At 33.7% G+C, this 144,179-nt stretch overlaps 1 protein-coding gene and 3 pseudogenes across 2 annotated transcripts; 2 read left to right on the plus strand and 2 right to left on the minus strand.

Moving 5' to 3' along the window:
• Positions 1-3,841: 3,841 nt before the first annotated feature.
• Positions 3,842-116,642, minus strand: Slco6a1 (solute carrier organic anion transporter family member 6A1). 2 transcript variants are annotated; one of them, XM_040273201.2, is made up of 13 exons: positions 116,179-116,642; positions 87,470-87,730; positions 82,668-82,850; positions 80,658-80,754; positions 66,474-66,595; positions 65,518-65,630; positions 55,693-55,837; positions 41,148-41,343; positions 34,013-34,166; positions 19,031-19,218; positions 13,306-13,370; positions 11,225-11,362; positions 3,842-3,995 (listed from the first exon to the last, which is right to left on the minus strand). In XM_040273201.2, the coding sequence occupies exons 1-13, from the start codon at positions 116,492-116,494 to the stop codon at positions 3,856-3,858; spliced, it is 2,118 nt and encodes a 705-aa protein (XP_040129135.2). In that variant the 5' UTR covers positions 116,495-116,642; the 3' UTR covers positions 3,842-3,855. The 2 variants fall into 2 exon arrangements, with proteins under 2 accessions (XP_040129135.2, XP_077901260.1); XM_078045134.1 differs by lacking the exon at positions 82,668-82,850.
• On the minus strand, positions 24,731-25,317 carry LOC110598236 (survival of motor neuron-related-splicing factor 30 pseudogene; annotated as a pseudogene).
• On the plus strand, positions 44,626-44,797 carry LOC101965145 (small ribosomal subunit protein uS14 pseudogene; annotated as a pseudogene).
• On the plus strand, positions 79,237-79,694 carry LOC101965438 (small ribosomal subunit protein uS13 pseudogene; annotated as a pseudogene).
• Positions 116,643-144,179: the final 27,537 nt, after the last annotated feature.

Below are 144,179 nucleotides of genomic sequence, written 5' to 3' on the forward strand. Positions count from 1 at the left end.
ATTCCACCTTTATTTTTTTGGAGGGGGATTGCTTTTTTCACTTAGCTTAAGAGTCTATAAGAAGTGCTTTTAAATTGAAGTTGGGAATAAGATAACTAATTAAAAGCATGTCTTTATTTCTCCATGACTGTATACTAAAATAAGTAATCAAGAGTAAATTCTTAGCAGTGCAATGAACTGGAGAGTAAACTGTTAGTAAACCCAAAATTGAATTGTTCTAGGATACATATAAAAGATCGAATACTAAATGCTATAAGCACAAAAATCTTAAACAAATATGAAAGAATTCAGGAAAAACAAAAACAAAAAACAAAACTACTGAGGGACTGGGGATGTAGCTCAGTAGTAGAGACCAGGCCTAGCATGCACAAGGCCATGGGTTCAATCCCCAGCACCACCAAAAGAAAGAGAAACAAATAGAAAGAAAGAAAAAGACTGATAAACTAGGATTTTCATTTTCATAGCAGCTACATTTAAGACTTGATCCAAGTGCATTAGAAAACAGAAATTCTCATTGATTTTAAAACATAAGGATTTCCACCAAAATATTTTTGTGCATTAATTTACAATATTTCTTTAGGCAAAATAAAGCATCAGAAAAAAGTGAATTTATGGAGAAAATATTATTGATGTAAATCACTCAAAAAGATATGCAATTTTACAAACAGAAACCTAACAAAAATAATTACTGTTTTAATTAAAATTAACACAGTTCAATGTCTACTAGCATTTTTATTCAATATCATAGTCAGGCTTTTGTAGATTTAAATGCTAAGGTCGTCATCTGCCTTTAAGAAGTAGGTGAGGTGAAGCATATGTTTAAGTAGCATGATTTAATTATGCCACATTGTATTCATAAATTATAACATCACAGTGGATCCTGTAAAGCTTTACAACTCTAAGTAGTCAATTTATAATCAAAAAGATAGTGATCTTCCAAGGTATGAATTTCCAAAAGACATCAGTTTCATCAAAATAAAAAGTCTGATATTTAAAAACATCTATGAAACATCTTCATTTGTAGCTTCATTAGATACATTGCCAAAAAGCACAATTCTTAAATGAATTAAATTATTACAAACTGATTCCAAAGGAATTCACTTGATGTAATTTTTTTGCACATTTAAAACTTTTGCTGATCATCTCCTCTTCAATACTGAGAAACTTTGTTCTATTTTAAAAGCACTTACGTTCGTTTTAACCAAAGGAACTGATGGGTTATATTTACATCACTTTCCTCTTTACCAATGCCTTATATATAATGTTTTTGTTAATTTTTAAAAATATTTATTATGTTTTAGTTGTAGTTGGACACATTATCTTTATTTCATTCTTTTTTTTTAAGAGAGAGTGAGAAAGGAGAGAGAGAGAGAGAGAATTTTTAATATTTATTTTTTAGTTCTCGGCGGACACAACATCTTTGTTGGTATGTGGTGCTGAGGATCGAACCCGGGCCGCACGCATGCCAGGCAAGCAGGCTACCGCTTGAGCCACATCCCCAGCCCCTTTATTTCATTCTTATGTGGTGCTGAGGATCGAACTCAGGGTCTCACATGTGCTAGGTGAGTGCTCTACAGCTGAGTCACAATCCTGGCCCCTATACAATGGTTTTTGATACAGAAACACAGTTTTGTATTAGTCTTAGCACTACTACCAAACTTACTATAATTTTGTTAAAACAAACCTTTGCTTCATTTGTTTTCTGAAGAGAAAGAAAGATATTGACAACATGTACTTACACATATACACAAAGAAGCAGACATATTACAAGTACCTTCAAAGTCGACCTAAATCTTATTATCTTTATCTCATTTTCTATTTGTATTACATTGTGTGTGTGTGTGTGTGTGTGTGTGTGTGTGTGTGTGTGTGTGTGTGACTCAGGATTGAACCCAGGGCCTTGTGCATGCGAGGCAAGCACTCTACCAACTGAGCTATATACCCAGCCCTATTTGTATACATTTTCAGAGAGCAAAATATTAAGAAAATAATTTTAAAATTTAAAACTTTACTTCTTAATTTTTACTTATGCTTATTTTTATGTTTTGATTACTGTATTATACACAATATTGGGGCTCACTGTGACATAATCATACAGGCATGAAGTACAATTTGTTCCACTTCAGTTCCCAGTACTTCCTCTCACCCTCCCCTTCTCCCTCCCTCTGTTCCCTTCTCCACTCAATTGGTCTTCCTTCAATTTATTTATAGTTTTTAAAATTGGTACTTCATCAGTATAAATAAAAGTTGGAATTCACTTGGTATATTCATATGTGTACATAGCATAATTTGGCTTTTTATTCCATAGTTCATCCCTTTTCTTGTCCCTCCTCCCTCCCCCTGTCTTCCCTTTCTCTACTTCACTGACACTGATCTTCCTTCTGTTTTCATGGGATACCCTCCTATTTCCCCTTATTTTCCTTTAATTTCTTAATAAGAACTGTATTATAAGCTGACATGTAAAAATCTTACATCGATAAAAACATTATCAAAAATGTTTCACAAGAAGTTACTTTATTATGAAAATACAAATCATCATAAATCCTTTTATCCAACTAGATAAATATCATGTGTGATTTTTCTCTTCTGAGAATAGGGCACAGCAGCAAATTGTGTAGATTCTTTAAAGGAGAAACTCCTGTTTTCACACGCTGAGCCTCAGATATTAGCAATCCTGCTAGTTCAAAGAGAGATGAATCAGGAAGTCAAGGAGAGTTTAATATAAAAAACTAGACTACAAATTTTCATAAATGTATGTTGATTAAAAAACAAATAGCAAAATATGAATATTCCTTGTTCTACATTTGTTTCTGCTTTACATATGACTACAAACAGAAGCATCCTTTCACACAGTCATGGATTAATGTAACTAACAAGGGAGAATTTTTGTCAGTTATAGCTTCTCCAAGGAGAATGAGGTAACATTGTTGAAAACATTTTTTGTTTTACAACAATCATATATTTATCCAATATTTGAAAAGTATAATTTAATTAAAATGATATATAACAAAAGAATCACAGAATATTTCTTCAGAAACACATATTAGCTGACAAAAGAGTCTATAAATGATTAACAGATTTTCTTCAGATGTTAATATTTTCTCACATGGAATATTATTAATAATAAAATGAAGTATAAAAGCACAAAAACAATGTCAATTCAGCTTATCAGTTATTCTTCATCAATAAAACTCAAGTGAAGGTAAAAATGTAGAAGTTACCACACGATCATGTTGAATTTTACGGCTACCAAAACAAAAGGAACAAGAAAATACATATTGTAAACTGGTCAGTTGACCACAGAAATTTTATGGAGAAACCTCTCCATATCAAATCATCAATAAATACAATTTTGACTTTCAAAAGACTTAAAATATAGTTTTAGAAAATAAATGTGACTTTAGCTTAAATTTACATTATGTTACCTGCAATGGAAAATCTAATTTTATTTAGAAAAATATTGGAAAATCAACATTATTAACCCATGTGTGAAGTAAAAAAAATAGACTATAAGAAATACAGTTAATCCTACAATTCTACACATAGCCAAAGTCCAGTAACTAACAGAATATCACAGCAGTCAGAATTAGCCTATGTATATTTTCCCATTTCCATTTCAACCGTCCCTTTCAAAATATAATTTTTTATTAAAAGTATTAAATGTGAATCTCATAATATATTTTCTAAAATTTGAAACACAGACTTATTATATTTGTTAGTAAAGTATAATACAAAATTTGTGACTATATAAAACATTTTTTAAGCATATAACTATTATTATTAAAATTTTATTACTATAAAATTACTTTGATAGATTAAAATGTTAAATACTTACAGTGAAGATCCAGTTACAAGTTATTCCTTTCCTGTTTTTTTAGGGTTTATATATTTCACAGGTATAGGCTGGACAACTTCAGCATTTTCCTTTTTAAAATACTTGAAAAAGTAAAATCCAATAGTAGTTAAGCAGATAGTGAATACTTTGCACAAAAAACCTGAAATTTTAGAAATGAAGGATCATATTATGAGTTTATTTAGAACAAAATACTTGTGGAAATAAAGTCATTTACCAAAGAAAAGTATAGTTCATCTCTAAAGGTATAAATTCTTCAAATGTAGAATGTAATTAATGTTATAAACTCATAATAAGTTACTTAAAGGAGATAAAAAATATGCTTCCAAAGCATTTCAGATGGTTTATGCATGTACTCCCCCCAAATGCAAAGTGTATTATTAGTACTAGAATGTGTTAATATTAAAACAAAATAAATTGTACTTTCAGAACTTAACTATCAATATGAACTAGAACCTGTTTATATCATTTCATGTAGCTTTAGTCTTTGAAACATTTACAGTTTTCCAAATATGAATAGAAATACTATGGAAAATGCAAGTGATTTTGTAGGTATTTGTCCTTCATTTTTATGTCTTAAATTTTCAGAAAGTTAATAGTTATTCATAATATTATATAAAAGTATTAAATTTTGGATGCAAAAACCCTGTCAGTTAAAGTATTAACTATTGTATGGCAGCAATACCAATTATCTGGTATAGAAATATCAAAAGATAAAATAGGAAACATTCATGAATCTGTATCACTCATAATGACAATAATATTTCATGTATTTTAAGGGAAGAATACCATTTTTTTAAATTGATATAGTTCATATGCATTATTATTTAGTATATTTTATGTGATACTGGGAATCGAACCCAGTGCCCCACACAGGCTAAGCAAGCACTCTTACCACTGAGACACAACCTCAGCCCAGAAATACCATTTGTGTTTTTTAGTTGCTGATGGACCTTTATAATTATTTATTTTTATGTGGTGCTGAGGATCGAACCCAGTGCTTCACATATGCTAGGCAAGCTCTCTACCGCTGTGCTACAACTCCAGCCCCTGGGAATACCAATTGTAAAGAGAGAGTTATCTCTGAAATAGCTGTGACAATACTAAGATTACAAAACAGTAATTAACTGTATAACATTCGCCTGTAGGTATAGTTTTGGAGGATAAGTTGAGAAATTAGGCTTGTTGTGTTTCCAAGAAGAGAATAATTGTAGCAGGCAAATTATCTGAGGACATTAGGTAAGGCCAGACAACATCAAAATCTTCTGTTAAAATACTTTTTCTTTCTTTCTTTCTTTCTTTCTTTCTTTCTTTTTTTTTTTTTTTTTTTTGAGACAGGGCCTCACTAAATTGCTGAGGCTGTCTTTGAACCTGTGGTCCCCCTGCCTCAGCCTCCTAAGCTGGCAGGATTTCAGGTGTGCACCACCATCCTCATCTATATGTTGATAGTTTTGCAGGTATCAGAAATGCAAGTTATAAGATTATGGCAGCTTTGACCAAGATGCAAAGGAAAACCTGGGAAGCTACTCAGAAATTTGCTATAGTGTAAGAGCCCATTCAGAAAGGTCACTATGGAGTAATGCCTACTGGACCCATGAGAGCAAAACCATAGAGGGGACATAGGAAAGGCAGAGTAAGCAGCAGCATAGAGCACCACCAGGAAAACCTGCAATACCAGACTGAAAGAGAAACCGTTTGTGATCCATATTCACCATTAAAGAGCAAAGCATGGAGCAGGGCTGCCTTGGGAACCCAGCCCTCACCACTGTGCTCCAAGAATGCCAGACTTGGATGTTTAAGATTTAATGTCTGCCACCCCCCCTCCATCTCAGTCTTCATAGGGCTGATTCTTTTTTCTCTCTCTGCTTCATTATTTCTTCCTTTTGGAGTTGGAATATTTAAAATACAATTTCATGATTGTATTTTAGAAGTACATAATTTTTCCCATTTGTATTTTATAAAGACTACAGCTGAAAGAGTTGTCACAAATCTCAAAAGAGACTGTGGACTTGGGAGTTTTGAGAGATGCTAGAATGAGCTAAGACTGTAACTATGGGGATGGCATGATTTTTTTTTTTTTAGTAGGAGAAGGGCAAAAGCCTTGGAGGCCTCCAGTGACTTGCTGTGTATTGAATCTGTTTTGTCCTCCCAGGGTTCATGTGTTAGAAGCTTGGTCCACAAGGTAGCAATGACAGAGATAAGTCATAGCAGGAGATCCTTAGGACATAGGGGTTACTGTTATTACAAGGAAATGAGAGAGTTCTCATGAGATACCAATTAATTCTCATGAGCAAATTATTGCAAAGAATAAGTGTGACCCCTTAATGGTTCTCCAACTTCCTGCTTTGACATGCAATCCTCTCCCTCTCATAATGCTCCCTTACCCTGTCATGATTTGATGCAGACCAGGGAACCCTTGCAGGAGCTTGCACAGTGCTTTTTGAAATTTCAGAATCCAAAATCTTTTTTCTTTATAAAATTCCAAGCCTCAAGTATTTTTGTTATAGTAATAGAACATGCTCTATAGACATAATACCTCCAGATTCATCCATATAGTCATAAGGGAGGTTTTCCTTCTTTTTAGGAGCAAATAGTATTCCATGGTATACACATACCACATTGTTAATATCCATTCATCTGTTGGTGGAGCTTAGGTTTGATTCCATGTCTTGGTTATTGTGAATAGAGCTGGAATAAACATGTGAGTACAGATATTTCTTCAACATTCTAATTTCATTTCCTTTGTGTATACACCCAGGGGTGGAACTGCTGTGACTTATGGTAGTTCTATATTGCTAATTTTTTGAAAGCTGCATAATAACTATACTAATTGACATTTCTACCAGCAGTGTTCAGTATCTCCCTTTACTCAATATCCTCAATAGCACTTATCTTTAGTCTTTTGATAATAGTCATTCTAATTTAGATTATATAATTTTTCATTGTGGTTTTAATTTGTATATCCCTGATGATTAGTGATATTGATGATTTTTTTCATATACCTATTTGCCATTTTTATATCTTCTTTTAAAAAATGTCTGTTCAGATCTGCTTCAGTTTAGATATAGTTTAATTGCACCCCTCCCAACCCCCCCCAAAAAAGTTTCATGTGATTAGAGGCTTCATATTCAGTGTAGAGGTATTTGGAGGTGTCATGGAAAGTTTAGGAGGTGAGGTCTAATGGGAAGCATCTCATAGAAGGACAGGGTGGGAGTAGGTTAGGCAGACTTCCTTCTTTTATAACAACTTTCTCATGAGAACTATCAAGGGGTTACATGAGAACTTCGAAGGGGTTGTACAAGAACTATTTTATGCCCTACCCTCATGACTCAAGGACTTCCCACCAATCTTTACCTCTTAAATGCTCCACAGCATCTCCAAGTACTACTTCCCTGGGAACTAGGCCTCCAATCACATAAACCTTTGGGGGATGCAATTAAACCATATTTAAACTAGGGCACTGTTACTTGTTGACACTACTGTAAATGGAATGCTTTTGTTATTTTTTTAAATAGCTATTTTTAATCTATAGAATACCACTAATTTTTGTATGTTGAGTTGTGTCTTATAACTTTATTGAATTCATTTACTAGTTAAATCATGTCTTTAGTGAGGTATAAGGGTTTTCTCCATATAAGACCTTTTCATCTGCAAATGGGTAATTTTATTTATCCTTACTAGTGTGTATTATATTTTTCTTGTCTAATTTTTCTGGCTTGAACTTCCCATATTAAATAGAATAGGGATGGAGAAAGTGACAATCCCTGCTTTTTTCCTGATTTTACAGAAAAAGTTTTCAGATTATCACAGTTATGATGGTAGCTAACTAATATGGCCTTTATTATGTTGTGGTACATTTTTTTCTAAATCTAATTTTCTGAGTTTTGTTTTTTTTAAATATTTTATTAGTTGTTGATGAATCTTTATTTATTTTTATGTGGTGCTGAGAATCGAACCCAGTACCTCACACATGCTAGGCAAGTGCTTTACCACTGAGCCACAATCCCAGCCCCTAATTTTCTGAGTTTTTAATCATGAAATGATATTAAATTTTGTTAGATATCTTTTCTGCCTATATTGAGTTTATTGTGATTTTTAACTTTCATTCTGTGAAAGCTATTTTCATATATCAAGCTATTTTCATAGTGACCTGGCACAGAGGAGGCTGTGAATCTGACTCTACAAAGGTCCTGGAACCTGGATCTGTGGGTGCCAGCTAGTACCAAAGTCTACTAGGGTTATCCTGAACCAAGGAATAACAGGAGCCAGCTTGGGGCTCTTTAGGCCTAAAATATGTATCTTAAGGATCAACCCTTGAGGCTGGGGCTATAAATGCCAACCTGGTACCAGTCTGACACATGGTAAGTACTGAAGGATCTAAACTGGAGTTTTCACTTAGAGGTAATCCTATAGTTGGCATAGGCCTGAGGGCTTGGTCAGTTGGAGTGTTGTTGGACTGGGACCCAGTTCTTTGGGGCTAATCTGGAGTTGTTTTTCACTAAGGTAGGCTTGATTTGGGGTCCTCAGCAAAAATAGGTGTTTTCCTACTATTCATTTACCCAATGCAGGATGTTCCAAAGTGCATATGTTGGGGAGAGGTGATGTGAGTAATGTGAAACTTACACACGATAGTCTTCAATGTGCCATTTTGTTATGTGTATGCTACACCTAGGTGCTGTGTTCTCTTACCTGGTTTCCTTAACCCTTGCAAAGATATTTTCATGTGTGGAAAATTAGACAAATTGTTTCTATGAAGGAACACGTATTAGAAAGTTGTGTTCTGTCATTTTGGTGATATCTTCCACAACTGTGGATTTTTAACTTAATGATTCAGAATTTATAATTTTGAATTCTAAATAATTCTGATTCAAAGAAACTTTGTGTATGATTCCAATGCCCTTAAATTTGTGTGTTGGAAATTTAATTCTCAATGTAATCATATTAGGAAGTAGCCTAATAAGAGATGATAGGTTCATGAGAGTTCTATCCTCATGGATAGAATGATGCAGTCATTGTAGGATTAAGTTGGTTATTAAAATTGTGGGTTAGTGATAAATACTCATGAGTTCCAGCCCCCTCCTATGTCCACCTACTCTCTTGCTCACTTCCGCCCTCTCTCCCATGCATACTTTCTCACCATGTGATACTTTCATCATATTTTAACCCAGCAAGAAGGCCCACATCAGGTGCAGCATTCAATTTTGGACTTCTAGCCTCCAAAACTATGAGATATATTTTTTAAATAATTAATTTACTCTCTGGTAGTCTCTTATAAAAGTATCATAAAACAGACAAAGACACACATAGAATACATTTTTTAAATATACTGGTTCTGTTAATCCATTTAACATTGCTATTATTAAATGAGACTTGTAGTTATAAGTAATAGTTTATTTAGCTGAGAGTTTCAGATGTTAAAGGGCCAACAGTCCCCTTGCCTGTATTATAGGCAAACAGCATCATGGAGGGAGTGTACATGAGAGGGAGAGACTGGAAGTCAAAGTAAGGACAGGCCAATCTCTCTTTAATAACAATCCTATTGTGAGAATTAATCAAAGTCCCAGGAGAGGTACATGGATTCTAGGGCAGAGACCCTAGTGATCTAGTGACCTCCTATGAGGTCACTTTTCTCAAAAGTTCTATCCCTCATCACATTGCCACACTGGGTACCAACCTCCAACTCTTTAACCTCTGGGAGACACATTCAAACTATTTTAAAACCATAAATAAGATTACACAAAATTGTCACAGTACATATTCTTTTGGCATCTTCCTGTCTTTGTACCTTCTATCTGACTATAATTATGTACTTTACATTTTGTATCTTCTTTTTAATAGGTCCATAGTGGGTTCTCTAGAGTTCATTAACTTTCTTAATTATGTGTTGTGTTTGAAAAGAGCTAACTTTATTATGTCTATCATAAAAATTAAAAATCTCAGCAATGTTTTAAGAACACTTAAGAATAATCCCTAGTTTTATTAATTCTGACCAAAGTTAATTTCTACACATTAAATGTCAAGTGGCTTTTTAATTTAATTTTCTTGTTTTACCCAGTATTCAGTATGGGTTCAATTGCTGGATAACTGAATTCTAAATTCCAAGGCATTGCTCTATACTGTCTATCAAACATATATTTATTTGTATTAAATATTAGAATCTGTAATTATGTGGCTCCTTGAATTACTGGTCCTATTCAGTAAAAACACAAAACATTTAAATACTTTGAAATATTTATTACATAAAAGTATTTATGTATTAATACATACTTTGATTATTTATTAAAACTTTAGAAATTATGTAGCACAATATCATGATTAAATGACTAAATTAAGATCCAGAATCACACAGTGAATTTTCCAAATACTGACATATGTAGACTTTCCTAACCACGACCATAGCTTCCACCCACACAACATCCCAGTTCCCTATATTTCTTATTTATTCAAGAAATATTGAATGCTTGCTATGTTCCAAACATTCTTACTTAATAAACAAAAGAGAAAATGTGAAGTTATTTAAGTGTGATAACAGCATCTTGATGATATTTCGTGGTATAATTTTTTTTTTGCTCAAATTTATTTAATCATTTACAGTGAAACTGGAAAAGGTCACAAGGTCAAGAAATGTGGTTGCTCATGCCTACACAGGCAGAATTACTTCCTAAATTTAATTTTTACTGATTATAACCCTTTCTTCTGGAATAACTGTGTTAATCATCCTTTTGTTTCTGTGTCAAATACCTAAAGAAAACAACTTTGAGGAGGAACAGGTTTTTTGGTGCACTGTTTCCAGGATTTCAGTCCATGGTTTATTGGATACATTGTTTCTGGGTCTATGATGAGGCAGAATATCATGGCAGAAGAGTATAGCAATACACTTTTTCACTTCATGGAGATTAGAAACGGAGAGATTGGAAGGAAGAGGCCAGGAACGAGATATACTGCCCCAGGGCACACCTACAAGGAACCGCTTCCTTCATCTAGGTCACTTCCTGAAGTTTCTACCCCTTCCCACTAATGCCATCAAATGATGAACCCACTGATGATCTCAGAACCCTCATGATCCAATTACTTCCCCAAAATTCTTAACATTACTGCATTGGGGACCAAGCCTTCAACACTTGAAACTAAGGGGGACATTCCAGATCCAAACCATAAAAATAACATGAAACTATTGTGTATTTAACACACTGATCAAATATTTATATAAATTCTATAGTATTTGTTTCCAAAATATTTTCTATACAATCATATAAGCCTACTTTAATTATCAAACTATTAGTTTGTGGTTTATTATCACTCTACTATAAACAAACATAAGTGTTTAAAGCAATTTTATTTTTCTAAGTTTCTATAATATATGCCACTTACATATTCCTACCAGTAGGTAGGCCATTTTTGTCCTGTTATAGATCCAACAACGTCCTTTGCGTCCACAATGATTAATATCCCGAAAGGTACAAGAAGTTTCTCCTACCATTTTAAAAATGACTGGTCCAGGAATTGTTCCTGTAAAATATTTAATGATTGTAAATTCTCCATAAAACACCATTGATCAGGATCATAATAATTTCCTTTAGAATTTCCACACATACCACTCTCATCATCATCATCATCATCATCATCATTATCATCATCATTATCATCATCATCATTTTAAATATATAACTTAAATCATCAAAGAATCACTTCTGGTTAAGATTGTTAACTACTGGAAATAATATGAGTTTTTAAATATTCTTATCCCTATATGTACAAATATATTTGTACATTGGAATCTTTTTTAGAATTTTTGTACATGCTTATGTTTCAAAGCCATCTCAAAATATTTGTTGGTTTTTACTTGAAAAGTTTAGAATAAAATATTTTGAACAGAGATACCAAGTACTGATTTTTGTGAAATCAGTATATCTTCAAAGATATGTAACTGCAAAATTTTGAATGACTGAAAAATGGGTTGGCAGTGTATATCTTTTATCAAGATACTTAGAAAAATAACTGAAAATGAAAACGTCTTGATAAGCTTATGGTAGTCGCAGAGTCAGATGGCCTGAGATCCTGAAGGACAGCTGTGCTGCCCAAGGGAAACTTTTACACAATTCAGAGACAACAGCTCTTCACCAGCAACACTTTTTCCTTTCGTCAAAAAGTGAATGAGCAGTCACATGCACAGTTTCCCCATAGTCACCAGAATTGTGTTCTCAGAATTAAACATTGGTAATGGTTGATCAACTTTCTTAAGAAATTATTAGGGTGTTGGTGCCTCATGACTCTTGATGTCTGCCAGTTTCCCCATCTCGGTCTTTTTATAGTTGCTCAAAGTGAAAAATCTACATCTACCACATATTATTTTTCACTTCTCATCATCTTTTTCCAATACATCATAAATGTTGTAACACAGATTCCAAACATATCTTTGATATACTGATTTCTTTCTTTAGCCACCAAAACCCCAGATTTCCAATTTAATATGATTCTTAAACTTCACCAAAAGCCTCCTTTTTCTTTTCCTCTACATTTTTTCTCATAATTATTTGCCTTTATACCAGCAGAGTTCTTAAAATGAACATAAGCTAATATCTATCTTCTGTTTGTTTATATCTACAATATAATCTTTCCAATTCAAAAATACATCAGCCTCACTGACTTCTTTTTGCGGCAGCAAACTGGCCTATGCACTGCTGTTCTCTGTGCTATTTCTTTGGTTACAGATATTTTCTGATCTGCTGGGTCATTGTCCAGCATAAAACTCATGTTCTAATTTTTCCATGTTAAAATGCTAATTTGAATCACACCTATTGAACTAAAGTTATTTCTCTGCTCCTTATCAGAGCCCAACATACAACTTCTACATTTTTGTACTGTATACTTTGCAGCCTTTAATCCAGTCCAATCTTATTTCTTTTCTCCAATGATATTTTTAATCAACTTCTTAAATCAGGAATTATAATACAGTCATAATGTGGTTTGAAATATAGATCTTGTTATTTAAGAAAGTCTGAAGAAAGGAGTTCATTACCTCCAGAAAAAAACAATTTATTCTTGAAAATAAGCAAATCTGTAAAAAGAACAGATTCAGTGTCTTTGGTGATGAAAATATTCAAAAGCACTACTCTAGTTTAGTGACTTCCCTAAAGTGCAAGAAATATAAAATTAATACAAGTATTTTGTATGAGCTCCTCAACCCACTTTTATGAGATGATGAATATACTTTATATCAAATTTCTCAGATACTCCTCAGATCCAAAATAATGGGTGCATGTTTTGTATAAAAGAACTGGCATTACATTAGGTATTTATTGCCTCCTGAATTTTTCAAAACACCTCTCCTATTCACTTGTTTTGTGTCATTTTAAATTATTTAATTATAATTATAAATACATATATAAACACATACATATCAAAACTCAAACAACTGGATGTAATAAAAAATAGCTACTTAAAGTCCATACCAAGTAATCTTAAAATGACATACGATATACCCAAGGCCAAAGAATGGAGCTTCCCTGGTACAACCCTGAAAGAAAATAATGAAGATATTATTAGCAATGCATAATGTATGCTAGGTTCAATGTTAATTTCTTTTTCTTGTGTATCAGTTGTACTAAGAACCTATGGCCAGTTGGCACAATTTGATCTGACACATTAAAGGAGTGCAGCTCCTCCCATTTCTCTATTTCTTACCTGTTGCCAACAAATCCCAAAGCTCTTTGTGCTTCACAACGAGAAAGAACTTTATGACCAAATTTTTCTGCCTCAGATTCTGTTTGCTTTCTTGAAATAACTAGCTTCCATGCTTTTATGTTCTTCATTTGGTCATGTATGTCATTGTCTTAGATTCCTTTCATTTTCTATTTTATTTTCCTATTTATTTATTTAGTGGCACTGGGGACTGAACTCGGAGGTACTCTACCACTGAGCCTGCATTTCCAGCTTTTTCTGTATTTTGAGGCAAATTTTTTCACTAATTTGCTGAGGCTGGCCTTGAACTTGTAATCCTCCTGCCTCAGCCTCCACAGTCCCTGGAATGACAAGTTTGGGCTACCGTGTCCAGCAGCTATGAGGTTTTTATTGTTTTGGTTTTTGTTTGTTTGTTTGTTTGGTTGGTTGGTTGGTTAGTTTGGTTTGTTTTTTGGTGGCATTAGGGATTGAACGCATACTAGTGCTCTACTACTATGCTACATCTCCAGTCTTTAGATTCCCTTTATGTGGGCATTTTAAATAAACTCTGCTTACTGTTTGCTTCTTTGTATTAAAATCTGAACAATATAGTATGACCAATATTTTCATCTGCAATAACTTATTTATAAAGATGTAGTATATGCATAGTATTTTGTAATACTTAATTGATATGGGTAGGAATACAAATGTAATTCTACCCATATCAATTAAGTATAAATATATATTTATATCTCAAATGCTTACTAACAGGAAAATGAAAAGAAATTAACCAACTCTTTGCTAATAATTATATTATTACATAAAATTAATACTTTTATTACAAGTACATTGCTTAAAAAGAAGTTATAAAAAGCAAAGTGTGACATTTTAGGACCAAACTTTAGTATAAAGCTTTTTATATACAGTACAAGTATTGATTACTTGCTTAACTATAATTCTCTGCAACTTTTATTATATATTATATATTATATGTAGTTTGGTTAAATATGTAACATGGCAGTGGTTCTCTCTGAAGCATATGTATATTCTCATATCAAGTCAATAAGAAGTATTTATAGTTTGATTTGAGCCATCAGCATATTTCCGATACAGAAAATAATGTTTAAATGTTTGGTGATTCCCAGGAGTGTCCAATATATCAATTTAATGAACTTAAAGATGAAAATTATGTACATAAAAATCAAAATTTTAATGAGACATAACTATGTTATAACATAAAGGTGAATACTTCTTTAAAATTTTTTTTTCTAAGTTTTCATACTGTGGTTTAAGAATTTCGTGGAGTAAACAGAACATTTGTAGGTACTCTTCAAAGATAAAAGGAAGCTTTTATCATCTCTTATGTGACAGCTACCTTTTTTTTTTTTTTTTTTTAGGCCTTATCTTTCCTGTAAGACATCAATACTAGACATAGGTTTCTGTCTTACACAACATTTTGTTCTTCCCCTAGTGCTCCCTATCTTAACAAGTGGACCATCAGTAGATACTCACTCCACATACACACATCCTGGAAAGGGGTCATTATGGACATGACCATTTTCCTCATCACCACAATCGGCAATCAAATGTTGTGATTGAAACAAAATAGAAAATATCATTTTTTTTCATCTCTCTCTCCTAATAAGGCCTTTTAAACCCAAAGTGTCATCCATCTGTCTGCAAATGGTACAACTTCATTCCTCTTCATTATTGAATAATATTTTGTTGTGCAAATATTTTATTTTATTTTTGTGGTGCTAGGGATTGAACCCAGGGCCTTGTGCATATGAGGCAAACACACTACCAACTGAGCTATATCCCCTTATTGTGCATATAGACAATATTTTTTATTCATTCATCTGCTGATGTATACCTGTGCTGGTTCTTTATTTTGGCAATAATGACTACTGTGATGTATATGGGTATTTCTTTGGTATGCCGGCTTCATTTCTTTGGGTAATATACCAAAAGTGGTATATGTGGATCACTTTGTAGTTACATTTTTAATTTTTTGAGATGTCTCTATAGTGATTTCCATAGTAGCTATACTAATTTACATTCTTACCAGTAGTCTCTATAAGGGTTTCTTTTACTCAATATTTTTAATTGGCATTTGTTTTAATAATAGCCATTCTGAATGGCATAAGAGGGAATTTCAGAGTACCTTAGGTTTGCAATTCCCTGGTAGCTAAAGGCATTGAACATCTTTTCATATATTTATTGGCCATGTGTATTTGGTCTTTTTAGAAATATCTGTTCAGATCTTTAGTCTAGTGATTGATTAGATTAACTTGTTTTTTGTTGTTGTTGTTGATTAATGTCATCATGTTAGGTAAAAAAAAGTCAGATATATAAAGATAAGTATTGTATGTTTTCTCTCATTTGTGGAAACATAAAAAACAATGACTGAAAAGTAGAAAAGGGACTAACAGGTAAGGAAAGGGGAGGGAGGAGAAGGATATTAGAGAAGGTGCATTTTCAAACAAGTCATGATATATGCATTTACAGGCATGTCAAAAAAACCATTAATCTATACAACTAATATGAATTTATAATTATAATTGAAATTAAAAATAAAAATGAAAAAATCCTAAATCTATCATCAATTACATTCAGGGAACTATCCTTATTCTAGCTGCCTGATTAAAATTACATTTAATTTTTTGGAGTTATGTAATACCCAGAGCCTCTATTGTTTTTGAAACATAAAATACAACATATGATATTTTAAAAAAATTATTTGTAAATTTTATGAGGCAGCACCAAGAAATAAAATGGAGTTTAAACAATAATGTGGAAAAATAAATATAAATAAACCTGCCAAATCTTCAGATATCATATATCTGGCATGTATATCTTAAATTTCTGGGCTTAATATATTCAAAAATTACATGACAAGATAGAGAATTTTTATCAGAGAATTAAATTCAGTTAAAAAGCAAGAAGTGAAATTCCATAATGAAAATACCATAACTAGAATTAAGGACTTAATTACTCAACAGGTCAATTTAATACTGAATTAAACATACATGAAGATAGAATTTAACTTACAGAGCATAAATGGTTAATAATCACCATACTGTTCAGCACAACTCTGTAGTAATTGATTGTATGAAGATGCCAAAATTTATTCATTAATTGTAGAGTTAGTATTATTTCCAAATAAGGACTATTATGACTAGTATAGCAACAAATCCTCTGCCTCTTCAAATCTGTCCTACTTCAAAAGAACTTCTACTGCCAGTCCTATGTTTCTGAGCTCTCATTACACTTTTTTGCTTTTCAAAATTATGCATTCATTCAGTTTATATTGCTGGCACTTTTTGCTTGCCAGGCCTGGACCTCCTGAGAACTCTTCAAGATTCCCTCTTATTGTTGACCCAGAGAGACTCTACCTTTACTTATCTACCTAGGTCTGACTCTGATACCTGAACATCCATCTCAATGTGTGTCCCTCTCTTTCTGAGCAGAATTATGTACCAGACAAATCTGAGATCTGTCAATTCTGAGGTCCTCTCCCCATTTCATATTCTTCATAAAAATTTTTGTGAATCCACAAGCTGACTTTCAGTCCCACTTCAACTTCAGCAACACTTAAACATAATTTCAACTTTACTATTTTTTTGTTTATCTCATAGCTGTATTGGAATTATAGTGTGTGTTTATGTGTTATTTTCCTTATTGTGCTGCCTGATTTTCAAGGGAAGTGAGAAGATTCAGAACTGAGCCTATGGAATATTATGATTATTTCTTTCATCTCATCCTACTGAGAACAATTGCTTGCATATTTCATTTAAATAAGGCATATTCAACACTGCAATGATCACCTTCAATCCGAGTTTTCTATTCTCCTTGTCTTTACAATCTTAATTAATGGAGTAATCATTCATTCAGTTCTCTAAACTTGAAGTCTAAATATGATCATCTATTTCTGTATATTCCATACTCGGCACATCAAATTAATAATACTCATTATTTTATTATTTTTTTTGGTTCTGAAAAAATGGTTTTTATTGTTGTTTTACAATGTACTATGAACATCTCTTCCACGCACATGGGTGAAAATCCTCTACTGAAAGTACTATAGTTAGGTCAAAAGTGTGCTGGTAACAAAAGTGACACCTAAAGGTAAATATCAGCATAAGGTTAAAGCACATAGCCCTGCAAATGCTTGCCAGGGAAAGCGGGGTTGGGAAGATTCCCATCAGAGAAATCATAATCAAACATCTAGAACATCTTCTAAATCCTTCTGGCTTCTACCTCTGCGCCCCTCACTCCCCTGATACCCATGCTCATCATTTTAACCAAACTAGATAATTCCCAAATATGTTCTAAATCTATCTCTAAACAATACTACTAAGTTCTAATTACTTTTCTTTCTTTACATTTTTTATTTGTTCTTTTTAGTTCTAATTCCTTTTTCTCCATTTCTCTGCTCAGCTCCATCTTCCACACTATCTTTGATGTATCACATCTAAGACACACATTTGATTATTTATACCCTTGAGGTTTACTATTTTCAGTGGCTCCCAGCTATGTGCATAGGATAACACCATTCACAATAAGATTACATAAATGGTTTCCCATGACCAGCCCTTAAATGGCTTAGACGTTTTTGTCTCCCATCATGCTATTCCTGTCTTAACAAACTCCTTGCCACATTTCATACATTTTTGCCTCTACTTTTTCTGCTCATTTTCCCTGTGAAGTTCTTGTACCGTGTGCTTACACTATAAAAAAAAAATCACTTATGTTCTGAACCAAGTACAAGTCATTCTCTATACTATTTCCCAATGATCCCAGATAGAAACTATTACTTTCCATACTTCGTTACCTGGTCAACCTGTACAGGTACTTTATGACTCAAAGGTTCCTGTTAACCTCTTGAAAACAATAATTAAAAAATAATGCCTAATTATTCTGTGATTAGGATAAAAATGAGTATTAAATGGGTATCATATATATGGGAAGAAAACATGGAGAACAAATGTTGGTTGTATTTAGAATAATATATTTATGTATGGAAATTTTAAAAGTTATGTTCCTTTATTGATGACACAGATATTTTCTCATAATTTAATTGGCTAAAATAGAATTAGTCAATAAATAATTATAACCAACAAATTAACTTTAAACTCACAACTGTGTTACAATTAAGAATTTTCTGATTTATTAATTTTCCATGGGTTAGATTAAGTTTAATTCTATTGGGTTGTTTATTCAAGTTTTTTTTTTTGTACCCGATGCATAAAAACCTAAAAGTTTACATATTTAAGGAGTACTATTTCAATACATGTATACACTTAATTTTAGGTAAAAATTAAACTAAATGTTGCATTTGTATATTTTATGCAATTAAAAGAATTAAACATATACATAAATTTTGACAATGTAACAATTTCTCCTCTGTTATCATACAATACAGAGAAAATAATTTACTATAATAATCTGAAATATTTCTAAATTAATATTTCTTATGTATTATATTAAAGATAATTGCAAATACTATATACATACCGGAAGATGATTAGCGTAAGTGGCACATGAGAAAAACTAGCAAAAACAACTGCAGAAAAAACCAAAGCGAAAAACACAGGTAATGTATGACACTTGGTGTCACATTTCCCAGGCCTGGCATCAATAAAATCACCTTCTACATCTGGAGTTATTAATCCCGCTTTAATACAAGAACAATTGTAGTACGCCTATGAATATTAAAGATTAAAAACAATGTTTCAGAAATATAGTCATAAAATAAACTTTTGTTATTGAAATAAAAATTGAATCAATAAATGTAGGGCTACTGCAGTTTTACTAATAAATGCCTTACGTTAAATTTGCATTACTTATTTAGAAATAAAATACTAAGGATAAATCCAAGGTCTTTTACCTAATTAATTATTGTCTTTGTGTGAGTTTGTATGATTATAGTCACTTAGGAAAAGTTTAGCCAGTTTAAGAAATTTTATCCAAAATACTTAAGGTAATTAAAGATATGGTAATGAATAAAATTAAATTTTAACTGGGATATGAAATGTAGTTAGTTACCCAACAGTAAAAATTTTAGAACTATGTTTAAAAGATAACATTTGTCTTTGTATGCAAGGATGTCAAGGCTTTTATTTATTAGACACAGTGCATACAGTGACTGAGGCCCAAAAGACTTCCAGGACCAAATAAAAATATTTTAATGTTTGTTTCTTTTAAAAGCAAAGAAAAATTTGAATATGAGTATGTTAATAAGAAAAGTAATTAATAATAAACCAAGAATAGATCACATATGTTATATACCAACACATTTGTAAAAAAAAAAAATTTTGTAAGTGAAGAAATGGGAGCACAAAAACAAACGTATCCAGGGCCAAACAAAGTCATAATGTGGCACTGAATAAGGAACCAATGAAAATATAAATTTTTGATATTTCAAGGTTAATAATTCATGTACGGTAAGTAAGTCATGTTTTCTAAGACCTAATGGAGATCAGAGGTGACAGATACAAGCATTTTATCAATCCACTAAATATATTCTAAGTTACAAAATAAGAAGAAAAATAGCAAATTTAATAAATATAAGGAACTAAGTTACTATTGAAAGAATAAGAGGAATTAAAGATGATTTCAGTCCAAATGATGCAGAAAATTTTAGTATGAAAATTATATCAGTATAGTGGAGGAAGCTGTTAAGTTATTGCTTTTTTAAAATTATAACATTATAATTATACAAAGTATTTGGATTCATTTTGAAAATATCATACATGTAAAGAGTTTGATTTTAATTCCCATCTTCCCCTTTTCCTTCTTCCTCCCTCCCCATATTCTTCTTTCTATCCTCTACTGATCTTCCTTTCACTCCCTGATTTATTTATTTTTGATTGGCATTTACTACATATGCTTAAAGGTGAAAATTCCTTTTGTACATTTATATATGTATACCACAGGATTTTGGTAAATTCATTCCAGTTTTCTTTCCCTTTCCCTTCCTTCCTTCCTCCTTCATTTTTCTTCTATTGCAATGATCTCCTTTTCTTATGACCTTCTTTTCTTTATTTTGCTGTAGCTTCCACATTCACTCTTGAATTTCTTGGTCTGGCTTACTTCACTTAGCATGATTTTTTTTTCATTTCTATCCATTTATAGGCAAATACCATTATTTCATTTATTTTATGGCTGTCTAAAACTCCATTGTAGATATATGCCACATTTTCTTGTTCCATTCATCTATTGATAGGTCTCCAGGTTGATTCCATAATTTGACTGTTGTGAACTGTGCTGCTATTAAGCACTTAAGTGGCTATAGCTATACCATGCTGATTTTGGTTCTTTCAGATAAATACCGAGGAGTGGGACAATTGACTCATATGGTGCTTCCATTCCTAGTTTTTTGAGAAATCACCACAATGCTTTCCATAATGGTTGTATTAATCTGATCCTAATACCATGCTGTTTTTGTTATTAGAATTCTGTAGTATAGGGCTGGGGATGTGGCTCAAGCAGTAGCGTGCTCACCTGGCATGCACAGGGGGCTGGATTCGATCCTCAGCACTACATAAAAATAAAATAAAGATGTTGTGTCCACTGAAAACTAAAAAATAAATATTAAAAAATTCTTTTGCTCTCTCTCTTTAAAAAAATAATTCTGTAGTATAATTTGAGATCATGTACTGTGGTGCCTCCTACATCACTTTTCTTGTTCAGAATTGCTTTGGCTATTTTAAGTCTCTTATTCTTCCACCTGCATTTAAGGACTGTTTTTCTTTTCTAGTTACGGTAAGGATGTCATTGAAATTTTTATGGAGATCGCATTAAATGTGTTTATATCTTTTGTTAGTATGGCAATTTTAATGATATTAATTCTGTTTATCCAGGAATGTGGGAGTCCTTTCAATCTTCTGAAGTCTTTAACTTTTTTCTTCAGTTTTCTACATATTTTTTTTTGATGGACCTTTATTTATTTATTTATATGTGGTGCTGAGAATCGAAACCAGTGCCTCACACATGCCAGGCAAGTTTTCTATATTTTTAAATGTTGAGATTTTTCATCTCTGTGGTTATATTAATTCCCAAATGTTTCTCTTTTTTCTGAAGTTATTATAAAAAGGGTAGTTTTCTTGATTTCTTTTTCAGATGAATCACTGTTAGAGTACAGGAAAGCTATTGATGAGTGTTTATTGTGTACTCTGCTACTTTGCTAGATTCATTTATCAGCTCTAGAAGTCATCTGGTGGAATTTTTGGGGTCTTCTGAATATAGAACGATATCATCAGCAAACAATTATTGGACGTTTTAAATCAGCTTTTTGTTGCTGTGACCAAAATTACAAATAAGAACAACTTAGAGAACAAGGTTATTTTGGCTCATGATTTCACAGATTTAGTCTATGATCAGGAATCTCGACAGCTCTGGGCCTGAGCTGAGGCAGAGCATATGGAAGAAAGGGTTGGCAGAGGAAAGCAGCTCAAGACATGTTAACCAGGAAGGAGTGTGTGTGTGTGTGTGTGTGTGTGTGTGTGTGTGTGTGTGTGTAGATTGAAACAGATATCTCTTCTCATCAAGGACAAAATGTAAGTCCCAAAGGCATACCCACAGTGACTGACTTCCTCTAGCCACACCCTATCTTCATACAGTTACCAACCAGTTAATACATATCAGTGGATTAATTCATGGATTAGGCTATACCCCTTATAATCTAATCATTTTACCTCTGAACATTCTTACATTGCATCACACATAAGTTTTTTGGGGAAACCATATATCTGAAACACAATATTCTACTATGGCCCCATCAAGTTCATGCCTATATCACAAGCTAAGATACGTTTAATCCATTTTCAAGAGTCCCCATAGTCTCAATGGTTCCAGCATTGCCACAAAGTTTAAATCAGCAATGTATCTGAGACTCAAAGTAAACTCTTAACTGTGAGAATAAAGATCAAAAGATATATATATCTCCAAGATACAATGACACAGAATATATATTTCCATTCCATAAGGGAGAAGTAGGGGCATAAAAAGAAGAAATGGAAGTGTGTGAATATGTGAAAAAAAGTTGAAGCTGCATAGGAGATCTCTCAAGGTTAAGAGATGCCAGTACCATGGAACATCTGCAAAGGAAAACTGCATGAATTGAGAAGAAACAAGGCAAAAGAGAGGCCATATGTGATGTAACATTCAAAGGCCATGGAGGCGGAGCGATACAAGCACATTGGGGAGAATATCAAAATGCCAGGTACCCTGATGCTGGATGTGAACTATAGAACTTATTTATCTAGCTGGATTTCAGTCTTTATTTGGTCCCATTTCTTCTTTTTATGCTTATAGCAGCTCAATTCACAATAGCTAAACTATAAAACCAGCCTAGGTGCCCTTCAATAGATTAATGGATAAAGAAAATATACACATGGAATATTATCAGTCTAAAGAAGAATGGAAGTATGGCATTTGCTGGTCTATGAATAGAGCTGGAGAATATTATGCTAAGTGAAATAAGCCAAACCTCCTAAAACCAAAAGCCAAATGTTTTTTCTGTTATGTGGATGCTAATTCACAGTAAGGTGGGTGGCGGGAGGCAGCTAGGGAAGAATAGAGATACCTTAGATTAGACAGAGGGGAATGAAAGAAGGGGAGGAAGGATAATAGAATTAATTGGACATTATTACCCTATGTTGCATGTATGATTACACCACTGGTGTAACTCTACATCGTGTACAATCGGAAGAATGAGAAGTTATACTGCATTTATGTAGGATATGTCAAAATGCATTCTACTCTTATGTATAACTAATCAGAACAAATTAAAAATTTTTGGTCTTTTATTCTTAAGGATGAGAAGCCTTTAAAGGGATGTGAATATAAATGACATATTTTAAAGCATCACTCTGGTCACTATGAAATACACAATGAAGGAACCATGAAGACAAGGATAAAAACTGACAAATCGTTAATAAGCAATTGAAATAAGGTACAACACAATAGTTCTCAGGTCTAGGATAATGTAAGATAAAATAATAATTGTCAGACACATCATTTAGTTAGAAAACCAATTTGAAAGGAATTACCATCAGGTTTTAGAGTGGGAATTGTAACCAAAAGGAGGCAGTCATGCAGTGAGGGCCTCCCTGAGATAAACTCTGTCAGTCCAGGGAGGCACCAGTCCACAGCTCAGGGAGGGAAACAAGAAAACATAATAACATAAATGAGCATAAGATGATTAGTCTTTTTCTAACTTACACCCCAAAGCACCATCTTCCATTAACAGAAAGATCCTTTTGTATGCATGCATTTGGCTTTAAATCAGATCAGGATAACTGTAATGATCATTTATGCCAAAAAATGATCTAGTTAATAAAAATTACAGACTCAAGTTATAGGATCATAATCTGCAGAGAAATTATGGTCAGATTAATGCACAAAAAATTCCTAATGATAATATATTTAGTATTCCTATTCATTAATTTTGCCCTGTTTTTTTTTACAAAAAATAATATTTACACCATGTGTAGAATCATGTACCCCCATATAAACGTTACACATCCAAAAATGTTATCATTAATGCATAAATGAAAAACCAACAAAGTGAATATCCAAGCAAAAATGACCAAAAAACACCAAACCAAAAACACTTTAGAAAGGTAGCTCATCCTATATATTAAACTATCTCAATGAAGAAAAATGAAAATAAAAGTCCTAGTAAACAAGTAATTTAAGGAAAAACCAATTTTGTCATTTACAAATTAGCCTATATTTAGGTTTATCTGGATAATAGCTAAATTTTATAGTTGAAGACGAGGGGGAAAAACTATATAAGTTCTCTTGAATAGGCTGTGTGTTTTGTTTTGATATTCCAGTGAATTGCTGGAGTATATGTCAAGAACAAAGCATCTGAAAATTCCAAACTATAATTTACAGAATATTCATACAATCATTTAAGTGATGACCTGATATTAGGAAGATCAATAATCAAATATAGCTGCTGATTTAAGCAGCACCTACCCAGAAATATGCTTTTTTTTTCAATGAAATCTGAGGAAACTGATTTTAAAATGAAAAATTAAAAATGAATAGCAGTTATCAAATGCATTTGTTTCACATTTCATTCCATTGAAGTCAAACAGTAACAACAATACCATCTTCCTTACTCATTTAACAAATCATTTATCTTTAGAAAAATATAAACAGTCAATGTGAAGCCCAACAGGGATGAAATCCAACAATCTCTGATTATTGAGGTATCAAATGCTTGCAGTTGTATTTACAGGAACCCTGCTATTGTGTCACAGATTATCAGCAATTCTGAAAGTTCCTATTCCAAATTTACTGGTTAAACTCTCAGGTGAAGCAAAAATGACTTCTCTTTACCTATCTGTTTTTGAATAAGCATGGTCGTTGAATTGTTAACATTTCACTTCTTGGTCCTCTCTTTCCTACTCATGTTCTTTCTATTCTTCTTCTGCAGGCTTCAGTTTCCACAGTGAAATCACTCCAGCTTTGCTCTAAACAGCAAAGGTGATTGCAATGGTCCCGTTTTCTTCCTTTATCTCTTCCTAACACTGTCCATCTTCACTCCAGATTGCCACACACTTGTCTCTGTATCCTACTTTTCACAAATGAGCTGGCTGAGCAGAAGCAAAACTGTCTGAAATTCCAGAGTTTTTGAAGACTACATTAACAGGAGGTACTTAGTTAATTTTGTAATTTCTTGTAAGTCTGTTTTCAATTTTAGCAAATTTCATTTCCAGGTAATGCTGCTTCTACTTACTGAACTTGAGCTTGTAGTATGCCAGTTGCTTTGCTAGATTCTCTGACATGTAGGGTTGAGGATTGTGCAATGGGAAAGGGTTGAGGCAAATGAACTCAGTGGCAGTTGTGGCTGCACGGGCAGCAGCTGTAGAAAAAAAATCTCCTCAACAGCAGAAAGGTGACCCAGTCTTACAGAGAAAAATTCTGCTGGCCATATGATTAGTCTTAATGGTCTCAAAGAAAGAAAGCCACCATTTACGAAAATTCAAAGAAATACATGCCATATTTTTATAAAAAGCCACTGAAATGAAATAGTAAAATATTTCTAATTGAAATAAATAATAAAAATTGAAATAGTAAATTATATCAAACTCTAACAATAAAAAGGAAGACAGATCTAAATCCAACCATATCAGCTATTATATTAAATGTTATTAGTCTAAAAACTACACATAAAAGACAGATGAATAGCAATGGAGATAAACGCAAAACCATACCACATGCTGGCTATAGAAAACACATTAAATATAAAGGAAGAAATAAAGAATAGAAATAAGATACACCATGGAAGCAGTTATCAAAGGAAAAGTAGAGTTAACTATATCCCATCATATGAAATAGACTTGAAGACACAGAACAGTATTACCAGAAATTGAAAGGAATACTCTACAAAGACAAAAGAAATAACCCTTTAAGAAGATACAACAATTATCAATGTGGATGCAAATAGCAGAATCTCAAATACATGAAGCAAAAGCAAAGAAATAGAAAATTATGCAATCATATTAGGCAACTTTTTTTCACTTGCAGTGTTTATCATTTCATATAATATTATGAGCAAATCAAAGTGACAAGAAAATTGGCTTAAAATTATGATATAAGTAAAAAATTTAAGTAGACTCTTAAATGACATAGTTAGTGGATTTAATATCAAGAAAACAGTAATGATCAATATGTTTCAGAAAATAAAATAGCTTAAAGTATGTAGAATTTAACCAGAGGTTTGTAGTCTATAAAAATATGAATGCTAGGATTAGAAAATAGAAGTGAAATTAAAATCTCAAAAAATAGGTTTAATGACAAAGGGAACACTGAATAATGGCAGATTAGTAGCTGGAAAATCGATCAGTGGAAAATATCTACATTTCAACAATTTATACACATAAAATGAGATGGAAAACAGAAAGTATCTAAAGAATTGGAGATAACTCTATTTAGTCTGTGTTAGGCAAAGTTCTAAGATGGAACAAAGATACCCTTCCTCTATTGTGCATAGCTGCATAATCGCAAGGTCTGTGAACTGATAGACTTTGCTCCCTTACTAAGTTATATGGCATGGTTGATTTAAAGATAGATAAATTGTCTTGGGTAACCTGAGTAAGTGAGCCTCAAAACGAACAAGGTTCTTCCTGAAGTGAAACATTCAAAGTATACCACATAAGGGAAATTGTTTGTGGCTAGACTTGGTGACAGAGGCAGTCATTTGCTGAAGAATGTGAGTAGCTTGTAAAAACGAAGACTGTACCCCAGCAGATAACTAGCAAGGAAACACAGACTTCATTTTTTTGCAACCAACAGGAACTGGATTTGGCAATAATCTGGATGAATTTAGATGTAAATTATTTGCCAGAGCTTCCAGAAAGAACATAGTCTGAATAACACCTGATTTCTGTCTGTGAGACTCTGGGCGAAGGACCCTGTAATGCTAGGTCTGAACTTCTGACTCTAGAAATGTGAGCTAATGACTCGGTGTTATTTAAACCCACCAAGGCACTGGTAATTTGTTATGTATTTATTAATAGTAAACTAACAAATGGTCCCAAAAAGAACAGGAGAGAGAAAGAGAGAAGAAGCTAATAGCTGAGAATTTTCCAACTGATAGACATTAATCACACACTCTAAAGATATTTCATGAAACCCAAGTAATATAAATAAAATGAAAACCACAACCAGGCTCACCAAAGTAAAGCTGCTGAAAACAACAAATGAAGAGAAAAATCTTAAAAGCAGCCAGAGACTGAAGACAATATACTGCTTTGGGGGAAATAATTACTACTCTAGAACTCCATACCCAGTGAAGTTTTCAGAAATCAAGGTGAAATAAAAATCTTCAGGCAGAAAGAAGTATTTCTAAACAAAAGTATGGAAATGTGAGATAAAGGGCAAATATAAGTGAATATTGACTGCTGGAAGGAACAATTGACAATAGCATGCATCGTTTAAAATATGTGAAAAAATATGACAAAACAATACAAAGATAGGAGGTTAGTAAATTAAATCCAATATTTTATGGATGTTTCAATGTAAAGAGACCTGAAGGCTTGTTTCTTATCATCCTTAATGATTTGAATGAGACTAACTTCCCCTCCATGGAAAATGAGTAAGGTGCCCCTTGGACTACAAAAGCCTGTGACAGAAGCTCCCAACCCTGCTATTTTATAATGAAAGTGCTGAAAAGAACCAGAGCCAATGAGATCATAAAGAAATGCCCAATGTATCACAAAATCTATACGAGGAAACTTGAGGATTTTGGGAAGCATGGAGTAAATGTGGGTTTCAGAGACGCAAAACTGCCCAGGAATATTACCATACTAATATCAGATATCTATTTTCAGTTTCAATGAAGCTACAATTTTCTACAAAAACTTTAAAATCTTCAGAGTCACAATATTTCCTACTGCTCTTCCTGCAAACTTCTGCAAAATTTTAAATGAAGAGTATCCAATTCTAGCATTTTAGCCTTGCTCATATATTGAATATGAATATTCACAGAATGACTTCAAAGCTGACATATTTTCTTTCACAAAACATTTTCCAGAAGGAATTCCACTACTGTCATATCAGTACTTGATTATTTTAACTATATCGTATTTCTTTTAATTTTCATTTTGTTGACATTATTTTTTGTGGTGTCAACTTTTTCCCATTTGAGATTAATGATAATTCTACCTATTTTTTAATTCTATTCATACCTCATGTTAATAATCATAGAGTCCATCATTGTCAGTTTTACTTCAGAGCTGTTTTTCTATCAAATATCATTGTCACATGGTGCAGTGAGACACACCTGTAATCCCAGTGGCTTGGGAGGCTGAGGCAGGAGGATCTTGAGTTCAAAGACAGCCTCAGCAATTTAGCAAGGCCCTAAGTAATTAAGTGAGACCCTGACTCTAAATAAAATACAAAATAGGGCTGAGGATGTGGCTCTGTGGTACAGTCATATGGAAATCTGACTGTGGCTCAGTGGTACAGTCATATGGAAGTTCCTCAAAAAACTAAAAATGGAGCTCTTATATGATCTGGCTATACTACTCTTTAGTATCCATCCAAAAGATTGAAAGACAACATACTTTAGAGATACATGCATCCCCATGTTTATAGCACACATTTCACAATGGTCTAAGTTACCGAATAAGCCTAGATGTCTGTCATCAGATGAATGGATAAAGACAATATTGTATATACAAACAATGTAATTTTATGTAGTTATAAAGAAGAATGAAATAAAGTCTTTTGGGGAAAATAAAGGCAACTGAAAAGCATTATATTATATCTAGACAATATAAAGAACTAAAAATACTCAACATCAGGAAGAAAATAACATATTCCATTAATAAAATATTAAGAACAAAAATTAAAACTTTCAGAAATTATACAGTAGGACATCAGAGTGTTTTTTTGTTTGTTTGTTTGTTTTTGTTTTTTTTTTGGTACCAGAGATTTAACACCAACAGTTATTAAGGTTTCCTTTCCCCCATATCCTTGACAGCAATTATTGTTACTTGTATTTTTATTGATCACCCTTCTGACTGGAGTGAAATGGAATCCCAATGTAGTTTTAACTTTCATTTCCCTGATGGTTAAATGTTTGAATAGATTTTCATATATTAGAAGGCCATTTGTACTTTTTGTTTTGAGAAGGATATGTTTAGTTCAATTGCCCGTTAACGGAATGGGTTATTTTCTTTCTGGTGTTGAATATTTTTAGTTCTTTATATAGTCTAGATATCCTGCATCAGAAAAGTAGTAGCTTGAAAAGATTTTCTCCCATTCCGTGAGTTCTCTTTTCATGCTTTTGTTTCCTTTGCTGTGCAGAAGCTTTTTTTAGTTTGATACCATCCTATTTGTTGAGTCTTTGTAGTATTTCCTGAGTTTTAGGAGTCACACGGAGAAAGTCATTATTTACCCCTATAGGTTGGAACTTTCCCCTGTATTCTGTTCTAGAAGTTGCTCATGTTCTGGTCTTATTCCTAGCTATTTAACCATTTTCAGTTGACTTTTGTGCAGTTTGAGAGATATGGATTAAGTTTCAATTGTTTGCATGTGGATATCCAGTTTCCCCAGCACCATTTAAAAGACTGTCTTTTCTTTAATGTTTTGGGCACCTTTGTCAAGAATCAGATAAATGTAGCTGTGTAGGTTTGTTTCTACGTCTCCCATTCTCCTCCATTGCTTGTTGTGTCTATTTTGATGCCAGTATCAAGCTGTTTTTATTACTGTAATTATCAATTTAAAACTTGAAATCAATATTGTAATGCCTCTAGCTTTATTGTTTTTCCTCATAATTGCTTTGGCAATGTTGGATATTTTGTTCTTCCATATGAATTCGAATTTTTTTTCTTAGTTTGGGGAAGATTATCATTGGAGTTTTGATGGGATTACCTGGAATCTGTAGATATTTTTGTTTGTATGGCTGTTTTGACAAAATCAATTCTTCATAGTCATAAACATTGAAGGTGTTTTTCAAATTTTTTGTGTTTGATTTGTTTCCTCAGTTTTCTGTAATTTTCATTGATGAAGGCTTTCATATTTTTGGTTAGTCTTATTCTTAAGCATGTTCTTTTAAAAAAAATGTGTTAGTGCACAATATTGGGTTCATTTGACATAGTTAAAAGAGCAATATAATTGGCTCCAACACAGTCTCTAATACTTCCTCTTTCCCAACCATCCTCCCTCCCTGTGTTCCCTTTCCTGTTCTTCTACTGGTCTTTCTTCTATTTATTTATAGTTTTTCTTTTTCATTAGTGCATTGTAGATATACATAAAGGTGAAATTCACTATGAATTCATATATGTACATAGGATAGTTTGGTCAGTCTCATTCTACCATTCTTCCCTTCCCTTATGCCTCCTCTCTCCCTCTCATAACCTCTTCCTCTACTTCACTGATTTCTTTCCTATTTTCATGTGATGTTCTTTCCCTTTATTTCCTCCTTATTTTTGTTTAACTTCTGCATATGAGAGAAAACATTCAACTCTTAATCTTCTAGGCCTGGCTCATTTCATTTAGCAAGATGTTTTCCAGCTGCATCCATTTACCACAAAACACCATAATTTCATTCCTCTTATTGGCTAAGTAAAACTCCACTATGTATATATATCACATTTTATTTATCCATTCATCTTTTTTTATACTTTTATTTTATTTATTTGTTTTTATGTGGTGCCGCAGATCGAACCCAGTGCTTTATGTGTGCTAGGCAAGCACTCTACCACTGAGTTACACCCCCAGCCCCTCTATTCATCTTTGATGGACACATTGGTTGGTTCCATAGGTTAGTTTTTTTAATGAAAAATATGTTTGTATTATTTAAATGTCTTTAAAATAATGGCACATTTGAATAAAATGTTAACAATATAAAATTTAATACATGAAGTAGTAAATTGTATGAGATAAGAACAAAGACTAAGAAATATACATAAAGAGAAGAGTTCTTAGATTCTTTTTCATCCTCTTTTTCTTTTTTTAAATTTATGAACATGGGAAAGTTATGAAGAAGGCTATTGTGAATTGCATTCTTATTAAAAATGGTTGCATCTCTAATATGCAATGGTTCCATCCCTATAGAATACAAGATAAAACTAATTCCAAAATCAGTGGAAAACAGGAAATAATTAAAATCAGAGCCAAAATTAATGAATCTGAAAATTTAACAAAAGGATCAATGCAGCAAAGAATTGGTTCTTTAAATAAAAAGATAAGCAAGATTGATAAACATTTAGCCAAACTAACCAAAAGAAAATGAGAGAAAACCAAAATTAACAAAAGATAGTATCACCATAGACACTACTGAAATTCAGTGGATCATAAAAATCTATCTGAAAATTTATACTCCAGTAAACTAGACACTCAGGGATAATTACAGATACCTAGAGACATATGACCTAATTAAATCATGAGAATATAGAAAACATAAAGTGCAATGAAATTGAAGCAGCTATTAAAAGTCTCCAAACAAAAAAAAGCCCAGGACCAGATGGATTCTCAGTTGAGTTCTACCAGCACTTTAACAAAGAACCAATGTCAATCCTTCTCAAATTACTCCATGAAATAGAAAAGAACACTGCCAAATTCATTGTCCGAAAACGTTATCACCCTGATATCAAAACGAGACAAAGATACATGAAGTCAAGAGAGCTTTTGTCCAATATCACTGATCATATAAAAAAATTCTTCATAAAATATTGACAAACCACATTTAAAAACACATCAAGAAGATAGTATACCATAATAGGTGGGTTTAATTCCAGGGATGCAATGTTGGTTCAACACACACAAATCTATAAATGTACACCACATAAACAAAGTTAAAGACAAAAATCACACAATTAACTCAATAAATGCAGAAAAACACTTGACAAAGTCCAGCACCCATTCATGTTTAAAACACTAGAGAAACTAGGGAGAGAAGGAACTTATTTCTGTATTGTAAAAATGACTTATGACAAACCCAAGGCCGACATCATACTTAGTCAAGAAAAACTGAAAGCATTTCCTCTAAAAACAGGAATAAGACAAGGATGCCCACTATTGCCACTCCTTCTCTACATAGTCCTTGATACTCTAGCCCTAGAATATCAGATAAGAGAAGGAAATTGAAGCAATGCCAATAGAAAAAGAAGTAAAATGATCTCTGTTTGCTGATGACATGATCCTATATTTAGAAGGCACCAGCCCCTCTCACAAAGAAACCTTCACCATAAGACTTCTAGAACTTATAAACAAATTTAACAAAGTACAGGCTACAAAATCAACATAAATAAAGTGATTGCTTTCCTATGCTGCAATAACAAATCTGCTGAAACTGAAATTAGGAAAACTATTGCATTCATAACAACCTCAAAAAAAATTTTGCAATTGTACTAGACAGCAGAGCCTGCTTTTCTGAAACTCACTGGGAAATCTACAGATCGCTGGAGGAGAATGGCTTGTCCTCACCAAGTCACGATGCACTTGGCACTGGTGCAAACTATTTCTTTTCTTAATTCTTTTTCTCTTCTAAAAATCAGTATTTCTAGTCTTTTCATCATTACTGGCTCTTCCTACCTCACTTATCATATAGCTATGAAAGCTATTTTGTTTCAATCTTGGAAGGTAGCTATTATATGGATTCTTCTAGTGCAGCATTTTTCTCAATCTCCCAATTCTGTGACATTTAAAAGGTGAAAATTGAAAAAGCTTTTAATGCAATTTTGGATTAAAAACAAATTAATCCACAAATAGGCAGTAGTCACCTGCTCTTCATGAGAGTGTAAGACCTAGGTGGGGGATGGCTCAGACAATAGTAAATTTGATGTTAATATAGAAAAGATTAGCAAATATGGAAGTTTTAAAATGGTTTTACTTCACAAAATACCAAAGGACAGGAAGGAAAACATCTAGTAAATTTGAAGTCACTTATATTTCTGCCATATGAACTTTTTCTAACTCAAATATACTTCTGGAATGTCTGATAGGTTTTATAAGATTTCTCATGTGTATGGTGAATTCTGGTAAACAATTAAAGGACTAGTTTCCAAATGTGAGTTAGTGTTATGCAAAATTAGACAAATAGCAAAAATGTATGCAGTAGGAATTTTGAATTCCTTGGCAGAAACAAAATCTGAGCAAAAGGTCATCAAAAGGAAGCACTGGTTAACCCCTTGGTATAATAAAGATTGTATTTGAGGGTTTTGGGGGCTGGGTGGTGTTCAGTTGGTGGTGGCAACTTGGTGGCGACTTAGAACAAAGCTGCCCATTCAGGAAAGGAACATCAATCAGGTGCCGGTGAAAACGCCTGTCAATCAAACCTATCAGACATTCCTGACTAATGCCTGTCAATCATCAGGACCCGCTGGCCAATCCTGGAGTTGAGCCAACTCCCCTGACCAACTCCAGCAGGACAAGAGACCTTAAAAACACCCTTTTCTGTCCCAAGCCTTCCCTTCCTGCTGTAAGCCCCATAAAAGTCCAATCTGGTCAAGCTTCCATGAGGTTTCTCCTCAGACCCTTCTCCTGTCCATTCTGTGGGTCTGATCCAGTTCCGCCAGGGAGTGATATCTCAATAAAGCCTAATTAGTCAGCCCTTTTTTAAAATCTGCCTCCTTTGGTTGCTGCCGCCTTGCCTGATCTGACAAGGTGGGACTAACGTGTAGCATATCACTGAGGCAAACTGTGAAATTTGAAGACAAAATGCTCTTCTTCTTGGGTGGTTTCTTCCCACTTTGCTATCATGGAGGTAAATGGCAATCACTCACTGCTTTAAATGCACAAAATTAGGATGTATAGAGGCAGAGTGTAGCATAGGAATATCTCTTCCACACTCAATTCCCATAAGACTTTTGTGTTTATGGAAATAAAAAACAGATTTTTTTTTACTTCTTTTTAAAATTTTAAAATGAGGAAAACAAGAAACCAGAAAGTTTATAGAGTCAGGAGTACAATATAAAGACTATCTAAAATTTGAACATGTTACTGGAGAAGAAGAAATATTTTTAAAATTACCTTTCTGTTTTTAAACATTTTAGAATCAGTACAGCCTGCAAAGCAGGGAGAAAAATATTCAATATCATCTCTTCCACAGACAGAAGAATATAATGAAGATGAGCATCTACAATTTTCATTGCATGGAGCTGTGAGGTTTCCCAACTGACCTGTTCTATAAAAATGAGATTTAATATAATTATAATACTGTTGTTTTATAATTAATGCATATATCAAGATATAAATGAGATCCATAAAATATACTTACTGAAATAATTTCTTTCTTAAGAATTGTACTAAGGTAAAAATCATATATCATAAAAAGCACATTTTACAATGTACCATTTGCAATTTTTTGATAGATACATATGCTTGTGAAACCATCATTGTAGTCATATTGACAAACATAATCATCACTCCCAAAAGTTTCCTTATGCCCATTTATAATTACTTTACACATGACTTTGGCTGGCCAACCTTCTGTTATTACTCATTAGTTTGGATTTTCTAAGATTTTATGAAATGGAATCACACAATATGTATAAATTCCTAGGCTTCTTTCACACAGTGGTTCTTTTTTCCCATTAAATTGGGTTTAAAAAAATTATTTATTTTAATTAGTTACAATGGATCTTTATTTCATCATTTTATGGTAAAATACCTCCATGGTTCTTGGGCAAATATTAAGGAGTAAAACATTTGTATCATGTTATAGGTGTTTGACTTTTTAAGAAACTATCAATTTCCAAAGTGGTGTGCTATTTTATAGTTCTACCAGCAATATTCAAGAAATTTGATTGTTCTCCACATTTTTCTTCAGCATTTTGTATGATCTTCTATTTCCTTGAGACACTTCAATAGGGTTATAACATTTTCATTTTAGCATATTAAAAAATGTGTTTTTAATACACATTTTTCTAGTAACTAATGATATTGATTTTATTCTCATCTGGTTATTTTCCATCTGTGTATATCATTTGATGAAATATCTGTTTGATTCTTATGTTCATTTTGACTAGTTCTTTTCTTTATTTCTAACCAATGATAGTGCTTCATATATTCAGAAAACAAATCTTTTGTTATATATCTGAATTTCAAATGTCCTTTTGAAGTCTATGGCTTGCTTTTTTGTTCCCTAAAGAAGGTCTTTCAAAAAGCAGGCTTTAATTTTCATCAAGTCCAATTTATTAATTTATTTTTTTCTGGATTATGTATTTGGTATTATAAGTAAAACTCTATGTCAGATTTTATTGAATACTTTCTCTTCATCTACTGAGAAGAACATTTTGTTTGTCCTTCATTCTGTTAATGTAATATATTGCACTTATTGATGTATATGCACCTGACTCTCCTTGAATTCCTATAATAAATCCCATTTGATCATACTGAATTATCTTTTTTCTGTGCTATTGCATTCAATTTTTTATTTTGTTCAGAATTTCTATAGTTTTCTGTTGTATCCAAGTCTGGTCTGGGAATCTAGGTAGTTTGTCCTCATGGTATAGTTTCTCTTTAAATTTTTTGGAACAATTTAAGAAGATTGGCATTAGTTCTTAATAAAAAGTTTGGTAAAATTCAGCAGTGAAGTCTTCTCATCCTGGACTTGTCTGTTTTGAGAAAATATTATTAACTGATTTAATCTCATTATTTGTTATTTTTTGTATCCTCATGGCTCAATTTTATTGTAATATGTGTCCAGGAATATATTCATTTTTTTTCTGGAACTTTGAAAAATAGTTGGTGCATAGTTGTTTATAATAGTTACTGATAATATTTGTATTTCTATGATATCTGTTCCAATGTCTCCTTTGGATATCTGATTTTATTTATTTGCATCTCTCTCTCTCTCTCTCTCTCTCTCTCTCTCTCTTTCAGTATACTGAAAGTTCTGGCAGTTTCTTTTCAAAATCTTTTTGTTTCTTTGATTTTTTTAGTCTCATTTTCATTTTTTTGTGCTCCGATCTTTATTATTTATTTCTAGCATTTTTAAATATATTTTTTAGTTATAGATTAACACTGTACCTTTATTTCATTTATTTTTATTTTTTATGTAGTGCTGAGGATCACACCAAGTGCCTCACATGTGCTAGGTGAGCACTCTACCAATTGAGCTATAGGCCCAGCCCTATTTCTACCAATTTTGTTCACATTTGTTGGTTTATTCCTGCTATTCTAGGTCTTTTTATTGGAACATTAGATTGTTTATTTGAAATCTATGTTTTTGATACTTATTGCTATAGACTTCTCTCAGTATAATTTTTACTCTATCCTATAGGTTTTGGATTTTTTTTTTCAGTTTTTCATTTGTTTCAAGAAACTTTTAATTTCCCTTATAATTTATTTATTTATTGTCCATTAATTGTTCAGAACAATGTAATTTACTTCCCCATGTATTTGGACATTCTCTATATTTTTTATTATTGATTTCCAGTTTTATTTCATGTACTTAAAGAAGATATATATAATTTCAATTTTTAAAATTAATATAAAATTTCTTGAGCTGTATTTTGTGACATAACAAAATACATGGGGTCTATCTTAAATAGTGTTGTCTCTGATAAGAAGAATGCATGTTCTGTATATGTTAGATGAAATATTCTACAATGTCTGTGGTATATAGTATAGCTTATTTCAATTTTAATTTTTAAAAATATTTCTATATTTTATTCCAATTTAGTATATAGTTTACTAGAATTTCTGTTGATTTTCTGTCTACATGATCTGTCACTGGTGAGCATGGGTTATTGAAGTCTCCAACTATTATTATATTGGAGTGCATCACTCCCTTTATATCTAATAATATTTGGTTTACAGAGTTAGGTGGTACAGTATTGTATGTATATACATTTCAGTTGATATAACCTTATGCTCAGTTGATCAATTTTCATTACATAGTAACATTTATATTTTTATAGTCTTTTCCTTAAAGGTTGTTTTATCTGATATGAGTAGGGCTACTACTATTTGTTTCTGGTTTTCATTTGTGTGGAAACCAAATGTGACTTTCCCAAAAAAGATGAGTTTCTTACAGGCAGATTATAGTTGGGATTCCGTTCTATTCTTTTTTTAAAATTTATTTTTATTTTTATTATTAGTTGTTCAAAACATTACAAAGCTCTTGACATATCATATTTCATACATTTGATTCAAGTGGGTTATGAACTCCCATTTTTACCCCGTATACAGATTGCAGAATCACATCAGTTACACATCCATGTTTTTACATAGTGTCATACTAGTGACTGTTGTATTCTGCTGCCCTTCCTATCCCCTACTATCCCCCCTCCCCTCCCCTCACCTTCCATCTTCTCTCTCTACCCCCTCTACTGTAATTCATTTCTCTCCCTTCTTTTTTTCCCTTTCCCCTCATTCCTCTTATATGTAATTTTGTATAACAATGAGGGTCTCCTTCCATTTCCATGCAATTTCCCTTCTCTCTCCCTTTCCCTCTCACCTCTCCTCCCTGTTTAATGTCAATCTTCTTCTCCTGCTCTTCCTCCCTGCTCTGTTCTTAGTTGCTCTCCTTATATCAAAGAAGACATTTGGCATTTGTTTTTTAGGGATTGGCTAGCTTCATTTAGCATAATCTGCTCTAATGCCATCCATTTCCCTGCAAATGCCATGATTTTGTCATTTTTTAGTGCTGAGTAATACTCTATTGTGTATAAATGCCACATTTTTTTTATCCATTCATCTATTGAAGCTTTTTCTTCTATCAGATGCATCCATTCTATTCTTTTAATAAGATGTTTAAACCCATTTACATTCAATAACTATTGATAGTTAACAAGATAACATAAATATTTTCTATACTGTTAATAACTGTTTTGTATATCCATTATTTTTTTTATTATTGTGAATCTTTGTGGTTTGGTGGTTTTCTGTAATGATAAGTTTTTATTTTTTCCCTGTTCTCATTTATATATCTACAGTGAATTTTATACTTCCTTCTGTTGGAAGTTAATATTCTTTCACTTCTAGATATAGAGCTCCTTTAATAATTTCTTGTGAGCCAATTCTAGTGATGAATTCACCTGGTTTTTGCTTGCTTGAGAAAGACTTTATTTCTTCTTCATTTCTGAAAAATACTTTTGCTGGGTACATAATTCTTGTCTGACAGGATTTTTTTCTTTAAATTCTCTCAATATATCATCCTATTCTCTGGCCTAAAAGGAAGGTTCTATGGAGAAATCTGCTGCTATTCTAATAGGGATTCCTTATTATATGACTTGACATTTTCTCTTGATGTTTTTGAAATCTTCGTCTTTGACTTTTGACAGCTTAAATTATATTGCGCTTTGGAGAAGACTTTCTAGGTTGGATCTATTTGGGATTCTTTTGCGCTTCCCAGACTGAATGTTCATATTTCTCATAAAGCTAGGAACGTTTTCAATTAATACTGTGTGAAATAGGGTTTCTGTGCATTTTTCTCTTTCTGTCCTCCCTTGGAACTATGACAATGCAGATATTTGTATGCCTAACAGGGTACCATTCATCCTGTAAAACTTTTTTGGTTTTTCCTTTTTTATTCTTTTTTTTCTCTCAAAATGGGTTAATTCATTTTATCTCAATGAAGTTAGTTAGGCTATCTTCTACCCTATTACAAGTTTTGTGAATACTGCCCATTGTGTTTATGGATTATAAACAATTTTTAATATTTATTTTGTAGGTGTAGATGGAAACAACACAATGCCTTTATTTCTATGTGGTGCTGAGGATCGAACCCGGGTCCCGCCCACGCAAGGAAAGCGCTCTACTGCTGAGCCACAATCCCAGCCCAATAAACAATTTTAATGAAAAGCAATGAGTGAAATAAAATTGCTGATCATTTTGCTTTGTCCAAAAGGACAGAATAAAAAGATTGATCAATGGGTACAACATTGGATTTTCATAAAATTAAGAAGTTGTAGTATGCTATTTTATGATGGGTGACTATAGGTAGTGATCCTGTACTATATATCTAAAATATCTAAAAGAAAGGATTCTACAGTCTGAGAAGAGGAATAGCTGTGTCAAATGGTGGTTCTATTCCCAGCTTTCCAAAGAATCTCCATACTGCTTTCCAAATTGGCTGCACCAATTTGCAGTCCTACTAGCAGTGTATGAGTGTACCTTTTTCCCACATCCTCGCCAGCACTTGTTGTTTGTCTTCAAAATATCCGCAGCCATTCTTACTGGAGTGAGATGGTATCTTAGAGTAGTTTTAATTTGCATTTCTCTGATTGCTAGAGATGATGAGCATTTTTTTCATTTTTAGTTGATTGATTGTATATCCTTTTCTGAGAAGTGTCTGTTCAGGTCCTTAGCCCATTTATTGATTGGATTATTTGATGTTCTTTTTTGGTGCTTATCTTGTTGAGCTCTTTATATACCCTAGATATTAGAGCTCTATCTGATGTGTGAGGGGTAAAAATTTGTTCCCAGGATGTAGGCTCCCTATTCACCTCACATGTTACTTCTTTTGCTGAGAAAAAACTTTTTAGTTTGAATCCATCCCATTCGTTGATTTTTGGTTTTAGTTCTTGTGCTATAGGCGTCTTATTAAGGAAGTTGGGGCCTAGCCCCATGTGATAGAGATTAGGGCCTATTTTTTCTTCTTTGGTGCCACAAAGCACAAATCCAACCTTTCTTTAATTTCATAAAGATTTCTTGAAGTGAAATCAAAGCAAAATGAAATTCAATATTTTTCAATACCCCCCTTTTGGGAAGTGTATAATCTATTCTTTGTACTTTCCTCTTTTGACAATAATAATAATTTCAAAAAGGCTTTTCATGGTTTTTAAAAATTCTATCAAGATTTTTAGTAGAGGGCTGGGGTTGTACCTCAGTGGTAGAGCACTCACCTAGCATGTGTGAGGCACTGGGCTCAATCCTTAGCACCATATAAAAATAAATAAATAAAAATAAAGTAATTGTGTCCATCTACAACTAAGAAAAATTTTAAAAAAAAGATTTTTAGTAGAATTACAAGGAACTGATGTTAATTTGTGGGATACTGATATTTTTATATTTCTTCTTCAAATATATTAACATTCTGTAGTTTTCCTTTTGTTTTGATATCATATTATACATGTCAGCAAAATTTTTCTTTATCAAGGTTTTGCACATCTTTGATAGATTTATTTCTAGATATCTTAATATGATAATTTATGAACAAAAATTTTCCATAAAAATTGTATATTTTTCCATTTGTTTCTTGATAGAATAATGAAATTTAATTCTTTCTGTTCTTGTATTCAGGAATTTTCAACCAACATTAATTCTCTTCTTGTAAATGCACATGAATTTTCAGTTTTCAAATACTGTCTTCACTCTATAGCATATCTTCTCACCTTCTTAGCATGCAGCCTTTGCACAGCAAAACTATTTCATTTTGATAAAGTCTAATTTGTTATTTTTTATTTTATGGATCACACTCTTATTGTTATGTCTAACGACACTTCACCTAGTTCTACACTCTAGGAATTTTCTACTTTGTTTCTAAAAGTTTAAAAGTTTTTCATTGAAATATATGATACACATTAATCTATGATTCAGAAACTTGTATAATGAGTGAAGCTTAAGTCATGCTTTATGACCTGTGACTATCCAATAGCACTGGTAATATTTGTTGAGCATTGGTCTGTCCTTAGCTACTCTTGTTATAGCTTGAAGTAGATGTTTTATTCTCCTTGCTTATTTATTTTCCCAATCCTTTGCTTTTCAATTCTGGTTTTTGTATCCTAATATTAATACCAAGTTCTTTGAATTTGTGCATATTTGGCTTAAAAGAGATACTCTCTTTGCATACATTCTCTGAGATCCATAAGAAGGCAGACAATCCAATTCAAGAACATAAGGTAAAATTACCATGTAAAGAAGTTAGTACCATCCCCTAATTGTTATCAGTCCTAACACAAAATTTTACTTTTATGTTCTGTGATTTCAATGTGAATTTTCTCTATTAATGTATAACTAAATGAGCAGTCATCACCAGATCTCATAATATGTGTGACCTTAAAATGAAAATTAAAACTGTGACTTATAATTCTTTTACATACCTAATAATTATAAGAGTGATATAAACATGTAAGCATTACTGGATGTAAAATTAATTGCCTGAGAAATAGGCTTATGGTTTCTTATTTAAAAATATAATATACAAAATTGTATTTACTCATCATAATCTTCGTTGATTCCAGCAAATTGGACTGGATGGCAGTGTACAAAAATTATAAGTACAAGAAATATAATTGACAAAAGAGATGTAATGATGATAAATCTCATAAGGGCTTTACAAGACATTTGTAACTTGGACACAATGATACCTCCCAGAAGCTGGCCAAGTGCACATCCTGGAATTAATATAACACCTAAAAAGAGGAGGAGAAAAAAATACCATTAAAAAATAGTCAGCTGATATCATAGAAAATTCACACATTGATAAATTCCCACCTGTTCTAACATACATCAAGAATAGTTTTAAATTAAAAGAGAAAAAGTTAAAGTTATGATAAATACCTTAACAAACCTGAACCTTATGAAAAATACAAATTTGTGATAGGGTTAAAGCATGGGTGTAACGGCTCTTGAACAATATGGTAATATTTTACTTCTATACACTAATGGCATTTAAGATATACCAGAAACTTAACTCATGCCAAACTTAAGTGGGGAGCTGTCCTATTGAAAACTATTATTAGCTACTCTCTGTGTTTATGTATTATTTCAAGAGGCATGACTAAAGTGGCAGGAGATCTCAAACAGAGATTTGTGAACAAAAATTTCACCAAGCTACCATTGTATTTATAAATGGATTCAATATTGACAATGAAAGTGGGACTCTAGAATAGCCACCATAAGATATGGTTTTCCATTTAAACATAACAATTAGATAAAGGAAAACACAGAAAGAGGAGAAAAAAGTAGGAAATGAAGAAAGAGAAATACAGTTAGAAAATTATCCATGAGGATAGCACAGTAAATGCATACATTGACACAATCCCTCTGCTACAAATATATAGCAATTAAATTGGAATATAGCAAGAGAAAATTAATACCAAAAAATTCAAAACCATCAAATATAAGTTATGTCATAGAAGGTCTAATAATTACCAGAAAATAGTAAACAACTTCAGAATGTTCAAAAAGATATAACAATGGAGAAGTAAATGACATAAAAATGAAGAATGGGGAAGAATAAATCAGGTGGGTAAAGAAAGAACAAATAAAAAACCTGGACATTAAGAAACATAATTGTTCAAATAAAAATTCAGGTGGAGACAGAAGGTGGTATATAGAGACACCAGCAATGGTTTGCTCCTCCACAGGATGGAACTTCTCATGGAGATAAGGGGCTATGGGTTAGTACTGGAAAATGATGGCACAGGAAATGAAATTTGGTAGATTCCAAGACTAAAGAGAGTAACAAAACAAGAAAAGTGGAATATCCCAGCTCCTGGCAACACTTCTAGGTTGGGGAAAGGGGACTCTTCCCTTAATGGGGGCAGAGATGAAAGAGAAAGAGTATAGCCCAGAACACTGCACCCTACAAATAAATAAATTGGCTACATGAAGTCTACACCACAAACAATCTTTAAAGAAGAAATTGCTTCTCTCAGAGTGCTATAGCCAGGAATCATCTTAAGGAAGTTTCTGCTGTTAAGGACTAAACTGCTTTGGGGATCGTAAAACAGCATAATCACATCTCAGGAACCACTTTGACACATGGCCACTTTGGGTAGATGAGAGGCATACAGGACAGTTATAGCTTGGGGGAGATTCCTTGACACAAATTCACTGAGAGCTTTATTTTATAGGGAGCACAGGCTGCAAGGAAAAGGGGAGTGGAGAGGAGGGCATAGCTGTTCAGCAATGGTGTTGCTTTAAGCAGGGGACAAGTCTGAAAGTGCCACAATCAGGGCTGGCAAATCACTCAAACACAGCCTCCCCCAAACACAGAACTTGGTGGGGTTCAATTGCCCTTGCAATCCTTGGAGACATTCTGGGGATTGGCCATGTCTTGTTCATTTGCCACGCCCCCAGGTGCACTTTCTAAAATCCTTCAGGGCTAATATATGCCCACCCAGTGCAGTCACATTCTACCACATCTCAGTTGGTGAAAAAGGTTTTGCTATAATCATGAAATTGGCCATGCCTCTGGGTGCATGCACAGACTAAAATCACCCAGAGCAAATATATATCCAGTGGGTTTCATATTCATCAAAACTCCGTCAGTGATATGGGCTCACAGCAGCTTGGACCTCAGCCATGCTTCAGGTGCACAGACTAAAAGCGTCTGGAGAGAAAATACCCTGGACTGAGTCAACATTATCTTAACATGTAATTTCAGGATACAGCCCTCATTCTGCCTCAGCTAGTTTGGCAAGACCAGAGTGGAAGGAAAATGAGCTGCAGCTACAACCCATTACCCACCTTCATACCTAGCAGATTACACTCTTAGGAGACCCAGAGAAAGGTATTCAAAGCACCTCAATTAGAAGAATTTTTTTTTTACTTGCTTTTCCCTCTGACTATTCTATCTTTTGTTATGATTGCTTTCTTATTTCTCAGTTTTATTTTATCTTATTTTTCATTCTTTAGTTGGATTTTTCTTTTCTTTCCCACTTTCCTTTTTTTTCTTTTACTTTTGATTTCTATTATTTTCCCTCTTCATTCTCTTTCTTATTATATATTTTTATTTTTAAATTGTATGTGTGTGTGTTTCTAGTGCTAGGGCTTCATGCCACTGGGTAGGTGTTCTGCCTTTGAGCTTCCTCACAGATCAGATGAGAAGAATTAAACCTTGCTTCAGCCAAAATCAGTCCCACTGAAACCCTAAAGGACAATTCTATTTTTAAAAAAATGGGATACATGAGCTTCTAGTGGTCAACCTGCCCCAGATGGGTATAGATAGATGGAAGCTACCTCCACAGCAGCAGCATAAAGAGAAAACAAAGTGGTGTATGACGCTGATGGATGTGGATACTCTACATTGGTTGCATCTGCACAGATCAGATTGCCTAGAGCTGATAAGTCTGAAGGTGAGTCCCCCAGAGGGGGAGATAGATTTCTAGCACTTGCTTCTCCCATAAAGCAACTAGATCTATAAAAGTCTCCAGTCATAGGACAAGAGTTCTGGACCCTTCAATGCAACTGAACCAGTATCAGAATCACTTTCAAGTACTAGAGCTATTGTAAGCAGGACCTATGTAAACTTCTAACCCACGATAAGGGCTACCCATAATAGGAGTAATCACAGAGGGCACAACCCATATACTTTGCTGCCAACACCATATCTCCTGAAGAACCAGAGGGTTCCCATTCCTTCAAGAGATGCAGAGACAGGAGGTCTCTGCAACCTCAATGAAATATATTCTGAACTAAAAAACAACAAACAAACAAACAAAAATCATAAAGAAGCTACAGGGATATTAAACTAGGGAATCTAGTATGAAATTTAACTGAAGATACTCAACAAAACAACAACAAACAGTACCCAAGGTAAAAAAAAAAAAAAGAAAACAAGGGAATATGTCATCACCTAAAGTTCAGAATTACCACAGTAGGTATGAAAGTGACTGAAATTCTTGATAAAGAATTAAAAGCAATATTTTTTTTAAAGTTCAATGTACCTTTGCACCCTTGAATGCAAGATGGGTTACCAACAGCTCTACTGGAGCCAAGCCGTGAAAACTCAGCTAGGGAGCTCTCTCTTGTTGCGGATGCTCGAACCCGCCAGGTCTGATCTGGAAATACAGCCTCAATATGTGCTGGCAGTGTTTCTGTCAGTATGCGAATGATTCAGACTTCATTAAATTGGACTAAGTGATCTTCCTCGAATGGATTTCCCAATGAAAGAGAACATGATCATTCTTTATACATATACAGAAAATAAAGTACTAAAAAACTTTTTAAAAAAGTTCAATGTATTCCAAGAAAATACAGATAGACAACTGAATGAATCAAGTAACATAATGCAGGATATGAATGAAATTTTTAATAAAATGAAAGACTATAAAAAAGAATCACAGAAATCTTAGAAATGTAAAGTTTAATTATTCAAATTTTAAAAAACAAACTCAGTTGAAAGCCTCACAAATAGACTAGAGTGAATGGAAGGAAGAATATCAAAACTTGAAGACATGTCTAATGAAATATCATATCCAGATGGTGGTAAAGAAAAAAATAAGAAAGAATAAACAGAGTGTACATATTCTCTGGGATATCATTAAAAGACCAAAATATACGTAATCCGAATAGACAAGTGAGAAGAGTTGCAGAATGATAGCAAAGAAAACCTACTCAATGAAATACTGGCAGAAAGTTTCACAAATCTTGGGATAGACAAGGACATTAAAGTACAGGAGGCATTTATAAACCCAAGTGCTCATGAAAAGAAAAGTTATCTTTCTGTGGATAAAAAAAGTGCCAAAAGTGCAGGACAAGAAAAGAACAACAAAATCTTCTGGAGAGAAGCATCAAGTTGCCTTTAAAGGCAGACATTAGACTAAAATTGGATTTTGGGGCAAAAACTCTAAAGGTATGTATTTAAAGTTTTTGAAGGAAAAAAAAACCCTGAAAGAAAAAAGATCTTTCCAGAAGAACATAAATAAAGGAATTCATGAACACTAGCAGATAAAAAGATATTTAAGAAACTTCTACACCCAGAAGAGAAAGAAAGAAGGGCACAATGATGACAGCATATGAAAGAACAAATTCTACTAGAAGACTAGACACAAAAATGAAAAATAGGAAAGAATCAAATATTATCAGTACACTCAACCATCCATCTTCTGAGATGAATAAGTGAAAAAATAAATGAACACAGAATATTCAAAACAATCTTAAGAAAAGCAATAAGTTGGCAACAAGAATAACCCTGAATGTAAATGATCTTAATTTCTTTAGTGGAAGACACAATTGGGCTGGGTAAATTAAGAAGCAGGATCCAACAATATGTTACCTACAAGTAATTTACCTCACCTGCAAGGACAAACATAGACTTAAAGTAAAAGGAGGGAAATTATATTACAAGTAAATGAGGGTGGTAGTAATAATTATACATACATCTGAGAAAATGGGCTTTAAAATATTGATCAAGGGAAAAGTTCATCAAAAATGTATAATGATAATAAACGCTAAATGTTGGAGCACACAATTTTGTAAAACAAACATTACCAGGTACAAGGGGAGAGATAGACTCCAATACAATAATACTCTCACCAACAGATTCTCACTAGACCAAAAAAAAAAAATCAACAAAGGCACATAAAATTACAAGATAGATCAAAGGAAATTAACAGGCATCTCCAGAATTTTCCATTTAACAGCAATATAATACACATTCTTTTCATCAACCCATGGAAAAATTTCCAAAACAGACCATGTGTTTGGCCACAAATTGAAATCATTTCTTGCATCTTTTCATATCACAAAAAAAGTGAAACAAATAACAAAAAGCAAGAGAAACAGAAATTGTATGAACTCAAGAGACTGAAAAACACATAGTGGATAATTAAAAAATCAGAAATTTAAAATTCATTGAATCAAGGGAAAATGCTGAGAGCCATAGCCAAGTAAGAATGATGCATGGCATTTTTGGTTGAAAGGTGACCCTGCTCAGGGATTAGGGTGGCTCCAGGTTTAGGGTGGATCCTGCTGGATTTGGGTGGCTCCAGGTTTAGGGTGGATCCTGCTGGGAATAGGGGTATCCTGCTGCCTCAGGCACCCACTCCTTGGTGGAGTTCTTGTGGGGTTCTGAGAGAATTTGTACACAGAGCCTGGTGAAGGGAGTGTATTTTCCCAGAACGTGCGTGTAGAGTGCCGGTGAGAGTTGGGGAATAAAGAGTTGCTATTGGAATCTACAAGGCTTTTGTGGTGGCTCAGTTATTTTGTACCCAGCTAGACTGCAGCAGGAAAATAGAGCAACATACCAAAACATGTGGAATACAGCAAAAGCAATCACTAGAAGGAATTATTTTAGCATTAAGAGCCTACATCAAAAAATAGAAAGATCTCAAATAAATAATGCAATGATACATCTTTGAAAAATAAGAATAAAACAAAATCAATACAGGAAAAAAATAATAAAGAGCAAAAACAAATAAAAGACAGACAAAAGGAAGAATACAAAAGATAATGAAACAAAGAGATGTTTCTTGGAAAAGAGAAACACAATTTGCAAACATTTAACTAAACTAGTCAAATGAAAAAGAGAGAAGACCCAGATTCAGGGACAAAAAAAGATGACATTACAACACATACCAATGAAATTCAAAGAGTAAATAGGGAATATTTTGAAAACTATATGCCAATTAGTTAGAAAATACAGAAGAAATGGACAAATTTCTAACCACATATGGCCAACCAAAATTGAACCAAGCAGATACAAAAAACTGAAATAGAGCAATAACAAGTACTAAGATTGAATCAGTAATAAAATATTTCCCATCAAAGAAGAGCCCTTAACTGGATATAATCACTGCTGAATTTTACTACACTTTTAAGGAAGAACTAACACCAACGTTCCTCAAACTATTCCATAAAATAGAAAGAGACAGAACCCTTCCAAAATTATTTTATGAAGCCAGTATTACTGTGCTATGAAAACCTGATAAGGACACAACAAAAAAGACAATTATAGATTAATATTCCTTATGAACATAGCTACAAAAATTATCAATTGTACTTAAAAAACAAATTCAATAGCACAACATTGTATGACATGATTAAGTTTGTTGCACTCCAGGCATACAAGGATGGTTCAACATACATAGGTCAATAAATATAATACAGCTTATAAATACTATCAAAGCAAAAAATGTGATCACTTCAGTAGATGCATAGGGCGGGGGGGGGGTGTAGAGTCCAGGGACAGTCAGTCTTCAAAGCCACACCCCCAATGACCTTCTTCCTACAGCCATGTATAATCTGTTATAGTTACTACCCAGCAGCCAATTCCAATTATTAATCAATAAAATGGGTTAATTCACTGATAAGGTCAGAGCTCTCATAATTCAGTCTTCTCATCTCTGAACATTGCTTCATCATCTAACACAAGAGCTTTATTGGGCAGGGAGGGGGGCGTGGACACCCAGATCAATGCCATAACAAAAACCAAAGAGTTGAAAATTCAGTAATCCACATAACTTCAGATTACATTTCAAATTAAATATTTTCATGATGCATATAAAAGTACATAAATAATAACTGTACACAATGGTGAATTCCCAAAGTGAACATACCTATATAATCAGCATATAATAAAAATAGAACATTATCATATGCCCAGAGGATCTTTATTGCAGTCTTCTTAAAAGCTGGTTTATCTGGTATGCATACTCTTTTGTTTTATTCAGTCAACATCATGTTTGAAATTTTATTGCTTTTTATAATTTTGGTACTGGAGATTGAACCCTGGGTTGCCACTACTGAACTACATCCCTCCCCATCCCTTTTTTATTGTTCTTTTGAGATATGTTCTCACCAAGCTACTGAAGTTGGCCTTAAATTTGTGATTATCCTGCCTCAGTGCCTCTTGAGCAGCTAGGATTACAGGCTTGAATCACTGTCCCCAGCATAATCCATTTTATTTATTTATTTTATTTATGGTACCAGGAATTGAACTCAGGGGCACTCAACCACTGAGCCACATCCCCAGCCCTATTTTGTATTTTTAGAGACAGGTTCTCACTGAGTTGCTTAGCATCTCACTTTTGCTGAGGCTGCCTTTGAACTCGAAATCCTCCTATCTCAACCTCCCTAGCCACTGGGATTACAGGCAGTTGTCTCTGTGCCCAGCAGTCATTTATTTTTATGTAACATAGATAAAGATGTTAGAGTGGAAATAGGCAGAAAATCTCAAGTACTCCAGAGTCTAGAATCAAAGCAGTGAGTGAACAGATGAGCAGAGAGGAGGGTGACAGAGGAAATCCATTAAGACACAAAGTTAGACAGTCAGAGATTTGGAGGGACTTGGAAATTCTGTTTACTGGTATAGAAAACAGGAAAGAATTTGCTAATCCCAAATCCAGACCAGGGCAGTCAGTGGAGTAGAGTAACAAAGTGAGAAAAAGGAAGGGCAAAGCTTACAAACTTACTTTGGCAACAATGGTAGAAACTCACACTAGGTTCAGCTAGGGCAAGGACTACAAGGACACTTTGTGAGATGTGCACAGATTATCTCAAATTGCTGGTGAAACCTGTGCCATGTAGTCATTTTGAAGAGATCACACCTAAACAACTTCATTAGAAGCAATTATATTTAATCAGTTTTATCCCATCTACAGATAGCATCAAACACTACCATAGGGTGTACCACTGAAATGGGCTGTCTGAGCAATATGTGTAGAAGGATCACCCATAGCTACAGGTTGCCGTTTCCGCTCCCTTCACTTACAAGGGCATAGGGGTGCAGTAGAACAGAGAGCAATTCACTCTCAGGGAGTGTAGCACCTAGGGAGCAGCAACAGCCCCAGTAGTTAGCCATAATTGTACAAGCCACAGTGGATGGCAGAAGCTGCCTGTGCCTGAGCAGTACTATGTGCACCACAGAAATGGCCTAAGGATGTATGCCTTAGAGGTGCTAGCCTCTGTCCAGTGTATTCAGGAGGGCCAACAATGGTGTGCCCTGACAGGTGGGAGAAGTCCACCTCCAACCCCTGTGTCCTGGTAGTGGCCCATGCATCACAGAAGTGGCCTGCAGATGAACATCCCATAGACATGGCTACTGCCAAGAGCACTCATAAGTGAGCTTGCCATTGTGCATTCCTCAGCAGCTGGCAGAAGTCACACATACCCAGGCAGCCCACAGCTACATGCCCTTCAGACACCAGCCACCCTTGAACACTCCCAGATGCATGCCCACCAATGCACTTGCCCCCACCAGAGGCAGACAACCCACACCTCCCAGAGGCAACTGAGAGCCACTACCACTGACTACCACATTTCTGTTATATTCACATACTCTGAAATCTACTCAGGCAAGTTCACACCTGAACTGACAGCTCTGGGAAGAAGAAACATTTCTACATGAAGTGATACCACAAGACTGCATATCCAACCAGGGAGAGACTTGGATGCTAAGCCACAGAAAATTAGGGGTTACTCCCTTTGACCCATCCCCACCAGAAAGCTATTTAGTGCACAGACACACCAAAGAATGGAAGGAGCCTCCTAGATTTGCGTCAGAAGTGTGTTGGTTAGGTTATTACTTCCCAGTCCACAGAAACTTAGAGGTAAAGCTGAGGAGTGGGCAATTACAAAGGCTCCCAAACCTCATGAAATCCAAACCAGAAAGGACCAACAAGTCGCTTCATCTCAAATAGCTCAGCACAGAATAACTTACATATCTTTAGACTTTGTGTTTGATATTACAGGTATTACCTTCAGTATTGATTTAATACATTTATCCTTATTATTTCATATGATATCCCTTAATTCTATTATATGTGTTTCTTTTAACGTTTTGAAGCATTAATTGAAATTATTCCTTCTTTTTTCATATTTTTCCTTTGTCTATTTTCTTTCTACAGCAGCTGGTCCTCGTTATGCCCCCCATTTTTTTTCTCCCTTTTCATGCCCTATATAGTATAACAATATATTTTTTTTCTTTAATACCTAATTTCTCAGCTGATTTTAGAGCATGAGTCCCATTTTCCAATCCTAATTAGCAAAGTCAAGAAGAATATTTTCAGGAAGTTTTTTAAGGTCTGTTAGTATATAGCTTCATTCTGAAGTGGTTGCAGTTACTAGAGATTATTAGATCTCACAGTGGTGCTAAAGACTGAACATCACAGCATAATCATGTTGAGAAGTACTGACATTTAGATATATACCGAGGCCAGGGCATGTAGCAAAAAAGAAAGGAGCTCACTAAAAAGTCCCTTATTTGACAGTAGAAGAGATTAAAACATATAATACTTCCAGGGCACATACAAAAATTGACAGAGATAGATACACGCTATATGAGAAAACAAGGTGCCCTCAAAAGTTCATAACTCTCTAATACTTGATTACATAAATGTCAAAGTGGAGGAAATGATGGGGAAAGAATTTTAAAAGTTAATTGTTAAAAAGATTAATTAATTGAAGAAAGATCTAAGGAATAAACTGAGGGAGAAAATGCAAGATATGAAAATGCATTTCAAAAGAGGTCAGATTCTGAAAAATCACCAAAAGAAATCCTGGAAACAAAAAAAATCATATTTTCCTTTTTTAATATTGTTCTTGATAAGGTTGTCTATCAAATTTGTGGTAGATTTACAAAACAGGAAGAAAGTGTTTGCTATGTATTTATTTATCTGGAGGGCACTGTGTAAAATGTGTCAATTTTTTTTTCTTAAAAAAAATAAATCACTGGTGAGGCTATTTTACATTTGGGTTGACTATAAAAGAAGCTCTGTAATGATGGATGTCATCTCACTAAAAATTTAACATCATTTATACTTTATGTTTTCTTAAATTGTGTTTCTATGTAAGTTTTCCATTTCCCTGATACTATTAGACTTACACATGAAATATTTTTCAATGATGGTCTTATTCTTCTAACATTTGTGGTGTGCATTACCATCTAATCTTCTCACTTATTTTATGCTGTATGTGTTTCTTGCTCAATTTTATTAATGTTTTGTTAATTTTACTAATCTTTTCAAAGAAGTAACTTTGATTCTTATTTTTTTCTAGTATTTGGAAGCTTTGTATGTCTTCTACTTTGGTTCTTATGACACTATTTTCTTCCATTGTTCCCTTTCTTTTTTTCTTTCCACAGAAGATGTTATGTTATTATTAAAATAACGCAAGACAGACAGAAGCACTTCCTTGTCAATCTGACCTTAATAATCTGAGGTGTGACTCATTGTAACCACTATTATTAACATTCATTGTAATTACACAAAAGATTCCTTTTTCTTTCACACAACATTTAACAATTGTGCAACCAGACTGAGTGTAAACAAAACAAAAAAAAAGAAATTTACAGTCATTATGTGCAGTGACCAGGAGATCCATAGAACTTTAGTTGATTTGCTTAGAGTATGGAGGGAATGGAGTGTATAATTTCTTGTTAAAATTAAATTTCAATGTATCTTACGGTCATTTTAACCATTGATCTATTATAAGATAGTAATAAATTATCTCAGAGTTTTATGCCATGCATCCTGTGTGCTACAAGTATTTATTGATCATCTTAGGAAGATTTCCATAAAATAAAAAAACTCCTATGTGAAGTCATAGATTACACATTGAATAGAATTTAGATTCTTACTGCACCTGAAAAGAAGGGGCACCCATCTTGTAGGTGGTTCTTTAGAAAATTTCATTGTACTTTTCTTATGGTTTTAGTACACTGATGTTAATTGGTATTTCTATTTTAAAAGCTTCTGATACTCCAAATGATATCAGAACTCATTAATTGCTACTCAAAGTGCCTTCCTTGTGTATGTCTATGAAAAACAACTTAAAATAACTAAAAAGGGAAGTTGCAGATTTTCATACTAACTAAAATGCAGCAAGAGTAGGAAGACATGAAAATATATTAATTTAATAGTTTCTATGTTCAATTAAAAATGGTAAGAGGAACATAAGGTTTGAGGAAATTGACAACCTACTGAATTCAGAGGTTGCTCCTTACACCCCTGGTTATTTGAGACATAATGACAAGACTAGATGTAGTTCACCAACTGATGGCACTTTATATGCTATCTTGGACATTGCCAAAGCCTGCTTTTGGATCCCACTCCTACCCAAAGATAAAGATCAATTATCATTCATGCTATAAGGCCTCAAATACATGTTTCAGTACACCCTCAGAGGTACCTAAACTGTTTGTAGCCATTTGCTACAAGGGAGCAGGTCAGATTTAGTCTGAGTACTCCTATATGCTGGTTTGGACCTTACACTAACAAATGGTATTTGGTTGGCTAGAGGATCAGAAGCCTCAGACTCAATAACACTGACTTAATTATTTTTACACCTTTACTAGCAAAGGGAACTGATAATGTTCAAAAAAATCTGTGTAGAGTAGTGACTTGAATCTCTCTGATTGCCTTGAGGCTGCTTTTAACTGGGAACTTCCTATGCAAAGATGCAGGTCAAGATGGCCCAGTTGCAATGGTGACACCCAGCCTGAGGAGGCTCTATGCAAAGGTGCACAGATGTTATCACTCTGGACCTTGAGCTCAGACACCAACTTTTGGGGATGGAGAATTCTGAACATAACAAGATAAATAATCCTAATGTCTTGCCAGTCCTATGCCCTTCAGATGGCCTGCTTTGCTGAAACTTTCCCCAAAATAGCCTTTTGATGAAACCTATATAATAAATTTGCCAAGCTAGCTCTGGGGCATTATAGCTTTATCAAAGGATACTGTCCCACCTGACCCCAGCTTTCTTTCTAAATGTTTATCTGTTTTTCTTCTCTCAATCCCCCATTGCCCCCTTGCCAGTGATTTCCTGAATTAATGGCCTCAGCTGAGATTTGGGGCTGTGGCAAAAATCCACAAGGCTTCTCATCATATTTTTTCAAAGACTATCCTGAAAGATTCACAATATCCTATCTCTCTGGCAGTCAAGAAGAAACTGATGTTTTTTCTTCTCTCCAAACAAAAGGTTGAGAGCATTTTTTTCAGGCGCTAGAAATTAAGAGATTTTAGATGTCTTACTTTAGCATTCCACTTGGTCTTTTATTACCTAACCAACAGTGTGTATAACCCACAAATTTACATTAAAGCCAATCAACAAGCTATAGCATACTATCTGCCTTGAGGTGCTACAAGTCAAATGAACCCTTTGAGCTTACAAGTCCTAATGACTGATGATATTGTGCAGAGGGAAGGAGAGGAAGTTTCCACTTGATGTTTAGGACTAACAGACACTCTAAAACAGTTATTCTGTAAAACAACTATTAACTTATTACTGGTCTCCTGTTGAAACTGAGCCTTGAAATCTAGAGACCCAATAGCTCTGGGGACTAATATTCTCATTTGGGATAGACCAAATCAGACTCAAAATTATTTGACAATGTTTACTTGCCCATTGAAAATTATTTAATCAAGAACACAGGGGTAGTCATAAGAGATGATCTAGCATTCAAATAAACACACAAGTAGATCATGTAGTCTCAGAAGTTCATGGAAATCTCTTTGAAAGGAAGTTGCCCTTGATTACCCAGAGGAATTATTGACATAGGAATTAATGACACATTATTTGTATTAATTCTGAGAGAAATTATCTCCACAATTAGAGTTATCCAATTAGAAAAGGTGGTATAAAATTTGTCTTTGATTTTATTTGAAATAATCAATGACACCATCTCAGCCCTGGAAAGCACTCTGGTAAACCTCACTCACTGATCAAGGTTACAAATTATAGAATTACCCAAAACTTCTTCATTGTAGGCCAACATGGAATGTGCTATTGTTAATGGATTTTGTTATACTTGAACCAGCTCCTCAGGCTACATGAAAAGGTTAATAATAGAATATTAAGGGGAAGCCTAGTGCTAAAGGATTTGTTTAGCTGACTGGGTCCAAAATCTTGAAGGTCAATGGATGAGGCCAATATAGTAGGTGGTCTCACCCTATGTCTTTGAAACTGTTAGGCTGAATTAAATACTATAAGAAACAAATTGAATGTATTTAGTTCCAATTTCTGTTGGTTAGGTTAATCAAATCAATAATGTGGTATACTCATGGAAAAATTTTTCATAATGGCCATGGAAACAGAGTTGCATCATGTTTAGGCTTTTTTGAAAATATGTAATTCAACAATGCTAGTCTTTTAATAGAAAAATCTACTGAAATTTTTAATTTAAAAAAGTTTTCTCCACAGGTTAAAGTTTGCTTTTTATTTAGCCAAATATTTTATATCTCTTTTCTTTCTTTTCTAGTTTTGATTTTAACCAAGTTTAATAACAAATACCTTGTTATTTTCTTTTATTTGTTACACTAAAAGTTACAGCCTGAAACAACTGATTATCTTTACACACTTTTCCATTACTTCTAGACCCTTATAACAATAAATTCCATTAGCAATCTCTTTTGGAGAGCCAAATTCTCAATAACGAGTAAAATTTATGATATATACAATAGTGATTGTTCTTTAATGTTGAAACATAGAACAACATTGATAAATGAGTATACATCAAAAAACCTATTATTACATTGGTTAAAAGGTAAGAAATTAAAGGCCACTTCATATTTGTTAATATGATAATGCAAAAAGTGATGTATTCATAGAATAGAATCCCATCCCACAATTGAGATGCATTAAATAGCTACAGATCAACATGATTCTGAAGAACATAATTTCTGATGAAAAAGTAGAAGAGTTTGTATAAATTATATACAAATTTTAGAAATATATTGAATATATATATTCTGACAAGCAGAAAATGTGAGCAAATATGTATAAAAGTACACACTGTAACTTTAATAGAGTGGTTATCTAAGGGAAAGGAGCAGGAGAAATGGATTAGACAGTGATGTAATGATGTCCTTAAAATTTGATGTGTTAAAAATTATTGGTGATAGCAAAGAATTCAAATTCTTAAATTTTGGCAAATGGTGCTTTTGCAACATTTGCATACATTGCTCTTTTTATTTTCTAATTACATTAAATATTTCATATATGTATATGGATACACACACACACACACACACACACACACACATATATATGTAGAGTTCATACATTAAATCAGCATAGTGAGAAGGAAAATTTACCTGTAAGTGTTGCTGCCATCCTGGCTGTTATTATGAACTGATTTTCTAAATATATAGGTATAAATTCAGAAGCTCCAATCAAAACTAAGAATTCTGAGGCTTTGGACACAGCTTTGCATAAAAACACTGGATTCTTCAGTAGGATCTGAAGTAGAAATAAGTTATATAGTAATTATTACATTTTGTTAGTTAAGACAAATAGATATGCCCATGCATGTTAAGGATCTATAAAAATTTACCTCCCCCAATATAAAGGGAAATAGATATATGTAATTATCAAAAATATATATATGCGGGCTGGGATGTAGCTCAGTGGCAAAGCGTTTGCCTTGCACTCACAAAGCCCTGGGTTCAACCTCCAGTTCCAAAAAAAACAAAAAAAGAACCCCACCAAAAAAAAAAGATATATATATATATATATATATATATATATATATATATATGCAATTATATAATGTACAATTAACCCATATACCCATTCTATAAAATGTACACTTTCATTTTTATGTGCTCTTTACATAAAAATGGGTCTAGTAGCTAGTTGCAAAGATTTGGGAAAAACTCTGCTCACTGATATATTTTGCATATTTATCTAGTTCATCTTCTGAGTACTATCTTAATTGGGATAGTGTGATATCACTATATTTATCCATCCCCATAAGACTGAATATTTATATTGCCTTTAATTTCCTACTCTAATAAGCGTGGATATCTTAAAAACTCCCGTACACGTACTTTTAGTGTAGTATCTGATGGAGGGAATATCTTTGGAATTATGTATCCTTGAATGGAGTTACTAGGATATTAGGACTTAGCATAAATACTTCATTTCTCTATTATCCAGATCATTCTGCTGAGGTATCTGTTTGCGTTAGCATCTCAGTATAAAAAAGATCCAATTTCTTCATGTATCAACTTACACTATCCAAAATTTTTAGAGCAATTTTTTTGGGTTCTGCAAGTCCTTCCAGAACTATTCTATGACTAACAGTCATTGATCTTGGAAAGGCCTATGACTGTCTCAACCAGGTAAACAAGGCTACATGACTTCTGACTTGGTCATAAATTTTGTGTAGATTTTCCAAGAATTCCATATTCATTCCAGAAAATCTCTTGGATTTAGTTTTCTATTACTAGTCTATTAATGTTGTCTAGTTTTCTTCTTAGAACAGAAATCTTCAACTTGATATTATCTATAATCTGTAAAATTTGAATGTACATTTTACACTATTTAAATCTTGTCTAACAAATATTTTTGCACTTCTATGTTATAAAATAGTCTTTCTTTTTTAATATTGCTTTTTTAATCTAAGGTATTTAATATGAGGGAGACCAGGTTTCATGGTATATACCTATAATCCCAGCAACTTGGAAGGCTGAGATAAGAGGTTTGCAAGTTCAAAGCCAGCCTCAGAAACTTAGTGATGGCTTTAGCAACTTAGATCTTATCTTAAAAAAAATTAAAGAAGCCTGAGGATGTGGCCCAGTTATTAATATCCCATTACAAAAAAACAAAAACAAAAGCATTCTTTTAAAAAGGAAAAAAAAACCTTAAAACACTTATGCTCAAATTTTAAGTGCACTTTAATGATTGTATTTTATTTTTTTTTAAATGAAAGAGGTTGTGACTAATTGTTGGCTTCTGTATTGTTAAAGTAGGTCCATGTAGTGTTCTGATGAAATTAAAATTTGGTAAAATCTTAATGAAATATAATCAATTATAGAAATTATTTATGATTTGACAAAATAACACTTGGCAAATAGAAACAAGTTAAAATGTTCTTATTTTATACAACTATAGCCATTTATCTTAGGAAGAACTAGAATAATATAAAAATTAAAACATATATATTTGTATATGTGTTAAATATGTGTGTGTGTGTGTGTAAATGAACACATTCTACTAAAATAGTGTTGTCCTAAAAAACATTGTTTGTGTGTGTGTGTGTGCATGTGTGTGTGCACATGTGTGTATTTTTTTTTTTTTTGGAGCATTAAGGAGAAAGTCATTTTGCCTAGAAAAATAAGACAAGATGTGAAAAGGGATTTTTGTTTGTTTTGGAATGAAGAAAAGAGAGAAGGACAGTTTAAACAAATAGATTAGCATGTACAAATAAGCAGTATGATAACATACTTGATATGATCAGGACCAAGATAGTGATTAGAATGTGGAGAACATAGGAATAAAATCTGAAAAAAAATGAGGTAAGAAAAATCAGTTAATGTTTATTATGAAGGGAGAATAAAACTACCAATGAGCACTACAAAGAATACTCAAAGATATACCTCACGCAGAAGATCCCAAAACTAATCCCAAAGCTCCCAAATATATGAAGATCCATATTAATCAACTGCATTAGAATCAGGACAGAATTGAATAAAGCAAAAAAATCAAAATGGCAGGAAACCACAAACACATATTCATAATAACACTGAATGTAAGTGATCTCAACTCCCCAATTAAAAGATACAGATTAGCAGAATGGGTCGAAAACAAGATCTAATTAAAAACCATTTTCAAGAGACTCATCTCATAGGCAAAGGCACTCATAAGCTGAAGGTAAAAGGATGGGAAAAAATAGTCCAGGCAAAAGGAGTTCAAAAATAAAGCAGAAGAATCTCATATGTAACTAAAAAGATTTCAAGCAAAAAAAATATATATATTCAGAAGAAGAAAAGAAGGCCGCTGCCTCCTGGTAAAGAGATCCATCCAACAAAAGAAGATATAATGATAGTAATTACATATGCCATGGATGTCAGTGTGTACTATTGTATAAAAAATACTCCTTGATACTACATCTCAGAGATATCTTACTATAATAATACTAACTGATTTAAATGTACCTTTATCAAAACATAAAAGCAATATAGATATTTCTAACCTAAATAATACTATAAATCAAATAGTCCTAATAAAAACTTGAGAATATGTCACCCCAAACAGCTGAATTTACCTTCTTAGCAGTTTATGAAACATTTTCCACAATGGATAATATTCTAGGTCACGATATAAATCTTATAAAATACAAAAAATAAGAGAGAGAGAGAGAGAGAGAGAGAGAGATTTAATGCCCATGCATTCTATCAGGTGATAATTGAATGAAACTAGAAATCAACAACAAGAAAAAGAATGGAAACCACATAAATACATAGAGATTGAAAAACACTCTTTTAAATGAAGAATGGATCAAAGAAGAAGTGAGAGAAGAAATCAAATCCTTAGAAACAAGTGAGAATGGAGATACAACATATCAAAATCTCTGGGACAGTATGAACACAGTTTTAAGAGGAAAATTGATAACATTAAGTGTCATCATTTAAAAAAAAATAAAAAGATTCCAAATAAGTAACTTTATGTTCCATCTCCAGACCTTAAAAAGAAAGAACTAACTATAAAATAAGTAAAATACATAAAATAATAAAGATTATATCCAAAATTAATAAAATCGAGAATAAAATAACAATACACAGGATCAATACAACAAAGACTTGGCTCTTTGGAAGATAAACAAGATTAATAGATTCTTAGCCCAACTAACAAAAATAAAGAGAGAGGATCCAAATAAACAAAGTTAGAGATGGGAAGGAAAATATCACCACAGACACTACTGAAATCAGAGAATCATTAGAAACTATTTTGAAAATTTATACTCCAATAAACTGGAAATCTAAAATACACTTACAAATTTCTAGACACATATAATCTGCTTAAATTGAATCAGAAAGATAGAGAAAACATAAACAGACCAATATCAAAATAACAAATTTGAAGCAACAATTAAAAGCCTTTCAACAAATAAATGTCCAGGACCAGATGGATTCTTATCTGAGTTCTAACAGACGTTTAAAGAACTAACACCAGTCTTTCTCAAATTATTCTATGAAACTGAAAAGGAAAGAACACTCCCAAGTGCATTCTATAAAGTCAGTATAACCCTGATTCTAAAACCATACAAAGACACATCAAAGAAACATAACTACAGACCAATATTCCTGATAAATATCAATGCAAAAATCCTTAATGAAATACTACAAACTATAGCAAAAAACACATCAAGAAGATAAAAAACCATAAGCAAGTGGGCTTCATCCCTGGGATACAAGGTTGGTTAGCATACAAAAATCAATAAATGGAATTCACCAATTAAATGTAATTAAGAATGACAATCAGTTGATCAGCCCAATAAAGAAAAGTCCTTTGACAAAATCTGGCATCCATTCATGTTAAGAATTCTAGAGAAACTGGTGATAGAAGAAATTACCTCAATATTTTAAATACTATATGTGACAAACCCAAAACTAATATCATACTAAACAGAGAAAAGCTGAAAGCATTTCCTTTAAAATCAGAAACAAGACAAGGATATTCACTCTCATCACTTCTATTTAATATAGGCCCTTGAAACTTTAGCCAGAGGAATAAAGCAAGAGAAGAAAATTAAACTGATACAAATAGGAAAAGAAAACATCAAATTACTTTTATTTTTTGATGACATGATCCTATATCCAGAAGACCCAAAAAAGTTCCACTAGAAGATTTCTGGAGCTAACAAATGAATTCATAAAGGTATAGAAGATCACCACTCATAAATCAATAGCTTTTTTTATACTCCAAAAGTGACTCATCTGAGAAATAAATCAGGAAAACCATCCTTTTCACAATAATCTTTAAAAAATAAGGTAAAATAAAATAAAATACCTTGGAATTAATCTAACCAATGAGGTGAAAAACTTCTACAATGAAAACTACAGAACACTGAAGAAAGAAATTACAGAAAACATTTGAAGATAGAAGGACCTCCCATGAACTTGAATAGGCAGAATTAATAAGATGTCCATGCAACCAAAAGCAATATATAGATTTAGTGTAATCCCCATGAAAATACCAAAGGCATTCTTCACATAACTAGAAGGAAACAGTCCATAAATCATTTGAAAGAATAGAGACATAGAATAGCCAAAGCAGTTCTAAGCAAGAAAAGTGATGTAGGAGACATCACAATACCCAATCATAAATTACACTACAGAGTTATAGTAACAGAAACAACATGGTATTAGCATCAAAATAGAGATGAAGAATAATAGAATAGAGGAAAAGACACAGAAACAAACCCACATACTTAAGTCATCTGATACTTGAAAATCGTGCCAAAAACATATGTTAGAAAGGAGATAGCCTTTTAAACAAATGGTGCTGAGAAAACTGAATATCCAGATGTAGAAAAATGAAAATAAGTCCCTATCTCTCACCCTGCACAAAAGTTAAAACAAATGGATTGAATTTAGACTACAAAACTTGCAACTTCTAGAAGAAAACATAAGGTCAACTCTTCATCATATGGTGTTGGCACTGACTTCCTCAGTAAGATGCCTAAAGCTCAAGAAATAAAACAAAGAATCAATAAGTGGAATGTTATCAAATTTAAAAGTTTGTGCAGCAAAGAAAATTGATTAAAAGTGGGAAAAGAGAGCCTATAGAATGGGAGAAAATATTTGCTAGTTGCTCCTCTGATAGGGGATTAATATCCAGAATATATTATATAGAGAACTCAAAAAACTCAATGCCAAAAAAATCAATAAATAAGCAAAATAACTAATTAGAGATTTCTCAAAAGAGGAAAACAAATAGCCAAGATATATACGAAAAAAATTTTAACATCTCCAGCAATCAGAGAAATGCAAATCAAAACTACACTAAGATTTCATATCGCTCTAGTCAAAATGGCAATTACCAAGAATGCAAATAAATAAATGCTGGAAAGCATTAGGGCAAAAAGTTACACTGATATATTGTTGGTGTGACACTGATATATTTCATGGGGATTACACTGAATCTATATATTGCTTTATATTGATCCACTTTAAGTTGAGTTTAATGCAAAGGTTTAACTTCATTTGGTTGGAAAGCAGTATGGAGATTCCTCAAAAAAGTAAGAAAGGAACAAGCATGTGGCCCAGCTACCCTACTCCTCAGGATTTATCTAAAAGAACTAAAATCAGTATACTATTGTGATACAGCCACTTCAATATTTATAGAAGCCCAATTCACAATAGCCAAAGTATAAAACCAGTCAAAATGCCCATCAATAGATGAATGGATCAAGAAAATGTGGTATATATACACAACAAAGTTTTACTGAGCTATAAAGAAAAATAAAATTATGGCATTTGCTGGTAAATGGGTGAAAATGTAGAGCATCATGCTACATGAAATAAGCCAGAGTCAGAAAGTCAAGGATGTGAATGTGTTCTCTCATATGTGGAAAGTAGAGCAAAATAAGGGAAAGAAAGTAGGGTAGGGAGATTGGATGTCATAAATACATAGAGAAGATCAGTGAAGTAGTAAAGGAAAACAAGGAGGAGTGGGGAGAACTTAAAAGGGAAAGAAATATGGAACAAATTTAACCAAATAATTTTATCTGCATATATAAATATGCCAAAGGGAATTTCACCTTTATTTAAAGTAGAAAGAAAGTACCACTAGAAAATTAGTAGATAATTGCTAGAGAAGCTGAACATCTTTTTACATATTTGTTAATTGACTGTATTTCCTCTTCTGTGAAGAGTCTGTTCAGTTTCTTAGCCCAATTATTGACTGGGTTGCTTTTTTTTGGGGGGGTGGGGGTTGGTGTTAAGTTTTTTGAGTTCTTTATATATCCTAGAGAGTAATGCTTATCTGAGGTGCATGTGGTGAAGATTTTCTCTCAATCTGTAGGCTCTCTCTTCACATTATTGATTCTTTTATTGATTCCTGATTTTACTTCTTGCACTTTACAGTCTTGTTAAGGAAGTCAGAACCTAGGCCGACATGGTAAAGATTCGGGACTACTTTTTCTTCTTCTATTAGGTGCTCTATTTTCTTCTATTAGGGTCTCTATTCTAGGGCCTAAATCCACTTTGAGTTGAGGTTTTTTTTTTTTTTTTTTTTTTTTAGAGAGAGTGAGAGGAGAGAGAGAGAGAGAGAGAGAGAGAACTTTTTTTTAATATTCATTTTTTAGTTGTTGGTATGTGGTGCTGAGGATCGAACCCGGGCCGCACGCATGCCAGGCGAGCGCGCTACCGCTTGAGCCACATCCACAGCCCTTGAGTTGAGTTTAATGCAGAAGTTTAATTTCATTTTGTTATATGGCCTTCCATTTTTCCCAGCATAATTTATTGAATAGACTATCTTTTCTCCAGTGAATGTTTTTGATGCCTTTGTATAGTAAGAGATAACTGTATTTATGTGGGTTTGTCTCTGTGTCTTCTATTCTGTACCATTGGTCTATGTGTCTGTTTTGGTACAAATACCATGCCATTTTTGTTACTATAGCTCTGCAGTATAATTTATGGTCTGATATTGTGATGCTTCCTGCTTCACTTTTCTTGCAGGATTGTTTTGGCTCTTCTGGGTCTCCTATTTTGCCAAATGAATTTCATGATTGTTTTTTTTTCTAGTTCTATGAAGAGTGACATTGAGATTTTAATAGAAATTGCATTAAATCTGTATAATGCTTTTGGTGTATGGGCATTTTGACAATATTAATTCTGCCTATCCAAGAGCATGGAGATGTTTCCATCTTAAGGTCTTCTTCAATTTCTTTCTTTAGTGTTCTGTAGTTTTTGTTGTTTGTTTGTTTGTTTGTTTTTTGAGAGAGAGAGAGATTTTTTTAATATGTATTTTTTTAGTTTTCAGTGGACACAGCATCTTTATTTTATTTTTATATGGTGCTGAGGATCGAACCCAGCACCCTGCACATGCCAGGCGAGCACGCTACTGCTTAAGCCACATCCTCAGCCCCTGGTTCTGTAGTTTTCATTGTACAGTTCTTTCACCACTTTTGTGAGATTGATTTCCAATTATTTTATTACTTTAATGGGGTAGCTTTCCAAATTACTCTTTCAGTGGATTCACCACAGATGTATAAGAACATATTTGATTTATGGGTTTTGATTTTATATCCTGCTACTTTGCTGAATTCATTTATTAGTTCTAGAAGTTTTCCAGTGGAATTTTTTGGATCTTCTAAATATAGAATCACAACATCAGCAAATAGTGATAATCTAGGTTCTTCTTTACCTATTTGTATCCCTTTAGTTTCTTTCTTCTAATTGTTCTGGCTATAGTTTCAAGGACAATGTTGAATAAAAGTGGTGAAAGAGGGCATCCTTGTCTTGTTCCAGATTTTAGAGAAAATACTTTCAATTTTTTACATTTAGAACTATATTGGCCTTGGGTTTAGCCTTCTAGCAATTTGAGAAATACAAATCAAAACTAAGACTTCTTCTCACTCCAGTCAGAATGGCAATCATCAAGAATACAGTCAACAATAACTGTTGCTGAGGATGTGGGGGGAAAGGTACACTCATACATTACTGGTGGTACTGTAAATTGGTGCAACCATTCTGGAGAGTAGGATGGAGATTCCTCTGAAAACTGGGAATGGAACCACCATTTGACCCATTTATCCAACTCCTCAGTCTATAATGAAAGGACTTAACATCAGCATGCTATAGTGATGCAGCCACATCAATGATGCAGCTCAATTCACATCAGCTGATCTAGGAACCAACCTAGATGCCTTTCAATAGATGAATGGATAAAGAAAATGTGGTATATATATACAATGGAATGTTACTAAGCTATAGAAAATGAAACTATGGCATTTGCTGGTAAATGAATTGAGTTGAAGAATATCATGCTAAGTAAAATAAGCCAATCCCCCCCAAAACAAAAGCCAAATGTTTTTTTCTGATATTCAGATGCTAATTCACAATAGGGGAGGGCACTATGGAAGAATAGAGTTACTTTAGATTAGGCAGAAGAGAGTGAGAGAAGGGGAGGGGTACGAGGATAGAAAGAATGAAACAGACATCATTACCTTATGTACATATATGACTCAGGAACACTGTGATTCTACAACATGTACAATCAGAAAAATGAGAAATCATACCCCATTTATGTATAATATATCAAAGTGCATAAATGTATTCTGTCATGTATAAATAACTAGAACAAATAAAATTTATTAAAAATAGTTAAAGAAATCAATAGATAAATGAACACAAAGAAGAACAGTATAGTGGAGGAATTAAAATAAGGGGAGTGAAAGCAAGGCATTGGGGAACTGAAGCCAAATTCCTTGAATGTATGATTCTGTTAAAATGAACTCAACTACAATGTATAAATGTAATGCTCTAATTTAGAAAGAGAAAGAGAGAGAGAGAGAGAGAGAGAGAGAGAATGAATTTTATCTACAGAATAATCTGAGATAGGACTTGATATAATATAAATGTATAATAAAATTATGCAAGTGCCATAAAATATAAAATTATAAGAATAGAAAAGTAGAATCTCACTATTTGAAAGTTGGCATGTTTTATGCCATCATGATGACTGTATGATAGGTGTGAGTGCTCCATTTCACATCATGATGAGACATTTTCCATGGAATATGGTACTTGTGGTATTATGTGTTAACTTCCAGATTCATTCTCACTGAATTAAACATAATAAAATATAATGTTGATGACTACTTGTCATCTCATTAAATGTCATATTTATTTCTTCAGGGAAAAATAAACACAAAATCATACAAAAACAAAATTAAAAGAAATAGAATATACCTGATATCAGTTTCTCACACCAACATACTCTTGGTAATGACAGTTGAGTGCGATGGGTCCTGGTTCCCATTATATGAAAATGGAATATTTTAATAAAAAGACTCCAAAAGTTTCATCCAGACTTAAGTTGAACACTTTATGGCTACTTTCTTAAGTCCACTATTAGAAAATTGCAAAGATCAACTTAATTCATTTTTCATATAAAGTAATTTACTTTACCCCAATAGCAGCAAACAAGTCCTTAATACCAGGTCCAAATTTCTTATTTTTAAGCTTGTCACCAAACAAATGAGTCTGTTGTTTACGTTTTATAGCTTTTATTTTTGCTGTACCTATATGTTAACAAGCAACAGAATTTTATGACATGTTCAAATAAGTTAAATACATATATAACACATACATACACACACAGATAAATCCAATTTGTAATGAAAAGGGACATGAATTATTTTTAAACAATCTAAAGTTAATCCTATTAAGTAAAAGACACATCTTCTAAAACAGTGCTGTCCTAAAGACCATTTTGTGATAATGAAAATTTTCCATATTAACACTATCCAATACTATAACTACTAGTTATATAAATGCCTAATAAATACTTGAAATATAGTTCCTATTATCAAGTAACTTAATTTTTAATTTAATTTGTTTTAAATTTTAAATGGGCACATTTAACAAATGGCTAAATGTTTGAAAGCACAGTCATAAAACATGAAAAAATAATATTTGTTGTTTCTAAAAACATGTTGTGCCCATGAAATGCACAATCAAGAATCAGATTTCTCTGATGTTACAGGTTTTTTTAGTGCTTCCACATCACTTTACTAGTAACTTAATCTTAAAAACATTCTATGACATAGTGCATATATTGAATCATGCTAGGTAAACAGATCTATATATACTTCATGTTTAAAATTATGAACTCTAGACATAAAGCATTTGTAAAAAGAAATAATGAGAAGCAAAAATATTTATTACTCAAATTGTGGTAGACAAATAAAATATTTGGCTGTAGGGTTGTTTCATTTGTTCAAAAAATACTATCACAAGACACTATATCTCAATGGAGAGACCACTACCAGTAGGAGATGTAGCTCAGCCATGCTCCGAACTCTTGGGAGCTAAGGGGTGGGAAGTACTAAACTTTAATTAATGAATTATATTTTTACATTCACCTGGTATGTCATGTGGAAAGCATAACAATGGTATTACAGCAGACCATGCAAGAAGACCGGCACCAAAAAAATCAATCCACCAAATAAACTGCCATTTTCTATCACTGTCATCTTCCGCAATGCTTTAATAAAGAAAATTTAATAAAAAATTAAAATGCTTTCATTTTCAGCTTTGGGCATTTTATTAAAATAAAACCATGCACAAACACACGGAGAAAAATTTCTATTAATTTGTAATTAATTAATTTGTAATCTGTCACTATTGTTTGTTAATTTTTGTTAGCAGGCAGTAGTTGGTAGTCTCCCAATTAAATGATTCTTTTTTGATTTCCAGGATCCTAATTTTTTTCATTGTCCTACAGCAATTAGGAAGGGAAAGGTTCTTGTTTGTCCCTATTTAATTGTTTTCTCCAACAGAAACTATGCATTTAGAAGAGAATCCCTTTAATTCTCATCTGTCCTTAAAACTCATCCCTACCCCTTTCAATTTTGCACTTAGACCTTTATGATAAGCCTCCCTTTTAAGTTGCCCAATTGATTTTTTTATGTAGCATTTGACCCTTTAAATCCCATGTACTTTAAAATCACTTACTTCTGCAGTCCCTTCTCTGAAATTTCATATTTGGTATGATTTTATCTTTCCAGTGGCTTGAACAAATCCTCTTTGGACCACCTGTTAGTCAATCTGTCTCTTGCTTTCCCTGTGGTTTTTCTTGCTCTCTCTTTGCTTCTCACAGATCTTGCAGCGGACAGGATGGGAATGGAATGAGAAAGATCCTGCGTGGGATTTGTTGGCTTTCTCTTCTTTCCCACAGTGATTTTGAGGTTTGAACATTTATTGTCTTCAATTATTGCTAAAGCCATGATTTTAACAAGAATTTTCATAGTTGTGATTTTTTTTTGTATCACTTAGGGAGATTAGAGAAAGTTGATTGATTATAAAACCACCAATGTTTTCAACTCCTCATACATTCAAGACCTTCTTCAACCAGTCATTGTTGGAAAATGCTCATGTCTACAGGAACCCGGGTTTGGGAGGAGCTGGTGTCTCACAGGTTACTCTACTGCTGACCAAAACCTGGTCAGTCCTAGTTCATAGAAACTTGCTTTCCATTAAATATGGAAAATGCTGACTCTCTTGTCCAAAGCTAACAATATTCCTGAATACAAATTCTAGCAAGAAATAACATGGGATTATTCAATCCTTACTTCCATTATCCTCTTTTCATCTCTATTTGAATATGCTACACCCAGGGAATTTTAACTCCAGATCACCATTGGAGTTGTATGTTCCCTTGTTGTTTATAATATTCATAATCTTTTTTTCCACTTTTGAACCCAGCTATGTACTCCAACTGTATATAGTATATTATATGTAATATGATTATTACTTTTGTGTTTGATTAGTATACCTAAAAGAATCTGGGCCACAACTTTAAAAAAAATACAACGTATAAGCAAAACATGATAGGATGACTGTGTCTATCAGATAAATTTAGAAATCAAGAGATTTTTCTTCTGGCAAAACTAATTGATTGGAAAATGAAATAATATAATGACTCCATACATAAAACTGATAAAACATACAAAATGCTTAGAAATAAGGTTAATGGGATAAGTTCAGTAAAAATATAATAAAACTTTACTGAATGGCATAAAACAAGAGCAGAGATAATAGCATAACATGTCATTTTATTGCATGGAAAAGATAAATATTCCCAACTTGATACATTAATTCAATTCAAATAAAAGTGTTTTAGTTGTAGTCTGAGGTTATCGTCTTTACCTAGAAGATAATTTTGAAAGAAAATCGTCCCTAATATTTGATTAAAAACAATAATTGGGAGTATATTCAAATACTAAATTAAAAATAAAATTTTAGAAGTTACAAAAACCTGTAGTTTGACATGAAAAATTGAAAACTATATTGGGCTTACAGACTGGAGAGATAGGACGGAAACCCATATATACAATGAGGTTTAATTTCTGATAAAGGTGATTTCTAGTATCAGTTAAGAAACAGAATGGTTTATGAATATCAGTACAATTTGCCCTTTGACAGAAAAATAGAAGCCTGGACTATGTATCATGTCATATACATAAATATATAAATCAGGTGCAACTGAATATGGAATTTAAGCATAATTACAAAAGTACTGAAGAAAATATAATCAATTATTTAATGATTCTGTAAAGGAAGAACTTTTTAAGCAAGATGAAAATACTAAAACTTTATAAAAAAACAAATAGCTGAATTTGACTATGTAAGAGCTTTTAATGTTTACATAATAAAAGACTCTATACAACAAGCATAAAGACAGATTGAGGGGAAAAAAGTTCTGTCTTTTGTCATATCTATGACTCTTGAAGAACTTTTTTAAAATTAACAAATTAATTGGACCTGGGCATTGAACCCAGGGTCACTTTATCACTAAGCTACATTGCCAGTCCTTTTTATTTTTTATTTTGAGACAGGTTCTTAGTAAGTTGTCCAGGCTGACCTCAAATTTGAGATCCTTCTGTTTTAGCCTGCTGAGTTGCTGAGATTATACGTGTCCGTCATCATGTCTGGCTATAAAGAACTTTTATAAATCTATATAAACAATGAGCAAATATAAAGCCAAGAAAGGAAATAAGTATTAAATTAAAACTAAATTAAAAATTATAAAAAAGTATAAAATTAAAAATTTGTGTTTACTGACATACAAAAATGTAAAAATAACATATTTATGGCATCACAAGTGACATTTTGATATCACATATATACCTTCTGTAATGTTTAAATCAGGGTAAAAATATTTATAATCTCAAATGTTTATCATTTCTTTAAGGTGAATACATTCAAAATAATTTCTTCTAGTTTTTTGATATATCCAGTCCATTTTCATTATCTGCAGTCACCAGAATATCTAAGTCCTAGGACTTAGTATCTATTGTTCAAACTTTTGCCATCACTTCCTCTCTGCTATGTTTCCCAACTTCTGGTAACCAATATGATACACTTAATTTCTACGAGGTCAAGTTTTTATATTCCACATAAGTGCAATCATATGGTACATGTCTTTCTGGGTCTGGTTTATTTCAATAACATTATTTCTAGTTCTATTCATGTAATTGAAAATGCCAGAATTTCATCCCCTGTAAAGGCTAAATAGTATTGCATTCTATATGGTCCACATTTTATTTATTCATTCAATAGGTGATGGGCATTTGCGTTGTTTTCATTTTTTGCATATTGCAAATTGGCACTGCCATAATCACGTGAGTGCAAATGTCCCTTTGACATGCCGATTTCATTTCTTTCAGACATATACCCAGTTATGGGATTGCAAAATCACATGGTAATTATTTTTTTTTTTTGAGAAAACTCCAAGTAGTTTTCCATAATAACTACATTGATTTACATTCTGTTTTAGTCAGCTTTTTGATTGCTGTGAATAAAAGACCCAACTAGAACAATTTTGGTGGAGGAAGTTTTGAGGGGCTCATGGTTTCAAAGATCTCAGTCCATAGAAGAGGCTCCATTCCTCAGGGATCGAGGTGAGACAGGACATTATGGTAAAAGAGTGTAGCGGAGAAAAGTAGCTCACATGATGATCAGAAAGCAAAGAGAGACTCCATTCACCAGATACAAAATATATACCCCAAAGGCATGACCCCAATGATCCACCTCTTCTAAGCACACCCTACCTGCCTTCAGTTTCCACTCAATTAATCCCATTAAGGGATTAATTCACTGATTGGTTAAGGCTCTCATAAACCATCATTTCTCATCTAAACCTCTGAGCCACATACCTGAGATTTTGGAGGACACCTCACATTCAAAACATAACATTCCACACCTGGCCCCCAAAATTCACAACCATCTCACAATGCAAAATAGATTTTATCCATTTCCAAGAGTCTCTGTAGTCTCAACCATTCCAAGATTGCCCAAAAGTTCAAGCCCAAAGTCTCCTCTGAGACTTAAGACAAGCTTGTATTGGGAGTTTCTGTAAAAATCAAAGGTGATTTGCAAGTATCCGATATATGAAGTACAGAGTAGATATTTCCATTCACAAAAATAGGGGCATAGAGGGCTGTGGCTCTAGCTCAGTGGCAGAGCACTTGCCTCCAGTGTATGAGGCACTGGGTTTGATCCTTAGCACCCCTTAAAAATAAAGAAATTTTAAAAAGGCATTCTTTCCATCTACAACTACAAAAAAAATTTTAGAAAAAAAATAGGAGCACAGAAAGAAGGGATGGGACCAAAGCAAGGCTGAAAAACCCTTGGGCAAACAAGTCCTGTAGTTATGTGTCCAGCATCTAGAGAAGAGCTTGTGTACTCCAATCCATCCCTCTGGCCTTGTTGGTTGTACCCTTTCTGTTGAGTTGTCTCCAATTCCTGCACCTTTCCTAGGGCAATGTTCCACATTACTGACACTTCTTAATCTAGGGGGGGGTCTCTATTGCAGCTTTCAGCTTCTCCTCACATTTCCATACTTTGCTCTCGCAGGGGCTACCCACAAGGACTTCAATCCTGGGGCACTTTTTCTAGCCTCCTAAGCCTTCCTTTGAAATCTGGGTAGAAGCTCCAGGACCCTCTAACTCCGGCATCCTACATTGCTGCAGAACTAGCACCACATGGTTGATGCCAAGGTCTGCTGTCATCTCAAGTCTTCAGGGACCCTGGTTGCAGCAGCCTCTGAATGTCTGGGTGGCTAAACACATTGAAAAACTTCCTAGGCCACCTTGTGCAAAGAAGGGTATCTCCTCAAAAGAATTTTTACTTTTATTTTCTTGAGTCTGAGATGGATATGATCTTGCCAATTCCTGAGATGCCCTCAAGCCATCTTGCTTAATATCTTTGAGCAAAGTCTTTTGCATTTCTTTATCGTCAGTAATGTATTCAGTGACTTCAAATTCCTTAGCCCCAGTTTTACTGAGCTTTCTGCTTCTGAATATCATAACAAATTTGGCTAAAAGCTGCCAGCAATAGCTATACTACCACCTGAATATTATGCTGTCTAGAAATTTCTTCTGCTAGATTAAGAAGTCCATCACTTTTAAAATCAGCCTAGGGCTGGGGATGTGGCTCAAGGGATAATGCGCTCACCTGGCATGCGCGGGGCGTTGGGTTCAATCCTCAGTACCATATAAAATAAAATAAAAATGTTGTGTCCACCGAAAACTGAAAAATAGATATTTTAAAAAATTCTCTATTCTCTCTCTTTCTCACTCTTTCGATTTCTCTCTTCTCTCTCTTTAAAAAAAATATTAAAAAATAAAATCAGCCTCACAAAAGGTCTCAGCACACAGGAAAAACACAGACAACTTCTCAGCCAGAATGTAACACAAAAGGCCTCTAGTTCAATTACTGATAGTATTCTCCCTTTCCTCTAAATCCTCTTGAGCTCTGTTTTCACTGTTCACAGTCAGTCCTATTGGCATTCTGGTCTTCTGAGCTCCCACCATAATCAGCCATTAAACTCTGCTTACAATAATCCAAACATTCCCAGCTTGCGCTACTACATTCCTTGGGAATTGAGATGAGTTGGAACATGGTTATGGAAGAGTACAAAGGAAGGCAGCTCACATGATGATTAGAAAGAAGAGAGAGAGAGAGAGAGAGAGAGAGAGAGAGAGACCCCACTCACCAGATACAAAATATATACCCCAAAGGCATGTCCCCAATGACCCACCTCCTCCAGCCATATGCTACCTGCCTTCAGTTTCCACTCAATTAATCCCATCAGAGTTAACCAGTCATTTCTCCTCTAAATCTTCTTGCATTGTTTCACACATGAGCTTTTGGGGGACACCTCACATCCAACCATAACATAAAGGTTCACTCTACTCCACATCTTTAGCAGTTGTTATCTTTAGTCTTTTTGGTAACAACTATCTAACTTGGATGAGATGTTTTCTCATTGTTGTTTTGATTGGCATTTCCCTGATGATTAGAAATGCTGAGCAGTTTTTCATATATCTATTGGCTATTTGTAGGTCTGCTTTTAAAAATAGTCTATTTAGACATATTTGGTCTTTAGTTTTGCTTTTTGCTATTGAGTTAATTCCATATTCTAAATATTAACCACTTGCCAAATATTTATCTTGTACATATTTTTCTTATTACATAGGTTGTCTATTTACCCTATTGATTATTGCCTTTGCTGTGTAAAAGCTTCTTCATTTTATGTAAACCCATTTGTCAATTTTTGCTTTTATTTCCTGCGCTTTTGGAGTCTTTTCCTAAAAATCCTTGCCCATTGTAATATAATGAACACTTTCCCTTTTTTTCTAGTAGTTTCATGCATAGGTCTTTAATTAAAATCATTTATACACTTTGAGTTGATTTTTGTAGCTGATAAGAGGTAAGAGTCTAGGTTCATTTTTCTGCATATGGATATCCAATTTTCTCACCACCTTTTCTGAAAACACAGTCCTTTCTCTAATGCATGTTTTTCATACCTTTGTCAAAAGTTGGCTGTAAACATGTAAGTGTATTCTAGGCTTTTTATTCTTTTCAATTTGTTTGTTTTTCAATCAATACTATAGCTTTAATTACGATAGCTTTGTAGTGTACTTAGAAGTGAAAGTAGTTTAATGCTTTGTTCTTTTTGCTCAACATTGGGACATTTGGAAATATGCTGTGCTTCCATATAAACTTAGGATTGCCTTTTTAGTTCTATGGATAATGTCATTGGTATTTGAATATGTTTTGCATTAAATCCATAGATTGCTTTGGGTAGTATGTACATTTTAACAACATTGATTTTTCTAATTCATGAACTTACAATGTATTCTCACTTATTTTTCTGAACCTCTGCAATTTCTATTGCATAATTAATATTATGTTTCATCATTTTAATTACAGAGATCTATCACTTCTTTGGTTAACTTGATTCCTAGGTATTTCTGTAGCTATTGTCTTGGCATTGCTTTCTTGATTTCTAATTCAGATAATTTGCTATTGGCATATTGCAATATTGCCAAATATTGTGTTTTGATTGTGTACTCTGCAACTTCACTGAATTAGATCATTAGTTATAATTGCTTTTTTGTGGAATCTTTGGGACAGTTCTGTCAGATCATGTCATTTGTAGACAATAATGATCTGATTTCTTCACTTTGTACACCCTTTATTTATTCTCTTACATGATTGTTCTGACTAGAACTTGCAGTATAACATGAAATAAAACTGGTAAAATGACATCCTTTCCTTGGTCTATATCTTAGAAATTTTTCATTTTTTCCTTATATGGTACGATGTTAGTTGTTAGTCTGTTATATATACAGCCTTTATTATCTTTAAGTACATTTTTCTATAGCTAATTTGTTCAGAATTTTTATTATATAAAGAAATGTTGGATTTTATCAAATGCTTTTTCTGCACCTGAGGGATGATCATATGTCTTTTTCCTTTATTTTATTGATGTATATTTATTGATTTGTATATTTATTGAACTGTGCATATTGATTTGAGTATATTGGTTTTGGTATGTTGGATTACTATTTAAATTTGTTTCAACAATTTTTTTTCTTGATTCTCCTTGACCCATTGGTTGTTCTAGAATGAAGTATTTCCATTTATTTTTGTAGTTTACCATTTTTTTTGTTATTTGTTTCTAGTTTTATTGCATGGTAATTGGAAAAGTTACTTGGTTATGATTTCAATTTTTAAAATTTTTTGAGACTTGTTTTATGATATACCATATGATTTATAGTGGAAAATGGTCTATATGCACTTGCAAAGAATCTGTATTTGAAGTTGTTGGATGAAATGTTCCATAGATGTCTGTTGGGTCCATTTGGTCTTGGATGCAATTTAACTTATTTTTTTCTTCACTGATTATCTGTCTGGATGAACTGTCCATTGTTGAGAGTGAGATGCTAAGCATATACTACTATTATTCTATTTGGGTTTCTCCCTCTACATCTATTGATATTTGCCTTTTATATCTGGATTCACTCATATTGGAGGCAAATGAATTTAGAGTTGTTATTTCCTTTATTGAATTGATTCCTCTATCATTGTAAAATGATTTTCTCTTTTTATTCTTTTTACGTAAAACCTATTTTATCTGATGTAAGTACAGCTACTCCTGCTTTCATTTCCCATTTGGCATGTAATATTTTGTTCTGTGTCTTTATCTTCAGTCTATATGTGTGTTCTCAGAGATAATTTCTTGTAAACAACACATACTTGAGTCTTTTCTCCTTCTACATCTTCTCCTCCTTCTTCTTGACTTTGTTTTATCTTATCTGTCATTTGCTGTCTTTCAATTGTCCAATCGAGTCCATTTACATTTAGGATAACAATTGGTTAGATAAAGTCTTACTAAAATGATTTTACAATTTGATTTCTAATTTTATTACACTTCCTTTCCTTCTCCCCTTTTTAGTCTTCCTTCTCATTTAAATGAGTTACTCTAGTCAGGTGTTTAGTTTGCTTGTTTATAATTTTTTATTTGTCTAATACAGATTTTTGCCTTGCTTTTAATCATGAAGTTTATACTAAATATATTTTGATTACAGCAAGCTATTTTGAAATGAGAGCAACTTACCATGATTGTAAAGTTAAGAAAGGAAACAAAAGAAAAATTGAACAAATAAAAATCTCCACATTTTTGCTCCATTCCTTCTACATTCTGAACTTTTGATGTCCCATTTTACATCTTTCTGTGTTGCTTAATACTTAATGTATTAATGTAGTTATTATTGTTAAATGTTTTGTATTTTAGTCTTAGTACTAAGGATATAAATATTTTATATGCCATGTTTAAAATAATATAACATTATGAACTTGTCCATATAATTATTTTTACACATGAGTTCTATATCTTCCTATTTTTTTCTTACTCATTAATATCTCTTTTAGTTGGAGAAACATTTTTTGGCATTTCTTGAAGGATATATCTGATGGTCATACATTGTCTCAGATTTTTGGAAATGTTTTTCCCTCTCTCTTTCATTTCTTTTTTTTTTTAAAGAGAGAGAGAGAGAGAGAGAGAGAGAGAGAGAGAGAGAGAGAGAGAAAGAATTTTAATATTTATTTTTTAGTTTTGGCGGACACAACATCTTTGTTTGTATGTAGTGCTGAGGATCGAACCCGGGCTGCACGCATGCCAGGCGAGCGCGCTACCGCTTGAGCCACATCCCCGCCCCTCTCTTTCATTTCTAAAGGATAGCTTTGCTAGGTATCGAGAGGATAGTTTCTTAAAGTATCTGAAGAGTGGGTTTTTTTTTCCTTTTAGTACTGTAAAAATTTCATTCCACTTTCTCCTGTCCTACAAGGTTTCTGCTCAGAATTATACTATCAGATAAATTGAGACACACTTGTCTGTTATTTATTTTCTTTTGCTGATTTGAGAATATTCTCTTTAACTACAAATCTTTGAGAGCTTGATTATAATATATCTTGTGTATACCTGGTTGAATAAAATCTGATGTATGGTTTTTGATCATTCCATACCTGAATAATTGTATCTTTCTCTAGGTTTGAGTAGTATTTATTATATCTTTAAGTAAGTTTTCTTCACTTTTGACATTATCAAGTCTTGCTTGAATCCCAATAAACCTAATATTTTCTCTTTAATCATGTCCCAAACTTTTCAGAAGCTTCATTTTCTCATAATTCTTTTCCTTCTATTCCTACTGTCTATTCAAATAGCCTATGTTCAAGCTCACTAACTCTTCTGCTTGACCTATACTGCTCTTGATGTCTTCTATGTTTTTAATTTCACTTAATTTAGCTTTCAGCTCAAGAATTTATTTTGTTTGTTCCAATCTCTCCTTAAGTTTCTGTCAGCGTACTGGATCATGCATTTGTGTTTTCTTGAGGTTCATTAAGTTTCCTTAAAACAGGTGTTTTAAATTCTCCACCTGAGGGCTGGGGACATAGCTCAGTTGGTAGAGTGCTTGCCTTGCATGCACAAGGCCCTGGATTCAATCCCCAGCACCACAAAAAAAAAAAAAAAAAAAAAAAAAAAAAAAATTCTTCACCTGAGCATTCATCCCTATTGGGAGCTATATATGGCCAGATTCTGTACTTTATTTTGACCTGTACATTAGGTCATATTTCCCTGGAACTTTTTGATGCTTCTTTGTGTGTGACATGATTTATGCATTGAAGGATTAGATATTTATTCCAACTTTATTAATATGGCTGTGTTTGTGTCTATCATTCCAGAGTTTCTAACCAGTGTTTGTTTGAGTCAACAGTCACTTCTCCTGTTTGAACACTAGATGGCAACCGAAGTCCAAGTTTGCCAAGAGTCCATTGTTATTGTGATGTAGCTGTTTTAGGGCAATCCAACATGGTATTGTCCTAAAATTTCAGTTGATGTGTTGTTTAGCATAAATTTGGGGAATATCTCAAAATGATAATCCATCACTACAACCCTTTCCCTGGAGTCAAGGTAGGCCCAAATGCATTGTCCATAGTCACTAGCCTGTGGTCAGGCACTATAAAGTTCTGATAGCTCTGGGCTCCTATTTCATGAGTGGGCACCCATTTCCCTTTTCCTCTCTCAATTATTCTTTCTGTATTGTGCTGCCTGGGTTTAGGTAGGAATGTGGTGGTCAGTCCAGTGGCCCTCCATACCTCAAAACTTGATTCCACCTTTAGTCAATAGCCTGCCAATACCCCCACGTCAATAGGGCAGAAAGGACCAAGGACCATACAAATATAAATGTCAACTGCTGTGGAGGACCCATGGCCCCAAGACTGTTGCAACCAGTCACAGGTAAATTCTTGCTGTAATAAAACTCCAATAAACTAAAACATTCATATAGCTGGCATAGAGCTGTTATAGGCTCTGTGCATAGGCACTGACTTGGGCATATAGCTATTAGGATCTTGAGAGTGTTTGATTTTATTATTCTGACACTGAATTCCAAGTCAAAGTCCTGTCTAATTTTCCAAAATGGATCTCATTTGACATAATCTTGGGCACTATATGCTGCCCAAGGTTGAAGGGGTACTGGGGAAGGCAGTTTCTATGCCATCAAGGCTGATGCTAAGCTGGATCATACATAAATCTCACTGAAGTAGGGACCTACCCTGTCTTGTACAGGGGCATGACTCAGGCCTATTCCAAGGATAATAACCTAATGTAGGTTGAAACACGACACTATTCTACCAGGGCACAAGGTTTCATAGGTTTCTGCCTGACGTTGGGGTAGTTCTAGGGTTTTTATTTGTTAGCTCTGGGTTGAACATAGGGACCTTTGGTTTTCTTTCAGTATAGCTTTCACTGAAGTCACTATTAATACATCTCCAATAAATAATTAAACAAAATCTTAAAATATATATTTTATGTAGCAGAATAAAAATTAGAGCATAAATGAATGCAACAAAGAATTAAAAAAAGAGAAAGTCAACAATATGAAGAATTGATTTTTTGAAAAACAACAAAATTAGTAAGACTTTAGATAGATAAATTTAAAAAAAGATGACTCAAATAATAAAAATTTGAAGTGAAATAGAGATGCTACAATGGATTGCACAGATATAAAAGGCTTGTGAATAATTATCTTACAAAAAAATGGGCAGCATAGAAGAATTAGAAATATTTCTAGAAACATAAAATCTACTAATCTGGATCATGAAGAAAAAGAAAACATTTGGAAATACCTGTAACTATTAAAAAGAAGAGTTGGTAATCAAAAAACCTTCCAAAGAAAATCCCAGGACAAGATGACTTTGTTGGATAATTCTATCAAATATTTAATTATGAATTAACAATAACCCATCTATAACATTTCAAAAAATTTAAGGGGGAACACTTAAATTCATAATATTTTATTACCCTTACAAAAAATCATATGACAATACTATAAGAAAACTAGAATAATATTCCTGATGAATATTGGTGGAAAGACTATCCACAATATGCTAGTAAACCAAATTCAATAACATATTAAAAAGATTATACACTATAAACATTTGATATTGATTACTGTAATGCAAAAATGTTTCAACATATAAAAATAAATCAGTGTAATAATCACATTAACAATATAAAGGTAGGAAAAGCCAAAGATCATGTCCATTGGTTAAGGAAAAATTTTGAAAATATTAAATGAAGAATAGAAGGTAATTACTTCAACAGAATAATAACCATGAAAGAAAAGCCCACAGCTAACATACTCAGTGTGAAAAACAGAAATCATTTCCTCTGAAAGTCTGAGCCAAAGATATCAAGCAAAAAAAGAAATAAAAGGCATATGAGCTGGAAAGGAAGAAGCAAAATTATCTTCATTCATAGATGACATGATCTTCTATGTAGAAAAATCTAAGGATTACACACATATACATACAAACTGTTCAGTAAACAAACTTAGTAATGTTGCAAAAGGTAAATGACACAAAACATCTTGTAATTTTATTTGTGAAACAATCACAAAACACTGACATGAGAAATTGAAGAAGTTCCATATACTGAAAAGATGTCTATATTTATGGAATGAAACAACATTATAGAAATCCTCTAACAAAGCATAGGGCAAATATCTTAGGGCATTGTTTCTTCCACAGGCAACAAAGTAAAAATAGTGCAATAAATCCAAATTAAAAACTTCCATGTAGTAAAGGAAACATTAATCAGAGTAGAAAAATAATCTAAAAATGGGAGAAAATATTTGCAAACCATATTTTGAAAACAATAATATCCAAAATACATAAAGAACTCCTTGGGCAAAGGACTTGAATAGATACATCTCAAAAGAGGATATATAGCTCTTCCACAGGAGACCTACACGCTGATGCTCTGCTTCCGCCATGTCTCTAGTGATTACTGAAAAGTTCCAGCACATTTTTCGCGTACTCAACACAAACATCGATGGACAGTGGAAGATAGCCTTTGCCATCATTGCAATTAAGGGTGTGGGGCAAAGGTATGCTCATGTGGTGTTGAGGAATACAGACATTGACCTCACCAAGAGGGCGGGAGAAATCACTGAAGATGAGGTTGAACATGTGACCCCCATTATGCAGAATCCACAACAGTACAAGATCCCAGACTGGTTCTTGAACAAACAGAAGGATAGAAATGATGGAAAATACAGCCAGGTTCTGGCCAATGGTCTAGACAATAAACTACGGGAGGACCTGGAGCAACTGAAGAAGATTAGGGCCAACAGGGGACTGTGCTACTTCTGGGGACTTCGTGTCCAGGCCAGCACACTAAGACCACTGGGCCCAGCGGCCGCACTATGGGGGTATCTAAGAAGAAATGAGTCTTTAGGCCTTTTCTGTTAATAAATAGTTTATATACCGATGGCAAAAAAAGAAGATATATAAATGGTCAAAAAGCATATGAAAAGGTGGTCAACATGATTACTCATCAGGGAAATGCAAACCAAAACCATAATGAGATATTACCTCACACCCAATAGGATGGAAGCTATCAAAACAACAAAATGATAACATGAAGGTAGTAAGTATTAGAAACAATACGGGAAACTGGAGCCCTCTTGGTGAGGTCAGTGTTATAGTTGGTGCAATTGTAAAATGGCCCAATCACTACACAAAAGCAATGTGAAACATCTTCAAAAAATTAAAAGAAAATTATCAAATGATCTACTAATGATATGCCATAGAATTTTCTTAATCCTCTAAAAAGAAAAAAATACTGTCACATGCTATAACATGCTCAAAAATTGAGCCTATTTTTTTTTTAAGTAAAACAAGCCAGTCACAAAATAAATCCTATGTGATTCCATTTATATGAAGTATTTAATGCAGCAAAACTTTTAGAAAGAGGAGTAGAACAATGGTTGTCAGGGACTAGAGTAGGAGAAAAGGGAGTTGTTAAATGGATATAGATTTAATTTTGCAAGACAAAAAGTTCTAGATACTGTTGTGAACAGTGTGCTTATTTTTAACACTACTGTACTGTACACTTAAAAGCGGTTAAGATGTTGTGGGGTTTTTTTTGTCATAAAAAAGCACATGAAAAATTAGTTGTAAGGTTTTCATAATAAGTAATAGTTTTAATTATATCTCAAGCAGTAAAATATATAAATGTATATTTTAAATGTACTTAATTTTAGATACATGTGCATATCAGTCACTTTTGCTTACATTTCTAAAATGTTTATTACAAATTAAATATATATGTTTTGTTATAAGCAATGGTATCTACTCAACAAACATTTTATGTAACATAATCTGAAAGGAAAAGAAAAAAAATAGCTTACCTTTCGTGCAAGCTGTGATTCTTAGGGGCCCTAAGTAGTGGTGCTCCCATTACATGACCCACACCATATCCCAGTGTTGATGAAGCATCCCCAAAACCTAGAAAATGAATACTGAATATGAAGCAACTTTACAAACCAGCTTTGTCATGAGATAAGAATGACCTAAATGGATTACTTCTGTAGTTTTTTTTTTTAAATAACATTCTGTGTTAGTCCAGAGAAACAGACTAATAAAAGATGTTTTTATATATAGGAAGGTAGAAGAGAGAAAAATAAAAGAGAGAAAAAATAAAGAGATTTTAAAGAATTGGCTTATATAATTATAGGACTGAGCAAGTGACAAATTTGTAGAGTAGGCCAACATGCTGCAAATTCAAGTGAGAGTTGACATGGCAGTCTTGAGGTAGAATATCTTCTTCCTCAGGAAACTTCAGTATTTACTGTTACAGAATTAAATTAATTGGGTCAGTCCTCTCCACATCATGGAGCTTATCTGTTTTATTCAAAGTCTACAGATTATAACATCAATCACATCTAAACCAATATTATCATAGAAACATTTAAACTAATGTTTGAGCAAACAACAAGGTGTCATAACCTAGACAAGTTGGCACAAAAAAGTGACCATTACACCTATCATCCAATCAAGTATTAGAAACACTCAGGTAACTTACTTATGTAATTCATTATATCTAATATAATATATTTAATATAACACAAACGTATTTATATTAAATATAAACATAAATTTAGTATATTTCCCTTAATAAAGTTCTATAGGAAGACAATACGTTACACCATCACCTTTGTATACTTCACCTTAGCTGCCAGGGTGGAAGGAAGTAGAAATATAGTAGGCTTGCTGTTACATTACAAAGGAATGTATTTTAGTTGCTATTCAATATAATTAAAAATAAAACAAAAATATTTGCTGCCACTCTTAACATTAGTAAATGATTGCAAATATTTTTGGTGAAAGTAGACATAAATATGAATATCTTCTACTTTAGTTTATTAACATATTTTAGTAATTTATACACTTTTTTGTCTCTCATGGAAAATCATTATTCCAGTGCAAAATACTACTTAGTCACCTTCATATAAAGTATATAAAAATAATTTTGTATTTTTCCTTAAAAATGATATTTAGATAACTCTTTACAAGTAGATGATCTAAGCAGGATCAGAATTTATTTCAATATAAAAATGGATAAATTTTCCTGTGAAATATCTAGGGTTACTTATCATAGGACATAGAAGCATAGAATGCTATAAATAGGGTTGACTATATGATGTTCTATTAAATGGCATATCATTTGTCTCCTATGATGAACATGATTATGTTTTTAAATTATCTTAAATATATCAAAAGACCTAAAAGTGATTTTTGTTAAAAGAACTTAATACAACGATTATTTTCAGCACCACAATAAATTTGGTGCTAAAGAGGCATCTAATAATGTCCTATTCTCATTATGAACATAAGGCAACTGCTTCTCATCTGTATCCCCAGAGTTTAAAAGTAACAACTAATCAGGCAATTTAATCCAATGTTTTTTAGACTTTTTTCCTTGGAGAAATGAACATCAGCCTGTATAGACTGAACTGAAAAGATAGACAATAGATGGATGAATAACAGTTTTTATTATTTTAAAAGAACGCACGTTTCCATTTTTTTATATATTTTCAGTGACATTCAGATGACTTGTCTAGAATTTCAAATCTCAAGTCACTCTTCAGAATTAAGTGTTTCAGTGTGGAATTTTTTGTTTTGGTTTGGTTTTTGTAGTGCTGGGAATCAAACCCAGGGCCTCATGCATGGTAGGCAAGTACCCACTAAAGTACATTCCCAGCTTTCAGTGTAATTTTGAAAATAAGCATACAAGTTAACACTTAACATATATAATGTTATAACAGGGCCAATAGATAGTATTTTTGTATCAGTTGAAATATATATTTTAAAATGCAGAAAGTAAATGGGCCAATAATATTAGAATCAGAGGAACTTGCCTAAATAGAAGCCAGAGGAGTGCAAAGGAACACTGTCGTCAAGGAAGGTAATTCCAAGGATATAAAGAGGCACTCCTGCTACTCCCAGCACAATCTGCCCGAAGGTGGAGAAATATACATATTTTGATTGGAATGATTCGGATCTGGTGCAAGCTTCCAGAATCTTCATTGGATTGCAAATATCTTTTGAAAAAGATAATTGTATTTTGTTAAATGAATTCAAAAGTTAAATATACCAGAAATATGAAATATTCTTTATCAAACATTTTTCTTCTACAATCTGTTGCCACCATTATGCTTTTATCTTTTAGATATACTTTATTTGTATTGAATGTAGTTCTATGATTAATCATATTCTCAGAAAAACGCTTTAATAAAAGAAAATTTGTGGGAATGCCAGAAGAGATGCACATATTGTAAACCAAAATTTAAATGTTCACACATGATTGTATTCACACAATTATATGTGCCTAGACATTTTTATACATATACATTTATACACAATATAACAAATATTACAGTGATTTCCTATTAATTTTGCATCCTGTTCCACAAGATGCAAACTTCTAATTTTCTGAATCATTAAAGCTTACTTTCTGAGTTCAGTTCTATATTCATTTCTTTAGTGATCTTTATATTTAATTTGTCATTCTGATAAAATAATGTCCCATTTTAGACTGACTAACTTCTAGAACATAGGATCATAAGGACAGGATATAACATGATAAAAATTTCTTGTTGTTAAGAGTTATTATAAGGTCATTCATCCATGAGATTTAAAGATCCTTTAGTTCACAGGATAGTTCTTATGATTTTTTTTAATTCATTAGGTTATAAAAAATGCTAAATAAATTTTTGTGTGATTTCAGTTGTTATTTTACTTTGGTCAAGTTAGGCAATTGTTACTAAATCATATTGTTATGGTTGAAATTTAACACAATTTAACACATACTTTCAAAATATGTTGAAAAACCTAGTGAAGTACAGATTGCAATATGGTATAACATCACCTTTTCATCTGACTTAGTTTCCATGGAATGATATTTGACTCCATAGCAAATGGGAAAAGGCTCTAGGATTGTGATTAAATGTTGATGGTTCATTTTACACAGACAAATTGACTTGCAGTAATAACAGTATTAGTTTGGAATATTTGCAACATGCTTTTTAATTTCTCGAACTCCTGTTGTTTATGGAAGCCTACCTGCCTTAGGATGCTCATTTTAAAAGTCAAATCTAAGTAAAAACTTTTCATAATTGGATTTTCAAGCATCTATACTCTAATCATCCCTATCTTCCCAGCTCACTTATTTTTGCAACCTTATTTCTGTAGTCCTTAAATCTCATCAGGACTGGTAATCTATTGACCCTGCTCCTTTTCACTAGCCCAGTGTCACATTCCTTCTATCATAATCATCTCAACCTCTGTAGTCCTTTGCTATCTTTTACATCATGCAATCCCTTAGTAAAATTGCAACCCTGGTCAAATTACTTTTTTCCCTACTCTATATTTTCATTTTGAAATTGGTCATGACTGGAGAAAAACACACATCCATTAGAAATCCCACACTGAATTCATGATAAATAAATTCAAGGAGGTCCTTCAGGCTCCTGATAATCATAAAATCTGTCCCTGCCTTCTCCTAGAAAATTCAACTTGTTCATTTCCCTTCTCCTAGGGTTCATACTCCCAAGCTTCCTGTTGACTAATAGAAAGAAGCTAATCTTTTAATGACATTCATCATATTAAAATAAATAAATAAACAAACATAAACTCTATTTAGGACTATAAACTATATGGCTATGGCAAATAGCAAGCAAAAGAGAATTTCAAATAGGAAGGAACAATCAATATTATGAAATGCTGATGAAAGTTCAAATCAAAACACATAAAATTTCATTATATTAAATAGCATGAATTACGTTTGTGAAAATAATTCTGTTGCAGTATTTAGAGTGGAAGCCATGTTAAAGTGGACTGAAGAAAGAATGGGAGATTAAATCAGAAAGCAAGTACAATTCTTTCAGAAAACTCACCTGTGAAAATCAGGAGGTTGAGAAAAGTGATGAAAAAGAGGACTACCAGTTATGTCTATTATTGCTGATATTGTTTAATACTAGGAAGAAACTTCAACAAATTACAGTGCCAAAGAGTGGGATGATTGAGAAGAAAAATTTGCAGAAAAGCGGAGAAGGAGATCACTAAGAGGAATAGTTTCCGGAGAGGCAAGGGAGCACAGAATGGTTAGTAGAAGTCATACCTTTATTCCACAGGAAAGAAGAAGAAAAGAATATCAACCAATGAATACATGTGGAATTATAAACCCTCTGAAAATAAATTAAGGCAGTTTTCCTTTATGAAAGTGTACTTTCCATCCAACACAGAACATCAGAGTTAAGTGAGGAAAGTCTAAACTGCTTGTGAATTTGGAACACTGTTTTCAGGTTGAGCAGATCCATTTGAGAGCAAAATGAACAACTGAGGTTAACATCAATGAATTTATTATAGGATTCATAGGCGGCAGTCTAGTTATAGCTAAAGGAAATTTATGTGGTTCAGTGAAAAGCCTTTCCAGCCAGGGACAAAAACAGAAAAATGAAAAAAGAGAGCTTAGGAATTTGATTCAAGTGTACATAAAATACTACTATTATTTCATGTTGAGGAGCATAAGACAAGCTACAAATGAAGGGAAATTATAATGAGGATCTGACAAAGAAAGTAGGTGTCACTTTCCTGGAGGTCCCAGTGAATTTTGCCTTCAACATACGACTAAGTAGGAAGAAGTGGGGGTGTAATATCAGAGAGCTGGATAATACATGCTGAAGAAGTTCTCATAATAGTGACAGTGCACTGATACCAGGGCACATGTGGATGGTCCCTGAAATATAAAGCTTTAGTAACTAAAGATGAGAATGTGGAATAAGTGTTTCCACGAGTTCATGAAGAAAACTCAGTTCTACCTTTTCAAGGATGTGTGAAGTACAATATCTGCATGCTGGTTGAGGCACAGTCTTGGGGATTGGCATGTCATCAGTAGAGATATCTGTGATAGGCATGGTAAGCAGAGCCAGGGAATAGGAAATGCTGGTGAATGGGAGGCACAGCACCAAAGAGGTTCAGACCACTCAAAAGGGAAGAAAAGCAACTAACTCAAAGGTACACAGAGGACATAGTAGGAAGATATTCAAACAAGACAAGAAGGATGTGGGAAAGGGACAGAACAAAAGAATACAGAACTCACTGTCTGTGTGTGTACGTGAACTAGATATGAACTTAGAGTTAAAAGTTGTTATTTAATAAATAAACTTTCAAATGCAATAAGAAAAATATCTGTTTAGACAGATGCTTGAAGAGAGCACTTCTACAAATAAATTTATTTCTCTTTTATTCAGTTTATTTCAACTTCTGTGGTATCAAGCAGAGTCACCCAGTAAATGCATTATATATTATTATGTGAATTGTATGCATCTAATCACAAACAAAAACTAAAATATATTATCTACATGGTATAAACAAGACATAAAAGGAAGAAAGATCATACTGCTTTACTGCCATGACTCCTACTGAGTACTGATCAGAATTTTTACTATGTATAAAGCAACTGTTTCCTAAGGTTTTATTCTTCTGAACAGAATAAAAGTTAAAGGAAAGTTAGGAATGAAATGTTTTCCATTCCCTTCTTGCCTTAAGTCATTTTCTCATTTAACCATAAGTCTGTTCTATAAATATAAAAAAGGCATAATTTATATTTCTTATATTGATATAAATAAATTATACAGCATATAACCATATTTATATATTACTTTTGTTGTATTAATATGAACTATTTTTGAATTTAATATGCTATAAACACACATCATAAATATACTATAAAACACTCTGTACATATCACAAGCATTTATACACTTGTACAGTACACAGAGACCTCCTCTTACCTTTTTTCACTGTCTTGCTGAACCCAGTTTAAAGTTGCCAAAATGGGCAAATGCATTCCATCACATATATAAACCTGTACATGATAAGAAGGAATCTGATACAGTACTGTCATAAAAAATTCAAGGAAACTTCAAATGCCTTTTTCTGGTGGGAATAGTAAAAAGATGGTAGAATAATTTTTTAAAAAAGATGAACAAAGGGCTGGGATTGTGGCTCAGTGGTAGAGCACTTACCTAGCATGTGTGAGGCACTAGATTCAATCCTCAGCACCACATAAAAAATAATAATAATAAAGCTTTGTGTCCAACTATAACTAAAACAAACATTTTAAAAAAATAAACAAAGGGAAGAGGCCACCACCTTTCCCGATTCAAGTACTAAGTCAATGAGCAGGTCCCATTTTGAAATGATGAGAGTAACTACAATAACCTTTCTTTATTTGTGTGTAGGCTTGTTTATATTTGAGCTTGTGTGTGCATTTGCATGTATGTATGTCTGTTGAGGCGAGAAGGAAGAGATTAATTAAGCCATATTGTGGAAGACAAAAGGAATCATGAAAAATTCTCAAGAGATTCATAGTTATATATATGAAAATTAATAAAAGAGAAATAATCTCATAAAGTAATTATTCCAAATGTTCTTTCCTCTCCTTCCCAAGCCCATTAGTTAATATGAAGGGTATATGATCATGACATATCTGTTCACTAGGAAACTTCAAGTAATTAGTCAATAAACTTAATTATATAAATCAATATCAATGTATCGGTATATAAACAGATAGGCATCATAGACTATTTCGAGTCCCCGAGCCAATGATTTAAATGAATATTGATTTGAGGCACAACAGTATATTTGAAAATATTACCTGAAACTTCTTCCTCTAAATGAAGATTTTCATCACTCAAGTATGGATAAGCAAGTAAAAATGATGCAACTCCTATTAAAAAGGAGGACAGTGCAACCCATCTTGGTCTGTTTCCTCTTGTTCCATAATATGCTACAAATATTGCTACCATGCAAGAGGAAACACCATAACTGAGTTTCAAGGCTAATTTCTGCATGATTCTCAGAGTGTAGTGCTCTTGAAAACTGTCAGCGCTCACGTCTATAAGACCAAAAATAATACCTAGAATATAAAAAGAAAAATGAAGACAATGATATGCATCTAAGAAACAAAATACGTCACATTATAAACATTTCAAAGCAAACTTAATTTATATTGATTTACCTTTATTTTACATTCTTCTGAATGTTTAAAATCTATAGACATAATTAGTGATTATTTTTCTGACACTAATTGGTGTTAACTTTTAAGAAATATTTGCTAGCTGCATTTTGAAGTTACTTTTTAACTACCTCTATGAGTAATTTCTTGAAGATTATTCTTATTGTATTATTCAGTAGAACTGATCTTTATTTTAGTGTGTTACATTTCAATTATTAAAACATTTATAAATACCTTAATGAATGTTTATCCACCATCTAGAATTGAAAATGTAATGCTATCAGAATTGTTGAAACCAAACATAATTCAAATTCATCTATGTCTCTCCCTTCCATAACCGGCTTTCTGCATTTGAAGTTTACCATTTCTGTGTACTTTCACAATGTACTTATTCAATGTAAATAACACAGGGTATTGAAATGGTTTTATACTATGTGTATTTCTATCATTCAGTGTACAAATAATCATGTTAAGTTTTTTAGCCAAAAATAAGTTGATATAGGCGGGAAATGGTTCCAAAAGTAATACATTTATTGGAATGAAAGGGAAAGTGGTTACTAACTAAAACTCAAGATAACCCTGAAAGATTGCTTAAGCACAACCTTATGCTATGATGCTCCTGTTGGAACAGCACTCACTACCTTGTTTTTCAGGAAAACAGGAGCCCACATTCTTCCTAATGTTAGGCAAACCAGCTCAGTCACCTCCTGCTTCTGCTGCTCTTGCAGGTGCCAGAGACAGACCCTGTGAGCACAGTGCTGCTGAACAGTACTCCATTGCTGCTGATGGAATCACATTAACTCCCAAATTTAAATCCAGGAATTTTCAATCATCCAGCATTGCTCCTTTGCTAAAACCACCAACAGAAGCAGAAAGTACTAGAGGCTTCCCATTGACCCTTTTTACATCTATTGCCACAATCCCTTCAGTGGCAACATCTAGGTGAAATAAGACAGCTTTCTCTGGGCATGTCGTTTTTACACTCACTCTGCCAGTCCACTTGTAAATAGGAGTGAGTTCATGAGGGGAGCTTATAGCCCCCAGGCAAAAATTTTGCAGGGCTTTCCCTTGAGCCTACTTGGGACTCATTTTCACACTTCACTGCATATTTAAACCTCCATACCAAATAAATAACAATATCATCCTGGTTTTGCCTAACATTTTTCAACTATCAGTCATACAAAGATGCTCCCCCAAAAAACACACAACCTAATTAGACACCACATTCATCTCAGGGTAATAATTTTAGTCACAACCCTGAGAAGATTCCTTTGGCCTAAAAACAAAATGGCAATGGTAACTGCCAATAATAAAGCGAATATATCAGAGGCTTAACTAAATTTGTGAGGAATTCCACTGCCAAAGAAACCTCAAGACAGACTTTCAGCTACAATTAGTTTAACAGACCAATACCATCAGAAAACATGATAAAAACTTAACTGCACCCAGGAAAGGAATTTTCTTCAACTCTCACTGTAGATGGGGCCATGGAGGATAATGGCCAAGACTAGAAATATGTCCTGCCAGTAATTGTGATCATCTCTTCAGAGGCAGTATTAATTTGCCTTTTAATTCACACACATTCTGTAACTTACACACAAATTTTTAAGGTTGTCTACTTTATGTAAAGTATAAACAAAAGAATAAAATGGGAAGGAGCAAAATAAAAAATTGGAATATATACATATGCAAACATATACGTGTACACAAAAAATGTATACAGGATATGTTTGTATGTATATGAATAAAAGGAACAAAAAAGAGAAAATATGTCACGGCTATAATGTTTATTTCACCAAATGGTTATAAGACCGCAGTTGTATTAATAACTTTCTTCTCCCTTTACTCACCCTTTTTTCTACTGCTTGATCCCAAATAACATGATTAGTTTGCTATTTCCAAGCATACACCTTATCCTATGAGACAGCATCTCAAATTTGTTGATTTTGTCTACCAGTTATGGTGTCTTGTAAGTCTTCAATTAAGCTATTATAATGATTGAGACAAGAGTTTCTGGTTATTGAGATAAGTTGGAAGGTCAGTGAATTCCATGAGCATGAACCAAGTGCTCTACCTCTTTTGCTGTAAACTGAATTCTCAATCTGATGCAAAATGATGGTAAAATATTATCAGAAGATAGATAAGACATTCATTAAGTCAAATTATGGTAATGCTTACAGATCCCTGGTGTCAAAAGCAGAGCTCACATCCAAATAAGATCTGTTTTAGTGAGGACACATTATTGCCCACTCAATAACAAAAGCAGAAATATATAATCAACTTGCCTCCAGGTGTCTGGTTGCTTTCATCAAGGAATGGGGTTATTTCCTAGATTATGCTGATTTGTTCTTGATTGAAGTGGCAAGACAGGCTTTTGGCAGTGCAATACCCAACTCAACTTTAGTAATGGTAAAGCCTTGCATGCAGCTCTTACATATCCTCCATGTTTGATGCAAATGTCACGATAGCCAAGAATTTACCAAACAGAAGTAGAATGGCTAAGGAAAGAGACTGGCTAATAGTCATAGATGTTTATCTACCTCATTATTGAGTGTTCTCTTTAATGGATTTTTCTTTTATGTTCTTTTCTCCTTTTTTTTTCTTTTTTTTTAGTAGTAGTAGTAGCAGGCATCAAACCAAAGGGCACTTAAACACTGAGCCATATCCCCAGCTCTTTCAATTTTTTGTTTTTTTAAATTTTGAGGCAGGGTCTTACTAGGTTGTTTACAGCATCATTAAATTGCTGCCTCCGAACCTGCAATCCTCCTGACTCAGCCTCCCGAGATGCTGGGATTACAGGTGGCACCACCACCCACAGCAGCCCTAATGGAATTTTTTTCTTGATATTTAAACAGGACAATTCTGTCCATTTGGAGACATGCATCACTTATTCAGCATTCTATTCATCAGAATATTCAAACTCACAGGGAATGGTCAGTATGGTATCTAGACAATGTGAGTTCTTCCTCAACATAGAAATATTTTCAAAGCACAATTAAGAGATTTCTAAAATAAATGTCAGATGCCATTCAAGCATTTATAGTTTAATTTGTTTAATTGCTTTCTTGATTTTGGAGGGATGAATTTAAAAATAATCCTATTTTTAAGTGTTGTTTTGGTAATTACAATTGAACAAAAGCTTCTAATATTTGAAATATAAAGTTATTCATTTTTAAATATTTCAATTATGTATTTATTTCCAACTGGTTTTAAACAAAACTGAAACCAAAAGTTAGAGGACTTATTTATAAGACAGTTAAAAATCAGTATGAGACTCTGAAGTTGATTTATGAAATACTTATCCAAAGATCCAACAATTAAAAAATTTCTTATTCAGAAGGAAAAGACAGGTAACATATAACAAGATGAAAATATATATATATATATATATATATATATATATGTACATATATATAAAATTGTGAATAAATAATTTAAATTTTGATGTAAAATGTCACAACCTATTATGAGGCAATTATGAATACTTTCTTAAATTATGAATGATTTTTTTACATATTCAAATCACATTTGTACTTCACAGCTTTCTTAGTTCTGGAAAAACATTATTTTTTCCATGGTATTGTGAAACAAAATTCTTAGTACTTTTATTGCCACAGCAATGAGTTAATTCTATCTCTGAAGTAAAAATTTATAAACCTGTAATAGCATTCACAATAATTATTTATTTATCTTCAACAGAATTAATTTTCAAAGTTTTCTTAATTACAAAAATCAAATACTAATTGGAATAAACTGATTTTTCTATTTCAATTTCCTGATGGCAATATTTAACATTTTGAAAGATTATTCAGCAGATTTGTATCATTTGGTTTTCTTGTGGTTGGTTAATATTAAACATGGCTCTTTGATGAATGGTAAACAACAAAACTTTACATGTCTTTGCCAACTTTCTTTTAATAACTTTGGAAGTCATTATGCCAAAAATTTTATTAGAAAATAAAAAGCATTGCCAAACAACAAAATCAATAAATCATGATGAAGTACACAGTACGATAATGAAAACATCATAGTAGCAAGAGTGCTTACGTTATTTTTCATAGAGTTTGTAATTGTGCCTTTCAGCTCTTACCTCCTACAGATACTTCAAGTACAACTAAATTATAATTTCAAGAGTTCCCTACTGCCCTTACCAAGAGACAGGCAGGCAACTGAATGCATCTTACAGGTTGCAGCATACACCAGGGCAAGTCTGTCTGACATACCCAAGTGGATGGCAGAACCAGCAGCACCAACTACTCCCCCAATCACCCAGTATTGTAAGGAGTAATTTTAGGCACTTCAGATCATTTCATTATCAGGAAAATCCCTTTACACTGTACTGAAAGGAAAATTTAATAACACCACATGTGGACAAAGCATAGGAAAATTATGGGTTATTACTACCAATCTCTTATTTTTTTAATGTTTTAAATCTGTTCTTTTTACTGTCTTTTAGATTGAACCATTGACAAAGTAAGAACTCTATTCAACACATTTTAATTTTAATTTTTTAGTGACAATTTTACAATGTGTAAAAAAAAAAAGCAAAATTGAAGTGACTTCTATCACCCCAGCTTATTAAGATAAACTAGTAATGATATTTCGTCAAAAGGGAAGGGGGAATAATTATGATATGCAACTAGGACACAGACATAAACTGGAACTATCTTAGGCAAACCAAAAGATATATTCAGCCTATTTAAATAGCACATTAAATAGGTTCCCCATATGATAAGGCAATTAATTAAATGAAGCAAGGAATAATTTCATAATGATAAAGAACACAATCCTATCACAATGATTATCAATATATTAACACAACTGTCAAATCATTAAAATCAAGTAAATAAAACAAGAAAATACAAATATAAATAAAACAAAGAAAAAAATCAATAATTCTCAAAATGTTATAGATCAAATAAGAAAATGAATAAAATAATAAAAAAATTATCAGGTACCATCTTCCTAGATTTAGCAAATTTTAATTTTTTGCCTAATTTCTCATGAAAATTTCAAAAATATTCTATTTTAAGATGTAAAATGTTAAGGTAAACTTGAACATGCTCTTTGGATATAGTTTCTCAAACTATTTAGTATACTTTTATAGTAAATTAAGTAATTCAATCTACCTATTAAATACTAAGAGATTTTTGTCTGTTCCTGCAATTTTTGACCCAATTATTTATGTTAAAAGTGTTTGTTTGTATAATTTTTTCCTTTCTATTGTTTACTTTTAGTTATTCATAACATTTGGATTCATTTGACAAAACCATAAAACCATGGAAGACAATTTGTTCCAACTCAGTCCCTAGAACTTCCCCTTCCTCTCCCCTTCCTCCTCCCATTCCCTCCCTTAACTCCACTGATCTATATGCTATTTACTTGTAGTTCTGTTTTTGTTTTTGTTTTTGGTGTGTGTGTGTGTGTGTGTGTGTGGTGCTGGAGATCAAACCCAGGGCCTTGTGTATGTGAGGCAAGGACTCTGACAACTGAGATATATCCCCAGCCCCAGGTGTGTTGTGAATGTACACAATGGTGAGATTCATTGTGGTATATTCATATATTTATATAGGAAAGCTAGATCAGATTCATTCCACTGTCTTTCCTTTTCTAAAACTTTTTCCTTTCCTCCAATCCCCTTCATCTACTCCACTAATATCTCTTCTATTTTTTTAATTCCAGCACCCTTATTATGTACTAGTTTCTACATATCAGAGAAAACATTTAACCTTGGCCTTTGGGTACTGGGTTATTTTAGTTAGCATGATAGTCTCCAGTTTCGACAATTTAATGTAAATAATTCTTTTGTCATTGCAACCCATAGGTACTCTCATTTCATATTTTCATTAACAATAAGGTTATTACTACTTTCAAATATAATCAAATCATGGAACAAATTCCAAATGTCATATATTTAAGGGATTATGTCCTATATTTTTTTGAAAAGTAGTTTTATCAGTTTGGGTTCATTTTGAAAATGAGAGAAAATGTTAAAATGCTACAATATAAGGGCTTCAGAGCTAGGGTTTACTTTCAAATGTTGGGAATGCTCAGACCCAGAAAATTCTGGAAGTCACTTAAAAATTCAGGAAAATTACAGGGAGTAGGTCAGGAGAAACAAACAAACAAAGAATTAAGAAGAGAAGCAAAGAAGTTTAGGAGTCCCTTTAATAGAAATGACTCTCACTGCTATTTTCCTTGTTTTTTTTCCTTCCAAAAAAATCGATGCAATGTTAAGTAATCTCAGAAAGCATCTACAACTACAGTAGACAGCAGCAGCTACGTGAGTGATTCTTCAGTGCTCACCAGAATACCCTCAACCTCAATTTTAAATAAACTGCATGCAGACATCTCTGGAAAATGATAACTTTACCTCTCCTCATTTTCAATCTTCCACATCTCCCATGAGTTATTCTCGGTGGAAAACTCTAAAAAAGAATCACGTGGGAAAGGGGATTCTGAAGTGGTTTCCATCTTCTCTGAATTGCAGAGGATATTTAGAAGGTGGGGGGTGAAGGAGGGTAAATATAATGATTATGTTAACAACAGACAATCAGTACTGTATTTAAAAAAGACAATCAACCCCGATGCTACTTTGAGATGGTCTTCTGAGAGAACAGAAATATTTCAGGTGAGCCCCAAACATTCACTGGACACTTTTCTCACTGTGGCACAGGAGGACATGAGAAGGATTGTCCACATAAAGCACTGTGGTCTGACTGAGCTGAGAGAGCAGAAATGAGACTTTAGAGATTCTAAAGAAGCTAAAACTTGAAAAACAGCAGCAGAGACAAGGGAGCCTTGCAAAGAAATTTGCAAGGGAAAGGCTGCATGTGGTCAGGATGATTCAGGAGGGTCTAGATAAAATCCACAAGCAGTAGAAAAGATTGACAGCCACTGAACTGAAGATGAATAGATATTTGTTTGATAGAAAATAAGGTGCTGAAAACTATTAAAATCCTTACCTAAAAATAAAGAACCCCTATAAATATGCTAGGCAATCAACTGAGACACCAAAAAGGATACACTTTAGGATTAAGGAATTTGTACTTTAAAGGATCTAGATCCTGTCCCAAAGAAGACTAAAAACAGGCAGGATTGAGACAATATCCAAAACATTAAAAAAGAAGTGGTGACCCATAGTTTAAAAATAATTTTGATACCTAAAGCTTCAGCAAACACTAAACACAGCCTAACTCCTAGACGGATCAGCATGAAAACACTAAGGCCTATTTACTTCAGTTCCAGCTAACCAACGCAGCAAGTCTGGCTTTCAGCAAAAAACTTGACAGGCAAAAAGACAGAAAACACTCTTAAGGAACAAAACAAACATGAAAACCAACTATAGCAGAGACTTTGAAATTAATACACTAAGAATCTAAAATAACTTTGCTTGACATGCTAAGGACTCTAATGGAAGAGTGGGCAAGTTGCAAGAACAGATGGATGATGTAAGCAAGATATGGAGACTCTAAAAAAAAAATCAAAATTCTAGAAATCAAAAACTTTGATGGATTTATTAGTTGACTGTATACAACCAAGAAAATAATCAAAGAGCAAGCTTGAGAATATCCATAGCAAGTACTCTAAAAAGGAAGCAATGATGAAAGGGGGGAAAAGAGAATATTCAGGAATTGTGCAACAATTACAAAAAGTGTAACATAAAGTCCAAATATCAGAATGAGAAAGAGAAAAAGGAAGAGAAGAAATATTTGAAGTAAAAATGGCTAAATATTTTTCCCAAATTAGTGACAGATACCAATCCATAAATTTGGGAAGCTCAAAGATAAAGAAGGATAAATATCATAAAATCTATTCCTTGGCATATGGAATTCAACTTGTAGAATATTAAAGATCAAGAGACAGTAAAGAAATAAGCTGAAGAAAAAAGAATACTATACCTATCAAGAATCAAGCACAAGAATTCCACCAAATTCTTCCACAAATCCTTCAAGACAGAAAAATTAGGGTGAAATATTTGAAGTATTGAAATAAAACCCCATTAACATAGGATCCTTTTCTCCATCAAAGTTCATTCAAAATTAAAGAGAAATAAAGATGTTCTCAAAACACATATTAAGAAAAGAAAAGTGTGGGCTGGGTGCAGTGGCACATGCGTGTTATCCCAGAGGCTTAGGAGGCAAAGGCAGGAGGATTGTGAGTTCAAAGCCAGCCTCAGCAACTTAGCAAGGCGCTAAGCAACTCAGCGAGACCCTGTCTCTAATATATATATACACATACACACACTCACACATACATACATACACAAAATAGGGCCAGGGATGTAGCTCAGTGGTCAATTGCCCCTGAGTTCAATCCCTGGTACCAAAAAAAAAAAAAAAAAAAAAAAGCCAGAAATTAAAAGAAAAAGAAAAGTGAGGGACTGAGAATATAGCTCAGTGATAAAATGCATGGCTGGCTTACATGAGACCCTGGGTTCAAATCCCAGCACCCACACACATACACACATAAGAAAATCACATTACCAGAAGAAAATTTTCACCAGTGCCTTGAAAGAAATTTCAAAAGAATATCTTCAGATAAAATGAAACTCAAGATCTCAAACTCAGATCTGTATCAGGAATAGAAGAATATTAGAGAAGAAATAAATTTCTAAATTATTTTAATTTGCTCATTTTAATTGATCTAATACAGAAATATTGATTCACACTAATAACAGAAACAATACATTACGTGATTTTAGCTCATAAATAAATTAAATGAATGACTAAATGAAAATTAAAACATAATATATTAACAAGCTTAGAATGCAATTAGAACAACACTTACATAAAATATTATTACTTTAAGAGCCATAAAGAGAGCTATAAAATAAATGATGTAAGATACTTTCTTAAGGAGACAGAAAATTAACTTCAAATTATGCACAATCATGGAGGAAATAATAGAGGTCAGAGGGGAATAAATAAAACAGAAAAATTAAGAGGTATTGAGTGTCTGAATTAATGTAAGATATGTTGTATGCTTGTATAACTATGTTAAAATGAATTCTACTGTCATATATAACTAAAAAGAACTTATAAAAATAAAAATATTTTAAAATTAAAAAATATAAATAAAAATTTAAAAAAGAAAAGAAAATCAACAGGCAAGACATAAAGAATAAAACCAACATTGGGGGAGTTAAGAAGGTGAAAAAGAGGTGCTCTTCACATGGCTCTGTGAGGGAGAAGAGTCATAGTAGCAAAGAAAATACTGAACTCTGAAAATAGGATAAGGAAGAGCTCTAGGAACCAAGAAGGATTTGACAGGAAAACTGAAGAGAACAGTGAAGCAGAAACGTAACACAAACAAAAGTACAAGTAATTTGCAAATTTAGTCCAATATCCCTGGCAGCAGAAGACACCACAAACAGAAGGTTAAGGAAGAGTGGAAACTGGCAGCCCTGACTGCAGGAAAAAAAACAGCAGTTTTCACAAGCTTCAAATCCAGTAAGGGGTTTGGTCTGAAAGTAGTTCCTGCATGGCAAGTCAGCTTTGGAGAAGAGATCCATTGCATCATTCAGCAAACTGTCTGTGTGCTATAGTCAGGGCCATATTAATAAGGCCCTTATTATTGGGAGCTGAACTACTCTGGGCTTAGAAAATACAAAGCAACCACAGTTTGGGATACCTGGGGACATCCTACTGCAGTGACTAGATGAGAGATGGCCATGAATGACAATTGTGGAGAGGGGAGGGACTGCCATAAGTTCACTAAGCAGTGGTGAACACAGGTTGCAGAGGACACAATGGTCAGTGTTCTTACCTTCTGTGATGAAGAGCAAAATCAGTCATGAGTGGATTGTGGTTGGGGGACCTGGTTCTGAGTACACTGTGGAAGAGGTTGTTGGATCACTCAGTTGCTGAGTGATTCAAATGATTCCTCCAACCTCAGATGCATTTGAAGATACACTACCGTGGCCTGGTTTTTGCCGTACTCTCAGGTGCACCAACTGCAGGTCTCTGGAGCTAATGGTAGCCCACCTGAACAGCTTATAAATCTGGCAAGTATGAGTGGCTCACAGATGGCTCAGGTTGTCACCACATCCCAAGATTTGACACAAAAGTTTCTGAAATGATTTCACTCTGCCGTGGAAAACATTGCCTTAATTTTGTCTGGTGGGTAAGGCAGAGCAGAACTGAAACTGCATACTGCCCTAACTGGTTTAGTCAGACTCAGGGGAACACACCTGGTCTTAGGTTTGGCTTCCACCCTTTCCCCAAGCCTAGCATATTCTGAATTTGAGGCACTAGAAAGAAGTGTTTCTAACACCTCAGCAAGGAATTATTATTTTTTCTTTTTTCCTTTTAACTACTTTATCTAATTTTAGCATTTAAATTCTTTAATTGGATTGTTTTTTCCTCTCTTCTTTCTCATTCAATGCCCCTCCCCTTTTTCCTTTTTCTTTGTCTTTTGTCCCTTCCCTTGCCCTTTTTTTCTTATTAATTTTCTCTATATTAATGTTTAACTCTGTATCTCTATTACCTCCGTTCCCTTCTTTTCTGTGATTACTGATGCTGTTCATATTGTTTTTATTATATGTTTATATCTGGATTAATTTTAGTTTTTTTTTGTTACTGTTAGTTGCTAGAAATCAAGCTAAGTACTTTGAACATGTTGGGCAGGTGCTAACCATCGAGTTACATACCCACCCCATGTTGAGAGAAGTAGTACTTTGCTCAAGCCATGATCTAGTTCTACTCAGACTTTAACAGATATCTCAACACAAAGAATAGGAAAAAGAAAAACTCCCAGCTGAAGATCCAGCCCCAAGTAGTCCAAGATAAAGGGAATTTGATGACCCTCTACTGGACGTTCACCCTCTTTGCAAAAAAATCACAACTGTTGTGATCACGTCACACACTCAGAAGCCTCTCAGCATGGGTCTCTTCCACAGTGTTATAGACTGTCAGTGATACCAAGCCCACAGGAGTAACCACAGTGAGTATATCCAGGATAGTTCATTATCTACAACATATTTGCCTTAAGTACCAGAGGGTTCCTATTCTTGAAGTCCTACAGCAAAGGTAAGTCCCACAGATTGCAAGAAAACACACACAGTTGTAAACCCCACTATCTAATCACAGCTAAGGAAGCCACAGGAAAACTGTAACATGAAGTCCATTTGGAAGTAAATTCAATACTACACAACAAATTAAATCATTGTCAATAAAAGGTTGATTATATAAATTGGAAGAGATATCCATCCCATGAGATACAAAATTCTCAATTTAGAAATACAAGAAACATGACAAAACTTGGAAACATGACTCCTAAAAGTTCAAAATTCCTTGGTAACTAAATCCAAAGATATCAGAAGTGAACAAAATGCCAGACAAAGATTCAAAAGACTATGTATTATAATGGCCAGTGAATTCAAAGGGTATACAAATAAACAGCTGAATGAATTAAGGAAGTCAATGAAGAATGCTAAAGAACAATTTGATAATGAGACAGCAATTCTGAAAAAGGACAAAACAGAACTTTTGAAAATGAAAAGCTCAATAAGTCAAGCAACCAGTCCTGTTGAATGCCTTTCCAATATACTAGATCAAGCATAAAAGAAAAAAAGACTATCAGAAAAAAAGAAGGTAGATAAATGATCACTTTCAGACAGTAATAAAAAATAATAATTTAAAGAAAATTATGATTAAAACATGTCAGATCTCTGAGACACAACAGTAAAAAAGCCAAATTTAAACTTGTAGGTCTAGAGGAAAGAGTAAAAATGCAAGCTAATGACAAAGAAAATATATTTAGGGAAATAATTCCATAAAATTCTCCAAATCTTGGGAACAAGAATACCCCAAACAAACATAACCAGAAAATAACGTCTCCATGAAATATTATAGTTAAATTTCTAAAAGAAGAGAATAAAGAAAGAATATAAAAATCTATAAGAAAAGAGTTCCAAGTCAATTGTAAAGGCAAACCCATCAGAATAACAGCAGATTACTCAGAAGGTTAGGAGGGAACTTAATGATGTATTTTAAACCATAAAAGAAATGAACAGCCAGCCTAGATTACTATATCCAGCAAAGTTGTTTTTCAGTTATCTTTGAGATAACTTTTCAAGGTAAGCATAAAAGTATTCATAACCACTAAACTAGCATTATAGAAGATCAAAAAAATTTCTATGCTTAGATGAGGAAAAAAAGATCAGCATGATCACAAGAGCATGGGAAAGAGTAAATCTCACAAGAAGAGCAGGTAAGCCAATGATGATTAGGAAAGAATCAAAAAATAATTATAGTAGACACTGAAACTCTAAGATGACTGAAGAAAAGAAAAAAGAACATAGATTATTCAAAACAACACAATGACAGGAACCAGGGCCAATCTTTCAATAATACCTTGAACATAAATGATCAGAATTCTCTCATTAAAAAAGCAGACTAATTGAAAAACAAAGACCCAACTGTTGTCTGCAAAATATCACCCCACACAGACTTAAAGTGAAAGGATGATGAATAATCAAATGGAATCGGAAAGCAAGCAGGAGCAGCTACTTCTATACCCACCAAAAATTGACTTCAAGCTTATGCTGGCAAGGAGAAACAAAGAAGGTCTATACAGATTGAGAAAGGGAACAATCAAGTAGATATAACAATTGTAAACATATATGCACCAAACATCAGAGAATTCAATTTTATAAAATAAACACTGTAAGACACGAAGAAAGAAATAGGCCCCAAAACAATAATGTCGGTGACTGCAATACCTCATGATCACCAACAGATAGACAGACCATCCAGGCCAAAAAAAAAAAAAAAAAATCAACAAAGTAGAATCCGAGTTTAATTATATTGTAGATCAAATGTACTTAACAGATATCTACAGAATATTTCAGTCAGCACTGAAGAATACATATTCTTTTCTTCAATATATGGAAATTTCTCCAAAATAGATCACATTTTAAGCCATAAAGCAAATCTAACAAATAGAAATTTAAATAATTTCTTTCATCGTATCAGAACATAATGGAATGAAACTAGAAATCAACTTCAAAAGAAACTGCAGAAATTTTACAAACACACAGAGATTAATAAAAGAGCTTTGAATAAGCAATGGGTCATTGAAAAAAATCATGTGGAAATTTAAAAATCCCCAGACTCACATGAAATGAAGGACAATATACTAGAACCTATGGAACACAGTGAAAGCAATAAGAAGAGGGTAGTAAATAGCTTGAGTGCCTACATTTTTTTAAAAAAGAGAAAAAGATGTCTTTAATATATAACCTAATGATGCAATTCAAGGTCTTAGAAAAACAAGATTAAACCAAATCCAGTTCAAGACAATTTAAAAGAAATGAACAAAAGAATTGCAGATTTGAATACTAAAAATAACAAATATCATTGAAAGAAATTGAAGAAGACTTAAATTAGTGGAAAGATATTCCTCATTATGGATAGAAATATTTAATATTGTTAAAATGGCAATAATCTTCAAATTGACATATCAATTCTATACAATCTATACAAAACCCTAGCTGCCCTTGTTTTAGAAATTGACAAGATAATTCTAAAATGTGTACAGAAATATAAGGAACCAGAATAACTCAAACTGTCTTGAAAAAGGAAATCAAAGTGGGAAGATTCACACTTCCTTTCCAAAATTAAAGCATACAACAAAGCTACAATAATAAAAATTGCATTGTTCTAGAATTAGGAAGGATAGATGTATAGGTCAATGGACCTTAGATGAGAATTAGTAATTCAACTCATGCACAGAGAGTCAATTGCAGCAGAGTGCCTATTTTGGATGATGATAATAATTTGGAGTTGGTGATAATAGTTGCATAATCTTGTGAATATGATTAAATAACTGAATTGTACAGTTGAAAGGGGGATATGTTTATACAATATGAGTTACATTTCAATTTTTTAAAAAGAAAAGCTATCTTAAAGAGGAGCTTTTTACCCTATGTTAATAAAAACTAAACAAAGCTGGCTTTGTATAGTGTTCCCCAAACCATCTCCTGGTTTGATAATTCACTAGAAAGATTCAATAGTCTCAGCATATACCATGGTCATAGCTGTGATTTACAAAGCATAAAGAGTGAGGAGAAAAGTACATGGGGCAATGTCTGTAGAAAAAGAGGCACTAGCTTCTAAGAATCCTATCCCACTGGAGTCACACAGTACACACTGAACTACCCCATATCAAACTGTAGGAAGCTGTGTGAAGTATTATCTAACCAGCTATATCCAGAAGGGGAAAGTGGGAAAATTTAATTGCTTAGATGCCAGTCAACCCTGGCAGGTCAACCTTGCTTTCTAAGGACTGCAGTTCAGGCCTGTTATGTTAACTCTTTTCTGTACACTGATATTTTGGAAAATGAACAAAAAGTAATTAAGCTAAACTGATCAAGATAATAGGACAGAAGACAAATATTAGTAATAGCATGAATAAATGTCAGAGTGTACATTGCAATAATTATAGACATTAAAGTAATAAGGAAGAATATTATGAACAACTATATTCTAACAAATTTGACAATAAGGATGAAATGAAAATAACCTTAAAAGTCAATTACTAAAATGATGTGAAATTTTTTTAAAATTTTTCATTGGCAAGTATCTATTAATGTAATAGAATTAATGACTTTTAAAACTCTTCAGGAAGAAAATTCCATATCAAATTAGCTGATAAATTATACTAAATATTTTTTTAAAATACAACAATGTATTAATTTGAGTTCATTTACAGAATAAAAAACACTAAGTAATAACTAAGAACTCATAAAATCAACTCACATATATTACCCAGGATTCTACCAGTAAATATTAGCAAAGCTTACAATTACTCAAATGCTTAAGTTTCTTTTTCCTGGGTCATAGTGTGGACCTGTTGCCCTGGAGCATGCTGAGAATGTACTTTCAGTGGATAACAGTGGAAATAGGTGTGATTGTAGCGATCTTACAAAATATAGGCATTCTCTTTCAAGACTTCCAATCCAGGAGAGAGTAGCCTGCATGATTCCTAGAGGTAAATTCTGTGCACTGATAAGGAAAGCTCAGAATACCAAGATGATCACTTCCATGAGATTCTAATTAAATGTACATATTTCAAATTTCATGGCTAGGAATCTACACTCTTAAACTTTCTAGAAAATCTCCATTTATGTGCTTCCCCATGGGAAAAGCCAGAGAAAACTTCTAGACACTGGGTGATTCTGGCCACTATACACTGCAGGAAATGCAAGAGTCTAGTCCTAGAGAAAGATGTATGTGCTGAGGAACAGAAAAAGCAAGGACAGTGGAACTAAGTCACAAAATATTTCCTGCATAATAATGGTTCCCCAAAATGACAACTGTCAAAGCAAAACATTTAAAGTGCCTTCGTCTATTTTCATGTAGCAGATGAAAACGATGAATTTGAAATTCAGAGATAATAAACTGCTAGCAGTAATGACAAAAATTAAATTGACAGATTGAATCAGATATGCATAAAATCCTTCACAAATTCTTTCAGAAAAGTGAAGAAAGAAAACATCCTAATTAATTGAATAAAGTCACTCTTTTTTTTTAAGCCACTCTTAACTATTATTAAAGACACATGGAAAAAATATTACAAGGAAACTATAGACCAATACTTTGCAGAGAAATAAAAATTCTTAATGAAATTTTATTAACTTTAATCCAACAATGTATATTTTTTAAAAAGATAATAATCCAGTAAGGAGGATTTATCCTAAGAATGCAAGGTTGATTAATATTCAAAACCAAAAATATACAATTTGTGGATAAATTTTAAAAGCAATATGATTATCTCAAAAATACAAAAGAAAACCAACACTGGATGAAATTCAATATCAATTCAGAGCAAAATTTTCCACAAATTAAGAGAAGGGAAAATCCTCAAACTGAACAGGGACATCTTTCTAAAAAACCTACAGTTGATATACTTAATTTAAAAAGGTTGAATGGCCAGGCACAGTGGTTCATGCCTAAAATTCCAGCAGCTTGATAGACTGAGGCATGAGGATCTCAACTTCAAAGCCAGCCTCAGCAATTTAGCAAGGCCCTAAACAACTCACTGAGACCCTATATATAAATATGATTTTAAAAAGAGCTGGGGATATGGCTCAGTGGTTAAGCACCTCTGAGTTTAATCCTCAGTACCAAAAAAGAAAAAGAAAAAAAGAAAGGCTGAATTCTTTCTGTCCACAAATCAACAAGTCTTTTTTTCACAATTTCTATTCACAATTTTATTGTAGATCATAGCTATCACAACAAAGAAAAAACAAAAAGCCTACTGGCCTACAGATAAGGAACAAGGAATTAAAACCTGTTTATGTATAGATGATATGACCATATATGTATAGAATCCTATGGAATCTGCTAAAAGAGCTTCTATAATTAATAAGTTAATTTACCCAAGTTAAATAAGACCTAACTAACAAAACACATCATGTTCAGTTATCAGAATACTCAATGTTGTTAAGATGTCAACTGCAGTAAGTATTCTAGGGAAGTAGACAAGTTGACTATAAATTTTATAAGCAAAATTTTATACTCTAAATCTAGAGTAGCCAAATAACTTTCAAAGAGAGAAAAAAAGAATGTCTAATGTGTTAGCTTTCTGTTACTATAACAAATACCTGAGATAATCAACTTAGAAATGTAAAAGGTTTATTTTTGTCTAAGGTTTCAGAGTTTCTAGTTCATTATTTGTTGGTCCTGTTGTTTAAAGGCTTTCAGCAAGATAGTACATCAAGGTGGGAACACATGGCAGAGACCAGGTCCCACAATCCCCTTCAAGGGCACACCCTAAATAACCTAAAAACTTCCCACTAGACCCCACCTCCTAAAGCCTTTACTACCTCCCAATAGTACTGTTCTGAAGGGAAAAACTTTACCACATACACCTTAAGGGAACATTTAAGCTTCAAACTATAGCATCCTGCATCTGGCCTCCGAAGTTTCATGTTCATCTCATGATACAGAAAGCATTTAGTCTATCACCAATGGTCTCCAAAAGTCTTAACTATTTCAGTACTGCTCAAAAACAAAATAAATAAGGTTTCTTTTAAGACTTGGGGCAAACATAACTGTACATTCCTATAAAAAATTTTAAAAATAAAGTTATGTGCTTTAAATATAATGGTGAGAGGCATGGGGCATACATTTATATGCCAAAAGGAATGGGATAGTATTAAGGGGGTTCAGTCCAAACCAAGCCTAAAACCTACAAAGGCAACTCTAAATCCTAGTCTTCCTTTCCAGCACACAGCACGGTGAGATGTAGGCTCCTAAGGATCTGGGTAGCCCCATCCCTGTGCTCATGCTGGTTGCAGCCCACATGGCTTCTCTCTTAGGTAGGTTTTATACACTACCAGCAACTTCTCTGGACAGGCATTCCACATTGTGGGTATTTCTTTTTCCTTGGTGTCTACATCACCATTTCAGCCTAACTCTCATAGATGCACACATTACCCTGTCAGAGAATGCTTACAGGGACTCTGATCCTGCAACATATTTTCTTTCACTCACACACACACACACACACACACACACACACACACACACAGTCATTCAAGATGGATATTAGGAGAGAGATGCCAGAGCCCAGGCCTCAGCCCAGGACCACGGCCAATAATAGGCAGCTCTACATTTAAGCCCAACCCCAGGCCTAGGACTGCCCTACTGACCAGCAAACCCATGGTGGAGTACAGGCTCAGGCCAAGGACTACCCTACTGACCCACACCAGAGCCCAGGCCTAGCCCACCTCCATCTTGGGACACTGTAGCCATTGCCATAGCCCTCTCCATGCAGTAGCTTCCATCTTGGGACAACAGATAGGACCTGGAGGCAGTTGAATCTCCAAACAGGCAGCCCACCCTTTCAGCCCCATCTCTGAAATTGCTTACATCCATGTTAGGGCACCCCCACTGCTATCTTGAGTTACCTCCGATATTGCCACTACCACCTTTAGTTGCAAGATCATTTATTGTGGGACTCCATCTGGGGTCTAGAAGCCCAACACCAAGGTGAGGTACAGGTAATCTGCAGGGACACTACAAGAATATAAGGTAGAAACTGTAATATCTCAGATCTGCACTGCAAGAAAGGAAGACACATAAGTGAAAAAACAAGGAAGGAAAGTGCCTCCAAACAAAAAAAATACTACAATAATAGAATCCATGGACAGCATAGTTGATGAAATGTCAGAGAAGGAGTTTAGAATGTACATAATTAAGATGTTCTACAAATTAAAGAATGACCTAAGTGATCAAATACAGGCAAAAATTGATCACTCTAACAAAGAGGTAAGAAAGCAAATACAGGCAACCATTTATCACACCCACAATGAAAAAGGAACACACCAAAAAACAGATAAGGGTACAAATATATCAAGATAGCAACAGATTACTTCAAGAAATAGAGATTCTGAAAAAAGAGAAACAATCAAAGATACTTGCAATGGAGCAAACAATATATCAAATAAAAAATTCAACACAAAGCATCACCAACAGACTAGATCACTTGGAAGACAGAATGCCAGAAAATTAAGACAAATAAAGTTGAAAAAAGTTGACCACACAGTGAAGATGGTAAGAATTCATGAAGAGGACATCAAAGAATTATGGGATAACACCAAAAGACCAAATCTAAGAGTTATTGGGATAGTGGAAGGTACAGAGATTCAAATCAAAGGAATGCATAATCCCTTCAATGAAATAATATCAGAAAATTTCCCAAACATGAAGAATGATTTGGAAAATCAAATACAAAAGGCCCACAGGACACCAAATGTACAAAATTACAGCATATCTATGCCAAGGCATATTATAATGAAAATGCCTAGCATACAGAATAAGGATAGAATCTTAAGGTTGCAAGAGAGGGGAATCAAATCACATATATGGGGAGACCAATTTGTTGCTCAGCAGATTTTTCAACCCAGACCCTCAAAGCCAGGAGAACCTAGAACAACATATACCAAACTCTGAAAGTAAATGGTTACCAACCAAAAATCTTATATCCAGCAAAATTAAACAGTAAATTTGATGACAAAATAGAAACCTTTCATGATAAACTGGCCTAAACTCATCAATTAAAAGACATAGATTGACAGATTGGATTTTCAAAAAAGACACAACAATATGCTGTCTTCTAGAAACTCATCTCACAGGAAAAGACATCCATAGACTGAAGATGAAAGGGTAGGAAATAAATGTACCACTCACATGGACCTTGTAAACAATCAGGGGCTTTCATCCTCATATCAGATAAAGTGGACTACAAACCAAAGCTAATGAAAAGAGATAAAAAAGGGTGTTCTATACTGCTTAAGGGATTCATACATTAACAATACATTAATAATAATTCATACATATTGTTATTCATACATAACAATCATAAATGTCTATGTCCCAAACAATGGGGCATCTATGTATATCAAGCAAACCCTTCTCAACCACAAGAACCAAATAGACCACAACACAATAATACTAGGTGACTTTAACACACCTCTCTTACCACTGGATAGATCTTCCAAACAAAAACTAAACAAAGAAAGCATAGCACTCAATAATATAATCAATAAATTAGATTTACCAGACATATATAGAACACTCCATCCAGCAATGAGCAAATACACTTTCTTCTCAGTAGCACATGGATCCTTCCCCAAAATAGACCATATGTTATGCCACAAAGCAAGTCTTAGCAAATACAAAAAAAAAATAAATAAATACCCTGCATTCTATCTGACCATAATGGAATGAAATTAGAAATCAATGATAAAACAAAAAATAGAAGCTGCTACAATACCTGGAGACTAAACAATATGCTATTGAATGATAATGCATCAGGGAAGAGAAAAAAATTCTTAGAAGTAAATGAGAACTCCGTTATAACTTATCAAAATCTCTGGCACACTATGAAGGTAGTGCTAAAAGGAAAGTTCATTGCATGGAGTTCATTCATTAAATGAAGAAAAAGCCAACAAACAAATGACCTAATATTACAACTCAAAGCTCTAGAAAAAAAGGAACAAACCAACACCAAAAGTAGTAGAAGACAGGAAATAATTATGGTAAGGGCAGAAATCAATGAAATTGAAACAAAAAACAAAATTTCAAAAAAATTGACAAAACAAAAAGCTATTTCTTTGAAAAAAAATAAATAAAAGTGACAAGCCCTTAGCCTCCCTAATGAAAAGAAAGAGAGAGAAAACTCAAATTACTAAAATTCTTGATGAAAAGGAAATATCACAACAGACACTACTAAAATACAGAAGACAATTAGAAACTATTTTGAAAATTTACACTCCAGTAAAATAGAAAACCTTTAAAAAAAACAAATTTCTAGAGGCATATGACAACCCAAACTGAGTCAAGAGGACATATACAATTTAAACAGATCAATTTCAAGCAAGAAAATAAAAGACGTTATCAAAAGCCTACCAACAAGAAAAGCCTACGACCAGATGGAGTCACAGCTGAGTTCTACAAGACCTACAAAGAAGAATTAATACCAATACTCCTCAAATTATTTCATGAACTAGAAAAGAAGGGAACCTTTCCAAACTCAATCTATGAAGCTAGTATCATCCTGATACCAAAACTAGTCAGAGACACATCAAGGAAAGAAAATTTTAGACCAAAAATCCTTGATGAACATTGATGCAAAAATTCTCAATAAAATTCTGGCAAATCCCATACAAAAACATATTTAAAAAACAGTGGGTTTCATTCCAGGGATGCAAGGATGGTCCAACATAAGAAAATCAATAAATATAATTCATCACATCAATAGACTTAAAGAATCATATGATTATATCAATTGATGAAGAGAAAACATTTGACAAAATATAGCACCCTTTCATGTTCAAAACGATAGAAAAACTAGTGGTAGTAAGAACAGATCTCAACATTGGAAAAGCTATCTATGCTAAACGTAAGGCCAACATCACTTTAAATGGAGAAAAATTGGCAATGTTCACTCTAAAAACTGGAACAAGACTTTCACCACTTCTGTTCAACATAGTCCTTGAAACTCTAGCCAGAGCAATTACACAGACAAAAGAAATTAAAGGGATACAAATAGAAAAATAAGAACTTAAGCTATCATTATTTGCTGACAATATGATTCTATACTTAGAGAATTCAAAAAAACTCCACCCAAACACTTCTAGAATTAATTAATGAATTCAGCAAGGTATCTGACTCATAAATTTATCAATACCCATAAATCAAATGCATTTCTATACATCAGTGATGAATCCTCTGAAAGAGAAATTAGGAAAACTATGCATTCACGATAACCTCAAAAAAATAAAAATAAAATAAAATACTTGGGAATCAACTTAACAAAAGAGGTGTCTTAAAGACCTCTACAATGAAAACTATACAACACTAAAGAAAGAAATTGAAAAAGACCTTAGAAAATGGAAAGATCTCCCATGCTCTTGGATAGGCAAAATTAATATTGTCAAAATAGCCATATTAACAAAAGCACTATACAATTCAATGTGATTCCAATTAAAATCCCAATGTCATTCATTATAGAAATAGAAAAAGCCATCATGAAATTCATTTGGAAAAATAAGAGACCCAGAATAGCCAAAGCAGACCTTAGCAAGAATAGTGAAGGGGGAGGCATCACAATACCAGACCTTAAACTATACTACAAAGCTACTGTAACAAAAACAGCATAGTATTGGCACAAAAATAGATATGTAGACCAATGGTACAGAATACAAAACACAGAGACAAACCCACATAAATACAATTATCTCATCCTAGACAAAGGAGCTGAAAACATACACTGGAGAAAAGATAGCCTCTTCAACAAATGGTGCTAGGAGAACTGGAAATCCATATGCAGCAAAATGACTAAATGCTTATCTCTCACTATATACAAAAATCAACTCAAAGTGGATCAAGGACCTAGGATTTAGACCAGATAATACAGGACTGTGCCTAATAGAGGAAAAAGTAGGTCCAAATCTTCAGTCGAATTAGGCCCCAAGATCTTTAACAAGACTCCTAAACCACAAGAAATAAAATCAAGAATTAGTAAATGGGATAGATTCAAACTAAAAAGCTTCTTCTCAGCAAAAGAAATAATCAATGAGGTGAAGAGACAGCCTACATTTTGGAAGTAAATTTTTGCTATGCACACATCAGATAGAACATTAATCTCCAGGAGAACTCAAAAAACTCAACACCAAATAAACAAACAACGCAATCAATAAATGGGCTAAGGAGCTAAAGAGACACTTCACAGAAGAAAAAAACATTCAATCAACAAATATATTTAAAAAGTCCAACATCTCTAGTAATTAGAGAAATGCAAATAAAAACTACTCTAAGATTTTATCTCACAGCAGTCAGAATGGCAGTTTTCAATAATACAAACAACAAAAAGTGTTGGTGAGGATGTGGGGGAAAGGCACACTTATTCATTGCTGGTGGAACTGCAAATTGGTGCAACCACTCTGGAAAGCAGAATGGAGATTCCTTAGAAAACTTGGGATGGAATCACCATTTGACCCAGCTATCCAACTCCTTGGTCTATACCCAAAGGACTTAAAATCAGCATACTGTAGTAACACAGCCACCACAATGTTTATAGGAGCTCAGTTCACAATAGCTAAACCGTGGAAGCAACCTTGATGCTCTTCAGTAGATGAATGGATAGGTAAACTTTGGTATATATACACTATGTAATATTACTCAGCATCAAAAGAGAATAAAATCATGGCACTTGCCATGGATTATAAATGGATGGAATTGGAGAATATCATGCTAAGTAAGCCAATTCCAAAACCCAAAGGCTCAATGTTCTCTCTGATAAGTGGATGGTGGGTGATCCACAATGGAGGAGGGCATGGAAAAAATGGAGGAACTTTGATTGGGCAAAAGGGATGGAAGGGAGCAGGTGAATATGGGAGCAGGAAAGATGGTGAAATTAATGGGACATTATTATCCTAGGTTCATTTATGACTGCACATATGGTCCGATGCTACATCATGTACAACCAGAGAAATGAAAAATCGTGGTCCATTTGTGTATTATGAATCAAAATGCATTCTGCCCTCATGTATAACTAATTACAACAAATAAATTAATTAATTTTAAAAAAGAATTATTTGCTCCACATGATTTTGCTACAGAAAAACCTGTGGATTATTTACAGTAATGCACTCTGAAGAATGTTATCATCTTTTCTCCATTACTAATAAGCAGCTTTAAGCTAAAAGGCTGAAAAAAGTGAGAAATAACTTACTAAAATCTTCAAACTTCATTTAATATCTGGATATCAGCAGATTTAACACTACTAAACTAAGCAGAAAACATTTATGACACAAAGTTAGAGAATAGTTTCTTTGATAGGGACCAAAAAGAATGAATCCTAAAATAAAAATATTAATAATTTATACTTTATCAAAAGCTAAAAGCCTTCTTGTAATACAAAAAAAAACACACAATAAAGAAAACTAAGAGCCACAAATTGGAAGAAAATATTTGTAAATATTTATTTAACAAAAGGATTGTATCCAGAAGATGTAAAGAACACTTCACTCAAAAATATGGGGGAAAAAACAACAATTTGTTAAGTGGTGCTTCACAAAAGATGATATATGAATGGGTGAAAAGCATATAAAAATATTTTAAGACAGTTGGTCACTAACAAATGTAGATTAAAGTCACCATTACCCTCTTAATGTTATGGCTAAACTTAAGGCTGAAATTATCAAGTATTAACAAAGTTGTGGAGCTGCTGGAATTTTCATATATTACTAAGAGAATGGTAAATAATATAGACATTTTGTAAGGAAACCTGGCAGTATCTAACATATACACTTATGTCCTTTTTAGATATACATGACAGTAGAGTATATTTTGACATATTAGACATACAGGGAGTATAACTTATTCTCATTAGGATTCCAGTGTTGTGGTTGTACACAATGTGGAGTTTCACTGGTTGTGTATTCATGTATGAACATAGGAAAGTTATGTCCAGTTCATTCTACTGTCATTCATATTCCCATCTCCCCTCCCTCCCTTTCATTCCCCTTTGTCTAATCCAATGAACTTCTGTACTCCTCCTTCTCCTTATTGTGTGTTAACATCCAGATATCAGAGAGAACACTCGGCCTTTGGTTTTTTGGGATTGGTTTATTTCACTTAGCATGATAGTCTACAGCTCCATCCATTTATCTGAAAAAGTCATAAAATCATTTTTTTATTGATGAGTAATATTCTATTGTGTATATATACCCCAGTTTCTTTATTCATTCATCTGTTGAAAGGTACCTAGGTGGGTTCCATAGCTTAGCTATTGTGAGTTGAGCTGCTATAAACATTGATGTGGCTGTGTCACTGTAGTATGGTGATTTTAAGTCCTTCAGGTATAGAAGGAGGAGTGGGATAGCTGCGTCAAATGGTGGTTCCATTCCAATTTCTTCCTTTCTCGTTTTTTTTGTTTTAACACAAATGGAGCACATTTGTGTTAAGTGTGCTTCTCATTCCTCTGTCTGCACATAGTGCAGAGACACACCAGTTGTGCAACCATATATTTTTATAGGGTAATTATGTCTGTCTCATTCCCCATCCTTCCCACCCCCATACCTCTTCTCCTATTCTCACTTCCCTCTACCCAATCCATTCTTCTCTATACGCTGACTCTGGCCATTATGGATCAACATCTGTTTATCAGAGAAAACATTCAGCCTTTGGTTTTCTGGGGATTGGCTTACTTTGGTTAACATGATAGTCTCCAGCTCCATCCATTTACCTGCAAATGCCATAATTTCATTCTTCTTTAAGGCTGAGCAATATTATATTGTGTGTATGTGTGTGTGTGTGTGTGTGTGTGTGTGTGTATATATATATATATATCATGTTTTCTTTATCCATTCATCTGTTGAAGGGCATCTAGGTTGGTTCCATAGTTTAGCTATTGTGAGTTGAGCTGCTGTAAACATTGATGCAGCTTTGTCACTATAATATGCTCATTTTAAGTCCTTTGGGCATATACCAAGGCAGGTGACAACTGGGTCAAATGGTGGTTTCATTCCAAGTTTTCTGAGAAATCTCCATCCACTTTCCAGAGTGGTTGCACCAATTTGTATTCCTACCAGCAATGTACTTGTTACAAAACTTAACATATGACACTATAATTCCACTTCTAGGCATCATTCCCAAAGAAATAAAAACATAAATCCACACAAAATTTGTGTGCAACTACTCATAATAACATTATTCATAATAGACAAAATAATTAGAAACAACACAAAAATCTATAACTAGTGAGTGGATATGTGTAGTAATTCTGAACAATGGAATACTAGTCATACTAAAAAAGAACAAACTATTAATATAAAGCATGAATCAATCTCAAAAACATCATGCTGTTAATAGAAACAAAACACAAAATACTGAAACTGTATGCTTCCATGCATATTAAATTCTAAAAAATACAAAACTAATGGCACAAAGTCAATCAATCATTGGTTAAGATAAGTGATAAGAGCAAGATTTGATAGAAAATGGACATAAAGAAACTGTTAGTGTGATGGAAAGATTCTAAAACTTCATTGTGTTGGTGATGGCATGTACTTATATACTTTCTCTGTATATTAACTAAAACTCATTGAATTGTATACTTTAAAAATAGTAAATTTGGGGACTTGGGGTGTAGCTTAGTGGTAGAGCACCTAGCACGCAAGAGACCCTGGGTTCAATGCCTAATACTGAAAAAAAAAAGTGGAGAAGTATTATTGTTTCTAAATTATACCTAAATAAAATAAAGAAAAAGAATAAAGGAAGTGAAGGAGGAAGGTAGGAGGGAAACATGGCTTAAGTTTAACTGTAATGAAACATCACACTCAGTTGAAGTTCAACATACAAAATGAAAGAATCACACTCTTTAAATTTTTCAAGTACTTCAGAATCAGAGAAAAATGAGGAAGTGCTCTAGGTTAAAGAAGACTTCTAAAATATGATAATTAAATGTAATGTGGATTCCTGGATGGAATTCTGGACCAAAAGGAAAAGCAGACAGTATCATATTTTGTAACACATAGATGGAGCCACTTCATGACAGTGAGGATGGCATGGTGGTTATACAGGAAAAATGTCTAACTTTGAAAAGAAGCATGCTGGACTACAGTAGTCTCCCTTCTCCAAAGTTTCTCTCTCTGTGGTTTCAGTCAACCATATATAGATAGATGGATAGATAGATAGATAGATAGATAGATAGATAGATAGATAGATTATGGCCTAGCATGCAAGAGACACTCTCTCTCTCTCTCTCTCTCTCTCTCTCTATATATATATATATATATATATATATATATATATATATTTCTGAAAATAGTAAACAGAAATTTCCAGAAAACAAATTCAAAGGTTTAAATTGATGAGTAGCATGGTAGAATCTCACACTGCCCCACCCAGGATGCAAATAATTCATTTGCCCATTACCTCCATGCTGTATATGCTACCTGGCCATTAGCCACTTAGCAGTCATCTCAGTTATCAAAGTAAGTATCTGGATATCACAAAAAGAAAAGTAAATACAGTATAACATGTTACTTAGAACAAGAGAGAGAAAGAAAACATATATTACTATAATTGTTCCATTTTACTATTTATTAATGTTTTTAATCTCTTACTCTGGCTAATTTAAAAATTAAACTTCATTGTAGGTATGCATGTAAGGAAAAAAATAGAGTGCAGTAATACCCATGGTTTCAGGCATTTGCTGGAAATCTTGGAACACATTCCTCATGGATATATGGGACTACCATAAGTTAGTTGCTAATAAGGAATCATATCCAAAACGATGACTATTTGTGCAAGTAAACAGAAGGTAAAGGAGTAAGTATGGTAAAATTCTAAAAACTCGAGCCACCATCAGAAGTTTTTTGTATTTATATGATGTCCTTTGTGTAATTTTAAAATGATTTCAGGATTGTTTAAAATACAACTAAAATCATACATGTATTAATTGACATACAAATCAAGAACTATATCATTTCATAAATGACAGACACAATATTATCACTATACTGAGTTGGTAAATCATATGAAGTTAGTTAAGCGATGGAGCTCAAACATTTATGGCCAACCACTTGTTCAAAATCTTCAATGGCTCCTCATTACCCAGGCAATAATGAAATTATATGGAGATAATGCTTGTAAAGCATCTTACATAGTGGGAATTAAAAAACAATTAGTGTCTTTTTAAAATTTGAATTCAGATATTTAAAGGCTTTCATAATGTGACCACAACATTTATTTTCCTTCCTTTTAAGTTTATTTGAGCATTCAACATACATTTATTGAATGTATTCTCTGCCCCATCCACATTAGTAGAGTTATTATATAACGGCAATATGTTACTCCCTTTTGGTGCTTACATATAACCATTATCCAGTCAAATTTGACATTCACCATTCTGAAACAAGCCTTTGTAAAACAGAACACTTATTCATTCATTCATTTCCTTACTCTGTATATACTCATCAACTTCATCCCTAGCTATCAGAACTGTACTTAAATTATTAAGGCATAGGTCAAATTTCTCTCTTTGCAAGAAACTTGTTATAATCTGAAGACAAACTGATAACTACTCATTTATTCTTCTCAAATGGTTCTTTTCTCATAAAACCTTTTCCTTGCATTTATTTAGACACAGGATTTGACAGCAAAAAGGAGATCAGGTTTGTCAGATTACGGTGTCATCAGTATAAGCAAGCTAATAAAAGACCTAGATGTAATGGGAGTGATGAGAATTGGGGCGGAGAGGAGAATGCATGTCTAAAGACTCAACTTCACCTTTTTCAAACATTTGGAAAAAAATTAACTTACTAGTCATCTCCAGTATAGACTACCTGAAGTCCCATAACTCTCCCCTAATTTACAGATGAAGAAAAAAAAATTCAAATAGAAAGTGGCTTAGCCAGAGTGTCTTCAAAATTTGGAGGCAGAAGCTGAAACAAGCTGGCGATTGCAGACACACAGTTTTCAATTTCAGTTTCCAAGAGATTCCACCTAGAACTTAAAAACTGGTAGCCAGACCACATTAAATGACAACAACATCCCTTCTACAACAGGTTATTTGGAGACGAGAGCCCTACCACTCCCAAATTATAGGATGGATTATGTTAATCATGTCCATGAGGAAGTGAAGCAATAACCCAAACAGCTTTGATTCCAATCATACTTGGAGAACAAGTCTAAAAAAACTTCTTCACTCGGGCCCACAATATGACACCCAGCACACACCCTTCTTTTCTCTCCGTCCCCACCAAACCTGCATCTTTGGTCCACCTGACCACTTCCATTACCAGAATGATCCCCACCCGTTGGGCTCACCTTGAGTGAAGAGCAGCATGCAGAAGAAAAACAGGAAGCAGCGAATGCTGTTAAAACGCTCACAGCAGGGGACAACGATACAACCAATGCCACAGGGCCCTTCCTTGACATGATCCGAGTCTGGTGATTTTGGGGGAGGAGATTTCGCCGTTTTCTTCCGAGGAGCTCTGTGAAACTTCATAAAGGCCTTTGGCAACATTGTCAGGTATGGGGAAATATTCTTGCGATTTCCTAAAGTCTCAACTTCCTCGTCCTTAGAAGTCCTTCTGCTGGATACAGTCACCTCCGTCTCCACATTCTCTATGGCTTCCTTCATGGTCTCTAGGTGCCCTGCTGGGACCTGGGGCAAGGCTTACCTGGTTGTGTCTCCTTACAAAGCGGCCTGGAATCTCCAGACCCCCGCCTTGTCAGCACCAAACCCCAAACCCCAAACCCCAAACCCACCCCACCTGGGTGGGAGAAGGCCTGAGGCGCCTGCGCATAAGGCTCAGACCAGAACGTTCCTCCTCCTTGGGCTGGAGGCAAACGTCTGCAGAGGAGTTGACGGTTGCCCTGGGAGACTTCCAAGGCTGTTTTCCTTCTTTGCTCCCACTGGAGGAAGGAAAACAAAAATAAAAATAAAGCTAGAACTAGATTCTGAAAGCTACTAACACAGGGAGTATAAAGAAGTCAAAAGATTCCAGTTCTTAATACTCATTTGGAAGCAGATGAAACAGTGAGTATGTCCCCAATTTCCCCCGATTTACTTGCTTGTAGTGTCTTTCCAATAGGACCATCTTGAAACAAACTGAAATCTGCTGAAGGATCAGAAAGGAAAAAAAAAAATCAGTAGATCTGGGAGAAGGTACTTCTACCACAATAAAAGTCTTGGAAGAACAACAGAGATCAACAATGTACCAACACTGTCCTTAAATGAAAGGTTTCACACATAGAAATTATTGTCCTAGCACTCTATCCTCCACAAAACGCCAGAAAAGATTATTAGCTATCTTCCTAAATGAAGGACTGGGACCCAGAGCATGATTTACTTTCCCTGGTGTAAAAAATCTTATTGAGTTTATTAGCAGGTTATTAAACTGTGTTTTGTTTTTTGTTTTTCATATGAAAACATAACTTCTTAATGGCTTCATTTTCTTGGGCTGAAATAAAATCTGTTTAAGCCATATGTGTGGAGAAGGTGACTTTCCAGGAGAGATAGAACTGTATTCTCCTATGAGTTACACATGTTGCCAAAAGCAATCTAACTCTCCAACAAATTTTTGGCAACTCACAAAGTGCTAGCCTGGCAGATCTGGAGAAAAATCACTAAGCACCAACTCAATCTGTTAGAAAATAAAAGTATAATTCTGCCTTTCTTGGGAACAAAAAAAATTTATTAATGGCAGAAATGGCAACACCTCTGGGTAAACATATTGGCAGAGTTAATTAAAATATTGTAGCCCTCGATGAGACATAAATGAGACACAAAGCAATGAGTTTAAAATGAAACATAAAGCAACATATTGATGAGGCTTTCAACTGAGCCTTTTATTTGGGTGACTGAGTTTTCCATTTTGAATATTTGTTTGATTCTTCTTCTGAATTTCTATTGAATTGTTCTTTCATGATGTGCATTGTTTTCCTAAATTTATTCAGTTTATTTGCATCCTCTTGGAATTCATTGAACTTTTAAAAAAATCATTAATTTGGATTCTTGTGCAGCATTTTGTACAATTTGCTACCCTTGGAATCAGAGGACATTCTGAAAGGAAATAATCCAGACACAGAAAGAGAAACATAGCATGTTCTCACTCACATGTGGAAGGTAAAAAATTATCTCAAAGATGAAAGAATAGCTATTAGTAGAGACTAGGAAAAGTAGGAGGTTAAATACTGAGGAACAAAATAAAGTTAAGTAGATGGAATAAGTTCTAGTATTTTGCAGCACTGTAAAGTGATTATACTTTACAATACCCTATTGCAAATTATGAAAAACTAGAAGAAGTTTGAATTTGCCAAACACAAAGAAATGATAAACATATAAGGAGTTATAAACAGTAATCACCCTGATTTGATAATTACATGTTGTATGCATGTACCAAATCATTATGCTCTGTAACATAAATATGGAGAATCAGTATGTGTCCATTAGAAAATATGAAAAATTTAAATGAGAAATTTTGAATTCTGCATTGATGTAAACCAGTGGTTCTTGACCAGGTGCAATTTTTCTCTCCAGGCATCTTTTGCCTATCTCTAGAGACACTTGGTTTTTAGAACTCAGGGCAAAGGGCTAGAATGTATCAAAACATCCAGAAATGCACAGAGCCAAATTTGAAAGTTATTGTCTAATTTCAAAGTTCATTCTTATCCTACTATGCAATGTTGAAAATAAAATTTGTTTCTAAATTCAACTATTCCATAATATCTTCTCACCTTCACTGTCATTGAGTCTTAATAAGAAAGGAATGCAAACAAACACTAAAATGCCTTTTCCACTAACCTGTCTTTAGGACACTGGGAAGTCCCATAATTGTATAACACTTAAAAAGAGGTAAGAATATTACTCTTCATTGGAGTTGGTTCTTTTTTTCCCCTTCTTTTCTTTTTTCTTTTTTTTATTAGCTACACAAGACATTACAATGATCTTGGCAATTCATACATATGAATCAATTGGGGTATAATTTCTCATTTTTCTGATTGTACAGATTGCAGAATCACACTGGTCATAGACTCACCTATATATATACAGAATTTTAATGTCTATTCTATTCTGCTGTCCTTCCTATCCCCCTGGAGTTGATTCTTGAAGCATGATGTTGAAACAAAAATAAGGCCATCCCCAGAGAGGGCTTCATATTTAGAAGCAGATTACACTGTAGCCTACTAGTATTAGAGGATTTGTAACTGATGTATCAATACATTAAAGACTCGAAAATACATTTTTAGGGACTTTGGGAGCTGACAGTAATTCTAAAGCTAGAGAGGAGAATGTAAGACTCATTGTTTTTTGTATATTCCTTGACTGATTTGCACCAATATCCATTTAGTTAGAAGTATAGTAACCATCATTTGGTTTCTTCCTAACCTTCTAAGATTTTTTCAGATCTGGAAATAGAAAAGGATTTCCAATATTGGAATCAGAGAGGCAATCATTTATTTTACACTGAGACTCTGCATGATCTTTTATTTGAATAAATGATTTCATAGGTTAAAAACTTTGGAAACTACAATTTTCAGGGTAAACCCTTCAGGATTCTTCATCTTTGAATAATACATTTTAATAAACTTTAATATTTCCTCCTTCATCTTTGTGACCCAGTTATATACTATATTTATTGTGACTCCTGAACTCCCGAAATACTTCATGTTACCATTTTGCTTTGACCACACATCTCTATGGAAGCAATCAACTATGCAAGTGGGGGGAGTGGGGGAGAGAGAGAGAGAGAGAGAGAGAGAGAGAGAGACAGACAGACAGACAGACAGACAGAGAGATGTCTGAGAAACTCTGTGGAAACTACTACTACTAAAGAAATATTTAAAGGGGTATATTTCATATTTGAACATATTTTTGTGGTGAAGATAAAAACAGAAGTATTATGTTAGGATTGGTGTATGCTGGAAAAGTTGTGCCAAGAACAAACAAAATCATATAAAAAGAAGATATTAGTAATCATCACTTCCCCCAGAAATAGTTGACTTCCAAGTCATGATTCTAGAAATATCCTTCTGCCCTTTAATATCTGCAGATATCTAAATTCTGAACTGCATTGCTTAACCAGGTAGCACTTGTACTTAATTGAGCATACTGACAGAGATGATCTCCCTCCCTCAATATCTGCTTTGTTTCTTCTTGACCTTTTACTTGCTCCAAAGTTACTTGAGAAATCCATTACACAAGGAAACAATTGAATGAACATGTTGCTGTATTTTTAATATTTGATAATGTTTAAAATATTTTTGTAAAAAACTGGTATGCTCTCTTAAGAAAGTTTAGAAATTCCTTCTGGAAGCAACAAGTGGCAGTCATAACATAATACATCCTTTTCCAGGTAAGAAGAAACCTAAGTTAGAAGGTCACAGAATTGCATTTGTAATGTTGTTTAACAACATAACTGCATCCTGTTGGAAGGATGAGGTCTTAGGGAAATTTGACTTTTTTGAGAAAGATATGCCACAAAAAGGAGCGAGGGGGATATCAAAAAGAAATAATAAATGACCCCTTACCAAGTTCTTTTCTATTTTAGGTAGAAAGAGACCTTTGGTATATTTATGTCTCTATGAAATCAAAGCTATGGAGCAGTGCTATTAAATAGAAATAAAATGTCAGGGAATAACATCAGCAAGACAGAAGAATATGAGGTTCAAACCCTCATCCTGACACAGAAACACCAATCTGACAATTAACTATAAATAAAAATACCTTTGTGGAAGACCTAGAAGTCAACTAAGAGAATGAAGTACTCTTCATTGAGAAAAATATTGAGAATGGATACATTGGGTAAGAGAAGCAGCCTCACTTTACTCATGTCAAGCCTCTCAGAGGCATTTGGCAAATCTTGATGCTGAGAGAAATCTCCTGAATCCAACATCTCCCACAGGGTAAAATAATAGCAAGTGAGTACCTGGCTTCCCCAACCTTACCAGACACTACCCAGGAGACCTCATTCTGTCTTGCATCATGCAGAACACTGAGGGGATTAGCATGACTAAATCACCTGGGGACAACTAGGATTATGGAGAAGTGGGAGGAACCCACAGCAAAAACAATCAGACATAGGTCCTGGAAATCAGCTCATGAACTCCAACAGTAGACCACTTGTGAACTCCATAGCATGACTCACCTATGCACTCAATCAACCAGCTGACATGCACTCCCAGAATTCCACACCATAACAGTTGGTGCCCCAAATGTCCCCATGCATAGAACATTGATGATCCATGCCGGCATCCACAAATAGTACATAGATTTCAACTGTAGGAGCAGATCTTTGCACCAGCTCAACTCTGCTAGAATAGACAAAGGTACAGAATCTTGAGTACTTCAGTGAACTACTTGAAGGAAAATAAACAGGAAGGTCTCAGCACCAGTCTTGGCATTTAGGGAGCAAGAGGAGGTACACTGACCTCTAGCCAAATTCAGTGACAATTTTTTTTTCTTTTCTCTCCTGAAACCAATTAGTAAAGAATAGAGGTAATTGGCTGGGATTGTAGCTCAGTGGTAGAGTGCAAGCCTAGTATGTGTAAGGCACTAGGTTTGATTCTCAGCACCACATATAAATAAGTAAATAAATAAAGTTCTATCAACAACTAAAAAAAATATAATTAAAAAAGAATAGAGGTGGTGATTGTTTCTACAAATAAGAAGACAGGAAAATGGGACTCCAATAATCAAAGAAACATGACACCATAAAAATAATAAAACAAAGTACCAGCATCTGACCCCTGGCAAAATGGAGATCTAAGAATTGTCTGACAAATAATTATAAAAAATCATCTTAAAGGAGTTCAGAGACATCCCAGATAAATAGACAACTAAATGGAATTAGGAAAGCAAATATAACAAAATTAAAGTTAAATAAAGATGTAGAGACTATGAAATATAACTAGATACTAGAGCTGAAGAATGCAATGTCTAAATTGAAAAACTGAATAGCTTCAGCAGCAGAACTGATCAAATAGAAGAAAGAATAAGTAAACTCAAAGACAGAATACTGTAAATTATCCAAGCAGAGAAACAAACGAAAATAATCAAAAAGAGTAAAGAAAAACTATGAATTTATGGGATGCTTTCACACACGCTAACATATGTATGAGTTTGGGGTAACCATATCCCTAGGAAATCATAGATATCATCAAGACCATAAAAGCATACATCTCCTCCCAAAGTTTCCTGCTGTCAGCTTTATTGTTATGATGGTTATTTCATATGTATTTGTGTCTAGGTGTGTTTGTGTGTGTGTACTGAGAACAACTGACTTACAATTTACACTATGCAAATTTCAAGAACACAATATTTACTATAGTCACCATGCTATATATTACAGCTTCAAAACTTATTTTTCCCCATAAAAGAACCCCTTTATCCTTTGGCCAACATCTCCACATTTCCCCTACCCCTCAGCTGCTGGTAATTCCCATTCTACTCTGTTTTTGTCAGTTTGACTTTTTAGAATCCACATGTAAGAATATGCAGTATGTTTCTTTCTGTGATGGCTTATGTTATTCAACACAAGGTCCTTCAGGTTCAAACATGTAGTCACAAATGGTAAGATCTCCTTGTTTCCTAAAAGTTAACTATGTCTTAAAAAATAATAACGACGTTTCCATATCTTGTTTATTGAAAACAATTCTGTAATAGGAATGTAGATATCTCTTTGAAATTATAATTTTGTTTGGATATATATCCCAATATTGTAATACTAGATCATGTGGTTATTCTATTTTTATTTTTTTAAGGAATCTCCTTCCTATTCTATATGATGCCTGTAGCAATTTACATTTCCAGCAATAGTGTACAAGTTTTCCCTTTTTCTTCACACTCTCACCAAAGAAGCACATATATAATTTGATAATTTTTAGTAACCACCATAAAAAAGAAACAAAACAGGTAAAATTAATTTTAATAATATATTTAAATCAATGTGCCTGAAATATTATTATTTCAACATGTAATCAACATTTTAAAGACCACTTTTTATTAGAGATATTTAATGGAATAAATATCTCTAATATTTTTTTCTATTCAGTTTTTTTTCTATTCAGGTTTCAATATTTAGAGTTACTTTAGGTTTACACCTTATTTCAATTTGCACTGGCCTCATGTAAGTATTTAATAGCCACAGATACGTGGTGATAGTCATAATGGAGAGTACAATGATAGAGGTTCCTTTTCAGTATTAAAATTTATTTCAGGGTTATAATTTGTTTAAATAACAGAATTAATCACTGAACTATGGCTTATTTTCAACTTTACTATAAAATACTTTTTCATTTTTATAATAAATTTACTTTTTAAATCCAAGCTAAATGAATTTATGTTATTTTTAGTCTTAGCATGTATCCAGGCTGAGCAAAGTTTAATAATGGGGTTTTAATTTCATAATAGAGGGCACTATCATACAGCTGCAAGAATTGTACTCTAAGCTTTTTTTTAATGGATATTTTCTTCTCCTGCATGTTTAACATTATTTTGGGGAGTGAGGTACCAGGGATTGATTTTAGGTGCACTCAGCCGCTGAGCCACATCGCAGCCCAATTTTGTATTTTATTTAGAGACAGACTCTCACTCAGTTGCTTAGTGCTCTGCTATTGCTGAGGCTGGCTTTGAACTTGCAATTCTCTTTTCTCAGCTTCAGAGATGTTGGGATTACCAGCATGTGCCACCACACCTGGGCATATTTAACATTATTAAACATCACACCTGATTCATCTTTATAAAACAGTGTAATTTCAGATAGAATTCCGTGATATGAATGCACCATAGTTTATTTAATTATTCCCATTTTAATAATCATTGAATTGTCTTCAGTTTTTACTCTGAACTAACTGAAATGTATATCTTTATATTTATATTTTCCTAATAAATCAGTGATTTTTAAAAAGCTCTTCATAGAAACTGTAGAGATCTATAAAATACATCCCCATTTTGAAAATATTAAATGTGAAAAAATGTCTTTGAAGTTAGAAAAATATGGATTTAAAATCACTTTGGATGTTTATCAGAAGTTAATAAGTGCAGATAGCACAAAATTTCAATATAGGCACTGAAATAAGCTACCAACTAATGCAGTCCTTGATGAGTTCAGCAATTCAAGAACTTGAGATATTTTAAGAAACCACTTTGAATTAAACAATGAATGTTTATGAGGTAATATTATGAATCTTCCCAAGAATACCTTTTTCAGCTAAAACCTCTAAACATTAGAAAAATATTCAGCAAAGTAATATGTTTGTGGTGATTCGCATAACCCTTTTTAGCAAATGAGTCAGTAAAGCAGATAAGCAATATGATGGAGCAAATAACTATAATGTGGCTTAGCAAGGAATCACATCACCAATTACAAGCTATAGAATTTGTATTCACTTTTAGCAAATAATTCTCATTTCCTTAGCTTCCCTAGTGAGTGATTCTTGCTTCCTCTCTTATTGAGAGTAGCAACTTTTTGCTACCGTTTCTAACAGGTGGTCTCTTAATAATTATACAGTTAAACCAATGATATATTTCACACAAAATACGAAACCTGCAGGTACAATACTGAAAATGATATTAAATATGTGGATGCTGTAAATAACTATTTTTCTCAATGATTACAGACTTTTTAGTTTATGTATTCAACTTCCTTTTAGTCTTTTTAGTTTACTAATATTAGAAGTCTACCTGCTAAATAAATGAAATGCCACATAATTTTTAAAATTCCAAGGATTACAAATATGAGGAACATCAGGGGAAATGCCATATACATCATAAAGCATTCCTCAGACTTTGAATCCATCCATTATATTTTTTGGATAAGGCTTCTAAACATTCTGACCATTTGTTACTCATTTGTAAAATTACAATATTAATTAACCCACTTGAGATTATTGGAAGCAATATTTTAAAAGTTTCTCATTCCGTTCATGGCATACAGTAGGTACTTAAGCAAAGACAATTATTTGTCACAATTATTAGAATCATGATCCTGCATCTTAAAGAAAAGAAAGAAAGAAAGAAAGAAAGAAAGAAAGAAAGAAAGAAAGAAAGAAAGAAAGAAAGAAAGAAAGAAAGAAACTTCTCTTCAAGTAAGACCCTCAGTTAATCGGAGATGACTCAATTGAAAGGGAAAATAAATCCAAGATGTTTCCACAAAAGGCTATAGAAAGGGCAACACTTGAAGCATAATTGTGTGAAAGTTTTCTAGAAGGATGTACAAATGAAGATTAAGATAGCTAGAAATAAAGGTAAAAGCTGTGACAATGAGTGGTAAGCTTTCCCTACACAGCTTCAGGGACAGCAAAGAAAAGAAAGCTGGACAAAAAGAGAATGTAGATGCCCAGGAATGGCTCCCTGGTTGAAAGCTTTGTGGACATAGAGACACTCAGAAGAAAGTGGGAGAGGGTCTACAATTAAGAAATATATGATGTTCAATGAACATAAAGCTATTTTTATGGATTAGATAGTATACAATGTTAACATGGGATTGGGATTGGAGATATTAGATCATTTAGAAGGTCTATAAGTGAAGTACTAACAGCTGAATGAGAAGTTAGCTGGTGAAGGGGACATTTAGAAATACATTCCTGTTAGAGATAATGCCCTTTAAAAATAACTTTTGGTTTAAAACCATTCAGAATGATTACTGGTAACATGCTAAATTTTTGAAAAGAAGGAAAACATTACAAAATAAACATGTACTATAGAAGAGAAATTATTCTAACACTAGTTAAAACAATTAAAAAGTATTTTATTTAAGGCTTATTGTGTAATAGGAGAGAGAAATAGTGCTTCACTGTAAATAAAACAAAGACAAAAGGGGTTGTAAGCCCAAAGAGCAGATTAAAGGTGTTTCTTTGTCAGTGTGCTATGACAGAATACAATAGACAGGCGACTTATTCAGAAAATAAGTTCATTTCTCACAGTTCTAGAGTCTGGCAAGTACATGAGCAGAAGGCCTTGTCTGGTGAGGGCCTTCTTGCTCTATCATAACATGGAGGAGGGCATCACATGGTAAGAGACCACACAGGAAAGGGGTGGGAGCAAGGCTGTTATCATAGGAGTGGGTTAGTTACCGCGAGAGTGGTATAACAGTGAGTTTGTTTTTCCATCTTTCCTGGCTCCCTTCTAGGGGCAGAGTCCCAAAGGCCTAACCACCCTCCACTAGCCTCTGCCTCTCAAATGTCCACCACCTCAACACCCTCACACTGGGGACCAAGCTTCCTGCACACAAACCTTGAAGACACAAACCCAAACAACATCCAAACCGCAGCAGGGAGATATGAGTGGATCAACTTGTCTGTGGTGTTTTCTCAGAATATGAGATTCTGAAAGAATGGGTGTTGAAAGAGTCTGACCTTAGGAGGTCAGTATAGAGAGTCTGTAATCACATTGGGTTTGGAACAGTTTTTGCCAGTAGATATTTAAAGTTTGTAGATTCTATGTCAATTTTTAGCTACCTCTACAATTCCTCTTCCTTCTACTTTATCAGGGGTACTGATGTTTCAAAGGATTTAATTTGCTGCCATCTAGTGGGCACATATTTCATTTTTCTACAGAATCTAAAAGATACTGATTTAGTCATTTAAAATAAACTTTATCCACCGTAAGTTCTGTAAGTTTTTCACTTTCTTTCAGGAGAATATTTCCAAACACATAATGATGAACTCTCACACTCATGTTCCTAATACTCTGTCTTTTGAGATTTGAGTGAGGGTTATTAGTTATGATCAGTATACAAGATATTTTTGTGTACACTGTGCTAATTTCTATAATAGCACACAATATATTTGTTAAACTTGAGTTTGAAGGCAAAAAAATTCAAAAGAAAATATTTTAATCTGATTTAAGTAAGAATATCCATTTTAAAACATGGATTGATTATACACAAATTAGTAACCAGTGGGTCTAAACTTGACCAAACTCAGGTTTTATATGATTGATGGATAATTTACTTTCAGTAGCCATTTGACTGAGGGGAACATCTATTATCTACTTTCTCTCATTTGTACAATGGGAGAGGTCTTCCAGAAAAAAACATCGAGGATTCTTTCTGGTTGCTCCCTGTACCTCATTATTTGACTATCCCCCCCCCAAAAAAGAAAGGTAATTTTATCTAATAAGTGAAAATGGAGAAAGAACACTGAGCCTTCAGAATCCTGGCCTGTAACTATTCATATTCTCTGGCAGGTTTAATTTAGTTTGAAGAAGTGAAAAAAATAAATAAATTTGATCTTCAAGTCCCAGTTGTGCTCTTAGATCCTTAACAGCACTAGAGGTAATATTGTTCCTTACCTCATTTCTGTATATTTTTTCAATGTGCTCACATCTCAGAGGCAAATATCACCACAAACTCCTTAATTTTTGATATATGTGTGATAAGATAGTAATTGAATTTGGGGAAGTGGGATAAGTGGGGACGGTTTCTTTTTTGTAAAATTTAGGGATATGTAGAAATACAAAATTTTTGGAATGTTAAGCAGAAGAGTTACTATAATTATTAAAATAAGTGCAAGATCTGAGACAGTCAGTACCCATTTATTTACTGAAGGAATTGACTATCTTCAAATAGAGGTTGTTTCAAGAAGCTCAGCACTGGACACCTTTGTGTTTTCAGAAATTTTTTTTATTTGTTTTAATTAGTTACACACGACAGTAAAATGATCTTGACATATCGTACATTTGAATCAGATGGGATATAATTTTTTTATTTTTCTGAGTGTACAGGTTGCAGAATCCATTGGTCATACAGTCACGTATATACATACAGCAATAATAATGTCTATTTTAATCTTCGGCCCTTCCTTTCCCCCTTCCCCACCCCTCCCCTCCCATCACTTCTCTCTACCCAATCTAATGTGGCACACTTCTTTTTTATAATTTTTCCTCACATTGTCATACATGTATTCTGTATAATAATGAGGGTCTCCTTCCATCTTCCATGCAATTCCCCTTCTCCTTCCCTTTCCCACCCACCTCTCTTCCCTATTTAGTGATAATCTTCTTCTCACACTCTTCCTCCCTACCCCATTTTGAGTCACCTCCCTTATATCAGAGAAGACATTGGGTATTTGTTTTTTTTTTTAGGGATTGGCTAACTTCACTTAGTATAATCTGCTCTAATGGCATCCATTTCCCTGCAAATGCCATGATCTTGTTATTTTTTAGTGCTGAGTAATATTCCCTTGTGTATATATGCCACATTTTTTTATCCATTCATCCACTGAAGGGCATCCAGGTTGGTTCCACAGTCTAGCTATTGTGAATTGTGCTGCCATAAACATTGATGTGGCTGTGTCCCTGTAGTATGCTGTTTTTAGGTCTTTTGGGTATAGTCTGAGAAGAGGAATAGCTGGGTCAAATGGTGATTCCATTTCCAGCTTTCCAAGGAATCTCCATACTGCTTTCCAAATTGGTTGCAACCAATTTGCAATCCTGCCAGCTGTGTATGAGTGTATCTTTTTCCCTGCATCTTTTTCAGCACTTATTGTTGTTTGACTTCATAATGGCTGCCATTCTTACTGGTGTGAGGTATCTTAGAGTAGTTTTAATTTGCATTTCTCTGATTGCTAGAGATGGTGAGCCCTAAAGAGAGAAACAGAAGAAGACCTTAGAATATGGAAAGATATACCTTGCTCATGGATAGGCAGAATTAATATTATTAAAATGGCCATATTACCAAAAGCACTTTACAGATTCAATGTGATTCCAATCAAAATCCCAATGGCATTGCTCACAAAAATAGAAAAAGCAATTATGAAATTCATCTGGAAAAATAAGAGACCTAGAATAGCTAAAGCAATTCTAAGCAGGAATAGTGAAACATGTGGTATTGCTATACCAGATCTTAAACTATACTACAGAGCAATAGTAACAAAAACAGCATGGTACTGGCACTAAAACAGGCTGGTAGACCAATGGTACAGAATAGAGGACACAGAAACCAACTCACAAAATTACAACTACCTTATATTAGACAAAGGTGCTAAAAGCATGCAATGGAGAAAGGATAGCATCTTCAACAAATGGTGCTGTGAAAACTGGAAATCTATATGCAACAAAATGAAATTGAATCCCTTTCTCCCATAATGCACAAAAGTTAACTCAAAATGGATCAAGGAACTAGGAATCAAACCAGAGATTCTGCATCTAATAGAAGAAAAAGTTGGCCCCAATCTCCATCACGTGGTGTCAGGCCCCAAATTCCTTAATAGGACACCTATAGCACAAGAGTTAAAACCAAGAATCAATAAATGGGATGAATTCAAGCTAAAGGGTTTTTTTCTCAGCAAGATAAATAATATGTGAGGTGAATAGAAAGCCTACATCCTGGGAACAAATTTTTACCCCTCTCACATCAGATAGAGCTCTAATCTCTAGGGTATACAAATAACTCAAAAATTTAAATAACCAGAGAACAAATAACCCAATCAACAAATGGGCCAAGGACCTGAACAGACACTTCTCAGAAGACGACATACAATCAATCAACAAATACACAAAAAAATGCTCACCATCTTCAGAAAATTTTTGACCTGATTCAAGGTTCTGGAGCATATTCTGAAAACACTTTACATTTTTAAATAACAATATAAAGATAATATGAAATAACCAGTGGGCCTAAAATATAGAAGAAATGAAAATTTAACAGTTATTGACTTATTCTGTGTCTCTTTAATAATGTACTGGTGCACAGTCCATTTTTTTCTCATTGCCCTCTTTATCTGTCTGTTAGTTCTCATCTCAAAGGAGCTTACCCTGTAGGCTGTAGTTCACATGCTTCCCAGCCAAGTGCATGTTTCTAGGTTTGGCCAGTCAGGGATAATAGGAAGAAGGGGAAACCCTGGGTATTTCAATTCCTCTGCTATAGTTTGGATATGGTTTGAGCATATTTCTCAAAGGTCCATGTGTTGGAAGGTTGGTCCCCAGTGTGTCAGTGTTACAGTGGTAGAACCTTTAAGATACAGGATCCAGTAAAATATGATTAAATAACTAAGGACATCCCCTGAAAAGGATTAATGCTGGTCTCCTAGAGTGAGTTCTCATGATAGTAATTAGTTATAAAAAGAGTAAGACTGGGCCTCCCCCTTTCTGGGATCCCTTGTCTCAACACAGTCCCTCCCTCTTCACATGCATTCTCATTAGGATGTCCTATGCAATGTTATTGTAACGGGGCCCCACTAGAGGCCAAGCAGACAGAACTGCCTGATCTTGGACTCTTGGCTTCCAAAACCATAAGCTAAATAAACTCTTCTTTTTTAAAACAAATTATTCAGCTTGAGAATTTTGTTGTAACAGCAGAAAACAAATGCACCTTCTCTTTCTGCCTTTTCAGGTTCTCTGGCAATGTGTTCATCTTCCCCATGGATCCACTTACTTCCATGTTTCTCCTGACCTTCAGCATATTATTGTCTTCTCCTTCCTCCTTCAGCATAGGAATGTTATCACCTTCTACTGTTGCTAATCTTTAAACTGACTCACCATTCCACTATTTAATTTCTTAGTCTCTCCATCATCTATTTAACCAATTTTTGATCCTGATATTAACTTCCCTTTTAAAATAATTTATATATTGTCTCTGGTTTCCCTCTATGGCTCTGATTAATTCTATTACACACACACACACACATCACATAATTGTGTGTGTGTGTGTGTGTATGTGTATACACTTTAATAGTTTGGTTCTGATCCTGATTCCATCTTCAAACCCCTCCTAAAGGACTTGAAGTATCTCTGATAAAACTAATGAAACGCAAGAGAAACTCATTTAGGATCATAACATGACACCATTAAACTTTAAGAAGATGCCCATATTAACAAGAGTAAGGTTTGACTTGTAGATGTTTCAGATTGAAGGCTATAAAGAACCCACACTTTCCCCTATCCCAGCACAACTTCATTGATAGAATCCATTGACTAAGAAGAGGGACTCTGTAGGCAAGGTAGAAGAATGAAGGCCTGGGAGACCAGTCGTAAACATGAAGAAGGGACAGAAAAACTTGCTATTGCCAATGTATTTGGATGAGACTGATTGGAAAACAAGCATGTTTTGGCATTTTCAGAAGTCTATAAACATACACTGTGAAAGGCCAAGTAATAAAATTTTAGGCTTGGAGGGCCATATGGTCTTTGCCACAGCAACTCAATGCTGCTACAGTAGAAGCAGAAAGTAGCTATAGATGATATGTTAATGGATAAACAATGTGTTTCAATAAAACCTTATTTATTTAATTGGAACTAAATTGTTATTTAATTGGAACTAAAGCTGCTATAAAGGTGAAGTACAGAGTACAATGTGAATGCACAAGATCTGTATTAGACCAGATTAAAAAGGATTCACTGCGAAATAACTTAGATAGAAATCTGAAGAATAAGTAAAAATGTTCTCGAAGAACTAGGTGCAAGAAGGCTATTTTGACAGATGGAACACCTTATTTTAAGCCCTGATGGCAAAGAAGTGAAGTTAGAAAACAAATGTGCATGACCATGTAAAGATTAGAATATGATTGCACAGAGTAATGAGAATTCCTCAATGAAAGATGATGCAATCACATAAATATGTATTTCACTTTCATTATTCTAGCTAGAATGAAAGAAACAGTAAATGGTTTGACATAGAGTCAAGAAAATATGTGGGGAGATGTGGTTATTTTTTTCTAGGATTTCAGAACATGTGCTGTTAAAAACGCCAAATGGTATAGTCTAGTCTTACTTCATGAATACCCAAATCTCTGCCCCACATTAATTGCTCCATCTCCAAATAATAAGGAGAGAAAATGTACCTTTATCTGAATGTTCTCCTCAGAGACACTCTTCTAATGTTTACCAGAATCATCTTGCTTAATCAAGATGGCTTTAGGCCTTTTGAGACTAGACAAAAGTTTTTGTTTTTATAGGTAGAAGACAGAAACAAGATGAAATCTTCGAGTAGTTTTGTTTTGCGTTTCTCTACTTGCTAGTGTTCAGGCAGCTATTATGAATACAAACAACAATAAGTGTTGGTGAGAATGTGGGGGAAAAGGCACACTCATACACTGTTGGTGGGACTGCAAATTGATGCAGCCAATATGGAAAGCAAAATGGAGATTTCTTGGATAATTGGGAATGGAACCACCATTTGACCCAGATATCCCTCTCTTTGGTCTATACCCATAGGTCTTAAAAACAGCATACTACAGGGACACAGACACATAAATGTTTATAGCAGCACAATTCACAATAGCTAAACTGTGGAACCAACGTAGATGCCCTTCAATAGATGAATGGATAAAAAATGTGCATATATACACAATAAAATATTACTCAGCAATAAAAGAGGATAAAATCATGACATTTGCAGATAAATGGATGGAGTTAGAGAATATAATGCTAAGTGAAGTTAGCCAATCCCAACAAACAAATGCTGAAGGTTTTCTCTGATATAAGGAAGCTGATTCATAGTGGGATAGGGAGAGTTAGCATGGGAAGAATAAATGAACTCTATATAAGGCAGAGAAGTTGGAGGGGAAGGGAGAGGGCCAGGGCCTATTAATGATGGTGGAATGTGGTGATCATTATTATCCAAAATTCAGGTATGAAGACACGAATTGGTGTGAAAATACTTTGTATATAACCAGGGATATGAAAAAATGTGCTTTATGTGTGTAATAAGAATTTTAATGCATTCCGCTGTCATACATAAATAAAAAATAATTTAAAAAAGAGAAAAACAAGAAGAGGGGAGACACTAGTATTCATTAGCATCTTAAAAGTGTCATCCAATCACAAATAATTCTTTATATTCAACCTCAAACATATGGTTCTTAGAATTAATTCTTCTTTTCTTACTTAAATAGTTACTCAAGTCTTAAGACAAACTTAAATGGTAAAATCATAAAATTGCTGTCAACTTTTATTATCTAAAAATAAATCAATTATATCATTTGACCTACTATTTATATTCCCTATTTTGGATATTTAAATTCCATAAATATGGACATTTAAATTCCATAAATATGGGCATTTATTTATATATCCATATACCCCACCTGTATTTTTTCTAAAGTCACTTTTAAGAATTATAGAATAAGCTGGGGTTGTAGCTCAGTGGTAGACTGCTTGCCTAGCACAGGTGAGGCACTGGGTTCAAGCCTCAGTACCACATAAAAATAAATAAAATAAAGGTATTGTGTCCATCTGCAACTGAAAAAAATTTTTAAAAAGAATTATAGCATAATTGAGCATATTTCAATAGCTCTAACTCTATCAACATACCTGTCTAAAACATTCCAAAAGCCAAACATGATGAAAGTTATCTTCCTCTAGGTATATTTTGCAAAGTACTCTGTCATTACAGTTGAAAACTTTGCTATCCAGTTTTTCTGAGCCTAATGTATACACACATTTATTGTATATGATCTGGAAAACCTCCCACACTGTGCAGAAATCCTTGATTTTCAGTTCATATGCTATAAAATATAAATCTATAAAGTCCTCCACATTATATAATGGTTACATACATATATAGTCTTCATTACAAGTAATACAAGTCTCTCATACAACTCCAAAATAATGGAGCCAAAAGCATCATGAATTGCAAATTCCAAAAACCATAGGCCAAAATAAAACTTTTCTCATTATAAACTGATTATATCAGATATTTGTTAGTGATGGAAAACTAACACACTCACACACAAACACAAAAAGCAATATCAAATTTTTTTTTTTACCTTATTAATGAAGAGTTAGCAAAATAGTAAGGTTGTCTTATAAATAATTAGGGAAATCAAAGTGTTTATACTGTCTTAAAAATAGAAGCATTGAGAAAGATGCTAATTTAAGCTCATATTTGATTAATATCATTCAGGCAATAAAGTAATTTTGAGGGGTCATTTTTATAATGTGGCTTTGAAATGCTTCCAAATATCTTGCCTAATTTGATGTTTTGAAGGATTCCCTGCCTCTCTATAAGAACATGGCATCTTATTAGACCTTATTTGAGAGAACTCAGAGTGAACCTCTGTTTTCTGAAGAATGTCACCCCATACCTTTGATCCTTTGATTCCTCATACTGAGTTACTGACCTCAACTCCTGGATTTCAAAACTCAAAGGGTGTGACACTGTTTTATTCAGGGTTTTTTTTTTTTGTTTTGTTTTGTTTTGTTTTGGTTTTCTGATGTGACTTGAAGGATCTGACCCGAACAATTGTAGAGGAGGAAGAGTTTATTTAGGGCCTCATAGTTTCAGAGATCTCAATCCATAGACAATAGGGTCCATTCCTCAGACTCAAGGTGAGGCTGAATATCATGGCAGAATAGTGTGGCAGAGGGAGGCAGCTCACATGATGATCAGGAAACAGAGACTCCACTCTCCAAATACAAAATATACACCCCATAGCTCCACCTCTAATGAACTACTTCCTCCAGCCATGCCTCATCTGCCTCCCGTTACCACTCAGTTAATGCCATCAGGGATTAGGTTACTGATTAAGTTAAGGATGTAACCCAATCATTTCTCCTCCAAACCTTTTTGCATTGTCACACACGTAAATCTTGGGGGGATGTCACATCTAAACCATAACAGACACACCCTTTGAGAACTTAGACCACAGCAAAGCTACATTCTTTAAGCTGCTTCTTTAAATACAAGGAGCTCAGGCTATAATAGTTTATACACTCTTAGCCTCAGAAGGAATCTCCAAAGCCTCCCAGGTTGATACTTGCCAAGTCCTCTATCATCAAGGTACCTCACATGTCATTGTTGATCTTCTCTATGGTTGTCAAGCTGACTTCTCCATAGAACTGCTCATATAAATGTATCTTTTAGTTGGACTTACTCTCCATATAAGTCTGCTTCCTTTTTAATTGAGAAGTAGACAGCCACAATTTTGGAACTCACCCTTTATGTGATTAATGCACCTCACCTACTGAGTATATTCTCTGTGAAGCTTCTTCACATCATCCTTTCCCCTTTATAAGCACTATGAAGCTAAGGAAAATTCTATCTTTATATGGCAAGAAACCATGTGATTTGTGAAATCATATTTTGATCATCTGATTTCCATCATGGACAACATCTTTTTTAGGAAATTATTTCTATCTCTTGAATAAAAAACATTTATATCATTATCAGAAAGATCCATTTGATCCATTTTTTACAAGTTAGCATATACCTTCACAGAGATATGAAATGAAATGTTCTAATTATTTCTGAAGAGAACTCAAAAGTACTTATCCATAAAAAAAAAAAATCTTAGTCTCAGCAAGACAATACCCATTATGAAACAACTGAAAGAATACCCAAGTAATCTTATGTGCCTGTTTCCATGATTTCAATAGTTTTTCTTAAGAGTCATTTGATTCTTGGGCTGCCTCCCGGACTCTGGTAAAGAAGATGGGTACACCTCCTCCAAATCCACTTCTAACTGAACTGAAACTATACTTACCCTGACTGCTACCTTTCTCTCCCAACAAGTGAACCTCAAGTGTAATCTCCAACTAGAGGAATTGACTTTCTAGGTGTGTCCAGGTATGAGGAATTTTTTTGAGCACAAGACTCAGCACTAACGTGGGAAATTCCTGGCAAACCAAGACAGGTTGATTATCCTAATACAAGCATATTCCTTAATTTTACAAAGAACCATCTCAAAGTACAGTGTGACATAACCCAAAGTTTTACTAAAGTCTTTGGAATATGACAAAATAGAATTATCATATAGAAGAAAGAAAAATTCAAACCCTGAATACCACATCAGAGTTAGCGCTTCCATATATGAGTGTCCTTAAGCATAGTTGTCTAGCCCCAAATTCAAAACAAGGACTTGCCTCAAGGACTTCATAAAGGGAAAAATGGGAAGTTCTTTCAAATTCTAAAAGGAAACAAAGTTTAGAGATGTGACTCCATTTCTGAGTAGGAAAGAAATGTTTATTTCTGATGCAGAATAATTTCAATTCTCATTGTGGCATATCTCTTCATTCCAGAATAGGATAACCTCCTTAGGAAAATCTCTATTAAAATACTTGTATTTCTTCCTTAAAACAAAGAGGAAATTGATTCTAAATTAATTCTCCACTTATAAAAACAAAAACTCCTTGAAACTTTGAAGTGATAGTGTATTTCCTCTCCTGTGGTAATGAATATTACTCAAAGGTGTTGCAATAATAGATCCTGTCCCTCATACTCTCTCACCATGTGATATTCACAGGTCTCCTCCAACAGAAGGAGCCTATGAGTGTTACCCTTGAATAGGGGCAGGAATGTGATTACAGCCATAATGTATCTTTTGTCTATAAGGCTAGGCATAAAGCAAACTGAAATCCCCATCCTCAGTACAAAACATGTACATATATATCAAAATATTTTTTAAAAATTATAACCATTCCTAGCTTGGTACTTGACAAACCAAGAATCAGTTTGACACACAGAAGTAGATTGGAATGAGAGATTTCTTTGCTATCTTCCCTAATTACTGTTGTTATTGTTGGTCTGCAATGCTAGGGACAGAACCTAGGACCTTGCATATGCAAGACAAGCACTCTTTCACTGAACTAAACCTCTAGTGCCCTAATTCTTTTCAGTTAACTGCCACTTGAAAATTTAATTATTCAAATTAAAAGTCTTCCTTTAATTTTAATGAATGCAAAGAACAGAAAATCAACAGATTTTTCAAAAAATAATTTTAGTTATTACTACCACTCACTATCTGATTGCTAACAACATTGTTTCATATTACCCCTTTGTTTGGCACTGGGACATTCATACATCACATGAAAGTAGTACAATTAAGATTCTAGATTGGTAAGAGGTGTACCTTATACTGGAATGCATGAAAGACAGTTTGTGAAACCAGTGACAAAAGTGGACATGACACTCTGACAAGACCCCTTCCTCTGGCCACGAGTTCTCAGTTAGTTAGAGTACGTGTGGAGTCAGGATCTGGGAATGGATCTTCTTCACACTACCCTTCAAAATGTCCATCCACCAGGTTTAGGCCATTATCTTAACTCATTTTACCCTTAAAATAACATCAAAATGTTGCTGTTAATATTAATCCATTTTACAGATCGGAATGGTTACAGAAAGAGAGACTGCATTATTTTCCCAAGGTCACAAATTTGCCAACTGTCAGAGCCAGGATTCATATTCTGTATGCCTCTCATATATATTATAAGTACAAACATATAATATTTTGATTTAAAATCTTGGTTCATTCAAGGACTGGGTGAGTTACACAGTAGAAACTCACTTCTCACAGTTCTGGAGACCAAGAAGTCCAAGATCAGGTGTCAACAAGTTCTCATCCTGGTAAGAGCTCCCTTCCTGGCTGGCAGGTGGCTCCTTCCTGCTGTGTTCCTATGTGCCCCTTTCCTTCATGCATGCATGGGAAGAATACAGAGGCCTTTCTCTCTTCCTCTATGAGTCCAGCTGTCTTACTGGATTGCTACTCTCTCCCTATGTCCTTGTTTAACACTGATTACCTTCCTCAAACATCATCATATTTTGGGTGACAGTTTCAACATATGAATCTGGAAGAGACACAGCATTTATTCCATAGTAATACACATCAGAATTTAAAAAAAAAACTAGGAAGATTATAAAAAATATCAAATAAAAATGAAGGAGATTATTGCTAATCACAAACATTATTTGTCCTAAATGTCTAATACTGTATATTTAATTTAATACAGAGTTTTTAGAAACTTAGTACCAGAAGGAAGATTATGTCATTTAATTTCATCTTTGTTCTTTTAGACTTACACTTTGTTAATAATTTTTTGATCCTGCAGTTTTTCTGTTTGCTAAAATCGGTCTTTACCTCACTCCTAGCCACAAAAAAACTGTCAGGAAAGAAGACATGGTCATAAATAAGTATCTTTCTTTCCCAGTCCTTGCTCTGAAATCTCATCCTTACCATTTTACCAAAAGAAGAACTAAAAAAAAAGGGTACAATTTGTGTCCTTTATAAGCCATGAACCTTAATCTATATTACTGTATATCACTAAAACTTTTTTCTTCTCCTTTACTCGAGAAAAGAAGTGGATTAACTCCTGATCATTTCTTCCCCTCAAGTAGGGAAAGGCCATTTTACTTAGATTTGCATGAACTATACTGATCTCTCTCTCTCTCTCTCTCTCTCTCTCTCTCTCTCTCTCTCTCATCGGGGATTGAGCACAGGGGCTCTTAACCTGAGCCATATTCCCAGCCCTTTTTATATTTTATTTTGAGATGGGGTCTCACCAGGTTGCTGAGTCTGGCTTTGAACTTGAGATCCTTCTGCCTCAGCCACCTGAGCCTCTGGGATTACAGGTGTGCACTACCATGCCTCGTTAACTGCCTTTTCTCAGCACCTTCTAAGTTTTTATTTTATATACACATGTATGTATCTACAAATAAAATATTATTTATACTGTTTTCTTTATATACCTTTTTATTGTTACTGTTGTTTTATTTTTAATATTTTATTAGTGAATTTTAGTTATACAACATAGTGGGGTGCATTCTGACATTCATACATGTATGTAAGGTAATGTTCTCCATTTCAGTCCCCAGGACTTCCATTTTCACTCCTTTTCTACCTCCCTTTGCTTCTTTTCCTCAACTCTGCTAGTCTTCTTTCTATTTATTTATTTCTTTATTTGTAAGTAATGCATATACATAAAGCTGGAATTCCTTGTGATATATTCACATATGCACATAGCATAATTTCATCAATCTCATCCCACAGTTGCTCCCCTTTCCCATGCCTAGTTCCTCCTCTTTGATCACCTCCCTTTACTTTATTATTCTCCCTTCTGTTTTCACAAGATCCCCTTTTTTTAACTCCTTACTTCTTTCTATCTTCTGAATATGACAGAAAACATGTGGCATTTGAATTTCTGAGTCTGGCTTATTTCACGGTGAACATGAAAAATGTTCATATGTTCTCCAGTTCCATCAAATGATATAATTTAATTCTTCTTTATGGCTGAGTAATACTACATTGTGCATATATATCCCACATTTTCTTTATCCCTTCATCTGTGGACAGGTACCTGTGCTGGTTCCATAACTTGGCTATTGTGAATTGAGGTACTATAGACATTGATATATATCCCTGTATCCCTATACTATGTTGATTTTAGATCTTCTGGGTAAATACCATGGACAGGAATATTTGGATTATATGGTGGATTCATTTCTAGTTTTCTGAGTACTCTCCATACTGCTTTGCAAAGTGGTTGCACTAATTTATAGTCCTACCAACCATGTAAAAGTATATCTCTCCCCCACATCCTCACCAACAGTCATTATTATTTATATTCTTTTTTTAAATTTTTTTTACAGAGAAAGAGAATTTTTAATATTTATTTTTTAGTTTTTGGTGGACATAACATCTTTGTTTATATGTAGTGCTGAGGATCGAACCCGGGCTGCATGCATGCCAGGCGAGCACGCTACCCCTTGAGCCACATTCCTAGCCCATTATTTGTATTCTTGATGACTGATATTCTAACTGAAGTGAGATGAAATCTCCATGTAATTTTGATTTTCAGTTTCCCTGATTGCTAGAGATGTTGAACATTTTTCAAGCATTTGTTGGACATCTATATTTTTTCTTTTGAGAAATGTCTGTTTAGATTATTTGTCAATTCTTAATGTATACAAAATATACTTCAAAAAGAATTCATGTTGCAGTTTCAATAATCTTTATATTTGAATATTTTTAAGTAGCAAACTAAGCTTTCACTTAAAGCAATTTTTTCTGCAGCACACACATAAAAAAAGACAATATAAGTTTTGAAATTGGAATATTTAGGTTAATAGTTTCATTAATTTCAGATTCTGCATTTTGATTTATGAATGTAAAAGAGTAGAAAAAAAACCAGAATCTTACCTAAAACTTAGCTATAAATTGAAAGTATCCCACAGTGAAATATCATCTCTAGGAAATCATCTTATTGCAAATAATATTAACCTTACCAGCTTCAGGGAACTCCTTTTCCCAGTCTCAAAGACATTAGATTTAGCATGTATTTTGCATCTCAGTAGCAATTCAATAGGCTTATTGTAAAGTTTTTAGAAACAGCTCTGATTTCTATTCCCTGACCCCTGCTTATTGTGTATCAGCATCCACATGACCACAAAGAACATTTGGCCTTTGTTTGGAGGGGACTGGCTTATTTCATTTAGCAAGATAATCTCCAATTCCATCCACTTACGGACAAATGCCATAATTTCATTCTTCTGTATGGCTGATTAATATTTCATTGTGTGTGTGTGTGTGTGTGTGTGTGTGTGTGTGTGTGTGTGTGTGTGGTGTATCTCACATTTTCTCTCTCCATTCATCTGTTGAAGGACATTTAGGTTGGTTCTACACCTAAGCTATTGTTAATAAAGTTCATTGAATTAGACAAAGAAAAATGAAGGGAAGGGAGGGAAAAGGAATAGGAAAGAGTACAATGAATCAGACATAACTTTCCTATTTTCATATATGAATACGTGACCAGTGAAACCACATCATGTGCAACCACAAGAATGGAATCCTAAATAGAATAAGTTATACTCCATGTATATATAATATGTCAAAACATACTCTATTGCCATGTATATCTAAAAAGAAAGAAATCAGCTGTCATTTAGAATTCTGGTCAAGAACCTCTTGTTTAATAAAATGAAAAATAATTGTTCAGTAATGGTATGAGCCACATATGGGAAGTATTGCTTATATATAGTGCGTGATTTTGTCATGGTCATTTTGAGCCATTTGCATGGTTTGGCTTTCCACAGAGACAGAGGGTAGGAGAAGGAGGGAGAGAGTGGAGGAGGAGGGAGAAGGAGAATAAACAGGACAATTTGAGCACAAAGTGAGGAAATAATTTGTATATAAAGAGAGTCAGGCTCAGGCTCATATTCTGCTACTTTAAGATTTAGGATACTACTGCTCACAAGTGTGTTCAATAGGACAGTAAATCTCTTTACCTATAGACAATGTAGAGACATATATTATTTAATCTCTTCAGTCACAATTCCTCTTCTGCTGTTATAAATACTTAACACCTCTGAACCTGTATCTTTATTGATAAAATGTGGAGAATCATGCCTTACTATTGCAGTTTGGGTCTGAAATGTCCCCTTAAGGCTCAAGTGTCAAATCCTTGGTTGTCAGTTTGTGGCACTGTTGGAAGGTGGAGCAATATTGACTAGCAATGAAGACTAGTAGAAGGTCATTGAGGGCATGCTCTTGAAGGGGATATTGGGATCCCTGTTCTTCTTTCTTTAGCTTCCTGGCTGGCCATTATGATGTGAGCAGCTTTGCCGTATTACACACACCTTGCCATGATGTTCTGTCTCACTAGAGGCCAAAGCAAAGGAGCCATGCAACTATGGAGGAAAACCCCTGAAACCATGAGTCAAAATAATCTTTCCCCTTTGAAGTTTTTTGTCTTGGATATTTATTCACATCCATGGAAAGCTGACTAGTCCACTGACTTCATGCTGTTGACGAACTTAAATTAAATGTGTAAAATACCCACTCCAGTGTGAAGCACTCAGCAAATGACATAATAACTTAGTAATAACCACCATTAACCAGGAACAAGTAACTGGTTATTACTAGGACCAGACAGAAATCCACAGGCCAAGTTCCTCATAGTGTAAGGCACAAAGTTGGAGTTCAGTACATGTATACATAAAGGTGTTATTATTGTAGAGACAGAACATTCTTCTGAGGTTATTTCAGTTGGGTACCCAGAGTCCACCAAATGTGAACCATGCATTAATAATAATTGTTCTTTTATGAAAGGAAAACCAAATCTGAACTGTCCCCCTTGTAAATTCTCCTCTTTGTGCAATCCCATTTCTTGTTCATGTATAAATCACTAAAACCAGAGTCAAATCTCTCACTTTAAAAATGGGGGCTGATGACATAGACTAGGGCAAGGTTTACAAGTAGTTCAGTATGTCAAAGGCAGGAAATAATGGCAGTGTGCAGAGTTGTGACAGACTGAAATTTACCAGAGCTGAAAGCAAAAGACCTTTGGTCTGGAGTTCAGGAGAGGTATCAATAATGTTAATAGTTCCAGTCTTTAGCACTAAAACCCCAGCATTAAAAATTACATTTGAGATTGGTGATAGTCTTTCTTGTTGTTGAATTCTGGGTGATGCTTTTGCTGTATTTGAGTGATCCACCAAATTGTAAAACCTCAAGAAAGGGCAAGTTGATATGAGCACAAGGTGGTGAAGGACTATAGGAATCCCATTCCATGTCAGCACACATGAGGAATCAGCTTCCAAAAGTTTTCCTGGGTCCCTGGGATGACCAGCTATTGCTGTTGTTCATTGGCCAAACTCATGAGGTTATGGGGAAAGAAATATAAACACACTAAGTAGAAATATGGGTAAGGATATTGCAGGATGCTATACTGATATCTTTTCAATGGAATGAATTGGCCAAAATAATCAGTTTTTTTTGTTTGTTTGTTTGTTTTGAGAACTGATTGTACAAACAACTCTGAGTATTGGGAGATAATTCTCCATGGGTCCCTCTCATGTCTGTACATCTTATATGAAGTTAACACACTGAAGAAATTGTAATTGTTGAGGAGTTTAAACAAATTACGTGTTTAGAAGCATGATTCTAAAGACCTGATGTTAAGTATTTGAGGAAGATAATGAAAAAAGTGCCTATTTAAAGATAAAACATTTTCTATGACTAGTAATTCTTCTCAAAACATATAATATGAAAAATCAAAAATAGAGTGGCTTATTTAAAGAATAAAAGAAAAGTAATGAAGTTCTTGGCAGTTAATAATATGTTTGAAATGACAGTGAAAGTTTCATCAGATAAATGGCAGAGTTCATATAAAAATAAGAATACTTAGTAAAAGCTGGAAAGAAGCCAACAAATGACCATGAATAATGCTATATGAAATGAGATTGCATTCAGAATTTCTTCAAGTTAGTTGTAAAATGAGTGGAGGAGAAGGTTCTCCTGGTGGAATATAATAACAACTCTGCTGTTTGGAATAAAAAGCTTATTAACATAAGGACAGAACTTATGGTACTATGGAGATGATGTGATTGCTTAGAATGTTTTTGCTTGCTTGTTTGTTCTGGTTTACGTGAACCTAACCCATCTCCTCTTTATTTCCATTCCTTAGAGTCTTATTATTATTCAGTTTAGTTGAAGTGTTTGCTTGAAGTTAGTATTGATCAGACAAAAGTAACCACATCCTGACAGTTTTCAGGTACCTGTACATCATGTCTCACTAAATACAGTCAAATTTCAAGCCCCAACAGGGACTACTTGGCAACATTCTCAGAAGGCCTTCCTCTGATGTTAAAAAATAAACATTAAACAATATATTGTGAATTAAAAAAAGAAGTGCATGCGGATCATCATAAGTTTAACTCTTGTCTCAAGAAAAAAAATCTAAAAATTAAATGTATATATTGATTTACAGATCCCACTAGGAAGAAGTGTGTGTGTGTGTGTGTGTGTGTGTGTTTGTGTGTGTGGTGTGTGTATTTAAATCAAAAGCTAATAGGTCAAACATTCCTCCCAGAAAATAAAATTGTATGTATGTATCTTGGTCAACAAGAATATCTTCCCATTATGCTAAAGCCACTAATCAATTGACATTACACTCATGAGTTAATGTTTTTAAGTAAGCAGATATTAGTGTTGGTTTCTTTTTCATTTTGACTCATTACTTTTTTCCAGTCAGTCATGACACAGTAGTAGGTTTTTCTCAATAATCATTAATCTATACATCCCATAAGCATTCATTGAATGAGAGGCAGTATATTATAGTGTAATATCCACTCGATATATAGAGTGGATATTACAGTGATTAAAATTAATCTACCTGGATTTGTATTTTACCTTTTTTACTCATTAGAACTGTGCAGTGTTTCAGTGCCTTGGTTTTCTCAAATGTACTTTAAGTATAACCGTGGTATCTGTGTCATAGTGGGATTTCTATATTTGCTGTACTTGTATTGAGGAATTCATTTTTCTTAGTCTACAAAGTGACTGCTGGAGATATGGAGTAAGGAATATGAATCAGAATTAGATAAATGCAAGGATATAAAGACTATAAATTGGGGGAATATCCTTGGAATCAAAAGTATGCATGGCAGATAAGAAATGACATTCTAGGAGAATAGCAACAAGAGCAACACATATAAAATTGTGCTTCTGTGAAAAAGAAGAGCACATTTTGGAAATTTCTAATATATTTCTATGGCCAGAATAAAGGTGATTCTAAGGACAGGTAAACCTAAGGGAGATGGGTAGAGATTATATCTCATCAGGCATGTGTAATATACAGTAATACATTTGCTACAACAAGTTAGATCATAATA

This window comes from Ictidomys tridecemlineatus, chromosome 1 (assembly GCF_052094955.1).
Source record: "Ictidomys tridecemlineatus isolate mIctTri1 chromosome 1, mIctTri1.hap1, whole genome shotgun sequence".
Classification (NCBI taxonomy): domain Eukaryota; kingdom Metazoa; phylum Chordata; class Mammalia; order Rodentia; family Sciuridae; genus Ictidomys; species Ictidomys tridecemlineatus.

Bases quoted from the DNA above. Each gene is read 5' to 3' on its own strand.
- Slco6a1 (XM_040273201.2), bottom strand. From the start codon at position 116,494: ATGAAGGAAGCCATAGAGAATGTGGAGACGGAGGTGACTGTATCCAGC. The intron at 82,851-87,469 runs GTAATATTTTCA...CTTTTTCAAAAG, and splicing joins TTTAGAGGAAGAAGTTTCAG to ATATTTGCAATCCAATGAAG. The intron at 55,838-65,517 runs GTAAAGTAAATT...TTTCTACTTCAG, and splicing joins ACTTGTTTGCTGCTATTGGG to ATCCTACTGAAGAATCCAGT.